We start from the raw sequence: 144,179 nt of genomic DNA on the forward strand, positions 1-144,179 counted from the left end.
CTTTATTACTCACGACAACACTTTATTACTCACGATAACGCTTTATTATTCACGACAACACTTTATTACTCACGAGAACTCTTTATTACTCACGACAACACTTTATTACTCACAACAACTCTTTATTACTCACGACGCTTTTATTATTTACGGCAACACTTTATTACTCACGACAGCGCTTTATTATTTACGGCAACACTTTATTACTCACAACAACACTTTATTACTCACAACAACGCTTTATTACTCACGATAACGCTTTATTAGTTAAAACAACACTTTATTACTCACAACACTTTATTACTCACGACAATGCTTTATTAGTTACAACAACGCTTTATTACTCACGACAACACTTTATTACTCACGACAATGCTTTATTAGTTACAACAACGCTTTATTACTCACGACAACGCTTTATTAGTTACAACAACACTTTATTACTCACGACAACGCTTTATTACTCACGACAACACTTTATTACTCACAACAACGCTTTATTAGTTACAACAACACTTTATTACTCACGACAACGCTTTATTACTCACGACAACGCTTTATTACTCACGCTTTTATTACTCACGATAACGCTTTTATTACTCACGCTTTTATTACTCACGATAACACTTTATTATTTACGATAACACTTTATTACACGACAACACTTTATTACTCACGACAACACTTTATTACTCACGACAATGCTTTATTACTCACGACAACACTTCATTACTCACAACAACGCTTTATTACTCACGACAACACTTCATTACTCACGACAACACTTCATTACTCACGACAACACTTCATTACTCACGACAACACTTTATTACTCACGACAACACTTTATTACTCACGACAACACTTTATTAGTTACAACAATGCTTCATTACTCACGACAACACTTTATTAAGCATGACAACTTTGTATTACTTTCGACTGTAAAGCTGCTTTGAGATAATTTCTGTTGTGAAAAGCCCTATAGAAATAAACTTGACTTGAGTTGACTTGACTATTACTCACAACAACTCTTTATTACTCATGACAACACTTTATTTAAAAGACATTCCAGCCTGTTCTGATTCACATTCATATCCTGATTCTGTTTTTGTTTCTTTTTCTTTCATTTGGAGTGGGATTCTGATTTATGGGTGCAGATTTAATTCCTATTGTGATAAAAAAAAAAAAAAATTTGTTTCCAATATGATTTTGATTACTTTTTTTATTCTCATTATGATACTGTTTTTGATTTGATTTATTTTCTTTATTTTCTTTCTTATTTATCTTTCTGAAAGGACTGTATTTTTTATGGTAAAATTGTTGTTTTCTGGTTCTTGTAATTCAGTTTAAACTCTCAGGTTTTGGTTATTTTGTGGACTATAATTTGCTGTTCTGCTTTCTGATTATAATTCTGATTCAGATTTTGTTTTCATTTTGATTTGAAGTCTGATTATGATAAGAGTTTAACTATGATTAATATAATTCAATTTATTTGCATAGTCCTTTTAACAATGGACATTGTTTCAAAGCAGCATTATAGAGATAAACATTCATTATAAATAAACACAATATACATTTAAAAATTCTAAATTAGTCTCTAAATTAAAACAGCTTTGCATAGATAAATAGACTGTGAAAATAAATGTTAAATGTATAAATTATTCTTTAAATTGATCCCTAATAAGTGAGCTAGTGTTGACAGTGGCAAGGAAAAACTCCCTGAGATGGTATGAGGAACAAATATTGAGAGAAACCATTCTCAAAATGGAACCTAATCCTGGTGACACGGAATGTCCATTCATTATAGTTCCATCGTTGTTGAGGTTATCAACTGTTCCCTGATGAAAACTCAAGTGTAAAAGTGGTTATGATTGTTGTAATCCTGAACCATAATTAGGAAGCTTCTTGTATTAACTACAGGCAAAATCCATCTTCATGGTTCTTAAGTTTAACCCTCCACAGTAACCTCATGAATGCTCAGACTGTTTGTGTGTGAAAATCATGAAGCTTATGAAGATCATGTACCTGTCAGTGCTACAGTGTCACTATATTTACTGTCCCTTCGTATTATGTGCCCTTTATTTTGCACTAAATATTGCACATATGCACTTTATGTAGTGTCCTAAGACCAGTGGTGGACGAAGAAAAAAACATGTAGTTGAGTTAAAGTAGAGCTACGCTTGGTATAATATTACTCCAGTTAAAGTGTTCCCTTTAAACTTACCCTTTATTAAAAGTATGAAAGATTTACCTTTAAATGTATTTAAGTATCCAAAGTACTATGATTTATTACAGCTATAATGTTCCTATTATCATTTTTGTTAATGTTAATGCTAATCAACTCAGTTTATGTAAAAAAACTGTAATGTTTCTCTCAGCACACCAATCTATTAATAGAATAATTTTAATGATTTAAACACTGATTGATATCTATGAAAATGATCATGAGTTTAAAACCTTCTTTTTATCTACTTAAAAAATCACACAAATCCGGCCACGAGTGTTGTGGCGAGTTCGAGTCAGGAGTTCCTTCCATCATTTATTCCTCTGTAAATGGGCTGCTGTTGAACTGACGCTAAACTGTATCTTGGTGATAAGTAGATACACCAAGCGCCAATTTAAATTTAATAAAGTAAATTTAATTTGTTACTGTACTTGAGTAGCTTTTTCACTGTACCGTTCTGTACTTTACTGAAGTATTTCTATTTGTGGAGACTTTTACTTGAACTTCACTACATTTTAAAGTTGTGCAGTGAAAAAGCTACCGTATTTTTCGGACTATAAGCCGCTACTTTTTTCCCACGTTTTGAACCCTGCGGCTTAAACAACGAAGCGGCTAATTTATGAATTTTTCCAGGGTTTTTCCCAGTTTCACAAACTTTAAGCCAAAAAACTGAGCGACATAACATTAGACCAATGAAATTTCCGAACGGAAACGAAAAAACGCACCTCACCTGTGTTCTGAGCTGCACGGCATCGGGAGAAAAAAAGTTTTTTTAAACGCACGTCGATGCCAAAAGATAAACCCCCGAGAGAAATAGTTGTGAAAGGAAGGAGGAAGACAGAGAACAATGACTTACTTGGTAGGCTACTGTTTAGATACAAGCCGTTGTAACGTGTTGAGTCTGGGTCATGGGATAGCTCACTAACTCCAGTTGCAACAGAAATTATATAAGCACAGACAGGTTTCCAAAACTTGTGCTTTTTTATTTTTCTTGGCAACAGCGTTAAGGTTTAGTCAAAGAAACTTAGAAATAAGCATCAGAAAATAATAAGGACATATTCCTCGGTCTTGCACACATGCAGTAATAGCGGAAAAATGCAGTGGCAGTCTATTCCCAAAATACCGCTATGCTCCTAAAGGAAGCGCAACATATTTCACCTGTTACACCATGTGTAGCGTGTCTTCAGCTTTTTGTTAATTTATGATGTAACAACTTGGTCCTGGGGGAACGTTGTTTCGTTTCACTGATTATGTTTGGAATGACAATAAAAGCCTACTGGACTTGACTTGATGTGGAACCCTTTTTTGGCAGCAGCAAGTGGTTTTAAATTGAAAAGAACTTCATCCAGAGGTATGGCTTTAGGACGATTCAGTCAGATCAGGAAAGACAAAAGGGACAGGATTAGTACTAATATAACTAATAAATTAAAGCTTTACTTACTGAGGAAAAGGAAACACCTGATTATTTATAAGGATGGATACTTCTTGTTCTTCTTCTTCTTTTTTCGTCTGCTCCCATTAGGGGTCGCCACAGCAGATCATCTGTCTGCATACCACCCTGTCCTCTACATCTGCCTCTTTCACACCAACTACCTGCATGTCCTGCCTCACCACATCCATGAACCTCCACCTTGGCAGGAAGCTCTTGTCCTCCTACCTGGTGGCTCCATCCTCAGCATTCTTCTATCAATAAAATTCATGTCCCTCCTCTGCACATGTCCAAACCATCTCAATCTCGCCTCCCTCACCTTGTCACCAAAACATCCTACATGGGCTGTCCCTCTAATAAACGTATTTCTAATCTTGTCCATCGTCGTCACTCCCAACGAAAACCTTAACAACTTCAGTTCTGCTACCTCCAGCTCCGCCTCCTGTCTTTTACTCAATGCCACTGTCTCTAATCCATACAACATCGCAGGTCTCACCACAGTCCTATCAACTTTCCCTTTTAGTCTTGCAGATACCCTACTATCACAAATCACTCCTGTCACTCTTCTCCACCCACTCCACCCTGCCTGCACTCTTTTCTTCACTTCTCTAACACACTCTCCATTACTTTGCACTGTTGACCCCAGGTATCTGAACTCCTCAACTTTCTCCACCTCTTCTCCCTGCAACCGCACCACTCCACTGCCCTCCCTCTCATTTACGCACATGTACTCTGTCTTACTCCTACTGACTTTTATTCGCCTTCTCTCCAGCTCATATCTCCACCTCTTCAGGCTCTTCTCAACCTGCTCACTACTCTCACCACAAATCACAATATCATCCGCAAACATCATAGTCCAGGGAGACTCCTGTCTGACCTCGTCCATCAACATCCTCAAAGCAAATAATGCGTCTATGGTGCTCTTCCTCGGCATGAAACCATACTGTTGCTCACAGATGGTCACCTCTTCTCTCAGCCCGGCTTCAATTCAATTCAATTCAATTCATTTTTATTTGTATAGCGCTTTTAACAATGAACATTGTCTCAAAGCAGCTTTACACAGATAATGTGGCGATTAAAAGTAAATATGTTTGTAAAAATTCTGTTTGTAAGTTCGTTTGTCCCTGATGAGCAACTGTGGCAAGGAAAAACTCCCCGAGATGGCATAAGGAAGAAACCTTGAGAGGAACCAGACTCAAGAGGGAACCCATCCTCATCTGGGTTTCACCGAATGTCCATTTGAAGCAGATATACAATGTTGCGGGGTACAGTGATGATGATCAGAAGCGAACTGTATTCCTGAGTCAGTGTAGCAGACTGTTGACATTAACTACAGTCCAATCCATCCTCAAAGCGCCCGTTCTTACTCCGGAATTTCATGGAACCACCCAAGGTGTTGATGAGAAACCGTCCCGAGCTGCACAGAGTGGCCTCCAGTCGAAGAGAACACTATCCAGAGGCAGGCCTGGACAAAGTGGGAAGATCCACTGAGGGGAGAGGGGCAGGAACAGTGGTCACTGGAGCCTCAGGAGCATGTTTGACTCGACCGAGAGAGAGAGAGAGAGAGAGAGAGAGAGAGAGAGAAGAGGGTGACAGGAAGAGAAGGATATGGATTATTAAGTGTCCTTATTGTTGTATGAAAGTTAGTGTCACTGTGCAGTTTGGACTCCGGCAAGACTCACTATGGCAGCATAACTAAAAGGGAGAACCAGAAGGTAACACAGACATGAGGGATCTCTGGAATAAGAGACGACCCACCACACCACCGTCAACAAACCTGAGTGAACGTGTGAATGTGAGTGGATGACAGCATACAAATATCCCAGTTCACCAAACATAGGTTTTCAACCTCGACTTGAACACTGAGACTGTGTCTGAGTCCCGAACACTGGTTGGAAGGCTGTTTCATAACTTGTGGGGCTTTATAAGAGAAAGATCTGCCCCCTGCTGTAGTCTTTGTTATTTGAGGAACCAACAGATAGCCAGCGCCTTTTGATCTAAGTAGGTGTGGAGGATCATACTGGTACAGAAGTTCACTCAGATACTGCGGTGCAAGACCGTTAAGTGCTTTATACGTCAGTAGTAGTATTTTATAATCAATGCGAGATTTAATTGGGAGCCAGTGTAGACTGATTAAAACAGGGGTGATGTGGTCATATTTCCTAGATCTAGTGAGGACTCTTGCTGCTGCATTCTGAACTAACTGAAGCTTATTTATGCACTTACTCGCACACCCAGACAGTAAAGCATTACAGTAGTCTAATCTAGAAGTAACAAAAGCATGAACTAGTTTTTCTGCATCCTGTAACGACATCATATTTCTAATTTTAGCAACCACTACTCTTTCCCATAACTTCATGGTGTAACTGATCAACTTAATTCCCCTGTAGTTACTGCAGGTCTGCACATCTCTCTTATTCTTAAAGATCGGTACCAGCACACTCCTTCTCCATTCCTCAGGCATCCTCCCACCTTCCAGAATCTTGTTAAACAATCTGGTTAAAAACTCGACTGCCATCTCTCCTAAACATCTCCATGCTTCTACAGGTATGTCATCTGGTCCAACCGACTTTCCACTCTTTATCCTCTTAATCGCTGCTCTCACTTCCTCCTTACTAATCCTATCCACATCCTGCTTCACCAACTCCACATCATCCAACCTTCTCTCTCTCTGATTTTCCTTATTCATCAGCTGCTTAAAATACTCCCTCCATCTTCTCAACACACTCTTCTCACTAGTCCACACATTTCTATCTCCATCCTTTATTGCTCTAACTTGCAGCACATCCTTCCCTCTGCCTGGCCAATTGGTATAAATCCTTTTCTCCTCCTTTAGTGTCCAACTTCTCATACAGCTCCTCATATGTCTTTTCCTTGGCTTTTGCCACATCCCTCTTTACCTGCTGCCGCATCTCCTTGTACTTCTGCCTACTTTTCTCATCACTCTGTCGATCCCAATTCTGTTTTGCCAACCTCTTTCTCCTTATGCTCTCCTGCACTTCCTCATTTCACCACCACGTCTCTTTGTCTTCATTTCTATTTCCAGATGTCACACCAAGTACCTTTCTAGCTGCCGTCCTCATCACTCCAGCAGTATTTACCCAATCATCCAACACCTCTTCACCACCACCGAGCTCCTGTCTGACCTCTTCCCTGAATCTCACATTACACTTCTTTCAGTCCTCATTCTCCTCTTCTTCTTTGCCTCCAAAACCATCCTACAGACCACCATCCAATGCTGTCTAGCTACACTGTCCCCCACCAACACCTTACAGTCTCCAATCTCCTTCAGGTTGCATCTCCTGCATAGAACATTGTCCACCTGTGTGCACCTTCCTCCATTCTTATAGGTCACCCTATGATCATCCTTCTTTTTAAAATACATATTCACCACTGCCATTTCCATCATTTTAGCAAAATCTACCACCATCTGCCCTTCTACAATCCTCTCCTCAAAACCATACCTACCCATCACCTCCTAATCACCTCTGTTCCCTTCACCTACATGCCCATTAAAGTCTGCCCCAATCACCAATCTTTCATTCCTAGGTACACCATCTACCACTTCATCTAATTCACTCCTGAATCTTTCCTTCTCCTCCATCTCACAACCCACCTGTGGAGCATAGGCACTGATGACATTTATCATCATTCCTTCAACTTCCAGCTTCACGTTCATCACCCTATCAGAAACTCTCTTCATTTCCACTGTACTCTTCCTTCAGAATCACCCCTACACCATTACTCTTTCCATCCACACCATGATAGAACAGTTTAAACCCACCTCCAATGTTCCTGGCCTTACTCCCTTTCCACTTGGTCTCCTGAACACACAGCATATCTCCCTTTCTCATCTCCATCATATTAGCTAACTCTCTCCATTTACCAGTCATAGTACCAACATTTAAAGTACCAACCTGAACCTCCACTCTCCTACACTTCTCCTTTCCCTGCCGTCTCTGTAGACGTTTTCCTCCTCTCCTTCTCTTCCTTCGGCCAACAGTAGCCCAATTTCCACCGGTACCCTGTTGGCTAACGATACCTGTGGCGGTCGTTGTTAACCCGGGCTTTGACCGATCCGGTATGAAATTCTTATTTGTGATCCACATATTCGATTTGGCACATGTTTTTACGCTGAATGCCCTTCCTAACGCAACCCTCCTCATTTATCCGGGCTTGTGACCGGCACTAAGAGTGCACTGGCTTGTGCATCCATAATGGCTGGGTTATAAGCATGGATACTTAATGTTTTTTTAATAGTTCTACTTATATATCTTAGATAGATTGATGAAATAAAACATCTGTCTGTAATACGATGTCCTGACCTTTTAATCAGTTCTCTCAGCAGATGATTTATTGAAGACTTTATACGCATGGTGAGTTACGGCTGAACTGAAGGAATTCAGTGACATCATGCACATTTGGGCCATGAGATCCAAGGACAATATTCAGGCTTTAAATAATTTATTTATTAAAGGTGTTTTATACTTGTCACAACACAGTGAAATTCTTCACATATCTCAGTGATGTTAGGAAGCTGGGGTCAGAGCTCAGGGCAGAGCAGATACAGCGCCCCTGAAGCACAGAAGGTTAAGGGCCTTGTCAGTGGTGGACAGAAATGAAGTAAATGTAATTCGTTACTGTACTTAAGTAGGTTACTTGCGTATATGTACTTGCGAAGTATTTTCTTTTGCGGAGATTTTTACTTAAGCTTCATTACATTTTACAGGCAAATATTTTACTTTTTACTCAACTACATTTTGTTCCTTTTTATTTACTCTCTGTTTACAGAACAGAACATTTTAAGAGTAACAAGTAATAGAGTAAACTCAGAAAATCGAACTTGCCACAACACCCGTGGTCTTATTTGCTTTTTTTCTTTTAAGTATTTGAAAAGAAGGTTTTGGGCTCATGATAATTTTAATAGAAATCAATCAATAAATGCATTGTATTCTTTATATAAAGGAATAATAAATTATTTATTTATTATTTTGATCCATTTTTATTTATATTTCATATAGAAATGAGAATGTATACAATTGCAGTCCATTGATTTGCCTTGGTACTACATTACTGGTGTGTGGTTAAATGAAAGTAATTAATACACTCTGACTAACGGGCTGTATTATTAAAAAACAAAACACTCATATTCACCTCAGATTACACCCCGGAGTGCTTTTTATAAGAATGTACAGTATGGGGTGAGGTGATGTTGAAATGGTCATATGATCATTGTGAGAGAGAGAGAGACAGAGAGAGATTAAGAGAAAAAGATTTCATCCACAATGACATTTTAAATGAATTGCTGATGCTTATCAAAGCGAGAGCAATAACACGCCGAGGAATTTTCGGTTTAATGCGTCCACGGTGCCAGAACATCGATTTAAAAGTATTCATCATAATAATAAGCAAATATGCATGCATTAAAAGGGGCCGCATGAGCTGTCATTGACATTTTGAAGGGAAACAGATGCATGCAGGTTTAGCGCAATCAAGATATTCGAAACAGACATTTGTAGCGTGGAAGAGCAAATGAAAAAAGGCCTTGAACTTCACACAGCCTATCGCTATGCTGTCTTTGTTCATTACGCCAGGGTTTTCTGTCTCTATCTCTCTCTCTCTCTCTCTCTCTCTCTCTCTCTCGCTCTCCATGAGGAATGTTTACTTCATATTTTCAGTTCTTTGAAAAACTATTAAAAAAAGTTTTTACCCAGCTCATAATACGCGTGAGTTTATAAGGGTATGGGGAGCATATGCAGAAATCTGCAGCCCCCTGCTTCTTCATAGCGATGAAACGCATTAAGAAAAAATGACAGTCTCAAAAAGCTGCCCATCCAGTATGGTTCTACATGGCAAAGATAAAGAGAGACAGAAACAGAGACAGAGAGAGAAACAGCTAGAAACACAGGTTGCTGATGCGGTTCACAACAAAATAACATTTTCCCCCCTTTTGGCTATGTGCCTTCACAGATGTTGCATTCAGCCTTTGCAGCGTTTGGCCTCTCGGAAAGTGCTCTAAGTCTTGACTGCTTTCCCTCTTATTGTACTATAAAGGGGTGTGTGAGAGAGCGAGAGAGAGAGAGAGAGAGAGAGAGAGAGAGAGAGAGAGAGACAGAGGAGAGTAGGTTGTTTACCTCCCCTACCCCATCCCATTCCTTCTTCATTCTCCGTTAGCTGCTTGAGGGAGTTGGGTAGGTGGGTGGGATGGAAGGAATGGGAGGCAGGGGGGAGGAGGAGGTGTTCGGGTGGGGGCTCAATTGCGAAGGGTCCAGCTTGGAGCTCGAGGCAGCACAGAGGGTCACAGAATGGAGCTTTGCGTCTGGGCCTCCCAAAATCCTGAATCCTCTGGGTGGGTGGTCTGCTCTCCTCTGCCTTTCTTTCTCTCTCTTCTCCCAACACCTCAGAGTGAAGTGATTAGCTCATCTACTCTCTTACATCACAAGTTGCTGCAGCGCCACTGCTCTAATGTGGTCAGTGGTGGAAAAAGGCCCCGCTCGTTCCCGGTCGCGTTTGACAACCTGCTGAATGGGTGGCAGTGAGCACTAATCCTACCACTGATTATCTCTGGCATGAGGTTATAAACAGTAATAAAGAGCACACAGCTTCTTTTTTTTTTTTTATACACACACACGAGATGCAAAACCGTTCCACTTTTGAACTTAGGTTTTATATGGTTACCAAAATGTACTTATACTTGTCAGGATCAGTATGGATTACAGGAAGGTGGACATTTAAATCTACATTTAAGTGTGAATATATCAACTATCTTTCAGATCCAGTTATATACCATAAAAAGAAAATGCATACACTCTTATACACACACATACACACACACACACACACACACACACACACGTATATATATATATATATATATATATATATATATATATATATATATATATATATATATATAGGATAGATAGATAGATAGATAGATAGATAGATAGATAGATAGATAGATAGATAGATAGATAGATAGATAGATAGATAGATAGATAGATGTCCCTGAGTTACGATGGATCGGTTTTTCGATCTTATGATGACAGAATCGATATGACAATATTTGACAAATAATGTAAATATCACACGGAAGCATATTGTCCTCCACATGTTTGTTCAAACTGGCGTTTGTTCTTATATTTTTAAAAAGCAGTACTGTAAATTGTATGTTTTGCTAAATTATGTACTGTAATTTGTTAAATTATTAACAAGTTAACGTATAGTGCTCCAATACTGATCACCATTCATATATGTTTAAATGTACCCTAAATTAATACTTTTCAAGTTTTTAATACTCTAAACCAAAACTCAACATAGAGCATGAAGACAAACTATTCTTGTAAATGTTTGAAAGTAATTCTTTTTTTTCAACTAGATAAATCATCAGGACACCAAACAGATCTTTTGCGTCCACACGGAAGGTTTAAATTGCCGGATATGTGCACCACTGCGGATTTTGGAGTTTGATTTGAGACTTGGCAGTAAAACAAATGTTTAGGTAATCGTTTAAAATTTTGCCTCTTTTATATATATATATATATATATATATATATATATATATATATATATATATATATATATATATTTTTTTTTTTTTTATTTTGAATAAAAATGGTCAAACAGAAATGCATGCATTAATAAAATTAGTGCCATTAAAATGAATTTGCATTTATGCGTTATTAACAGCCCCAATATATATATATATATATATATATATTTCAGGACATTTTTCTGGAGCAGGTAGTACGAATTTGACTCCTTTTCTCCTTTTCTCCTTTTCTTTCTTTCTTTCTTTCTTTCTTTCTTTCTTTCTTTCTTTCTTTCTTTCTTTCTCTCTCTCTCTCTCTCTCTCTCTCTGTCTCTCTCACTCTCTCTAATAAATTAATCAGGATAACATAATTTTAAACACGATTTTGAGTTAGGATGCCACATGTTAGGCTTCTTCTTTTTTTTGCAAAAGTTTAAGAATAAAGTAAAAAAAAAAAAAAAGGAAGAAGCTTTGCACCACATGCATGTAAGATGCAATGTGGTGGTTTAAATTATATTTAAAGGTACAAAGTAAGCATAGAAAAAGAACTATGTGGTGCCATTATTTCTGAGCATGTAGGAAGACGGGATCAGGACCGAGTGTGAATAAAGATTTAGGTGTGTAGTGTGTTTTTGTGTTAAGCTGATGAGGATGCTCAGGCGTAGGCATTTGATTTTGCACTGGGATTCCTGTTGCAGTTCCTGTCTGATTCTGCTTTTACTTACTTACACTGACACCTTGTGGGCAGAATATGCCATTACCGCTAATAAATCGTACATCTGACTACTTTTGCATAGACATTTATTTGTAGATAAAATAGAATTCTATGGAAACAGTGATTTATTGTACAAAATGCAGGATTATTAATTAACTGTGAAATAATTCAACCTGCCTCTGTGCACAAGTATGAAGGGTTTTAGATTAACCGTATCCCTAATCTTAAAGCTTTAGTAGAGTGTGCCTTGGCATACTTTTTGGTAAATGTAAAAACCACAGAATAAAAATGACGTCATTTTCATTCTCATCAATCCGTTCAGCAAGCCGGCATGTCCTGTAGATGAGAGTTGTTGTAGTAGTTGTGTAGAAATGTTGCATCCCAGCATTAAGGTGATTAATCAGAAGAATATTGTATTGATTTGAGATAATGCTTTCAGCTAAGGGTACAACAAACTATGATGGAAACATAATCAAAGTAGCATGATTAGGTTATCAGGTCAGATGATGGGGGAGGTGGCAGCTTAGTGAATAAGGAATTGGATTTTGAATTTGAAGGTCATAAGTTCAAATCCCAGTCGCACCAAGCTGCCATCCTGGGCCCCTGAGCAAGGCCCTTAACAACTTACATGCTCGGTTGTATGAATGAGATAAATGTAAGTCGCTCTGGATGAGAATGTCTGCTGCCAAATGCTGTAAATGTAGGATTAGAAGATACTCACAAGGAAGGCATACTGAACTCTATGGCCATTTAACTCTTGGCCATAACTAGTATATACTAATAGCCATTGTTGCTACACATTAAATGGTACTTTGTATAATAGAATTGAACTATTGATATAACATTACCCAGTGCTTAACAGAAGGCTACTTCTTCCCCTTCGAATTTCTGTCTTTTTCCTTTATTGCCACATGATAGAAAGTTTCTTTTTAGATGCATGTTGTCACTTAGTGCTGGTATTTGTATAATCCAATTTTTACATTCTATAATCTACAGACTGTCATGAAGGGAGTCCATGAGGGGTCCAAGAACAGTGGTGAACTTATGGCTATAAATAAAACCAGCTGAACTCCAATGATTACAACTAGTCCCATGGGTGTAATTAGTTGCATTAACCAAACATTATTTTACACATTAAAGTTCAAGAAGCCACGCGTAGCCGTGCGTGACCCTGCACCAACATTTAGACCCTGTTGAGAATTTGTTCATAGGCTTGTTTATGACAGTCACCAGCTGTCCTGTTGTGTATAGATGAAAAGATGATACAGACTTTTTGAGTATATGGGGAAGTCTATACTTAGGATCATCCCTTTTATCTATTTATAACACCGGAAAACATCTTTGCCCTAAATGTTCAAACTTCTCAATCCAATGAAGTGTGACTTCATTGATGTAAATTTCTTTCCGTTTCGTTTATAAGAAGGAAATGTCATTTCCTGGTTACATAACATGGATTACAGATTTCAAACCTAGGATGTGGATATAGGGATGCATGTGGAAAAACTTTACCAGAGCAGGTGTCTGTGTAGAGTAGAACATCACCAGGGACTCTTAAATCTGAGTCACAATCTGTTCCACCTCCTTTTATCCTGGAGTAGATGTAGGATTCACACCAGAACCAGCAGGTTCAGGATATATATATATATATATATATATATATATATATATATATATATATATATATATATATATAAAATTCATATTAATGCCAAACATTATGCCAACCAACCATAACAATATAACCACCTGCCTATTGTTGTTTTGCTCCCCCTTTTGCTGACAAAACAGTTTCGTCGAGCATTAACTTCTTCAGCAATTTGAGCTACAGTTGCTCGTAGTTGCATGGGCCAGCATTCGCTCAACAGTTTGAGCCTCAGCTGCAAAGAACCTTTTCACCGGTTCACCACCATTCCTTCCTTGGAGCACTTTTGATAGATACTGACCACTGCAGACCAGGAACATCCCACGAGAGCTGCAATTTTGGAGATGCTCAGATCCAGTCGTCTAGCCGTCACGATTTGGCTGTGTGAACAATGTTCCTGCTGCCTAATAAATCCTACACACTGACAGGTGCATTAATGAAGAGATTATCAGTGTTATTTACTCATCAGTCAATGTTATAATGATATATTCTTATCATATGCTGTTATTTTTATATAATATGCACTTTTTCTGTATACAAGTGTGTATGTATTTTCCGCGTTTTTATATATAATGTGCATATATCTTTTTTTTGACAAATACTTGCATATATTATATATTTCAATATGCATAGAGCATTCTTTTATAGCATATTGTAATTCATGTTGGTATCTATCTATCTATCTATCTATCTATCTATCTATCTATCTATCTATCTATCTATCTATCTATCTATCTATCTATCTATCTATCTATCTATCTATCTATCTATCTATCATCTATCTATCTATTAATTCTATCTATCCATTCTATCTGTCAAGTCAAGTCAAGTCAAGTCAAGTTTATTTCTATAGCGCATTTCACAACAGACATTGTCTCAAAGCAGCTTTACAGAAATCAACAGTTAAGGTAAACGGTGTGTATTTATCCCTGATGAGCAGCTGTGGCGACTGTGGCAAGGAAAAACTCCCTTAGATGTTATGAGGAAGAAACCTTGAGAGGAACCAAACTCAAAAGGGAAACCCATCCTCATTTGGGTGACATCGAGAGTTTGATCATAAACCTTTAAACAATACAGAACACTGGAGAGTGAGAACTAACATGAGTACTGGAGTATAAGATTATAAGTAATGTTCTTTCTACAGTCTTATACAGTCTTTGGTATAAAAGTAGGAGCTACTGAGCTCAACATTTGTGATCATCACAGATCCAGCATCAGCTTCTCTATGTCAGAGCCTTTGAACACTCCAGGAGGTCCAATGTCAAAACTCCACACATGAAGTGGGATCCGAATGGCACTGGTAGGTCCCTAGATGGTTCAGGGTGTTTGCGAGTTCACCATCTACTTCTTCAAAGGTCCATAATCTTCAAGAGGTGGGACGTTACTGGAGCTGGCCAAACCTCAGGATGCCTCGGAATGGGAGAGAAAGAGAAGCAGTGGAGAGAAATTAGCGTAGCTGCTGTTTATGATCAGCACAAGTTGATAATGTGCAGGTGATCATATGTTCTGGAGCACAAGGTTATGGTCTGTCTGTCTGTCTGTCTGTCTGTCTGTCTGTCTGTCTGTCTGTCTGTCTGTTTGTTTATCCATAGCATGTTAACATGACCAGTAATTTAAAAATTAACCAGTTTTGCATCAAATCAAAGTAGCGATCCAGTTTGGATTTACCACCTGCAAAGAGCACCACCTTTTCATCTCCTACATCTACATCTACATCTCCTAATTTAAGCTGCATGGTGATTTATAAAATTCCACAATTAGAGAACTTGTTCTCTTATTTACATTTATTTAATAATAGCAGGAAATGTTTAATAAAGAAATAGCAAATTATATTAGCTGATACAAATATGAAATGTCTGATTTTGAGCCCCTCAAATGTGCACACTGGCCCAGAAAATGTTTTATTTCAAATTTTTTTCTAAAAGCATTATTTCATTAGATCAGATGTTAAGGTTTGTGCAAACACCAGCTTTAGACATCTCGGCCATTCCAAAGCTGTTTTTTTAATTTGCTGTAAATATATTCCAAGGATATTGCAAGTAAAAATTGAGATTCTTTTACTTTCTTGTGCAAAATGAATGATTAGCACACATTTTCCGTTCACTACAATTACTTTGGTGCTTTTGTAGTGTTGTTTAATGCACTTGAATTCATCATCTTAAAAAAAACAAAAAATGACGAAATGTAACTTCCTTTTTTAACCAACTTTTGAGCAATCAAGAGAGCACACTGTACAGTAGGTTTCATTAGGCTATGCATTGAGCAGGGTGTACATGCACATCATCACACACACCAGCACACAATTTCAAACAGACACACACACAAACACGAACACAGCATGAAGAAAATGAGTGTTACCTTTCACATTCTTACACTCTTGGGTATGTATGTTTATTATTTGTACCTGTCTAATATTGTATTGTTTAATGCTTTTGAAGAAATCATGTCAGGACAAATCCCAATTATATAATTAGGCAAGAATTAATTTCTTGTGCAGGATCTTGTGTTTTTACCGATCATTGCTGTTTATGTTTAATGCAGGAGTCCTATTGCTGCCAGGATTTGCTCAGGATAATTTTAACAATGTTAATATTACCACAACCGATAAATCAGCTCCTAATGAGAGTATCACACCAGGCGGTGTGAACATGAGCACAAATGAAGGGTATAGCTACAACATCTCCAACAATGAAACTTTACCATCACAGCAAGGTAGCAGTTTGGTAATGCTCTTTGGATGAATGCTCTTTAAAATGAATGAATGACTTATTATTAGTATTATTTTGAATGTTTGTTTAAAAATGAACCGTTTTTACACTTACTGTAAAAATGGATTTGTTATAATGGATTAGTTATAAGTTACATAGCAACTTTAATCAATTATATATATATATATATATATATATATATATATATATATATATATATATATATATATATATAAATATAATAGAAATACCATCATGCTTTCTTTATTGCAGAGACCCAAGGCAGTAATAACGAGACCAAAGATGGAGTGTTTGCCACCAACACTATTGTACCACCAGAGGAAGGTAGAAGTTTGGTGATGCTCTTTGTAATGAACGAATGAATACATTATTATTAGTATTATTTTAAATGTTTCTTTAGAAATTAACCTTTCTTTTTTGCTACAACTGCTTGTGTAATGGTTTGGGTATAAGTTACATAGCAACTTTAATCAATTATACATATATTAAAAATATAATAGAAATACTATCATGCTTTCTTTATTGCAGAGACTGAAACTACCCAAGGCAATAGTAACAAGACCAAAGATGGAGTGTTTACCACCAACACTACTGTACTACCAGAGCAAGGTAGCAGTTTGGTGAACCTCATTAGTCACACAAGATGTGGAAAAATGCACTTCCTTTTTTTTTTTACACTTACTTGTGCAATGGTTTGATGTACTTGTCAGTTCAAAAGAAATGTGAAAATATCCACTCTATTGCCATTTAATCAGTTACAAAATATATATATGTTGGTTTAAAAGTATAACAGAATAACCATCATGCTTTTTATAGTGAAGGGATTGTATATATTTAAAAACACGACCGATTCAGTTTTTTTTTCACTGGCTCATTTCAGACAACACAGATGTTGGGAGTTCAGATTGGAATTTAACCAAGAGCACAGAAGGTACAGAAGATTCTATTCATAATCATCATTACCTTATGGAATGAAAAGGATATCTGTGTTACTGTCTTCAGCAACCAATAATAAATCATGTAATTAATAATCAACAGGGGCGATCACAACTGGACCAGGCCCGACAACCACAAAGAAAAGCACCACAAGCAGTACCACAAAGAGCACAACGGCACCGGCGCGTAAGTGATTTGATCATGTACTGCATAGTAATGTCTTTTTTCATGAAGATTTTTGGACATTCACTGTGGAATTGTGATGCAAGACTGACCAATAGTGTCACTTTTTGGATCACACTGGAAAAGGAAGACAGGGTAGTGAAGCCTGACATGAAACAGAGTTACTCTTACAGTAACATTTATTAGGTTCCCATAATGGTACATCCCACGATTGTTTCATTTCCCTTATACTACTAAGATTTGTATTATTTGGTTATTATTAACATCATATGTTGCGGGCACAAGTTGTTACAAAGTGCTGACACTGGAGACTCCTTCCATAAATCTTCAATATGTTTCATCTCATAAAGACCTAATTAGTTGGACATTAATTGCAGTTCAAGTATTAGACCAAACTCATTAGACTGGATTTGTAGCTGAAATAGTTCCACTATGCTCTGAATAATTTTCAGTTTGATTTAAACTCTATATCCTTTATATAACACACAAATCCATGTATCTTAAAGTTAAACACTGGTTGTGGTGTTTTCTTTATATGTCCCCATTCAGGTCATGATGGCAATGCAAGCAACCCAGGTAAAGCTTGATAATGCTTTATGATATTAAACAAAAATGTCAAGTTTGATAAACAATCCAGAAATGTTAGTAATGAAGTTCATTCCAATATTCATTTAAACAATGTGATTTTTCTTTTTATCAACTCTATTCTTTTAGTCTATGTTGTTGTCTTGATCCTTGTGATTCTGGTTATTGCTGTTGTGGCCATCATCTTCTTCTGTGTTAAGGCTAATCGCAGGGTAAGAAACTAAAAAAATTATATGTAGATTTTTATTTATTGTTAGATTTTTTATTTAACGTACCAGCAGCAATATATTATTTCTAACCGTTATGTTTTTCATATCTAGTGCATTTCTGCCATTATTCTGTTTTAGTTCTCATAGTGTCATTATTGTATATAATGTAATATACTTATATATAATATTTTTCTCAGCGGTTCTCTGTCGATATCCACTGTAAAAATGAAGATGCTCAGATTCCTCTTGCTGCAGTGGAGACAGAAGTGTGCGACGCTTCACTTACAGGTTCTTTTGCACTCTTTATACAGTACATCTTAAAACACATTACAATACAAATAACACTGTACTGATGTGTATATATGATTCTTCTGCAGATATGAAAACATTTATGAATGATAAGGAGACTTCACCGCCGCCTGACTCCAAAGAAGAAGGAGGTAACTTAAGTTAGTCCCTATTTGCTGTTATAGTAGCCTCCATTCTTCTTGGTTGATGTTCTACTCGATTTTGGAGTGTGCTTGTGGAGATTTGTTCTCATTCAGCCACAAGGATGTTAGTAAAGTCAGGTACTGATGTAGGTGAGGAGGCCTGGGGTGCAGTCATTGTTCCAATTCATCCCAAAGGTGTTTAAAGCTCTGTAGCAAGATCCTCAAACATGTGATGCATATCTTTATGGAGCAGGTTTTGTGCACTGGCAATGTGATGCTGAAACAGGTTTGGGTCTTCCTAACGCAACCCTCCCCAATTTATCCGGGCTTGGGACCGGCACTGAGAGTGGCTGGGGTTGGTTCCATGACCGGGGATCGAACCCGGGCCACAGCGGTGAGAGCGCCACATCCTAACCACAAATATATGAGTGAATTGTATTCAAATATGAGGGTCTTATCTTAAATATATTACTGTAATAACACATCTCAAAATGGTGTATGCCTATTATACCACAGCATTTTTTTATGATTATGATTTTTTTCTATTTATCACTGCAAGGCACATCCTTTTTGTTTTGTTTATTTAGTTATCAATTGGTAACAGGGCACCCTAGTGGTCTAGTGGTTAGGATGTGGCGCTCTCACCGCTGCGGCCCAGATTCGATCCCCGGTTAGGGAACCAACCCCAGCCACTCTTAGTGCCGTACCAAGCCCGGATAAATGGGGAGGGTTGCGTTAGGAAGGGCAGCGTAAAAAAAATGTGCCAAATCAAACATGCAGATGTCCTCTGTGGCGACCCCTAATGGGAGAAGCTGAAAGAAAGTAGTTATCAATTAGTAACAGGACAAATTTCAAACTACTGGTTTATTTTGGCTTATATTATGTGGGATAAGTCTCAATGAAGGAACAGTTACAATAAAAACTAAATTCCGAATAAAAACTGGTATGAAACCTGTGATTTGCCTCCAGTAGAATAACTTTGCTATAAGTTCAAACCGTTGAAATTGCAGGAAGTTCTGATCGTGAAATCATAGTTCCAAATCAATATGCTGACTTGTAAACAACTGTAACCAAAGTAACATACAGTACAATGACATATAGAGTCAGAGAGCTGCCTTCTGACCAGTCAGCTTCTTGAACATTACAGTGCTAAAGGGTAAAATGTTGCCATCGCCACTTGCGTGATTGCACATCTTTGCAACATCTGTTTATAGTTCCTGTTAATGACACCCCAATGTCCTTCCTCTTTTTGCTCAGAAAACAGAAGGAAGTGAGTTAGCTCATGTATACCGTCAATATTCTGAAATTTGCTTGCTTCTGCATCAGATTTTCTTTAATTCATACACCCTTCAAGATCAAGTTTAATTTGGGTTTTAAATAATCTGACTTATATTGATCTTTTTTTCACTAAACACTTCGTTTTACAAAAAAAATTTGCAATCAAGACAATGGTGACAGTGGAGAAAAAAAAAAAAAAAAAAAAAAAGGAAGAAACCAGAGAGATAAGAGTCACCCGTTCGTTTCTTGGTAATACCAGACAGTGGGATTATGAAACTTCCACAATCAGGAATAGATTCAAATTTACTGTCACTGTAAGGGTACATGTCAAGTCAAGTCAAGTCAAGTCAAGTCAAGAAGCTTTGTATTGTCGTTTTAACTATATATAGCTGATGCAGTACACAGTGAAATGAGACAACGTTTCTCCTCTGGTGCTACATTTAACAACATACATAACAGCTACATAGCAGAAAACACAGAGTTAATATTGTTGTATCCTCGCCACATAAAGTACATCGTGTGCAACTTGGTGCAAACAGTGCAAAGACAACACAAGACGATGTAGGACAAATACACAAAACACAATACAGCGCCGCCAGTAAAACTACTGTATACTATAAAGTACCGTCTGCAGAGAGAACTGAGTACAGGACTGTACTTGTAAGTAAATCAGATGTAAACAAAAGGGTTTGTGCAAAAAAGCAATAGCAGCAGTCAAAATTATGTGCAAAAACAGCATGTAAACAGTTTGTAATAATGAAGTGACATAATATGGGTGGTGTTGAAGACATGGATGTGTGAAATGAGTACAAGTGTGTGTCCAGGTTATAAAGATCAGTCACACAGTTGAGTGTGTGTGTGTGTGTGTGTGTGTGTGTGTGTGTGTGTGTGTGTGTGTGTGTGTGTGAGTTTTAGTTCAGTTCTGTGTTGAGAAGCCTGACAGCTTGAGGGAAAAAGATTTTGCACATTGTGGATGTGAGGCTTTGGAACTGCTTTCGTGACGGCAGAAGGGTGAAGAGTGTGTGTGAGGGGTGTGTGGGGTTGTCCACAATGCTGTTTGCTTTGCGGATGCAGTGTGACGTGTAAATGTCTGTGATGGAGGGGAGAGAGACTCAGATGATCTTCCCAGTTGTCCTCACTACCTTTGTAGGATCTTGCGATCCGAGACGCTGCAGTTCCCAAACCAGGCAGTGATGCAGCTGCTCAGGGTGCTCTCAATGTTCGATGTGGTCAGAATAGGGGGAGGGAGATCGGCTTTGATGCTTGATGAGACCCACCACGGTCATGTCGTCAGCGAACTTGATGATGTAAATCGAGCTGTGCATTGCTACACAGTTGTAAATCAGAGTGAACAGCAATGGACTCAGCACATAACCCTGAGGGGCACCAGTGCTCAGTGTGGTGGTGCTGGAGACCCTGTTCCCAATCCGGACTGACTGAGGTTTCTCAGAGGCAGGACTGTAAACCCCTAGAGGCAGGACTGTAGACGGGCATGTTTTCCAGTGTGTTTTCTTTGCAAGGGAGTGAAATTTAGGGAGAAACAGTCTTTAGATTTGCATGGTTGAAATCTTTGGCAACAATAAGCAATCCATCGGGGTGTGTTCTGTAGTTCGCTAATGATCCCGTAGAGTATAATGAGCGCTTCCTTAGCATTAGCACTAGGTGGAATGTACACACAGACCGCCGCCATGAGTCTTACTGCACAGAGCTGCATTTCTGTCAGCACAGATGGTACAAAAGGATGGTAGCTCATCTTTAAGGCTTTGGGTTACTGACCAGAACGTTGGGGGTTGAAGCCCCAGTATTGCCAAGATGCCCTTTGGGCCCTTGAGAAAGGCCCTTAAACCCTGTGCACTCCATGGGCACTGTAACATCACTGACCCTGTGCTTTGACCCTAAGTTTCCTAAAATTTCCAGGATATGTGAAGGCAGAATTTCACTGTGCCGTAATGTACGTGTGACAACGATACGAAAGCTACATATGAAGCAGTTACAATGCGGTGTGATCAGTTTCCGATTTGATTCAACACAATACAATTCAATATGATGGAAAAAATAGGATGCTATGCAATTTAATATGCTACAGATCATTTGTTTTCACATGTTTAGTTCAGAAAGCCAGCAAATCTTAAATTTACTTGAGTGCCTTCTGAATTGTAACGCATGGCCCTTTCATAAACAGGAACTTCATAGTGCAAAAAAATAAAGAAAATAGATGATATAATAGACCTTTTCCTGTTTCGTCTCCATGGAGAGGCAGCTCTATTTCTGCCATGTTAATCTGTATTCTATGTGACTTACAGGACACGTCTCGGTCTTGTTAGTGTTGTGATACACGTCATATTCACATAGCAGCAGTGGTGATGAGAGAACGGGATCAAGAAACAGTTTAGCGTTTTTAATATATTCGTGAATTTACATTTAAAAATATCTTAAAAACAATGCACAAATGCCAACTTTTTAACATCTGTGCATCACATCGTTAACTTTTATGCCGATGCACTGATGCGAATCGGTGAATCTTGCTATCCCTAGTATGTATGTACACTGTACTGTACAGTATGGTGCATTTCATTAATGCAAAAAGTCAATTAAATAAGGAATATGTTGCAATAGGTTGAGATAGAGGTAACAGTATGATGCATGTAATATAATGCAACAGATACATACAGAAGATGGAGATGTGTAAACAACAACCTGATATTATTGCTTGTGTAAAAAAAAAAGGAAGTTCAACAGTCTATGATAGGGATGAAAACCTGTTCATTCTGGTCACGCATTGTGTAGTTATTAATTATTAGTTATCAACTAAGTAAGGTTACAATTATTATAATATAATTGTACAGAGTACATGAACAGCACATTACTGGGACACAGCTGCCCAAAATTTCTGAAGTTTAACAAAGTTATGATTATATACAACTACTGTAATGTACTGTATATGGAGATAAGCAGTAATGGTGTTTGAGTACAGCAGCAGTTCTTAGGGTCACATCAATAGCAAGACTACTTTGGAAAATAATTTTACTCATTCTCCATTTACTCCAAATGTATTATGTATTATGGCTTTTGGTAGACGCCATTATCCAGGGCAACTTAAAACTGAGCAGTTGAGGGTTAAGAGCATTGCTCAAGAGCCCAGCAGTGAATGCTTGGTAGTGCTGAGAATTTGCAACCTAACCATACACAATATGTCACATACCTAACCAGGCACAGTTACTGACATACAGTGAAATGCATCAGAATGAGGCTTTAAAGAAATAGATTAGCATACTGGATTAGTATATTGAACAAAAACATTAAATATGTTTACATTAGATACGTTAGATACTTTTATTGGACAGTAGGCTTGCTATAGAGCTCTGCCTTAACTCTACTGAAACCTTCAGGATGAATTGAACACTGACTGCACCCCAGGCCTCCTCACCTACATCAGTACCTGACTTTACTAACACCCTTTTTCGCTGAATGATCACAAATCTCCACAAGCACACTCCAAAATCTAGTGGAACATCTTCCCAGAAGAGTGGCGGTTATTATAAGAGCAAATGGGAACTACCCATTTCCAGACTATTAAGCGCACTCATATATAAGCCACACCCACTGAATTTGACAAAGATTTTCATTTTAAACATAAATAAGCTGCACCTGTCTATAAGCCACTACTATAACCTGTCTACACTGAAACTAATGAACTTTACACAGCCTTTAATGAAAGACAGTGTCTGTTACACGGCTTGTATCTAAACAGTAGCCTACCAAGAAAGTCATTGTTCACTGTCTTCCTCCTTCCTTTCACAACTATTTCTCTTGAGAGTTTATCTTTTGGAATCGTCGTGCGTTTAAAAATCACAGAAGCTTTTCTCCTGATGCCGTGCAGCTCAGAACACAGGTGAAGTGTGTTTTTTCATGCCCGGTTGTTTTCAGTGTGATGAATGATTACATGATATGATTTTAGAGAGGTTTTTTAGAGAGGTTAGTCATCATACATTCTTCTTTTTTTATTAATAGTGTTGTGAACCTATTGTATGTGTTTCTTTTGATGTGTTAGATCAGATTGGATTAGATTAAATTCAACTTTATTGTCATTGTGAAAGGTACATGTACAAAGCCAATGAAATGCAGTTAGCATCTAACCAGAGGTGCATAAGTGGCATATTTACAATAAATAACAGTAGATAAATAGGGTATGGGTCCATATATACAGGGATGAGTGTGATTAATGTACAGAATGTGTAGTAGGTAATAATATATAGTATATATAATAATAATATATATACTGTGTAAAGATTATGCATGTCAGAAGATAATATACTCAAATGGCATGATATATGATATAGTTACATATATATACAGTACATTATAAATAGATGGATGTGAATAGAGATTTGTTGGCTTGCAAACATTTGAATATGATTTAAATATATGTCAAAATGCAATACGAGGTAAAAAAAAAAAAAGGTTGACAAGAGAAGTTTTATGATATTTAAAGCTTAAAAATGGGAATAGCAGTCATACAAATATAAAGGCTTTTGTAGATCTCTTGAGGTACTAAGTGCAGCGTTTATCTACAGTAATAATATAGTAATATAAAGTAATAGTCATGTTATTGTATGATCTGGTCTTTGAAAACAGATGATGAGATGATGATTACTGGTTTGGGGAGTATGAGTGAGAGATGAATAATGGGTCATGTGACAGATCAGGTGAAAATCAAGTTTTTTCCCAAATGAATTTAACAGCTCTGGATAAGGTCACAAAATTTGTTGACTTTAAGTATTTGAGTATTTCAGATGCACAAAACACTGGTGTGTGTCTAAAGATTGCTGTGGAAAATGACACAATTTGGTGTTATTGTGGAGAAACCAAAGTAAAGGAAGCTCAGATCTTACAGCAATGAGTGTAACAAAGGTTACACTATAAAACAAAAGAATATAATAATGATCTGTATCCTAACCTGCTGCTATTCAGTGTTAACAAATCATATAATATATTATTATTAATATTATTTTTGTTATTGTTATTATTATTCAGATGCTATATAATATACTATGTGGATAAAAAGTTTGTGGACAATTCAAATGTGCTTTTTGAACATCCCATTCCACATTTAGTTCTCATCTGCTGTTATTTTAACCTCCACTCTTCTGGGAACATGTTCTAATAATTCTGGATGTGTGCTTGTGTAGATTCATGCTCATTCAGCCACTGGGATGTTAGTAAAGTAATTTACTGTGAAAACAATGAAGAGCCCTGGGGTTTCTATTTATCCCAAAGGGTTGAAGTCAAAGCTCTATAACACGCCACTAAAGATCTTTTACACCAACCAATGTAAAGCACATCTTCATCTTTGTGCACAGGTGCAGTGCCGTGGTAGAGTAGATTTGGGTCTTCTAGTTCAATGGGTTTATCAGTTTTTGACCATACCCCATTCTGTTATTCTTCTGACAACCACTGGGTGGCTCCAGAAACCACTTCAGAGGCAAAAATCTATTCAGTTGAAGGATTCTGTCAAACTCAAAACCAAAATTCTACAACTTCAGGGGAATTTTGTCTGTATGTAGCCATACATCAAAAATTATATAAAACACTTTGATGAGTTTTATAGAAATTAAAATCAGTGGTATAGACTATTTTTTTTCAGCAATTTAGCTACATTTACATTTATATCTATTATCCACTGACACTGTTATGATCCTTTTTTAGTTCCTTTTAACATTTAAAGTAAAACAAGTTGCAATAAATGAATCATTGTCCTCTTTTTTGTCATGTTTCCTCTATTCAGGAGAATTTGTACTTGTTACATACACTGTAAGCAAAGTCAAATTCTATCTTCATATATCCCAGTGAAGTTAGGAAGCTTGGGTCAGACATGATACAGGGTTAAGGGACTTGCTCAAGGGCCTAACAGTGGCAGCTTGCTGATAGTGCATTTACATTTACATTAATGGCATTTGGCAGATGCCCTTATCCAGAGCGACGTACAAAAGTGAAAAAAAAGGTACTGAGGTTTGAATATCTTTCCTTTCATACAGTAACCTAGAGCTTTAACCACTGAGCTACTACTGCCCCTCATACCACTCAGAAGATTCCAGAAATAATAATGCTTACCTCAGATGGTTACAAAGCACTGACACTGGAACCTTCTTCCATAAACATTAAATTAACATAAAATCATTTAAGAAAATGTCACAATCTAAAGCATAGCACATTATTTTTAACATGTCTATGTGAAGCTTTTACTCTAGCATATTGTTTGCAATAGAAATAATGATAATTTAGAATAAGTATGTATAGTATGTATAGTAAGTATGTAGCATAAGTGTTAGAGAGGGGGGGGTAACCTAGTGGTTAGGGCATGGGACTTGGACTTGGACTGGCTAGCAACCTGACCCAGTAAAATTCAAAGGGCTTCACTTTTTTTACATTCCAAAATGGATTCCAAAATGAAAAATTACAATTTTCTCAAAATTCTACAAGCAAAACCCCATAATGACAACATGAAAAAAGTTTATTTGAACTCTTTACATATGTATTAGAAATAAATGAAATGTACAGGTTTTCACAGCCTTTACCATGACACTGAAAATTGAGCTCAGTTGCATCCTGTTTCCACTGATCATCCTTGAGATGTTTCTACAACTTGACTGGAGTCCACCTGTGGTAAATTCAGTTGACTGGACATGATTTGTAAAGGCTCAGACCTGTCTATATATCTAGTTAACAGTGCATGTCAAAGCACAAGCCAAGCCATGAAGTCTAAGGAATTGTCTGTAGACCTCCGAGACAGGATTGTATTGAGGCACAGATCTGGGGAAGGGTACAGAAACATTTCTGCAGAATTGTAGGTCCCAATGAGCACAGAGGCCAAAATCGTCTGTTATTGGAAGAAGTTTGAAACCAACAAGACTCTTCCTTGAGCGAAACCGCCCGGCCAAACTGAGCGATCGGGGAAGAAGGGCCTTATTCGGGGAGGAGACCAAGAACCCGCTGGTCACTCTTAAAGAGCTCCAGTGTTTCTTTGTAGAGAGAAAAGAACCTTCCAGAAGAACAATTATCTTTTCAGCACTCCACTATTTAGGCCTGTATAGTAGAGTGACCAGATCGAAGCCACTCCTTATTAAAAGACACATGACAGCCGTCCTGGAATTTGCCAAAAGGCACTTGAAGGACTCTCAGACCATGAAAAACAAAATGTTCTGGTCTGAATGCCACGTCATGTCTGGAGGAAACCAGGACCACGTATCACCTGGGCAATACCATCCCTACAGTGAAGCATGGTGGTGGCAGCAGCATGCTTTAGGGATGTTTTTCAGCGGCAGGAACTGGGAAACCAGAGAGGGAAGGATGAATGCTGCAATGTACAGAGACATCCTTATAAAAGTACATTGTACATTGCACATTATATATATATATATATACATATCTTCCAACAGGACAATGGCCCTAGAGAGATCTGAAGAGATCTGAAAATGGCTGTGCACCGATGGCCAACTTTGTGTAATGATAGCACTTTTTGCTACTTATTTTGCATGACAAGGATACTGTTTTTATCTTTATTTAAATATAATAATAACAATAATTGCAGATAGTCCCTTCAATAACTCTTATCGCTTTCACTCCAATTCACACTCTCAATCACCGTTAAACACCTGCAGGACTTTCTGAGACCGTCAGGAGGACCAAGACAAATTATTAGCCATGTTAAGGCTAATAACGGTTATTTCAGCTCTTTGGTCTCATGTCTGTGAATTAGAGTGTGATCTTTTAGTGTGCAGTGGAAAAGTAAGATGAAAAGAGAGAAAAGCATTGACTGCACTTGGCCCACAAGTGAGTAACGCTGATGTGCTTGAGCTGAGTCATGACTCAAATGCTGCATTCTTTCATATTGTCCCTGGTAATAACCAGGTATCTCTGTTTTCCCACCGAGACCAGCTGCATCTCCTGCACAAGCCCTGCAGGTTTCACTGTGCTCACTAATCAGAGTTCATTGTGTTTCACTGATGGAATTAACAATTATAGTGGAAGTGACTCAGTAGTCATGGAGCAGTAAATAGAGGGGGGCTGTTTAGATGGAATGCTGGCTAATGGTTTTCTCTGGTGTTTTCTGGAAATTGGTGAGTCAATGTTGGATAAATTGATTAACTTTATTGTGTTATATTTTGTATATTTTGTTATATTTTGAGACGGAGAGTGGGTGTGTAATTGTAGGTGTAATTTTCTTCCTGCTTTTGTTACATTAAGAAAAACGTACATTTACTTAAAAAATAAGATTAAAATTCAAACAAATAAAAAAAATGTATATCACCACATTAACAAATACATTATATATAATGAGGGGAAAAATAAATGTTTTATGTGAAGGAAAATTCTAGAAAATGAAAGATAGGTAGCAAAACAGACAGTAAAAAGAAAAATTTGCAATTATATCTGTAGTAGATGTCATTGTTTTTGCCTATGACTCATATTTGGATTTTAGCTGGTTGTAGGTAAAAAAAAAAAGAAAAGATTTTGTGACAATCTCCAGGACAGGATAAGAAGAATCCACATGCAGTTTAATGGAAATCCAAAGGCGTTACACACAGTATACAGTCAAGGTCACAAGCATGAAAGTTAGATACACAACAATAAGAATCCACAAAGCAAACACAGTCCAATAACATGAAAAACAAAGAGAGTAGTCAAGAAACAGTAGAAAAAGTTGATACACATTAGGTCACAACTCTTGACCTAGAGGTGATCAGAACTTTGGTGACAGCTCCCTTTGGTGGAGTGGAGGGGGAACCACAATGGGGGCTTTGCTACATACTGTATATACATTAATTGTATTAATATTATTACTATTTTGCCAAAGTGGTTGGTCAGTGGATAAGCTGTAGAAATTGTCCCAGCTGTATAACTGAGATAACTGCGAGTTGCTCTGGATAAGGGTGTCTGAAATAATACAAAAATAAATGAAATTAACAAATACATATTCTATGTCACCTAGAAAGTTATATGTACAGTGCAATTCAAAACTTTCACACATTTAGCAAACATAGCAGAGATATAATCCAAAGGCAATTTTGATATTCAGGTGATATGTCAGCCATGTTAACTAGGGCAAGAGGAAAATAAATTAAAACCTGCATGAGATGGAAAAAAAAAACAAAAACAAATGCTTATAAAGATTCAATGCCTTTATAATAGACTGGTTTTTAAACACAGAACATATACTTTGTAGTGGAAGTGTGACAAAAAAAAAGGATATAAATACTATGAGTGTGTAATTGAGTCCAGGTGTAGGTGATCAGTAATCAGGGGAATGTTAAAGTGAGAGGGTCTGTGGTGACAGGTTGCTGGAGTCCTTGACGGCCATGTTGTATTGTGATGTGGAAAGTCAAGTTGGATGCCATTTCTGGTGTTGACATTAGAATATTGAATTTGATCATAAAGAGAATGCTGGTGAGATGTGATTGACACCACAATAACAGATTGAAAAAAACAAAACAGTCACAGACCCCTAGTTTGAGAGTAATAGTTTTAAGCAGTGTTAAGCAGTGCATATACAATTGAACTGATATTCTGGAGCACACATATCATTTAGCAAAAATAGCCTCTGGTAATATATATTAATGCTTTAGGTAATCCAGCTTCTGTAGCCAATTCCATCTTAAAAACTTCTACTTTGCTTCATAATTTACAATACAGTTTACATAAGTTTACTTTTCCATCAAATTTGGTAAATGCATATTACTCTCTGCAGCCCTACCTGAAGCTGATCAGCAAGTGAAGGAAAGCCCAGCTGAAACTCAAACGTCTGAAGCTCCTGCTGAAAAGCCAGCTGAGCCAAATATCGTGGATGAAACCGATGGAGATCCAGCAGCCTCCACCAAGACCTCTGTGGAGACTTTGAATGACGTGCTTAATGAGAACAACAACAACAACAATGCAGGTACAGTAAGTGAAAATATCCAGTTTAGAGAAAGGTCCAGAATGTTCTATGGTCTTATAATGGTTTATGGATGTTGTCATGTAGATGCATTTTGTATGTAAAGTTATACTGTAGCACTCTTTGCTTTCCCTCCAACAGAGCGCAGTGTCCATGCCCTGTTCTTTGAGATTGGCCTTAATGACTAGCTTTAGGATGGGTCGAAGCGGAAGATGTAATCGTGAGTTCTACATCAACACACACATGGATCATAATTGATCATTTTTTAACTGACCAACACTGTCAAATACAATTATGTGGTCTATTTATTTATGATAAGCTCGCAGGTGTATGTACATTTCTTGGATCTGAGACAATTAAAAAGTTGGGAAATGGTAGTTCAATGGTGAAGCTGTTGGACTTCTGATCAGAAGGTTGAGAGTCTAAATGCCAGGAACACAAAACTATCACTGTTCGGCACTTGAACAAGACCCTTAACCTTGCCTATGTGTACAAATTAGATTCACATTAATGGCATTTGCCAAATGCCCTTATCCAGAGTGACTGGACACAATGCAGTCAAATATACCAACACTCCATTAACATGATGGATTGGAACCACAGTAATGGTATATTATACAGTGAGGGTAACTTAGTGGTTAAGGCATTGGTTTTTGGAGCCAAGGGCCATGAGTTTAAATCCCAACCCACTGGGCCCCTGAGCAAGGCCCTTAATCCCATAGCTGCTCAGCTGTATGGATGAGATAAATGTAAGTCACTCTGGACAAGGGCATTTGCCAAATTATATAAATGTAAATGTTTTATAGGTTAAGCCTATAATTTATAATTTGGTTACTCTTTGCTACCAGATGAATATAATACTGGATGACATGCATATAATCTTTCTTACCAACCTGATTATATTCTAATACCATGTCCTAAAGTGTTTTATTCAACTTTATTCTCTTATAGACAGCATCACCATATCAATAATTACACTGTAGTTTTAACTGTAGAATATTATCATATTTAAAACAACTGGAACTACAGTTTAATCTTTTGTCATAAAAAATCTTTATACCTTCTGTAAATTCAGACTGCCAGTACTGTGCTATGACACAATGTGCATAGCAAGGATTTTCCAACGTTGTGTTCCAAAAATTGCATGGAAAATCCTATGGTTTTGAGTCAGAGGAACAGAGCATGACGACCCTTGAGTTGTAATTGTGACTAATAAGAGCCAACTGATATGTGGAGATAATAAAATTATTTTAACATAATATAGTTATAAGGTATTAAGTCCAATACAATACAAAAGGGATCTGTCGAAATTGTGATAGCGTAGTAGTGTCTTAATGAGAGGATAATCTCACATTGTAGTGTTTTTGCTTTCATCTTTGCTTCATACTGTATTTTAATATAGAAACTAATTCTAGATAAAAACCTGTGCAGGAGTTAATAGTGTATTTGTAGTCAAGGTAGAGTGAATGGCTTAATGATTCAAATAAAAATAGTCATTTTTGTTATATTTGCAATAAAGTCTTTAGCCCAAAAAGGTATAAATTGGGTCAGGTAAATTTAATAGCAATATAAGTTAAGACTCATAAAAATATAAGCATTTAAAGGTTTTGAAATCATCTTTCTATTATTTTTACCTAGTACAATATAAAAGATTTTAAATATTTCTCATAAAATTGGACAAAACTTGACTGAATACCTGAAATTTAGAACATCTCACTGTCATCAGTCAGGCAGGCCTAGGCCAGTTGACATGTCTACAGGACCTTGCGGCGAGGCTTCTCTCTGTCAGAGTGCTATATGACAACATGTTAGCAGCTCACCTGTGCAGGGACAGTTAGAGGCCTTAGTAGTTCCACATCTGTCTTCACTTCCTTGTGGAATTCACACAGCTTTATTCTGCTGATGAGAGAGCTGTGTATATATATATATATATATATAGCATTAATAGTAGCACTGCTATCAGAGTGGTTGTTATTTAAGAAGTAAAACAGGGGGTGTATTCTTTTATAGGGAAATATATCACAGTGGGACTACTGTTACCATCCAAAAGTGCAATATTTCTCTTATAGCAACACAAGTGTTTTATTCCTCTTATTTCTCTTTTATATCTAGAACTTAGTGAAATATTTATATATATTTTTTTAATACATTATAACTGCTATAAACAGTAAGTCCTACAACAGCGTCTCTTTTTATGGCTAATGAGGAAGAAAACATAGCTTGTCAAATAAATCATACAGAAATAAATGTTAAAAATACACATCTCCCTACACATCACAAAACTTCATAATATCACTGAGTGAAGGTCAGTAAGATTATCAGAATCACTTTTATTACCAAGTATCATGGTTGCAATTGCCATTGTGAGCTGGTGTTCTACATTTTTTTAATTAATATTGAAAGATAAAGACAACGACTCTACAATTTGTACAGTGTATGTAAAAGTGAGGCAGTGCAAAATATATTTTCCAAATAAGTCCAAAAGTGCTCATTATCTGCCATACCTATTGCTGTGTAAGCTGTTATGGTAAAAATGATAACATATTAGAACAAGTGTATTAAAATAAGGATTTGGAATATTCTAAATAATCTTGATTTTGTTATAATGTGTGTTCGCTAGAACTGACTAGTTACCAAATAACTGTTCAACCACACTGTACTGTTACTAAGACCATTAATATTCTTTGCAAACTTCTGTAAGAATGTGTGTATTTGCCATTTTGATAAACCAACATGCAAAGCCTATTAATTATCCATTTATGACTACTCATCACTCAGTGTAAGTAAGTAAAGCTATCCACACCATTGGTGTATTGATGAACAGCCATTTTCATTTTCAATAGATGAAACAGAATCTGGGTAATACTACCAGCCCAAGTGGAGTAAAGGGGTCAAGTGTTGGCTATAGGTCAGGCTTTGTAAGGAACACACTTATTGCTTTCATCTGTCAGCCATGTCAGTTAGAGTCTGACCCCACACCACACCAGACATGGCTGCTAATGCCTCCTTTGGCGCCATTCCTAAGAAAGCAGGGCTCAAGTTTGCCTCTTGGTTGGTGGGCCTGTGCAAGAGAATGTGGTTGTGTGCATCCATGTGTGCTTTAACGTATAAGCGCACGGAAACATACTTCTGTATGTTTGTTCATGAAAGCAAAACGCTGTTGTACTTATGAACATGGCACTTTTGGGGGCTAGTTTTAGTAGACTGATTGTATTAAACTGATTAATCTATTAATTTGATTTGTTAAAGTTTTGAAAGTTATTATTATATATATATTTTAATTTAAAACAAAGTGCATCATGCCTGTTTGATGCATTACTTTATCACAGTTATTTATAATCCCATATATAGAGTGGCATGTAACATATCTCATTTTATACCAGCTCGTATACTATCACCTCTCACAGTGAAATCTAACACACACACACACACACACACACACACACACACACACACACACACACACACACAGGTTATTTCATGCTGAGCACACACAGATGTGTATATATACCTTTAGCACAGGCATTATTGCCTTGGTGTTGCATTTCAGTTTTGCCCCCAAAAGTGCCATGTTCTTTAGTGATTGGTAGAGAAAGTTTGGATAGAGAAATGGTTAATATGAGCGTGTAATAGCTTACATAATGTATCTCTACTTTTACTGAAGAACATAATTTGTGTATTTCCTCCACCACTGCATTTACTCCAACACTGAGACTCCATAAAACAAAATTCAAACCTGATGGTTTCATAAGATTCCATTGAAAGACATAAAAGGCAGTGCAAAGGTAGAAAGGTTCAGCCACAGGCAGTCATTGATGCAGTTTTATTTAAATCGTGAAAAAGAGCTGAGAATGTGGAAGGGAAAGTGTAAAACCACACCATGGAAAGACAAAAGAGTGAGTGTTCTAAGGGAGCACAAATTCTAAAAGAAACCTATCACTTACTCCACCTGGTTTAGTTGCTAAATTACTGGCTGAAGATGATCTCAGCAGAAGTGACCAGCGATAATGACAACCGTTTAATTGGGCAATGTTAGTGCCCAATTATCTTCCAGGAAATGGGTACGCTTTCATATGCTTTTAAATTATTGTCAGTTGAATCATTTCCCCGTCTCTAAATAGGGGGATAAGTGGACTTTTTGCAAGCGTTTTAAATAATAGGCTGTATTTGCACACCCAGACGCCATTCTCCTGCTGGTCAAAGATACAAAACGTTCAATTAGAAAGCTGCATCTTATTTTGTGGTTAAACAGCAGTTGGTTAATTCTTTAATCAACACTTGGAGTAAAACATTTTCATGTTTTCTTGCACAGCAGCATGCTTCGTGTTTATCGGTTATGTATGTAAGTTAAAAGTTTAGCAAAATGATTGGTAATACTTTGATTTGCTCAGTGCCCTGTAGGTGTTAGTGTCTCTCTGTGTGGGTAGCACACCTGGATTTATCTCTTAACCTCCTTAGCAAGCTTTTTTTTGTGGGTTTAAAACAGGTGTGTTAAGTGGACAGCATTGAGAAACACTGCTCTAGCAGGACCAGGTTTGGGAAACTGGCTTAAGTGTACATATAAATCACTTAGTTAAAGCTTAAAGCATTTATATTGACATGATTTTCGATAACTAGAACTACTATCTTTTTAGACAAGTTCAGGGCCATTGTCATGGTAACGCGTCCAGCTGTTGTCTGAGCACTGCAGGATTTATGGCTGCAGTCTGCCACTGGCTCAGACCTGATGGGAATTACCCTGTGTGCTCGAGTGTGGAGATAATAAATGTGTGTCTGTGTGTAGCAGAGGGTGTATAACTGTGCTTGTGCTTTCTTGGTTTGATGTGGTAATGGGCCCTTATCTGTACCACCTGGCCACCTGTAGCCCTGCTTGAAGAGTTGTTTAAGAGCTCCACCCCAGAGCTGGAGCAGGTGGTGTGTGTCTGCTTTTCCGACATAAGCCGAGCCAAAGGCTTTCCAACAGAGCTAGCCAGTCCAAAGTTTAAGTCTGTGAACTACTCTCTATGAATACAAAACAAGATAACATTGTGTGTAGACCCAAAGCATAAAAGTGTATCAATGTTGTACACTTACAACAAGAGAACAGCATTCAATTTAATTCATTTTAGTTGTATAAATTGACATTGTCTCAAAGTAGCTTTAACAGATAATGTGGTAAGAAAGAATAAATAAGATTGGTCTTTATAAGTGTGAGTTTGTCCCTAATACAGCTGTGGCAAGGAAAAACTCCCTGAGGTGGCATAAGGAAGAGACCTTGAGAGGAACCAGACTGACGACGGCAACCCATCCTCATCTAGGTCGCACCGAATGTTCATTTATTACAGCTAAATGATGTTGAGGTGTGCATTGATGATCAAATAAAAGCTTTATTTATAAATTCAGTCGAATACTTGTTAGCTTCTGTGGAAGTAAATGATGCACTTAAGGTAAACGGCGAGTCTTCGTGTTCTTGATGTTGCCGTCATATCACGCTGGATAAGCCTTTGGATCTGGACTACAGAGAAAAGTATCATTATAGTTAAACCTTATTTACTAAAACCATGCAACTAATACACATGCCTGTGGGTTTGTTTTGGTAGGATACTCATGCCGCTTTTTTGTCTCGCCAGCATGGCAGCGAATGTAATATAAACGACACTGTGCTGTAATAGACTAAGCATGAAACAATCTACTGTATTATCTGCGGTGCAGGCCAAATTTAATCATGATTTCTATTCACAATATGTCTCTATTATATAGTGTAATAAAGAGCAAAAAAAAAAAAAAAAGCAAAAACCTCTAAACCGTGTTATGTGCTATATGACGAATTGTAGATTTCTTTCTTACCTTGTGATCCATTTCATTCCAGAGCAGTTTAATTGGATTTAGGTTTAATGACTGGGCAGGCCATTCCATGATAGATAACACTTTAGCTGACTGCTTGCTCTCTAAATAATACTAACAGAGCTAGAATGTATGCTCGGGGATTGTCTTGTATGGTGAAGTCGGTTCCAATTAGCTGCAGTTAAGATGCAATGTTGGTTCAGTATTCCTTTCACCTGGAACAAGTCACAAAAACTCCCTGCTCCAAAACAACCCCAAACCTCCATGTTTGACTGAGGGGTGATGCAGTCTGCTAATATCTTCTCTCCTGTTCTCCATCTTACACAAGTTCTTCTGTTTAAGCAAAGAATGCCAAATTTGGACGTTTTTGCCTATTACCTAGTTTGTTGCAAAATAGACGAAAGGAACATGTATGTCTCTCAAAAACCATAAGACTGGGTGACAGGCATAGCATTTATAATTATTTTAGCTATTAAACATGATAATTACTTCTCATTTTTGTGACAGACTAGAAACTAACTTTAGTGTCAGCAAGTCCAATTTTATATTGTTACCAATAAAGGAGAAGCCAATAATAACGTTTTGATATGGTTTTACAAATGAGATTGTCCAAGTGAAAAGTTCAGAAAATGACAGTCTATAAATAGTTAGATTTTGAATTTATGATGTAAAACGAAATGACATTTTACAACTTTGAACTCTCAGACGCAGGAAAATTGTATTGTTTTTAGTTACCAAGGCATATAATTGTCAAAGGATATGCATTTTTGCTTGTGATTGGTTGTCAAATGTAATATAACAATCAGGAAAGTTTAAATATATACTAACATTGTATTATTATATATAATTTGTTTTCTTTTTGGTGACAACAAAACTGTTAAAATCATACAATTTAATCAGCCATTCAAAATACCTCATAGACCATACTGGTCTTTTCATTTCAAACTCGTCTGCATCCATCCACGCTTTCAGTGTAACACTACAGCGTGAGTATATGCGTCCACATGGGTCAGTTTGCTTTGATATTCGTTTGGCAGCACACAGAAGGATGACATCCCAAAAGCACGCGAGTCAGGTACAGCTTGTCCCACTCGTTTCATTCGCCAAGCGTCCACCTGCTCTCGTAATTTCCCTATAAAGCTTCACACCTTCTTTCTTTGCCACTATTTTTGCAGTCCAGACGTGTGGTTTTGGAGTTATGGGATAGGATCTTGTGAAGATCTGCTGGCTCGTATTTCTTAGTAGTTGGGGGGCAGAAAATACAGAGACTTTTTTCATACCTGCTGTCGTTTCTGTAGCTGCAGGCTGCAGCACTTGTGTATTGAGAGTCACGTCTAAGAGACGGTTCGTCTGTCATCATTGTATATCAGTGAAATCCACCTAAACTTATCACGTGTTAGATTTTATTAACTTTATTTACTTTAATTTATTAACCAGTATCACTAAACAGGATCAACAAATCAATCTCTTTTTCTAATTTTCGTTATATCTCTCCATCTCTCTCCCTCTTTGTAGGTAACGTTAAAAAGAATGAATGTAAGGAAGTTCTTGGCTATTATAAATGTTTATAGTAAAAAAAAAAGTGAACGATCACACTATGTGAACTATTGGAGAATGCTGGAGCTCATATTCTGATATGTAAATTATTTCTACAATACAATTACAAAAAATTGTGAAAAAAAAAAAAAAAAAGGCCTGACTGTTGCTACATTAACTCTAATTGCCAATTATTGTATCCTAAATACAATTACTTTGTTTGTAACCTTTAACTTGTGCTAGTTGTATCCAAATATATAACCCACCCACCCATCAGTCAGTACTGTTAAACACATCCAGAACCTTTATACAGAGTCATTGGTATGTGTTGCTAGTATACAGTTTGGCTTCATCTGACTGCATGTTCATCATCTTTCTTCTCCCAGCTGTCCTCTTCTCTTGAGCTTTTTTTACCTACACTTTTGCTGGCCATTCTAAAAATGTGTTTTTAGAAAGGCTAAACTTGTAAGGACTCAAGAAGCTCTTTTACAATTGAGGCACTTAAGTGAGGTGATAATTAGTCCACAGCAAATGAGTATACGGTGTTCAACTTCCTGTATGTGTGCCAGAGCAGTGAATGTCCTGCTTTTAGTCATGACTCTTTGCATCCCTTTTTGTTTATTGGCTTCATATTTTTAGACCACCTCCATTCACTGGCTTGTGGAGACCTGAGCTGCATTATTACGTTTGCTGTAGAAGTGAAAAGAATTTCTGTTGGGCCAAATGATTTTTTTAAGTTTATGTATATAGTTCTCATGCTTGTTTCCACTGATGATCTGAATCTTATTAACAACCACTTTTTCATATTCTACTCATGCTAAAGTACTTGATTTACAACAAAATAATGAAGATTTGATTATCAATTATATGAACTTACCTAATATTTTTATAAATCTGTTTATTAAATGTATGTTTGGTCAAGATTTTATTAGTGGAGATCTTTACTAATGTCGTATCAGTATTTTTCATAATCTACAAAGAAGAACGATCTAAAAATGTTTTATGAGCTTGCTCTCAAACGCAGACTCACAGTAACACATTCTCAGTCACCACCATCTGGATTCTTGTGTTTGAACTTTAAAAAAAAAAAAAAACTGAAAATCCTGTCTGTACACAGTTACAGGTGATTATGAAGTCCTTTATTAGCTGAATGAGTGTGTATGTATGTGTGTGAAATTATTTTCAAGCAGAACAGTTCATTTGTATTACACAGTTTGTACTGCAAAGATAATGTAGGAGGTCTTTATCTATCCACTGAATATTTACGCAAGGTACATCTGCTTCCTGCTGGACCTCATGACCTGCCATCAGGCACTTGTGTCAAAGGTCAAATGTCAGGCAGTCCTAATTAGAGGAAACAGACTGACCGTACGAGAGATGCATCGTAATTCTCAGAGTTGGTTATCACATTCCAGGATACAAAACTGAGCAAGTCTCTACAGACTCCAAAGTTCCTCAAGTTCTAAGTACATGAAGCAGGAAGAAAACATTATTTACTACGCACTTACTGAACACATTTTGTTACAGCATACCAAATATTTCAAATGGAAATGCATCTACATATAGTCATATATGTACATATATATATATATATATATATATATATATATAGTATACATATATACATCTATAAACGTAAACGTATTTGTATTTAAGTACAGGGCTTTCAGTTCGGTGCACATGTGTGCAGATGTTCAATCCTTTTTACGTGGAGAACATAGTAAATATCTGAGTTCCCTCACAAACTTAAGTTGCGGGGCCACAACTTTGTTAAAGCTCTGCCTCACACTTTGAGCGCAGTGTCAAGGTTTTGTTTTGTTTTTCTAATAAAAAATTAATTTAAAAAACATACGCAACAATGCCAGAGGTATAAAAAAGGAACTAGAGTTAGTGAAGCGTTAGCACAGAATTACTGTGGCCACTCGCTCTATACCGGACATATGATTTGTAATGTGTTATAAAACTCAGATTCTTTTTATGACAATCTCATGTAGCGTTTGCTTCAAGAACTTTTCTTAAAAGCAGAAAATTCTGACAATTCTGCATATTGAGGGAGTGAATGAAAGAAGAATGGAAGGAATGAAGACATTTCTCTTTAAAAGTATGAAAAAGAAGTATGCTGAAATAAGTAGAACGTGTTCTTTAGAAAAGTAAATATTAAATGTAAAAAACACACACATTTATATACACATATCTGTATTACCCAAATGGGGTGTAACAAATGTAAACCATCAAAATCTTCCATTTAATTAATTTTTATTAAAAAAATATTATTTGTGCTAATTTAATCGATTACTACATTTATAATATTATAAAATATTATAAAAAAATATTTTAGATTTGATTTAACCAAGCAGGCATTTGATTTAAATTAGTTTTTTCGAAAATGTAAACTGTTGTTTACAAATGTTAATAATAATTAACTGCGTTAATATAAAAAACATTTATTTTGCATTTCTCCCCGTTAACTGTACCGAAATTGAACAGAACCTTTACTTATAAACCGAGGTACGTTCTGAACCGTGAATTTTGTGTACCGTTACACCTCTCATATAGATGTATCCATACATCTACATATACACTATATGTATACTAAAGGTTTAATATATATATATATATATATATATATATATATATATATATATATATATATATATATATGTACATTTATATTAAGTTTTTACAGTATTTACAGTTTTCCCTTTGCTCTGTATTTGCTTTGTTAGCTGCCGATAACAGGTTCAGACTTTAAAGTGTCTGAAGAGTCAGATGACAGAGGAAATGTCCACTTGAAGATGTGTACACACACACACACACACACACACACACACACACACACACACACACACACTCTCACTGGTTGATAGACATTGATAGACATGTCCTTATTTCTCCCAGAGGCTCATTTTCTCAAACTTGAAAAATTTGCTATGATTTGTAATTGACAGACTTGTGACATTCCAGATGAAAGCAAGTCGAACGTTTCATAGCCTTCCCCAAAAATGTTTTGTAGGTCAATACTCCGGGTACATGACACATGCTGTATATACTGAAAACTGAGTTATTTTATAGTATTTTAAAACAGCAACTTTAACAATATTTGTAGCAATGCACTTGTTTTAATATGTTTTTTTTATGCTGTTTATCAGTACAGAATTATTTGTCTCATCACGTTACAAATGTATAAAGTAACACTTTCTGTAATTACATGTTTATTTAGAGGTTATGGAATGAATCACCACATCCTTTCGGGCTTTTCGATGTTGGTGGATTAAAATTTCCCAATTTATATTATTTAGCGCCATCTGTTTTTGTGTAGGTACCTTAATCAGTATGCATTTTTTTATAATGAATTTGAAAAATATATAATGCTAATAACATTATGGTAATTGCAATGCAATTGTATTATTTTTAAACTAGCAATGTGATTTCCTGACCATTCATGAAGCCACATAAGTAACAGATATTGTTTGGGTAAAGAAGGTAGATAAGCTTTTAACAGACAGACAGACAGACAACGAGTGAGAATGTTAGAAGTATAATGACAAAATGAGAGAAAGAGTTATACGGAGAAAGATTTTGTGTGTGCGCATGGTTTGATAGAGCGATGGATAGGGAGATTGTGTTGCACTGAAAGTTGAAGTGAGAGTGTGTTACAGGAACAGTGACATGGAAGAGGTGGGTGGCTTCAGGCCATGAGCACAGGTGTGTGTGAGTTTCATCTGAGAATTTTCAGCATTCCAATGTCTTTAAGTTTTTGGGATATTTGATCGTTCACTAAGAAAAAAAATATTAATTGTATCAGTCAAAAACAGACCAGGATCAGTCAACAAAACTGATGTCTGAAATATATACATTAGTTACTCTCTACGGACAAAGGTATTGAGACACCTGACCTTATATGGTTCCTCTCTTTTACGACAAAGCTGGAGTCACAGAATTGTATAGGATGTCTTGAGATACAGTATAATAAAATTTTGTGTTTACTTGAACATGGAAACCCAAACCTGTTCCTGCATGGCAATGCTCCTGTGCACCAAGTAAGCTACATAAAGATATGGTTTACATGGTTTGGATAGAAAGATTAAATGTGGCCTGTTATAGAGCACTAATCCCAACGTTACTGAACAACTTTGGGATTAATGTAAACACTGACCTCGCCTACATCAGTACCTGACTTTACTAACACCCTTGTGGCTAATAAAAATGGCTGCTTAAACTAAATGTCCACAAGCACCATACTTATGACCAGGTGACCCAATACTTTTGGCAATATAGTGTATCCCAGTCCAAAGATGGCAATTGAAGTGAATGACAATGGCTTAGAGCTCCAGTCATCATGACCCGTTTAATTGTGTCACTCAGCCCGACTGCCTCCCATCTGACTCCGTCTCCATAGCTATGGAGGCATCGGATCATGGGTAATGCTGACAGAAATGCCAATGGTAATCTTTTTTCCCTTTTTTTAGGCAGAAAATATAGGGCTAGGGCAAAGATTTGGGTTATACTGTAATAAATGTGTGCGTCTCTAATTAGTCTCCTTAATTAACCGGGAGAATATATTTACCGTATTTTGACTGGCCCAAGAGTGGCAGCTTGTAACTCAGTAACCCATTTCCCTGTTGTTAGTTTTCAGTAGTTAATGTTCTCAGCATTTACATACTCATTATTTGCAATTGTAGTAAATCAGGGCCTAAAACCTACATTCACTGACAATAAAATCATTTATTTTAGTAGCCTGTCTCAACAGATCATCCTGTAGGTTTTGTTTAAAGAGCACTGATTCCCACAGGGCAGGATTCTACAAGCTAGTGTATGAGTTAATACCCATCAAATCCCTATCTCAGTGCACAGACACACTGACCTCTCTCACTGCCCTTGGCTATTAGTTTCACCTGTTCACAAGGTCTGAGCTTTGTTTAAACCCCCTCAGGCCCCCCATTGCTTTCTTCTGGGTACTCTGGTTTTCTCCTACTTCCTAGTTGACCGACTGTCAGTGGTAAATTATTAGTAGTGCCTAGTGTTAAGCTGTCATTCTGTCATGGGGTACATATCAGCATGTTAACAATCTTCAGAATCATAACGCTGTTTACCATCTCTGTCTACGACATGTTGCTTCCAGAGCTCTAATAGAGCCTCTTCTGCAGTGACCCTCAGAGTTCATGTCCTGCTGTGTGCAGCATAGCAGGGCAAGCTATGATCAAATGGGCGCTGAAAGACAGACGAGTCCTTCTACACATATCTGCCCTGCACATCATGGCCACATTCCACACGCTAGCACTGACAGCTCGAGCCCAGAAATCACCAACACTAGGCTCCTTTTTTCTTCGAAAAATTTGAAATGGTGAAGCTCCTGTAGTGAATATATTCTGAATAGAATTAAAGAAAATGTTTAGGAAGAAAATTGTGAGTATGGATTTGAATAATAGTTCTTGTTAAAAATTACAGAGCAAATTATGAGAGCAAATAAATGTATATGGTTGGAAAGTATAAAAATATTGTGGGAAAAAATACTTCAATCCAGTTTATAGTTACTTATCCATCAGTTTTTGATCCACTGAACCAGAAATGGCCAAACTAGGGCCCTTTGATTAGATTTGGACAATGCTACATATGAGAAATGGGAGACAAAGCAAAAAAATAAAAAATAAATTTATTGATGCAGATCTTTATGTCTAATTTAACATAACATTTTTAAGCTGCAAAAAAATAAATAAATATAGAGAATATGAATGAATTTGACTTATTTTATGCACATGAGAAGGTGCAGGTACTGTTGCACTCTGTATTGTTTGCTGTTTTGAGAGAATCATCATCTTTCTAAAAGCATGGCGATGAATACATTCACTTTCAGCCACAGCCCTTCAATTGTGATTTTTGGCCCTTCATAGGAAAGGTTTGGGCACCTCTGTACTAAAAAAATCAATGATGAAATTGTGCTTTATGGAAAAAAAAACCCAACAAAAAGTTGTAAATGTAATAACAGTAGGACTTGATTGGGGAATCACCCTGTTACATTACGGAAATAATGTATTCACTTCCTTGTGATTCCTTCGCACTGACTTTGACTGGTTTGAAAGCCCACAAACATAAAAAAGAAACAAAAAAGATTGAACTAGTCACTTTATTTCAAGTTTCAGACCAAGCTTAATAAATCCAGCCAATGAAACCAAATGCCTATAGCCAGAGCCGAGGACAAGGTTATTCGAATGTGGCTCTTGGATTAGCATCCAGGTTTCTCCCACCTTAATAAATCCCCTGAGGAATGCTTTTTTTTTTAGCTGCTCCACAGTTGGGTCAAAGCTGGTCTGATCCTTATCTCTGCATCAAGCTCAGTACTCTGGATTGTTCACTTCCAGCCAAGAGCAAATTTGGTGCTGCTAAGTTGTATATTTTGTATTTAAATAAGTAATCGTGACTTGTTAAAGTACCTACGAATGAGTATAGTTTTAATACAATTTTGAATTCTTTCTTAGAAATTCTGAAAGCAATGAGGGACATATTTTAGTTGCATTCATTTTTCAAACAGATGTTATGTTCTGGGGTCGAATATCAAAGGTAAAATTTTTGCAAAGGTATATAAGTATATGTATATATATGTATAAAGCTTGGAAAACATAGAAGAGTATAATGCAGACTTGAAGAAAAACATTAGTTATTTGGACCTGCAATATGTTATAAAATGTAGAAGATATGATCTGGTGAACTGCTCAAATCTAGGGTGTAAATGTCTATAATAAACCTAAAGGTGCATATGTGTGTAATGTACAAATGTTCTAATATCTGTAAAAGCATTCAGCCCTCGATCAAGTCTAATAATTTTTCATATTTAATTCATATAAATATATTTGATGGATGGAACTACACTGAATGGACATTCTGTGCAACTAAGATAAGAATGGGTTTCCTTTTGAGTCTGGTTCCTCTCAATGTTTCTTCTTCATTCCATCTTTCTTTGCAACAGTCACCCCTGGCTCATTTATTAGGGATAAACTTACAAATACAAGTAACAAACGAAACTTCATTCAAACTGTGCAATTTTTTTATACAACTTTATACCACTTTATCTATGTAAAGCTGCTTTGAGACAATGTCCATTGTTAAAAGTGATATACAAATGAAAATGAACTGAATTGAATTAAATATACTTTATACATCACCACTGTAATTTATTTAAAATAAAAGCCTTTGATAAAGAAAGAAGCTCTGACCTCCAGATCATTTTTCCAGAGCCATAACCATTGGGCTACCTCTTCTATAATAAATGCTATAAATGTACTTTATACGCAGATTAATTGGGGGAAAATTGTTAACATTTGTGATTTATTTTAGTTTTTTTTTAATGTTATTTACTAACATTTTTTTCTTTCTACAGACTGAAGAGGAAATGTCTTACAGATCCTATAGAAACTGGGGGAAAAGAAGGAAAGTATGCAGGAATGAAATATACAGGTGCATCTTGATAAATTGGAATATCATTAAAAAGTTTATTTTATTAATTCAATACAAAGAGTTAAACTCGTGGATTACATAGATTTATCACACACAGACTGATATATTTTAAGTGTTTATTTCTTTTATTTTTTGATGATTATGGCTTAGAGTTACTTAAGATCAATAAAAAATAGAAAGTAAATAAAAACATTTTTAACACAGAAGTGTTGGATTATTAAAAAGATGTACATGTACAGAACTCAATACTCGGTTGGGGCTCTCTTTGCATAAGTTACAGCAGTGGCATGGAGGCGATCAGTCTGTAAAGCTGTTGACTTGTTATGGAAGCCCAGGTTGCTCTGATAGCGGCCTTCAGTTCTTCCAGGTTGTTGGATCTGGTGTCTCATATCCTCCTCTTTACAATACCCCATAGATTCTCCATGGGGTTTAGGTTGGGCGAGTTCGCTGGCCAATCAAGCACATGGATATCATGGTCCTTTAACCAGGTATTAGTACTTTTGGCAGTGTGGGCAGGTGCCAAGTCTTGCTGGAAATTTAAATCAGCATCTCCATAAAGCTGGTCAGCAAAGAGAAGCAGGAAGTGCTCTAAAACGTTCCTGGTAGATGGCTGTGCTGACCTTGAACCTGATACAGTGGAACACCAGCAGATCACATGACTCCCCAAACCACCACTGACTGTACAAACTTTACACTGGACCTAAAGCAACTTGGATTCTGTGCCTCTCCTTTCTTCTTCCAGATTCTGGGACCTTCATTTCCAAATGAAATGCAAAATTTCCTTTCAGCTGAAAATACAACTTTGGCCCACTGAGCAACAGTCCAGTCCTTTTTGTCCTTTGCCCAGGTAAGACACCTCTGATGTTGTCTCTGGTTGAGGAGTGGCTTGACACGAGGAATGTGTCACTTGTAGCCCATGGATACATCTGTGTGTGGTGGCTCTTGAAGCACTGACTCCAGCTGCACTCCACTCTTTGTGAATCTCCCCAAATTCTTGAATGGCTTTGTTTCACCTTTTTTTACCACATTTATTCCTTCCATTCAACTTTCCATTAATGTGCTTGAACACAGCACTCTGTGAACAGCAGCTTCTTTAGCGATTACCTTTTGTGTCTTACCCTCCATGTGCAGGGTGTCAATGATCATCTTCTGGACAACTGTCAAGTTAGCAGTCTTCCTCCATGATTGTGTAGCCTGAACCAGACTCAGACACTATTTAAAGGTTCAGGAAACCTTTGCAGGTGTTTGGATTTAATTAGCTGAATGGAGTGTGACTCCACGAGTCTCCAATATTGAACTTTTTCACAATTTTCTAATTTTCTGAGATACTGAATTTTGGGTTTTCATCAGCTCTAAGCCATAATCATGCAAATTAAAAGAAATAAACACTTGAAATGTATCAGTGTGTGTGTGTGATCAATCTATGTAATATACACGTTTCACTTTTTGTATTAAAAATAAATATTGATTTATTTAAAAAATAAATCAACTTTTTAATGATATTTTAATTTATTGAGATGCACATGTACACTATATGGCCAAAAGAATGTGGACATTTAACTAGAACACCCATATGTGTGTCTTTGAATTTGGAACCATAGAATCGTATTGAATGTCTTTGTATGCTGTACAATTTAGATTATCTTGCACTAGAACTAAGCAGAAGTAAGATGGCCTCAATAAACACCTTTGTAATAAATAGGACCCCCAGTTACTCCAGGCCTCCTTACCCAAGTTCTTGCGCTCTCATAACAATAAAAACAAATCCCTAATATAAAGTTGTCCACATACCTTGGGACTATTGTGTATTAGGGTTTGGTATTATCACAATGTATTGATATACATTGTACACATAAATTATCAAATATGACAAAAATAGCCTATGCTCTCAAATACATATGTAAAACAAAAAGTAACAAAAGTTTGTGGACGCCTGACCAGACTTCTTTGTGTTTTTTGAACATACCATTCCACTATCCTGTTTCACTTCACATCTTCCACTCCAACTCTTGTTAACAATGTCTTCGTGGAGCTGGAAGTTGTCATGCTGGAACAGGTTTGGATTGTGTAGTTTAGGTAAAGAGAAAATTTAATACTACTGCATCCAATCCTATAAAATTGTGTGCTTCCAGGTTTGGAAATGACCACATATTGTTGGAAAAGTCAGGTGTCCCTATTCTTATATTCTTATTAATTTACAATACTATAATGCTTATAATGTCTCTCTGAATTAGATATTCTTTTTGACTTGCAACTTTAAATAATAACTTTTACATAAAACATCATTTCACTTTTATTCCACTTTGTATATAAGCACTTATAATTAACAAATACAGCATGATGTATGATGTGTTGCATTTCTACGCCGAAATTAAATTATTTTCTTTTAAAAGCATGTCCAAAACCAATTCCATAATAATTGACATTTTACTTGTAAACATTTTTTTAATATTGAATCTATTTAAAGTGACATATAACATTTGGAAAATATGTACAAAACATTTGTTCATTTTATTACAAATTATAGCAGCTATAAAGTGTAATTTTGCTCAAATGCGTATTTCAAGAAATAAAAATTAGAAAAATATTCATGTTTTATGGTACAAATAAATTACAAAACACTCTCCTGAAAACCTTCCCATGTGGGAAAAATGATACAACGAGCTAGACACAGCTAGACTCAATTCATAAATGCCAAATAAAAATCTGAAAATCTTCACCTTATACCAAATCACACACAATTTTCTACCATACAAACACGATTCAAGTCTACAGAAACCTGAGATTTGCCCTATTGCAGGCACAATCTTCTGGAATGCTATTGCGGAAAAATAAATTAATATCTGTGTTGGGAATTACGACAATCAACAATATGGTATAATAAAAATTGGCTTACTTCACTTACCTTTTCTGGAAAAACATGACTCATTTTTTATAATGTCAGTTATATATTTTTTTTTGATGTATTACAATTACTGTCATTTTTTTCTGTCATTTTTCTTCCACTTAATTTGTTAATGCATTACATTAGTTGTATCTTGTAAACCTCGTCTTTCTGTTGTCAGTTTTGTGTCGAATGTATAAATGTATAACATTTGGTTGAATTTTTAAATGTATAACATTTGGTTGTGTATTAAATGTTTACTGTATATAACCTATAACTCTATTTATATATGGAATTTTAGGTTAATTTTACTTATTATAGTTAATGCCAATATAAATCCAGGGGTTTCAACTGAGAGCTGCCCAGTTGTGGTGAGCTGGTTAAACCTGATCATGAGACCAGTATTTGTTTATTTGATATTTGCCACTTTGTTTCTTTTTCCGGAAGTTTAAATCTCAAAGCCCTAAACTTTTATTAGAAATTGTTGCAGGCGGCGACTCTAAATGGCTGCTGGGAGACGTTTTGCTGTGAGGCGAGCAGCCATTAAAACACTTCCGTGCTTTGTAGCTGATGGGAGGGTTAGATAGGAACAAGCTTTCCCTGCATACTTTGTCTCTTAAGTGTCTCCTCCTGGCTAGGTAGTGTCCGGAAAATTTTATTGGTTTGTACTTATTGTAAATAGGAATGATTGCTGGGAATGATTGCTTTGTTGTTCAGGTTTAAGAGGATGAATGATTAAAGCTACCTTTACTGTAAGCTGGTTGTACACTGGGCCCTTTCATTTTAATGTGGTAACTTGTCACACTCTTTGACATAATCACAAAAAAAGATTGAATCCTAAAAAAAAGACTGAGTTAAAACATAATCTTGGTGTTAGATGTCAAAAGGGATTACACATCAATAAATTATATATGGTTTAATCATTCAGATTTGGTTTTATTGCCTATAGACATATAGTCATTTTTTTTTTTAAAGGAAAGACTTTAACACAATGTACATTTATGATGGCATGCAAAATATACAGGAATGTATTTACAGATATGTGCAAATAGGAAGTAGTGAATAGAAATTGTAGTGGATTTTTCAGAATATATGAATTTATTGTGGCTTGCTTACTAGCATGGTTTAGTCAGTGTGATGCTCAGGTAAAACAAAATAGGTAGTAGCATCTGATTATCTCTCTCTTACACACACACATTATGTCTCTCACAGTTTATTTGTGTGTCTTTAAATGCTTTCCGTTTTTTTCTCTGTCCAACACCCAACATAAACGCCAGGTGCAAGCACACTCTCTCAACATCAAGCGCTAAAAGACAGGAATTAGCTGCCACTGTAAATTCCAATCTAAGTACACCTGATCATATTGCACATCATGCTGTGGAGAGAAAGAGATTTAAACTAAAAGATTTAGGTATAGTCATTTTTAATGTGAAAATGAACGTATAGAATAAATAATGAACGAAGACAATGCAGCAGAAGAACAGAATGAGCAACAACTTAAGCTGGTGGTTTGCTTTTATAGGAAAATGATCAATTCTGATGATCAATTCAAGTTCTGATGTCATCTGACACCATTTTACACGCCACCCTTGAATATTATCGAATAACTGTACATCTCAAATTGTTTAGATGCTTTCATCATTTATATTTTTTATTAACATGGTGAACATACTTTTTTTAGGAGATCCAAAATTGTACGTTTGTTTGGAGTGAAAGATCATAAGTGGCTTCATACTGTATAAAGTTCTGCCCAGAACACCTGATGAGTTAGAATGAATGTATCCCAGGCCCTACATCAGTACCTGACTTTTCTCATGCCCTTCCTTGTGAGCAAATCTCCACAAGCACACTCTGAAATCTAGTGAAAAAAAAATGGAGGTTTTTCTAACTGCTAATGAAGACTCAATGTTGAATGGGATGGTTAAAAAGAACAAACCAATCTTATGTGCTTCTTGTTAGATTTCCTCAAACATTTGTCTATTTAGTGTACTTGCTACCTCACTAGCCTTTCTTTTCTCTCGTTATCTCTATTAAAGTTTTTTCCCTCCCTGGAAAAAAAAAACTGATAAATATCTTTTTCTTAAAGAAACCTTCACATATTAAAGCATTATTATCAGGTTTAGTCTGAGCCTGTCCAACATACGTAGAGAAATGAAAACATTTTAGAAAGAAAGGATTGGATAGACATGTGATTTGAATTACAACCAGCACCAGAACAGGTCATAATTACTGCCATGAAAATCTTATCACCAATTTCTGACTAATCAAAAATTCAGCGTCTTTGTGGAATAGGCCAATACGATAACTTGTTATAGAAAAAATTCCATTCTACCAAGTTGTTATATTAGCGCTCTGGTTCCTACTTGACTCCACATTAAATCTGGTGATGAAAACACCCAAGTAGCCTGATCCCACATGCAAACAACTTGATCCAACAGAAGACTTGAGTGTTCGTGAGTGACCAGGGACTTATGACTCTGGATAAGCGGTGAGAAAAGAAGGGTGGAGGTAGCGGAGGTATGCAAGAGAAGACCACAGCACAGAGAGATCGGTGCCAGCATGCTGGCACAGGCAGAATTTTCCTAGCTCTCCAGCCTCTTGATCCAAATGGGTAAAGAATCCCAGGATCCTCTATTTATACAGTGTGTATATTTACAGTGGCGAATGGTTCGGATGCTGCAAAGTGCGAAAGCAAAGAGAAAGTGTTGCCCTCCTTAATGGGGGAGAGTTATTCTAAGCAGTGAGAGGTGTAAGCTGATGTGTTAGTGACGTTGCTGAGGCTTTCAGGGAGTGGGGCAGTAAAGCCTTGCCCCGGTCTGACATTCAGAGCATGGTTCCCGCCTGTCCATAACCATTCTAAGACTATTTATACAAAAATAGTTGCCAGTAATCAGAGTTTAATATTAAGTGTGCCATGGCAACCAAAATTGTCAAAGCGTGAGCTGGGAAAATACCATGGCCAATGTGGCACTGGAGTTACCAAAAATGTTGATGCTATGTGACTTATGTAAAAAGGCATTTCTCACTTTATGCTATGTTTATTACCTAGCAGTGCTGTATCTCATAGGCCCTGGGTTTGGATTTATAGAAAAACAGTTTATCAACTACCTGCTATAATATAACAGTTGCTCTTAATGTCAGATGAGAAATGAAACATGAGATACTATATGAATGTATCATAGTAACATTACTTTTTTTGGTTCATCAACAAACAGTTTTATTACACAGCTGGGTTCCTGAAATTGATGAGGCTTAGGAGAATGAAGGAGTTTATGGACTATGGAGTTAATGGAGTCTTTAGGGTTTTCATCCCAAGAAAGTCTTCAGGACAGCGAAGTGTGAGCTGTTGTCAAATTGCAGTAGTAAAAAAGTGGAATGAAAACACTTCAGGACATGCTGTTATGGAAAAACAATCCACAATGTGTCCTTGAATGTTTTATTTCATATCAACTGCAGCTTAATACTTCAAGAACAATGTAGCCTGCATATCGTTCTCATTTTCATTCTTGCATTTCTCAATCTAAAACACAAATAGCATACTCATGTAAACTAAGAAAGACTCTATATGGCCACCTTAAGGTCTTTAGGGAATTTTTTTAATGTTCATAGAAGTGACAAGTGTTGAATGGCAGACATTCAGCTTTCAACAAGCTTGACATGCATGTTCATTTGACCATAGCTGGCAATATCACCATCCACCATGACTGCATTGACTAAATGACGTGCATATTAGCATACTTGTGAAATAACTGCAGGGGATAGGGGTTCACCGGGGTTAGAGATTTTTCTTTTTATCATCAGGCAAGACAATGACACGTATGCATGACTGATCTCTGCAGCTGGAGGCACTACAGCCATACTTCATCGCAACTATATGGACCTTAAAGCTCCTCTTAGATGACTCATGGGTAGATCGTTTCACTTCCACAGCAAGGATTTTTTTCTTCATTTTTTAAATAAAATTTGTGATCCAAATGATTATTTAATGCAAAAAAAAAAAGATCCAATGGATTTTTTTATTTTAAAAACATCAGCACAAGCTTTTATCTTCAGACTATTTTTGGCTTGATGTGTTTAGTGCATTAGACTTTTGATAAGTTTAGAGTTTGAGAACTTCCCCCTAGACCCAGGACCAAGTCTGGCTGATGGTGGTCCTGAAAAAGGCAACGTTTGAATGGCTAAAAATTTAAACTCAAATTTACAGATTCAGTTTCCAAGTCCAGTCTATTTAGTATCAAAACTGTGCCTTCAACTTATTCAAAGTGTCCAACGAGAAATATTTCTAACGACAATTCCGACAGCTGTAATATATTGTATGTAACATATTCTATTTATAATTTGGAATACATTGGCATTGTGTCATTTCCCTATAGGATTTCCTGCAGCTTTCACACTTGGCATGTAATCCTATTGGAAGTGCCTGTAAGGCCCACGGAATGGGGGCGATTTTATGAAGCACTTCTGCAGACAATGCTTTTATCTATCGCAATGGAGTAAAAGTTGAGATAAAGATTATCTTTTATAAAAGAAGTCAAACAAAAAAATGTGTCTTAGTAAGAAAATCAGACAGTTCATTGACTATATTATAAATATGCAATGTATACCATGTTACAAAAATACACGTATTATGTATTTTTGGGATATTCACTGGTTTATAATGTGACATCACACAAGCAGCTCAAATCCTCTTTTTTTTGTTTTGCATTAATGAAAAAAGTATACAATAATAATTAATATAGTCACAGTTTTTGGTTTGTTTGTTTGTTGTTTCCATAGGAGCACTAAATACCCTCCAGCTAGCATGTTCCTGTAGAAAAAAAAAATCCAAGTGCGAAAGCAACTTACAGTAAAGTGTTCACAAAACTTTTTTTTTAAATCCTAGATTAAATATTAAACAAAAAGCTAGAGGATGCACACTCTGTAGTGCAGGAGATTAGCAGTAGGCCTGTGTGCCCACATTAGGAGGTTGACCGGTCATAAGTAATGAGTACACCGAAGTTTATTTTAGCAAAGTAGCAAAATAGATGCACTGAACTCCAAAAGCATTCTGGGTATTCTGACTATGCTAACAGGGGGGCTTTCACAAGTGCTGCTAAGAACAGAATGGAGTAGTCCCAATCATGCACTAGAATAAATGGAGTACCATTTATTTCTACCCAATGGCATCATATGATCATGCTTCACGTTCCACATTGTTTGGTTGTGTTAATAATTAACCTATGCATAATGTATAGTCGTAGCTTTTCAGATTGCATAAGAATCTGCAATATGTCCACATTTTTATTCAGTAACAGATGATTAACAAGAAAATCAATTTCAAGAGAGCAACTCAAATGATTTAAGGCATCGAAAACAATGAAACAATAAAACAATGAAACAATAAAACAATGCAAGCTAATTAAAGCTAATATAAGCATTAAAATGTTTTATTAATATATAAATAATATTTATAAAATGTAAGATTTTATTTCAAAATTATTACAAAATGTTTGCTTGGTTTTCTTTGTTGTTAATTTACTATCCAAAATGTTGGAAACTCAAAACTCTTACAAACTTTCGTCTAGGTTTAGAATTTTATTATTATTATAATGTACTTTAGATGTATTTAAATAATTAGTTTTCATGAATATACATTTATAAAAAATAATATACATTTGTGAGTCTGGCCTCATGTGCCTTGTCCGTTTGAAACACTGCTCCATAAATGGAAAGAGTGTATTTTTATCTTGATGTGGCCATTAGGTTTCCATTCACCGTATGTCAGTGAATATAATCTCAAATATCTAGCCCAATTCTTAGCGTGCTATCTTCACACAGGGTCACATCATATCAAAATGACGGAAGAAGAAGGTCTTTTGCATGCTTTTTTTAAATGTGCATATTTCCAATACAGATGGATGAACAGTTGTCCTTGGCTGCTCTGGATGCTGGGGGCTTGTATTGGTGTTCTAGATCATATGTCATGTTATGGGATAAAGTCTTTTCTGTCCTGACAGCAATACAGGATTTCCATTTTTAGGCACTGCACATATTTAAATCTCATCCCCAGTGACAGCAACCGCAAAGGATATATTTGGACTTTCTAGGAATAAAATGATATGAGAGGTATTTTGTTAAAGAGGGTAGCAGGTTTGTTCAGGTTACTCTGAACCTGGTCAAACGTGCTGACGCCATGTGGTTGAACAATAATGTGTGACATGATTCACAATATTTTTCTATGTGATGCATGCTGAACATCACTATATAGTACATACAGAAAATTAAATAAGTATTAACTGTTTTACAGCCCAAAAACTCGCTTTTACTCACTTATAATCTTTGAATCTAAGGGGAAAATATGCTTTACCTCCAGCTAAAGATGTTAGATGTGATTTATGTGTTGTGACTGTGCTGATTCAGTGGCTGAGGCACTGAGTTACTGCTCATAAGGTCGAGGACTGCCAAGCTGCCACTGTTGTGCTCTTGAGCAAGGCCTTTGACCCTCTTCACTCCAGGGGCAATGTACCATGGCTGACTCTGTGCTCTGCTAACTGATTGGGATATGCCGAAAAAAATATCAATTGTATTTAATATACAGTATAAAGCCACAAATTAAAGCTACTTCTTTCTGTTTACAATGGCCACTCTACAAGTCTCTGGATTGTATCAAAGCAGTGAGTAGTGTTCCTCCAAAAAGATATTCAGATGAAGAAGATGATAATACAAACTATTTAAATATTTTCCCTATGTATGAAATTGGGTTGCGATCATTTTTATATCTGAAGGCTACAACACAAATAATACTCATCAAACATTCAGTGAGTCCACATTCAGACCACATTTATCCCACTAGAAATGTTCCATCACTTGATAAAGGTGACCAGTCAGAATAACTTTGGATTGATTTTAGGTGAGGCTTCTCTCTGAAGAGAAAAGTGGTGACAAGCCAGGGCAGCAATATACTTAAACTCTCCTTAAATGTATTTTTCCATGTAAATTGTCTCTATATGTCAGTCATCTACTGTACCTTGGTCTTCTTGTCCACCTGTGCTATCAGCTGCCGCCAGCTGAGCATATTTGTGAGAGCTGCGAGACTGACATGTCCCCACTGGGTGACCTCGCATGACATAAACACATGAAACAATCTGCCTAGCTTTCTTCACTTACAGCACAGTCTCACACCCTTATTGACTAATTAGTATCATATCAACTTACTAATAAATACCAGAAAGACAATAGTGAAAAGTGGCAGGATGTCAGTGCTACTTAACTGCGACTAATATACGTATGTATATATGTATATGTATGTATGTGTATATACAGTATATATATATATATATATATATATATATACAGTACAGACCAAAAGTTTGGACACACCTTCTCATTCAAAGACTTTTCTTTATTTTCATGACTATGAAAATTGTAGATTCACACTGAAGGCATCAAAACTATGAATTAACACATGTGGAATTATATATGGAATTATATACATAACAAAAAAGTGTGAAACAACTGAAAAATGTCATATTCTAGGTTCTTCCAAGTAGCAACCTTTTGCTTTGATTACTGCTTTGCACACTCTTGGCATTCTCTTGATGAGCTTCAAGAGGTATTCATCTGAAATGGTCTTCCAACAGTCTTGAAGGAGTTCCCCGAGAGATGCTTGGCACTTGTTGGCCCTTTTGACTTCACTCTGCGGTCCAGCTCACCCCTAAACCATCTCGATTGGGTTCAGGTCCGGTGACTGTGGAGGCCAGGTCATCTGGCGCAGCACCCCATCACTCTCCTTCTTGGTCAAATAGCCCTTGATGCCTTCAGTGTGACTCTACAATTTTCATAGTCATGAAAATAAAGAAAACTCTTTGAATGAGAAGGTGTGTCCAAACTTTTGGTCTGTACTGTATATATAAAATCAATGCTGTCAATCTATTAAAATATTTAATTGTGATTAATTGCATGATTGTCATGAGTTAACTCAAGATTAATTGCAATTTAATCGCACAGTGAAACCAAACTCAACACAGAGCATGAAGACTAGACATGTTTCAAAAGTCATAGATGTGTTTCAAAGAACTTGTACATGTCTATTATACACATAGAAATGCCAGGTTCCTATTCATTCTCTTTCTTTGCACTGAGCCAGTTGCTCAAGCAAACAAGCCTGTTTACATTTTCAGATGGGAGGGCGGCTCGTAAAAATACTCTTGTAAATGTTTTAAAGTAATTGTGGTGTTTTAAATTACGTAAATCGACACCAAATGAAACTTTTGCTATGTTTCAACACGGACGGTTTTATTTGCTGAATGTTTGCATTAACAGCAGATTTTGAGACTTGCCGCATCAGTAGAGTTAAAATTAATGTTTTAAAGCACATTAGTAGCACCGCTGATAAAAAACACAAAAGGTCCCAAATATCTTTGTAATAAATCAAAATATACATATAAATACTATATAAATACTATAATAATAAATATATGAGATGGTAGAAAAAGGTTTTGCAACTCTGTTTACAAGAAAGTACTTTATTTATCTATGTTTACACACGATCACCTTCAATACTGTCCCCTTGCACAATACAGCGCTCCCAGCATTCCTGCCACTTCTGGAATATGTCGTGGAAGTCTTCTTTTCGAAGTGTGTCAAGCACCTCTGCGATTCACGCTGGATCTTATGCAATTGTGTCAAAACACTGACCTTTGAACTAGATCTTCTTTTTCGAGAAGAAGGTGAAATTCACAAGAGCCCAATCTGGAGAGTCCTGTGTGTATGGAATAAGATAATTTTTATTTATCTCCGACAATCATCATACACAAGTTGCTGAATGGTTTCGAAATTTTCACAGGCTGAGCTCGTTGAAGGTTTTCCTGATCTTTCCTCTTCCAGCACACGTGGCATTCAAAACACCTCGAATTACTCGTTGCAGCATCGCCGTATGTCACACGCATATTATTTCAAACATCTCCCTGGCAGTTTTTCTCGGTTTCACGCAGAATTTCACGTTTAGTCTTTGTCCTAACTTGCTGTCCATGATGAAATCTCAGATGTGGTAATGCACGTGGTCAGAAGCACCCATTAGCACTGTTAATCTCACAACTTTTTGATATCACCTCGTAATACTTACACATAAATAAAACAAGCCATAGTCAACAGCAGGGTTTGTTAAACATAAACCATAAACCCTCTATTTTGAAAACTTGATGAAAACGTCTACCTTTTTTTCTCTTACAAAGCATTGACAATGTTTTTCTCTTGTTTAAATTTGACCTAAACATAAGTGTTCCAGGATTAAAAAATTCAATAAACTAAATAGATTTTTGATTTCAACACTGTTTTGTTATAAACCTAAATGATATTATATTTACATAAGAGAATGTAACACTGGTAAAATTGGAGACTTATTAAATTTTAAATTTTTGTGTTTAAATAAATTTAGCTTACAAAGAACAGAAAGATCTGCTGACATGTTCTGCACTGTATCTTGCTATGATTTGAAACAACACAGATTTCCCCCTTGACTATAAATACAAAATGCACAAATGAAGTACTTTTCTATGTGCATCACAAACAGTCTTTAATAGTTGCTGCTTCAAAGGATATGAAATCCCTTTAAATCCCTGTCTCTGGAGAAGGGCAGTGGTGGGTGGGGGTGAATGCCATACTGAGGGGGGCTTTCAAAGTTGCTGCCTTAACTTAGTCATAGGAGAGGTTGTTCTGAGGGTGGAGTCTTGTGCTGTCACTGTGTTTCTGCTTAAGTATTACCTGCATTGCTTCAGCAGGAGGAGTTCACTTGTGCTGTGTGAATGAATGAGTAAGTGCAGAAGGAGAGTGAGACAGAGAGAGAAGAGGGACACCACTGGGAAAGCACAGTCTGAGTTTGACTGTGGATTTGAAAGAGGACATTTTCTTAGCGACCTCTAGCTGGAGTGCAAAACAGGTCTATTTTGGCAAGTCACTTTCAAGACTGCAGTGCAACTAGCTCTGATCATGGCTGGTTGTCTGCAAAGGACAAGATTTTGTGGTGCACAGACTCTTCTGACGTGCCTCCTTGTATTAGGTCTTTGCTTGTGCGCAGTGCAAGCAGATCCTTTTGATTCAGCTTTCCATTACAGGCACCAATCTGGACCTAATGCTGAAAACATCTTGGTGGCGAACAATGGGATTAGAGTTCCTTTTGGACGCTCTGTTTATTTGGATCCTATCAATGACCTTGTCAGTGAAGTGAAACCAGGAGATCGTTGCCACATCACAGTACTAGACAATGACCCACTGGCACAGAGACCTGGAATGCTGACTCCTAAGAAATTTCCATGTGAGTTTGGAGATAAGGACGTTAAATACATTCATTTTGGATCACGGAGTCCAAGCAAGGACCAGGTGAAGCTACAGTTAAGGTATGACTCCCATACAGACACTGTAGTTATTCCTTTCATGCTAGAAGTAGAGGTTGTCTTCCAGCAGCTGGAGATCTTAACTCGTAACATGCCTCTTGTGGTGGAAAAGCTTAATGGTCAAAGCAACCCTATTGATAAAAAGGGCTTGGAGTTTGCTTTTGAGGATGATGTGACGAAATGCAAAGTGGCCACACTGGTAGGAACAGGTGGACTTCCAAGGTATGGCATGCTTTCAGACAACTCTGTTAACGGACAGATGATTGACTGTGATGAGTTTGTCAAAAAAGGTATAAGATACCAGCATACTGCTACTACCAAATCTCCTAACAGAGATTACATACCAATGATGGTGGAAGTTCAAGATAATGATGGTAATACTATCCAACAAGAGCACTTCCAGATCATGGTCCGAATCAAAGAAGGTGTTGAAAACACCCCTCCAAAAGCCAGCTTTACAGCGATGATGATGATGGAGGTAGATCAGTTTGTAATGACTGCCATAACATCTGATATGCTGGCAGCTGAGGATGTAGAATCTGTTCCTGATGATTTAATCTTTAACATAACATCTCCTCTGGGCCCTGAGCAGGGATATATTATCAGCACAGACAATCACAATTTGCCAATCACTTCGTTTTATCAAAGAGATGTAAAAGATCTGAAAATTGCCTATAAACCTCCATCTGAAGATTCAGATGTAGAAAAGATTTTTCAAATTGAATTTGAGGTAGTTGATACAGATGGGGCTGTGTCTGATACCTTTGCATTTATGATCGTCGTGAAACCAATGAACACTTTAGCCCCAGTGGCAACCAAGAACACTGGCCAGTTATTGTTTGAGGGTCAGTCAAGGCCTCTTACTAGTTCTCAGAATCTTGAAATCAGTGATGAGGACAACCTGGAAGAGGTAAAGATTACTGTACTTGATGGCTTAAAACATGGCGAGCTGACAGTGTTAGGATCTCCTCGAAAATTCTTCACACCATCGGACCTAGATTCTGGAATTGTGATTTACCAACACGATGGAAGTGATACTTACAGTGACAATATCATATTTAGAATGACAGATGGAAAAAATGACGTGGAGTTTCTGTTTCCCATTACAATCGCACCTACTGATGATGAGCCTCCCATCATTAATGCTAACACTGGTATTGTGCTGTTCAAGAATGAAATGATGCAAATTTCACCATTTATTTTGAGTGCTACTGATATAGACTCTGAGGATTCGACCATTAAGTTTATACTGGAGGAGCCTTATTCAGCCATTGGTGAGCTGCTCCTCCGACAAGTAGAGCCCCCTGCAGATGCTTCTACTTGGAAGTTTAGTGGGACAGATGAAATGTTTGAACAGGTGGTGACCGAATGGTCCCAGCAGGATATTCTTGATGGAAAACTGTTTTACCGCCACAAAGGTCCACACAGCACCACTACTGTCACTGACCACTTTGTCTTCAGAGTTCAGGATGATAACGACCCCCCAAACCAATCAGGAGAACACACGTTCACCATTAAAATCCATCCAGTAGATGACATACCACCAACTCTTTACCCAGACACTGTTCTGCACATGACAGTTAAAGAATATGAATTGACATTTTTTAGAAAGAAGTTTTTACGCTACACAGACTTGGACTGTGATGACAGAGATCTTAAGTATACCATCATTAAGCCCCCAACAGATACAGATGAAAACAATCCAGTGCCTCTTGGAGCCATTGTACTTACTGACAGTCCTGGCACTGTTATTACTGAGTTTACTCAAGCTCAGGTAAATCACCATAAAATAGCATACAAACCCCCTGACCAGGAACTGGGGATTACTCCCAAAGTGGTTCAGTTCACCTTTGTAGTTGAGGACACTGCTGGTAACTCAGTCAATGGTTTATTTACAATCTTTTTGCAGCCGGTTGACAATAAACCTCCTGTAATTACTAATACTGGTTTTACTGTGCTGGAGAGAAGTACCTACATAATAACCAAGAACGAACTGAATGCATCTGATCAGGACACAGAGGATGAGAATATTATCTTTAAAGTGATCCAGATTCCCAGATATGGCCAGCTACAGTATTTAGGAATTGACATGTCTAACGGTGAGACCTTTATTTTAGAAGATATTGAAAGTGGTCGGCTGACCTACATCCATGGTGGTGAAGAATCTCTCAGTGACATCATCAAAATCGATGTTAGTGATGGTTTTCACGAAGTGCCCATTATCATTAAAATCAATATCAAGCCAGTTGATGATGAGAGCCCAACTATTATGCTACCAGCAGGTCTTTTAGGTGCTTCGATTGATGTTCTTGAGAATGGAGCTACAGAGATCACAAGCAATGTCATTCAGGGCCAGGATGAGGACACAGATGATCTAATGCTGACATTTATCGTGGAGGAGCCTCCGAGATTAGGAGAGATCATTGTGAATGGTGCTCCTGCGGAACGCTTTACTCAGCAAGACATTATCAATGGGGTTGTTGTCTATGCTCATACAAGTGGCGAGATTGGACCCATTAAGGAACATGATTCTTTCAACCTTACCATCTCAGACTTGTCAGATGAGTGGGTGGTAGGTGGTAACAAAGTTCAAGGAGTTCGTGTACATGTCACCATCCTTCCTGTTGACAGTGTTGCCCCGATTGTTAGTGTTGGGTCCCAGTTTGTGGTGGTGGAGGGAGAAAAAAATGTTATTACACTAGAGCACTTTGGAGCTGAGGATATTGACACAGATAACGATGATATCCTCTGCACTATAATAGTCCAATCAACATCTGGCTATGTGGAGAACATTTCTCCAGCCCCTGGTTCAGAAAAGTCAAGGGCAGGCACTGCCATCACTGCCTTTAGCATTAAAGATGTTAGCCTCAGCCATATCTACTATGTTCAAAGCATTCATAAAGGTGTAGAACCTGTGGAAGACAGGTTTACTTTTCACTGCTCTGATGGCATTAACTTTTCAGAGAGGCACTTTTTCCCTATTGTCATCATCCCTGCCAATGATGAGAAGCCAGAAATATTTATTCGTGAGTTTGTAGTCATGGAAGGCATGAGCTTAGTCATAGACACTCCAATTTTGAATGCTGCAGATGCTGATATTCCAGGTGATGAATTAGAGTTTGAAATCATCAAGAATCCAAAACATGGTAACATTGTCCAGCAGTTAAGTACCGGAAGTACCCCTGTAGTGAGATTTACCTTGGAACAAATCAAAGAGGCATCTAATATTGTTTATGAACACGATGACTCAGAAACCAAAGAGGATAGTTTTGAAATAAGACTCACTGATGGGAAACACACCGTTGAAGAGAAGGTTCTGATAATGGTCATTCCTATTGATGATGAGACCCCAAGAATGACTATCAATGATGGACTAGAGGTTGAAATTGGAGAAACTAAAGTGATAAGCAATAGAGTCCTCAAAGCCACTGATCTGGACTCTATAGACAAAGATCTTACTTACATTGTACGTTATGGTCCTGGGCAAGGTTACCTTCAGAGAATTACTAAGCATGGAGATGTCATTGGCAACATCAGCATTGGAATGAATTTCACGCAAGATGAAATTGATAAACAGCTCATTCAGTATGTCCACACTGGTCAAGAAGGAATTCGTGATCTACTGAAGTTTGATGTCAGTGATGGTATCAACCCTCTTATTGACCGCTACTTTTATATAAACATTGGCAGTATTGATATGGTCTTCCCTGATGTCATCAACAAAGGTGTGACCCTCAAAGAAGGAGGCAAAGTAACCCTTACCACAGACCTCCTCAGCACAACAGACATTAATAGTCCTGATGAATACCTTAGTTTTACCATCACACGTGCTCCTAGCAGGGGTCACTTAGAAAGCACTGACCATCCTGGTGTACCCATATCCACCTTCACCCAATTGCAACTGGCTGGTAACAAAATCTACTACATTCACACATCTGACGATGAAGTGAAGATGGACAGCTTTGAGTTTGAAGTTACTGATGGTTACAATCCAGTGTTCCGCACTTTCCGGGTGTCGATCACTGACGTGGACAATAAAAAACCAGTCCTGACTATTAACAAGCTGGTGATGGAAGAGGGTGAAACAAAACTTATTACACCTTTTGAGTTGACTGTGGAGGACCGTGACACTCCCGACCATCTACTGCGTTTTGTGGTCACCCAAGTGCCAGTGCATGGTCAACTACTGTATAATTGGACTCAGGTTGTTACAACTTTCACCAAGCAAGACCTAAATGAGAACCTAATTAGTTATAAGCATGATGGCACTGAAACCAATGAGGACAGCTTCTCCTTCACTGTTACAGATGGAACTCACACAGACTTTTATGTTTTCCCGGATACAGTCTATGAGACACGTAAGCCTCAGATGATGACTATCCAGATTAACACAGTGGACAATGGCATGCCTCAAATTGTTGTCAACAAAGCTGCATCAACTCTGAGGGTTCTTCATACTGGGCATCTGGGATTTTTAATTACCAGCAAAGCTCTGAAGGCTGAGGACAGAGATAGTCCAAACAAAGTTTTAAAATATTCAGTGTCTGAGGCCCCACTGCATGGCTTCATCATGAATACTGCTCTGGGAAATGACAGCATCAAGACCTTCTCACAAGGTAAAAACTGTACTATCTGTACTACACAGCATATTATTTTGTTAGGTCTATTATTTTATGAAAGAAACCATATTTTACGTCTACAAAATTATACAAAAAGCTGTATGCAAACTAGCTTACTGACAGATTTATGTCAAATGTTTTGTCTTTAATAGCTGATATTGATGACATGAAGATCTGCTATGTGTTACTTGATGATTCCAATGCCACAAGTGATATTTTCTACTTCATTGTGGAAGACAATGGTAAGAATATTTTGTCTTTTCTTCTAATAGATACGTTTTAAACATCTGCATGGTCAAGTTTTTAAGGTTTATTTAGTCGCATACGTTACACCATTTTTAATGTTAAATGTTATATGACTTTGATAAATGTTGAATCTTTGACAGTTTGTTTATTATCACTGAATTATTCTGCATATTTCGTTCTTATTTGGTAAGTTTGTGTGTTTAAAATCTGGAGTAAAACATATCAGAAGTAGGGAGTTCAGCTATTTTAACTTTTCAGTAAGTGATGCTCTGAGGTTTTGAAATACAATCCACACTGCAGTGTTTGAACTATATTTATGATGTATTCATACATCATATGAAAAACATAGTCATGGATCAATTTGCTTAGGTTTATTTTAAATTCCAGCTACAATTTTGATCATTTTAACCTTTCTATCAATTAATTTGAGTTCTTACACATTCATTTATAAAAAATAAAACAAAGTCTCATCCTGGTGTCTTGAATGGAGATTAAATGGTTATTTAATTCAATAAATCTTATTTTAAGGTTGAAGCACAGAATAATCTTGAAAAGTGTCAACCACAGTATGATATCGACAGGAATTGCAGGGATCTGGACCACATGTGAAAGATGATAGGAGGGGATGGGGCTGGTAATGACAGCAGTAATGCTACAAAACCTTGCAGTTTCCCTTGAAATATGATAAAAACCTGAAAGCTAATTTTATAAGAAAATTTAGCTTTTTCTGAAACCAAATTTGAAATATATGTTTTTGACCTGACTCATATTGAACATATATTTTGTGTTTAGGGTAAAAAACATAGGTTGTGCTAATTAATAGTAAATGAAAATACAAACAAAAAAAAATATTTTAAATAACCATAACCAAAGCAAAAAAAAAAAAAAACCAAGGTTTTTTAGTTTAGTTTTATTCACAATGCAACCAATAAACTTTCCAAGACCTTCCGAGGTATTCTCAGGACAGATATTCCTGGGAACAGACCAACTGTTGTTTGGATGTTTGACTATTGTTGTGTACTGAAAAAGAAAACACAAAGACCTCATAGTAACTTTGACCTCTGTTTGTCATGACACTGTTTGAGATTCCAGTCAGCTGTAAAAAGGCATACCTGTGTTTGGTCAGGTTTTCTCTGAAGTGTGTGTGGTCATTCTATTTGGACATAAAGGTCTTACTGGCAGTCCCCCTATTTCCCAACCCCCATCATATACATGCATGAGAGAAGGAAAAGAAAAGGAAATCATTATTTGTGTTTTGATGGTCAACTAAGTACAGCACATGGTCAAGTAATGTGGCTGTGATGACTGAAAATGTACCATACAAATTAGAAAAACCATCAGACATCACTGTGGTGTGGATTTGTAAATGCATTTTTGGAAATATTATATCTGAATATTATAGATTAACAATGATGGTTGTTATGAAGTGAAATTTACTTCGCACACTCTTTTTTTGCCTTGTTACCCAGTAAGAAAGAATATTAATAGAGGTCTTCTGCTTGAAACTCAACCCATTTGTTCTCCGCAAGGGAATTCTCTGATGACTAAAATGGACCCCAGGCTTGGCATTTAGTCTCTTTGGCAATCCATCAGCTGGAAAAAAAAAAAAAGCTGGATTTTGAGCCAACATTGTTTAAAAAGGAGAGTTGTCTTATGGTCACAAACGTAGGGAGGCTGTTTAGGGCATTAAAAATGTGTTATCCAAAACTAGATTTAAACTATGAAGAAAAACGTGGCTAATTTAGATTTTGCCAACATCTGATATTAAAGAATTCAAGGAGTCAAGAGCTAATCACATACGATGCCTGGATGATCTGATCTATTGATAGAGGCAGCTGTTTGCAAGTTTAGTGGTAAAAGTAGTTCCTCCTGTGCATGGTTCATGTTCACACTTGCCCAAGTGGTCCTACCATATAATCTTCCCATCATAAAAAACAAACAATTCAAGTGAAGTACTTCCTCTGGAATAGCTTCCTTTCTCCTGTCTTGTAAAACTGCACTTTGCCATTAGTTGGTTTCAACTAATTACATTTATTTGTTGCACCTTAATTGTGATTTTTGTATACAAAAGGTACAATAACTGGCTCTAGGCTCACTGCTTTATTTCTCATTTATTACCAAATCTGGGTAAAATTCTATTTCCAAATAGGATATTAATTCTCACTACTATAATTATAGGTTTTAGTCAAGCTAGCTAGCTTCGGAGTTGGCCGACCTCTCCTCATGGTGTTTAGCTTTTCTTGAAAATGAATTTTTAAGTATGTCCGAGATCAAATCAATTTCTCTTCCCCCTTCAGCCATTGTGGGCGTAAAAAAGTCTAACTCTGATGTATTAATGTGTGCAGAGTGCTACAGACTTGTTTTGCTAGCCGAACTTGGCTGTAACGGTTTCACTCTGACCAACCAATCCGAGGACGGAAAAATGCGGACGCTATTCTCGGCCAGCTAGCTGCCCTGTGAGGCGAATTTGAAATCTAATTGGTTAAAGAAACAGACCCATTGCTAATATAGGTTAACTTACATCGGCCAACACTACTGATTCTGAAGGCCCTGGGCAGATTAGATTGACATCTCAGCACATAGAGGCTGAAATCAGATTGGACAACAAAATCTAACATCCACATACACGTACTGGAAGCAGTGCAGCCAAGAGAAACGCTACGAAATGAAGAGAATAAACTGTTGGGAATAAATTAATACAATTTCATGAAACAAATATTAGAATTTAGATTGTAAATGTAGGTCAGTGTTTTTGATAGTGTTTAGGCCAGCAGAGGAGGCTTTGCTGGTCCTGATGGCCCACCACTGAGTAGTAGTAGTAATAGTAGTAGTAGTAGTAGTAGTAGTAGTAGCAGAAGTTGTAGTATTGAGTTATTATAGCAAAAAATAAAAGAAAAGTGTATTATTATTAGTAGTACTAGTAGTAGTAGTATTTTAACATAGAAAACAGAGTGAAACTGACAGATAAATAGTGGAGTTGGAGGTCACATTTTCTTGACAGGAACTGAAGATTTAGGTTTGGGAACCTCTGCTCTAGCCAATGGCAAGCTGAGCATTCCCATAGATTTAGTTCTGTGCCTTTCAGTTACAGCTAAGATTGATGGATCTCAGAATACAGATACCAAATTTAGATCTTTTTTCACAGAAATTAAACAAAACATGCTCTGTTTTGAATATTCTACCCGAATGCCCAGTCTCTGTTTTGCCATGTTACACCAAATCTTTAATATCCTCTTCAAAGTAAGATTTGACACCAGAATCTGTAATATGATCACTTGTTATAAGCAGGATCCTATTTCTTTGCCAAGACTTGTGTCTCCTGTAGCCATTTAACCCAGTCTGGGAGAGGAAGATGCAGTAGACAGGCGTGTGTGTGTGTGTGTATGGGTGTCCCTCCAGTAATGGAGAGATGTTCAAAGCCTTCTCTGCACCAACCCTGTAACCCAAATCCAGTTCCAGATCTGTTGATAACCCCAGGGTTTCCCTTTCACTCAGTTAAGGGTATCTTCTAAGAGTAAGAGCACTTGTCTGAGATGATTTTATTACAGTTATAATGAAAGTTTACTTTACCAGTGCATTGTTGTATCACAGCTAAGGCATTTGCATTTACAGCATTTTGGCAGATTCCCTTATCATTGAACTCAAAACCTTCCAATCAACATCTTATCCACTTATCCAACATCTTAAGTTACCACTTAGCTACTTTTCTAGAGGCAAGTCTTTATAAGGAACAATTCCACCTTGAGGAAAATTGAAATATCTTGGCTGATTTGTTGGTTTGTGCTGTATTAATGTTAATCCCCCAAAACAGTGGAACGTTGCAAGCTCAGTTACCGTAATGTTTAACAGGAATTACAAGCATGTGTCACATATTACAGCAATGGCTGGCCATGAGAGCCAGCAAGGCCTTTTCTGCTTGCCTAAACACTATCAGAATAACTGAATTAGGTTTTAATATATCGACAAGTATGTATTAAATTATTTTAAATACTTTATGCACTGCTTCAAGTTTAAGTGTAAGTTTGGGTTAGAGTTTCTATCCAATCACATTTCAGCCATCACATCACATGTTGCCAGGGTCAAAGAAAGATCTTCAAGATCAGCAAGATGCTTGTAGCGTAAAAATCCATGTTGCTTATACAGTAGCTGTCGCTTTAACCAATCAGATTGCGAGTTTCTGACTCCAGGGTCATCTAGCAGGCATACAGTAATGTGTTTTTATGTCTTTTGATTTAATGGTCTGCATACAGTACAGCTGTGGCTGCACTGAAAAAACACTTGTAGAATCGTGTTTATTGAGTTTCCTCTTTTAGATACCTGTATGTTATGCAGCATTAGATTATACTGCGTTATTGTGTACGATGTTTTCTACAGCTGTGGAGTCATAATGATTGACAGAAATGAGAAATATCAAGTAAAAATAAAGTTTTTTTAACATAATATTTATTTGTAAGATTTTTGGCCTTTAACTAAGTCAGTATTCAAAGGAAATAATGCTGTTGGCTTCTTGAAGTATGTAATGGGCTACTAGGATGTCCTCGGTCACAGCAGTTTCTTTTCCTGCCCCATAATCGGACCTGTCAGTCATGTCAACAGCTGCTAAAGGATTTAAATGTTCTCCCTTGCTTATGACCATTGAACTTCCTCTTCAGTCCTCGTTCTTTATGCATCAGCATACAGATTTATGGAGGGTTTTTTAAGCAGTCTTAGAGAGAAGGTATGGCTTTGGAGTTATTTATACACCCCCTCTCTCTCTCTCTCTCTCTCTCTCTCTCTCTCTCTCTCTCTCTCTCCCTCTCGCTCTCTCTCTGTCATGAGGCATGCTCTTTTAGGTGCATCTCTTTTGCTCTGTTCTGTTTTGCTCTCATATTCACTGCACATACTATATTTTCTATCCTACATGCTTTCATTCTGTCTCACATTCTCTATTGCTATGCGCACTATGAAAAGATGCTGAGATTGCTCTTTTAGGTCATATTTCTCCAAGTCGGGGGTGTGAGGGATCATCTTTAACACCAATGCCTTGGCTCGCTGGTGTTAAATGTTAGGCGAGGACGACTTGTCAACCCATCATTCATCATACCAGGGGTTGGGGATCACACCTCTTATGGGGATTTAGGTTTAGTAGCTCATGGTGGTTTAGAGAGAGTAGGGACTGTAAATATAGAAAATGTAGAATGATCTGGAAAAGTTAAGACAATATAACATCCTATTTTACATCCTCTTCCCTGTAGGGAAATTAGATACTTTTATAATGGTCAGTGATGGTCAACATAGTTGCAATTATCACAAAAAATAGTTTGTTTGTCTGTTTGTTTGGTTTTTTTTTCATTCAGGGTCAGGACATAATCTCGCCCTGCATACATTGACTTGAATTGGCTAGGTGTTGAATACCTAACATGGCCCTATGATGAGTATAAATGGAAAGAGAAAGCTAGGATAATAATAATTGCCCTCCTTCTCAATCTGACTAGATATACATAGCACCATACTTACTCACACGTTCTTGCATATGCTTGCATCATGCTGCAGGAGGCAAATATTGACCTCCTAAATGTAGTCTCTCATAGCTATGGCAATGAAAAGCCTGCAAAATGTCAGCTAAAAAGTTGTTAATGCAACTTAGTGAAGGACCTGTAAATCAGCAAATGGTCCTGGTAGGTAAAGAAAGTAACTATAAACACTATCTGTACCATAGATAAATTTTAATTGGTGAAAATGTTGATTTGAATTAAATATTGGTGTTCATTATGGATTATAATCTTAATTTCATTCATTGTTTCGAATAGTATTGCATGAATGCAATCGCTATGACCTCATAGATGCAAAGGTATACTTTAGATAGATGTTGTCAGGTTTTAAGAAATTTCTATATACTTAAAATAATAATTATTTGACTGTAAATCATTGCACATAAAAATTTATTAAAGAAGCAATAAAACAATATAAAGTGTTTGTAAAAAAAAAAACATATGTAAATAAAATGGATATTTATACATTTACATGATAATGATGTGCAATGACGTTAAAAGAAATTAACTGTGTGAAGTGAAAGGCGCTACATAATTTCAACACTTTAAATTTGTAATTAAATAATTAATCAATAAATTAAATTAATCAATAAATTTTACACATTACATTTATTTATTAATTAATTTATTTATTTATTTATTTATTTTATGTTTGCTTGTTTTGTGGATTGTGGTTATTTTATATAGTGAACTAAAGTAAAATGTGCTACACAATTTGAACACTGAAATTTAAATTAAATAATTAATAAATCAATCAAATAAATACTTACTTAAATACATACATATCTTTTAATAATTACATGTATTTGTGTATTTGTCTGTCTGCTTGGGGGTTTTTTTTGTGTGTTTTTTTTAACTTTGTTCAGTTTATGTAGTACACCCAAGGTTGCCTCATTGTGTTTGTAATACAGAATAACAGAATATACTGTATATTGTGTATATAAAAAAATTTTATGACGGCTCAACCATGCCCTCAGTTTAATGGGTCCAGCAGGAAGCCATCCTAAGAATCTTGGCAAATCTCTTTCAGAGGACAGTTAATATGGCAATGCTAAATTAGCACAACTCTGGAGATGCTAGTGTCAGAGCAAAGCACATGTGGCCAAATATCACCCAAGGTATTTACAGATAGCTATTTCATGAGCATGTCTAAAAACATCACAGTGGATCTGCTATATGTGTCAGCTTCTAACATGGTAATTAAAAATATACAATTTTATGTGTTCCACACATTAAACATCATCAAATCATGATAAATCATAAAATTATCTTTGGAGTTTGGCTTCTGTTGCTTGTTTTTTTGGTACGCCATTGAGAATGTGGCCGTTACTTAGCCATGCATTCTTTCTTCGTGTTTTTACTCTCATAAATACCTTGGGAACATTGTAAGACTCCTGGAGGCATTCACTGAGATTCCCAGTGTTCTGGTGAGTTATGGACACCCCTTTTTTTTTTTAAAGGAAGACAACTTTATGGCTCTATTCACCGACCAAAGCCATCACATTTAATATACAGACTACATCAGAGTGACATTTTGACTCATCATTCATTAGAGAGACAAAACGCTAAAGCAGAAATGCTAAACACCCTTTCAGATTCTGTTCATCGCATACAAATCACATTTAAATTCTCATGATTGAGAAGGCATGAGCAACCCATGGCAGTGGGTTTTGGCCCACCCAGACAGTGCTTGGTGTGTTCCTTGTTATTGTTGTTTTATTTTCATTCTTGAAATAAAGGCTGACAAAAGGAAAGAGTGAGGGAGGTCAGAGGAGAGTACAGCTGTCATTGTATGCTGCCTGAAATCTAAAAACCATTAGGAGTCTGTGTAGTATGAGGAAAAATAAAGGAAGAAAATGTAAGCATTGCCAAATGGAAGTGCCTGTGTGGGTGTAGGGTGACCAGTCAGAACAGAGACAGGACCACCATTGCTTTTGTGACCATCGAACAACATCTGTCAGTCATATTGGGTGTGAAACTGTTTAGTAGTTAACAAAAAAAGCTACTCTCAACAGCTGAGAATACGCTGGCAAGTATGCGATCGTAAGTTTACAGCTTATTTTTACCAACAAATTTGAAGCCAGATTGAGATATATTTTGTAAAGTAGACATCCAAGTACAACTTCAGTTGTACCATTGATGGCTAAAGTTTAATAAATCATATATCAAGTAAAACTATTAGGGTTATAACATTAGGTCTCATCAATGATATAAGAATGAATCAAATATTTCACATACTTTCATTTACAGCATTTGGCAAACTTAATGACAGACACCTGCATTTGTGGTGAGTAATGTTTGTACAGGTTCATACTATGTTTCCTCCAAATATCAGACATAATAATAGTGAGAAGTTTAATTCAAATGTAATTAATTACTTTAATTGAACAAAGTGTGTTTAGTCTACTTACTCTTACTTTCTTGCTCAAGGTTTTTAAGCTAAAAAATAGATCGAAAAAAATGATAGAGCAAACAATCTAACTCATTTCCATTCATTTATCCATCGAAAAATAAACTGGGTAATTTCCTGACATGGCTATAAGCCTCAGATTTGCTTATTTCTATCACTCTGTAAAATCTTAATACATCCCATATAGATTTTTTTCAACAGCAAATAATTTGCAATGGATGCAATACAAGAGTGAGCAGTGTTAACCCATTAATATCAGTCAGTCGTGATCTTCTAATTACCTTAAATTGAGTAATTAAAAGACTCAATTATTAACAACTCCATAAAGCTGTCAGAGGACTACAATATGTGTTTGCATATTATCAAGCTGGTGGAGTGTGCTACTGCATTTTTGTCAACAGTCATGACATGTATATCCATATCCATAATTTGATCCTGTTTTTAACACCTCGTGGATCAACTACAGAATTCTTAATTATAGACCAACTATTAACACCTTTCAGCTATTTAAAAAGCCTTTTAGCATTTTCTCTAAAAAAAATTTTCAGAAAGCTTTTAAATACATTGCATTTTGCATTATAATTAACCATCTTCAATGTATATTAAACGATATCTTTTATGCAAAGAAATGGAGTCACACAGTAAGATATCTATGTCCATATTCTTGAAGACAACGTACTATTATCCAGGGCCAGAGGAATGTCGCAGGGCTAACGAGGCCGTGTGCCGGATACCAGACTGAAAAAAGAGCTCATTGTCTGATGGCTGTTCAGATGATAATCCTCGGGTACACAATCGCTAAGCTCAATATCAACTAGTTCTCACACTGGGCACTTTGCCCACATGAACGTTTTCTCTCTAGAACAAGCTGCTGTTTGTACCATAGCCTTACTATATAACAAGGATTTAAAAATATTTTCTTCTCATACCATGTATGCTTTATCACATTGGAAATGCACTACGAGTTTCTATTCAAAAAAATAAAAAAATAAAAAAAAATAAAAAAAGGATTTAACTAGTCTTTTCGATGAGAATAAATTGTTTTATAGCCTCGTTATTTTTACGTTACCACAATTAAACATAGATCAACAGCAACTTTAATTAACAGCCATACTCATGCTTACAGAGCTTAACTCTGCTGCCATCCATTTTTTTATGGCTACAGTACTTAAGTCAAATGTTAATGCATTATTGTAAAAATCGAACAGTTCAATAGAATGCACACAGTCCTGGAATCCTCAAGGGCAAAAAAAAAAGAAAAAAGTCACATTTACTGCCATAACATGACAACAATTAGACACCGTATTAGATATAAAGAGTGCATACAAATACAAATGATAATTACTGCAGTGTCTCCATGGTTGAAAATACTTTTTGCTACATTCTTTAAAAATTATCCCAAGTACACAAAAACAGGAGTGCAGACATCTAACACTTGGTGTTAGGTGATATAATGTTCCATTAAAACCAAATTAAATAAAAAAAAAAATGGCCCAAGTGTAGTTATATGCAGTGTCTAGTCGTCTGTCTGTAGATATGTCATCATTTTAATATATGCAGGCATATTTACTACTTTCTTTCTTTCTTTCTTTTTCTGACTAGCATCAACTAGTGAATATATAGCGTTTATCAACTGTGTACATATACACTACTTGGACTAAATTTGTGAGATTCATATGTGCTTTTTAAACATCCCATTCCACATTAAGTCCCCATTTGCTACTACAATAACCTCCACTTTCCTGTGAAAATGTTCTACTAGATTTTGGAGTGTGTTTGTGGAGATCTGTGCTCATTTAGCCACAAGGGTGTTGGTAAAGGAGGTCAGGTAAAGAGACCTGGTCATAATAACCCAGTCAGTTAATCACAAAGATGTTATATCGAGTTGAGATTAGAGCTCTATAGCAGACCACTCAAGATCTTCCACTTCAACCCATGTAAAGTATATCTTCATGGAGCTGTCCTTGTGCATAACTGGTATTGTCATGCTGGGACAGTTCTTGAGTCTTCTAGTTCAAGTGAAGAGAAAATAAAATGCTAGTGCATCAAAAGCCATTGTATACATTGTGGACCTCCAACTTTGTGGTAACAATTTGGGGAAGACATGCTTGAAAAAGTCTGATGTCCCAGAATTTTTGTCCATATAGAATATTTCTGAGAGATCCCTGACTGTATTTTTTATGCATCACATATTTTAGTAACTTGCTGCCAACTCACTGCTTACAGTTGGATAATGTAAATAAGAGGAGTAAAATAGTGCACAATATTTGCACAAACCCACCTTTATTTAAGAGTAAAAGTGCAGTAAATCACACTAAGGCGATGCAGAGTTGGCAAAAACATATATAATCTATTTATTCAGATATGATCTGATACCTGAGCTGCCATTCCATGCTAAGACGCCTCCTGAGCTAGTGTGCAGAGGAAAGTGGAAGAAAGTGTGGTGATGACTGGGTTTCTTTGTAAAGCATAATGCAGGATATTTACTTACTAAATACTTTGCCATGACTATGGCATGCTGGTCTCCATCTAGTATTATTAGGACTTGTTTTGTCTCCAGAAGACTTGTGGCTTTTTGTTTTGATGGGAAAGTCAGAGAGTAGGCCCCATTCAATTTTTCTCTCCAACAACCATGCTTACATCTTCTTTCTTTAGAGTCACATAGCAGAACACCCAGTTCCAAGGTGCACCAAATGCAGGTGGATGGTCTGCACCGAATGTAGATGTCCCATGATTAGACAATACACACCCATAGTTTATTTGCCCAGATGCTTTGTTCGCATGGTCTTTTCAAATGTAAAAGAGGGTACATTGGATCATACTGGTATATCCTTAAAAGATCAGCTTGTAGAGGACATTCCTTGAAATCGGAGTAGGGTTCATGCTGACCCGACTGGATCTTCTTACCTACATGCTTGCTCTGAAAAGTTCAAGTAACAGTCATTGAGACAGGAAATTTAAACAGGACAATCATGTGTCCTTCATTTCTGACTAAAACCCTGATGCTATGCAATATGTCCTTTGGAATTCTTTCACAATATAAAAATTGGCAGATAATCCAGGTTTAACAGCATCAGGAAGGATGGTGTCAAAGGACATGGATCTCAGTATCTCACAAAAAATGCATAATGCATAAAGATAAATTGATCACCTGATATTGTATGTTTACAAGTTTGAAAAAAAAAAAAAAAAAAAAAAGAAATAGTCAATAGTTTAAGACCAGATTTAAATTTCAATTACAGAAATCACTGCTGGCCTAAAGAATGCCATTATGGTTGAAGATCATCAAGTTCCAAACATTGACTTTTGCTAAAATGAGTGTCTAAAAGAAACCGGTTGAAATAATTTTTTTGTTTGTTTTAGTTTAAGTGTTTTGCATTTTTTAGGCAAAGCTTGTATTAAAATTGCTCATTAGTTGTACATGATGAGTACTAATTTAGGGAAACCTAAATTTCAGGTTAAAAAAAAAATCAAGTAATATAATTAAAAAATACAATCTTAATTATTATAAAAAACAATAAATAAAAAACAGTCATTCTTTATTAATTAATACATTTACATTTGTCTTAGAAGCTAGAAGCTTCCTAAAGGATAAAGGACATTCTTATTACTTTTTTTTGTTATTGAAAAGTTGAGCTGTGAATTCATTGTTTGCTGTTGTCTTCATTTGATCACTTTTTAATTTTTAATATTTTTTTTTTTCGGGGGTGCTATTAAGTTGTTTTTGATTTTTTGTAAAAATGCATTTGAGAAATACATGCTTGACAATCATAACACAGAGCTGCCGACATGCTACCTCAATGCTGAGATTATTCAACTAAAATTGAACTTGAATGAAGCACAGAAGTGAATATGAATCTAAAATTTAAATCATATGTGAGGACGGTCGGACAGAGGAAGGTGTGGCAGAGAAAAACAGTCAAACAAAGGGTCAACATGAGCTTCTCACAGCTCCTGCTGCTGTTGTCACAGTTGATGATAACAGAATCTCCTAACTTTTGTGTTCCACACTTTAGTCCTTTGACCTTCACTCTCAACCCGACAGTCTGAACCAGTATCCAAATCGCAATTAGTAGAAAAGTGATAAGGCTCTGAATAGGACTCAGTTTTTTTTTTAAAGATGTATCATAGTGTAATTTGAGGACCACAACATGGGGTAACAGTTGATTAATAAGAACCCCAAAGATTTTGAGTACAAATTACGTGGAGTGTGGAAAGTCATCAGGAATTGTTTTTATTCAGTATTTATTTGACCCCATTGCCCAAGTGATACACAAATACAATTTTATTAACGGACCTGGATTGTCATGAACAGCACAGTGACTACTATGGTTGCTATGGTATAGTTACTATATGGTATAGTTACTACAGAGATACTATGGTTGCCATTTGTATAGTTTATTGGCTTAATGTCTGCCAGGGTTTCTCCTTGGTTCTCTTGTTTCTTCCTCCCCTCGCTCTGCCAGTAAGTTGATTAACAGCTCTAAATGTCCCTGAGGTGTGAATGTGTGTAGGCATGGTGCCCTGTGATTGACTGGCCTTCCACATCTCACTTCATGCCTAGTGTTCCTGTGATAGCCTCCAGGAACTGATTAATGAATAATGAATAAGTTGACAGCTACAAATGGCCTCCTTTCTGTTTTATAACTTATTTATGTTCAAACAGGGGGCAATAAACTGAAGGCGCAGCCGTTCCGCTTAAACTGGGCCTGGATCTCTCTGGAGAAGGAGTACTACTTGGTAGACGAGGATGCGAAGTTCCTGGAGGTGACACTCAAGCGTAGAGGATATTTAGGAGAGACATCATTTGTCAGTACGTATTTACTAATTATGTGAAGGTGTTGTTTAGAGTAAAAATGTCACTTTCATGACATTGTTATCCAAAAAATGCTAAGGCTACCAATGAAGTAGTAAAGGTTTAACATAGTTTTATGATAACAGGTAGAACCCTATTTAATTCCTATTTCCTATGAACCAACATCAAAACAAACTAATCCTTTTCTGGGTGACTATAAATCATTACAATATACAGCAGTATAACAAAGAAACAGAATGTTTCATATTGTGAAAGAGTGATTGCACAAATATTGTTTGTTTTCCCCCAGGCATTGCCACTAAGGATGGCACTGCGGAAAAGGACAAGGACTTTCGGGGAAAAGCCCAGAAACAGGTCCAGTTTAATCCAGGCCAGACTACAGCCACCTGGAGAGTCAAAATCTTCACTGACCAAGAGTTTGAAACCTCAGAGACCTTCGAGATCCAACTTTCTGAGCCAGTAATGGCAGTTTTAGAGTACCCAGATAAAGCCACTGTGGAGATTGTGGACCCCGGTGATGGTAAGGAAAATTTTCCTTAGAGTAATATTCTTTGAGAAGAAAATACAATTATAAAAACATTCAATTTGATGTATGTAACGTTTGCTTCAGTTTTGACAAGTAATGGGTCTGATATTTATGATATTAAGATATATATTTTGTCAAAGTAGTGCTGTGTAGTGACATGTGCTAAGGTGCTGTTTTCATTTTTGTCTTTTGTAGAGTCCACTGTATATATCCCTCAATCTGAATACCTCATAGAGGAGGACATTGGAGAGCTTTTGGTCCCTGTACGCAGATCTGGGGACGTTAGTCAGGAGCTTATGGTCATTTGTTACACACAGCAAGGTAAGTGCTTACACCTTAACTATTTTCCTTATCATTTAGCTTATTAAACATTATTAAATATTCTTTAATTTCATTTTGCTATGCTAATATTGTACCAGACCTGCAAAAAACATAGCTGCATGAAAGCTAATGATGTTTTCATTTCATATAAAATCAATCAGGTAGTGCAACAGGAACTACTCCCAGCACAGTGCTCTCTTATTCTGACTACATCACTCGGCCCGAGGACCACAGCAGCGTGCTCCGCTTTGACAAAGATGAACGAGAGAAGCTCTGTCGCATAATCATCATCGATGACTCGCTGTACGAGGAGGAAGAGAGCTTTAATGTGTCATTAAGCATGCCTATGGGAGGTCAAGTGGGAGCCAGCTTTCCCAGTGCCAAGGTGGTCATCCTGGCAGACAACAATGATGGTGAGTTATGGGGCATACAAGGTAACTACAGCAGCTGTTGGTTAAAAAAATATTTTGTGCAAGGAAAATAGTGTGCGTATTCACAAAATACAAAATTAAACACTTGAAGTCATTCTGTTATTATATATATATATATATATATATATATATATATATATATATATATATATATATATATATATAAACAGAATGACTCCAAACATGTTTAATACCAGATTAATCATTTTAATATAAACTAAATGACAACAAATTGCAGCTAAAGCTAAAGCTAAAGCTAAATGTTATTGCAGCTAAATCTTGCAGGATCTCTTTTATTTCATAATAAGCCTAAAAAATGTACTGGCACTGGAGAATTAAACATAGTACAGTAAAAGGGTCTCCTGAAAATATCACCATATTAATAATAATTTAATATAATAAATACAATAATATAAACAACAGTGCAAATGTTTTAGCTTAGCCACAAAGAAAACAGATGTAACCTTTAAAATCATGGATCAGACTATGTTCCAACTTTTCCTGTCACCTAAAAATGTAGTTTGAAAGCATCAGACATTAGATTGAGTCATAACAGGTTGACATTTTGCAATGAACGCGTGAATGCGTGAAGTGTAAAAATTGAGCCATATCTGATAACAGTTTGAATGCTCTTTTTGTATGTTTTAGCAGTTTCTGTTCTTTTAACTTACTCCCCTTTAGCTGGTGGGTACCTGAACAACTGCATTGAGTGGTCAAGTCTTATACAGCTATGTAATAAAAGAGTCAGCTTGTACCAGATTAGAATCACAGGAAAAACAAATGAAAAGAAGATAAGCTACAGGGCTAAGTCTACAGGGCTCAGAACCACTAGAGTCTATCCAATATGGAGGCCAGTGTGGATAATCTGAATTTGTCCACGTATTTAGGTTTTTCAGAATTATATAGACTTGGAAATAACATTGAGAAATTGCATTGTTTTTCTTACACATTAAACCTGTTATATAATACCATTATGGTCTGTTCTTTTTACAAGCCTACCTCCAAAAGGTTTGCACATCCAAAAGCATCTGCTTGTTTCCTGTTTATAGATCCAGCTTAGGGAATTTGTCGGCTCTTTCCACATCATTTCTTCTCTATTTCCTTTATTTGTCTTTCCAGTGGTTAGAAAAACTGTGCATGTCCATTCTTCATCTGTCACCACACCACAGATATTCTTAGAAACCTTGCAACTTGAGAACCCCAAACACTTTGGAAAGGAACACAAAGGATTTGATGGGAGAAGTCTAATGGCTCACAAGCCTCTGCAAGTATAGATGAGTGCAAGCATGTCCATGCAGGTAGAAAGGGAAGAAAGAAGTGTGTATTGTTCTTAGTCTTAGTCTTGGACAATCCACCACAATGTCCATTTGGAGCATCTAATAGTTACTGGCAAAAGTTATTGACCAACTTCTTAAAATTACAATTTGACTGGATCTCTGGACTCCATGTACTTGTTTTCCTTATTTTCTGAAAGGAAAACAATTGGTTTTGAGTATGGGGAGCTGATCAGATTGTTGTCTTTAAAGTTTTGAAGGTTGTGCCAGTAAAGTGGACAAAATAAATAACAGACTTATTCTGTGGGCAGAGAATCTAAAGCTAGATAAAGAATAAAAGGTGTAGGTGTAGGTAAAAAATACAGTATACTGGCATATAAGCTTTTTTATGATATCTTGGGTAACATTTCAAATATTAATATCAATATATCCTTCAAAAAAAGAATTAGATTTAATAAAAAAACCCAAAGGTTTTTGCCATCCTTAAACATATTCCCCATTGGTGCTACCTACAAGTACAAGTGATATATTAAGTCGTATGCCTGCCACTTTCCATTTTTCCAATAGGTAAATATTATACATTATTTGTATACCAGCATAGCCACTTCCCTTAGTTGTTTACAACCTGGGTCACAGACAAATAATGTATGTACATTCCCAGATGTGGCTAATTTATTGTGACAGGCGAGGATTCATTCACACAATGAAGGACAAAACGTCTTGGTAGGTCTAACATATTATGTGTGTTGTGTTTGGTAGAGGTCAAATTGGGATGTGCAAAGAAGCCTGTGGTCTGGATTTCAGCCAACAATCAGGGTCTAATTGTTGTGTTCCTCTAGATGGGCTTCTATACAACTTTTTTGGGAGCCTTGTCTTTGGTCTCACAAGCACACATTAGTGTGTCTTGGATGAAATACCAAACTCATCTCATCTGTCAGTTTTGGCAGGAGGTAACTAGGGGCAAGATGCTTCCTGTGCTGTTAGATGGTGATGACAACTTCTAGTTCTCTCAGAGTCTCTCTTTCTCTCTTTTTCCTTTCCTGCCTCTTCTGAGTCACCTTGTCATTCCAGTTTGACTGATGGAATGGCATATATTAATGTAACAGGTTTTCTGTTTAATGCTTTTACAAAGCAGGGTGTGTTGACACAGGAAAATAATGACAGTGGTATGACATTATATCTGCTATACTTTATCAATTTAACAACACTAACCGAAAGAAAGAAAGAAAGAAAGAAAGAAAGAAAGAAAAAAAGAAAGAAAGAAAGAAAGAAAGAAAGGTACCTTATAATTGTCACGTACTTTACAGCACAGTGAAATATGCATATTCGCATATTTGCATATTCGCATATTTGCATATTCGCATATTCGAAGCTGGGGTTAGAGTGCAGGATCAGCAATGTTAAAGCACCCACAGAGCACAAACAGTTAAGGGCCTTGCTCAAGGGCCCCCCAAAATAGAACCTTAACCACTGAACTACTGAGCTACCACCTCCTGCCTAGAACTTCTACCTCCCCTACTTTCAATCACTCATTGCAGCTCGTTTCGTTATTTGAGTAAAATAAAAGTGTAAAAACCCTGAGCAACACTTTCCCCTGAGAACATTAATGATAATTAAAAAAAAAATAACGACTCAAAATTATATGTGAGTGAAAGACCTCAAACAAAAATGTATTCAAAAGTTCATTATTTTCAGTGGTTTTGTACTGTGCTGTATAACAGACAATCTGGTTCCTGTTAAAAAAAGTTACTTAAGAATTAAATAAGAGTTAAGTGTGGACTTATTGTTCATACTTTCACTTATCTATGCTTTTAACCTTAAACAAAACTTTACACTTGTTTGCTTGCATTCCTACATAGTTCTCATGAAGTAGGGCATGTTTTATTCTAGAAAATTTGCATAAATGTATTGCCAGTGAGACAGGAATTACTTATGATGTTGGTATCTGTGGTATACAAAAAGATTAGTCTGGATCTGATTAGATGTTTGAACGGTAGCCAAATTTCATCTGTGAAATTTACTAGAAAGCTCTTAATAGAAATGCAAAAACAAAGTATATAATATTATAAGAAGAAGAGGAAAAAGTAAAGTAGGATGGTAATTATTATTATTATTATCATTATTACAATCAAAAGTATAATAAAAATAAATAAATACTTTATAATGTGTATGAAGACATGCAGGTGGTTGGTTTGAAAGAGGTAGATGTAGAGGTGATAAGGAAGACGGATGGTGACCATTAATCTGAAAGAAGAAGATTGTATTTTTCCATAGAACCTTTTATAAATATACATTTTTGGTTATATGCCGATATGATGGGGAAAGGGTAGCTCAATGGTTACGATGTTGGACCTCTGCTCGTGAGTTGAAGTCACACTACTACTAAGCTGCATTGCTGGGACTTGAGCAAAGCCCTTAACCCTCAACTGCTTAGTTGTATGAATAGAATGAAGTCTTTGGACAAGGGAATCTGCCAAATGCCATCATGGTCAAATGTCAATACAAACAAAATAAATCCTATAACTTAATAATTAAACATGCCCACCTCTGCATTGCATGTCACTGATTAAAACCTCTCTGTACCCTACAGAGCCGGCTGTGTATTTTGGTGAGACGGAGTACACAGTGGATGAGAGTGCTGGCTACGTGGAGGTGATAGTATGGAGGACGGGTACTGACCTCTCCAAGACAGCTACGGTGACTGTGCGCTCTCGGAAGACGGAGCCTGTCTCAGCTGAAGGTAGGAAGGAAGAAAAATACAATTCTGTCTCAGTATTAGATCCATAGATGTATAAGCGGAACAGATCTAGATATACACAATATAAATACTGCTGCTTTTTTTCTTTGACTCTCTGTAGCTGGTCTGGATTACGTTGGCATCAGTCGCAACTTGGATTTTGCTCCTGGCGTTAACATGCAAACGTTCCGTGTGACCATTCTGGATGATTTGGGCCGTCCAGAGCTGGAAGGGCCGGAGAAATTCGAGCTGGTGTTGCGCATGCCCATGAATGCTGTGCTGGGAGAGCCGAGCAAAACTGTCATCACCATCAATGACACTGTTACTGACCGTGAGTCCGCCACCTGTATTGAGTAGTCTGGATGCTAGCCTCTTACCAGTGTTGTATTTTCTGTATTTAAACGTGTTTATTGTGTGTGTGTGTGTATTTTAAGTTCCTAGAATGCAGTTTAAAGAAGCAGAGTATAAGGGAGATGAAGCGGATGGACAGGTGAGGGCCATTGTGTACCGCAGTGGTGACATTAGCAAGACGTCCACTGTCCGCTGCTACACTCGCCAAGGAACTGCTCAGGTCATGATGGATTACAATGAGCGCCCCAACACTGATGCATCCATCATCACTTTCATGCCAGGTCAGCAAGTTTCTGGTTCCATTTCTTCATTCGTTACTATATAGTAGTACACTGGATAAATTACTGAGGGACAAATTAATGAATACATCTCCGTGTAACTGCTTTTCCGAGCACTGAAAGTTTGTATTGTAAAAGGTTTTTGATTCTTCTTTATGTCTGTATTTGTGTATATCTGTTTATAGGTGAGAATCAGAAGCCGTGTGTGGTGACTTTGTTAGACGATTCTATTCACGAGGATGACGAGGAGTTCAGGCTTGTTCTGGGAACACCAAAAAGCAAGTCGCAATATGGAGCTTCACTGGGGGAGCAGAAGGAAACTCTGATCACCATTACTGACAAGAAAGACAGTGAGTTCACTAACACTGCTTTTCTACTCGATTGAAATCAGTATTTACTGATCAAAATCAGAAAAAGCTTAAATACCAAAAATGTTTGTACAGGGAATTTGTATGTGCAAATTGACAGAAGCTTCCGGAACATAGAGACAACAACGACGACACACAGATAATTGGTAGCACCAAACAGAAGACAAAAGTTCAAAAATAATATAGTTTGGATGTGAGGGATCCTAAATGATCTCTCTCTCTCTGGACGTATATAGTTATTGAAGGGTAGGCATGGGAGCACCAATAATCCTCTCAGCTGTTCTGAACCTGCCTGTGTAGTCTAGTCTAGCAATGATCATTGCTCTGTCCCTACAATTCAATTTCTTTTGTATAGACAGACCATTCTGGCATTATTAAAGGCTGAGTAAAAGCTTGGCTAATTATGGACAAATAACATCTAGGAATGACAATTTATTATATAGTTTTTTGAATCTTTTGAAAGAAATCTTACAATAATTTAATACACTTTTAGAAAAGAAAAGGAAATGCCTTTTCACTGATAATGTGTTTCACTGTTAATGTATTCATTCACTCACCAATTGAGTGATTGGTGGAAAGTCTCTCGTTCTCTCAAGTGTTTTTGAGATGTGAAAGACCAGTTTAAATTTAAGTTTATGTAAATAGTTTCTCATGCATTTCAGCCAAACATTTAACACTGTATATTTGCTTAAATATAGGAGATAGAAGTCACACTATATGGACAAAAATATTGGGACACCTGACTTACAGTTACCACAGTAGCATGAAATCTTTCTTTAACTTCAACTGGATTTTCCATCCGGCCAACAAGGAGACCCAAACCTGTTCCAGCAATCCGATGCCCTGGGCCACAAAGTTTGGGTTTGGACTGGAGAATCTCCTGCTACAGAGCTCTGACCTCAACCTTATTACACACCTTTGAGACGAATGTGTCTGCTGTCTACACACAAGGCCTTCTTACTTCTTCTACATCAATACCTGTTTTTACTGAAGCCCTTGTGGCTAAATGAATCTCACAGAAATCTCCACAAAGACACTCTTAAATCTGGTGGAACATCTTCCCAGAAGATTAGAAGGAATTAAGTGAAATTGGGACTATATGTGGGATGCAATGTTCAAAAAGCACATACTGTATTAATAGTCAGATGTCCACGATCTTTTGCCAATATAGTGTTTTGTATTAGCTATTAGCTAATTTGAAATCGCTTTCTGCTCAATTGCTATTTGGAATTGCTAGCTTATCTTCTATTTTACAAGTACAAGGTGTTTAAACCTTTGTATAATACAAGCCTGCTCAGTAATATGTTGCCTATATGAAAAATAAATAGCAATCCAAAATCACTATAACTAAACATGTTTATTTCTCCCTTCCAGAGGCTATCATTAGATTCTCTGAGGTAAAGTACAGTGTGCAGGAGCCTCAGGTTCCTGGAGAAATAGCTGTGGTGAAGATCCCTGTTATCCGCCTTGGTGACACCTCCAAGGTCTCAGTAGTGAGAGTTCACACCAAAGACGGCTCTGCCACATCAGGAGAGGACTACAACCCGCTGTCTCAAGGTCAGCAGATACAATTACACACACAGACTCCCAGCTATAAATCTAAAAAGTCAAGGCTTTAAAACTGATTTGCTTTTAAAGACAGGCTTTAACCCTTGATCCATAGTGCATTTTGTTTTCATGGGCATTTATCATGTTTATGACTGTGTGTGTGTGTGTGTGTGTGTGTGTGTGTGTGTGTGTGTGTAGATGTGGAGTTTAAAGAAGGAGAGACAGAGCATGTGGTGGAGGTCCAGGTCTTGTATGACGGGCAGAGGGAAATCCGTGAGGCCTTCACTGTCCACTTGAAGCCTGATGAATACATGGTGGCTGAGACACAGGTCAGAGGTCACCAAATATATAAATATTCTCACTGACACTGAGTAATGTGCTTTGGCTCCACTTGCTAAAATAGCCACACAGCAGCTGTCTCTGTCAGCAGGGGACGGTCACTGTCTCCAGTAGAGACAGCCGTAGTCTCCTCATGTGCTCTTTGTAATATAAATGTGTCTCAGTGGACACTTTGACCTATATGTAAGCATTCTGTGTGTTATTTCCTCTACAACCATGAACAAAGCAGGCTTAATGTAGTACTCAGCGTATGAACAGTCAAGCTTGATGTAGTGTTGTATACAGGGATAATACTTAAGATGAGATATACCTTAATTCGTCCCACAGTGGGGACATTTCAAAGAGGAAACAAGAACATGAAATACTCGTACATAAATGGAGCAGTTATGTATTCAAAAGTTGTGATTCCGACCGTGAACTCTTTGTTTAAAAAGTAAACACTGCAGTAGAAAACTATGGACTTGTATTATAACTGTTATACTATGGGCTTGTATAAAGGACAGACCATAATAGTACAACCAGTACAATACAATTGATTAAACAGTTTTGGGAATTGTGTGAACAGTTTTGTTATTTCCACTGTGCACATTTATACTAACATATAATTCATAAAACATTTTTTCTTTAATTGTTCCTTTCAGATGAGTAAAGCCATTGTGTATATTGAAGAGATGGACAGTGTAGCAGATGTTACCTTCCCAGCAGTGCCCCAGGTGGTGTCCTTGCTGGCCTATGATGATACAACTAGGGCGAAGGAGCATCCACACCCATCAACAGGCTACCCTGTCGTGTGTGTGACGGTGAGTGTAATACACATTTTTACACCGAATGTGCACCACACAGCATATTTAATATTTGCTGCAGTTTTTATTTGTACATCATTTGTATATCATTGTGCATTATTGTTTCTATAGTCACACACTGCAAAGGGACTTGTATGGCAGATACACGTAACTTGAAGATGCTTTGAGTAATCAGATTATAAAAATGGTGAAGTTTGAATGGAAAGTTATTGTGAGAAGACATTTATTTTACACTAATAAAGAGTTTATATTGTCATGTTCATTGTAAAAACCAGAGTTCATGCTGAAACGGAGCGTGAATCTGTTTTCTGATAAGTGGTTAATCTTCAGTTTAAAGAACTTTGTGGTTTCTTAGTAACATGAAAAACATGAGCGGTTGCCTGGATATGCTGGAAAACCCTCAACAAATAATCAGTAATATATAAAATACAAATAAGAGATACTAATAAAGCATTTTTACTCAACCTAAAAAAAATTATATAAATTCTCACTTAATGATACTTCTAAAGTAGTGAATTTTATCATCTGTTCAGTATTTCCAAGCATTTTTAATGAGTCCAATCACATAAATTCTTTTCAGGCTTGCAACCCAAAATACTCTGACTTTGACAAGACTGGTTCTATCTGTGCTGTGGAGAACATTAACGACACCCTGACTCAATACCGCTGGCTCGTCAGCGCCCCCACTGGGCCAGATGGAGTCACCAGCCCCATGCGTGAGGTTGACAGCAACACCTTCTTCACCAATACCAAGTCCATCACACTGGACTCTATCTACTTCCAAGAAGGCTCACGTGTGCAGTGCGCTGCTCGGGCCTTTAATGCTAATGGAGATGCCGGGCTGGAGCTCAGTTCCCCGATCACGGTCATCAGTCGAGAGGAGGGTTAGCAAAAAAATATTTTAAATATATTAAAATAAATATACCATGAGTGTTATAGATACTTAGATTTTTCTCAATATTTCTATAATTTTTTTTATTTATAAACATTTATTGATTGTCTCATTTATTGATTGATCAAGCTCTCAGAAAATTCACTGTTACCTAAATAGGATAAAATGAAGAGCCATAATCTTTTTGAACATTTTCTGTAGGTCTTTGCCAGCCTCGTATTCCTGGAACAGTTGGTGCTGAGCCGTTCTCAGCAAAAATCCGTTACACCGGACCTGATGACCCTGACTTCCCCAACCTCATCAAACTAACGGTCACCATGCCACACATGGACGGTGAGTGGCATCATTTAAACATCATGTTGAACTCATGCATTCACAAATATAAAAAATAAAATTAAAAAAAGTTTCATTCATTTTATATATTGGATTAGCAACATATATTTAATTTCATATCTGAAAGGCCAACAAGCTTTAAATAATTATCGCATTAATCATATGATTAGAATGGTATAAGTTGAAGTGTGTTAATGAGCTCTGATGTGATAATGTGACCTCTTTTATATTCGGTTTTACTCAGGCATGCTTCCTGTCATCTCCACACGTCCTCTGTCAAACTTTGAACTGACTCTGAGTCCGGATGGTACTCGTGCTGGAAACCACCGCTGCTCCAACCTGCTTGACTTCAACGAGATCCAGACAGGTCATGGCTTTATCACAGATGCCACCAAGAACCCAGAAATCATTGGGGAGACGGCTCCCTACCAGTACAGTGTGGCCATGCGCAGTGCCAACTCTCTGCGATTCTACCGCAACCTGAACCTCGAGGCCTGTCTGTGGGAATTCAGCAGCTACTACGATATGTCTGAGCTGCTCAATGAGTGTGGAGGATCCATCGGCACTGATGGACAGGTGAGAGTTACAGGAACTTCTCTGCATGTTGACTTCAGGTTCTGTTAAAGGATATATTGTTTTTATTCTGCAGAATTGGACGTAACTAAACGGTTGAAAACTGATCGAATTTAATTGTTGTTTTGGTGCTATACCGCATAATATTAGCAATGATTATTATATTCAATAGTGGACTTTTAGCATTTATTTGCATAAAAAATGCTTTGCTGAAATATGCACTGAATTCATAGCTATCAATAAGCAATGAGGAAATTGTAGCTGGAGAAAGGGGTTCACTCATAATGCTAATAACAATAATGATAATTGCCATAGAGTACAAGAAGGAAGTGTCTGTTTACTCAACACTGAAAAAGCTCTGAAAAAAAGACAAATATAAATTGAAATTGAATGGATATGTGTATCAGAATCAGAATCAGGTTTATTGGCCAAGTGTGTTGACACACACAAGGAATTTGGTTCCAGCTGTTAGTGACTCTCAGAGTACATATATGATACATGATTCTAGCTGATCAACAGTTCTGGGTGTCCTATGTTGTATTTTTCTTTTCATGCTGCGCCAAATGATTTCAAATATTAAAAGGTCTGTAAACAGACAGACAGGTTTTCTGGTGACATACAGGTTTTCTGGTATTAGTAAATCCTGTGTAACACAAATACGAAACATAGAGCTGGGCAGTAAGGGAAAACTAATATAGATGTAAATAATATTGGTTCAAGTTATTGCATAATAATGCTAAACGTTCTGTTATATAAATATAGCAATGTGATTGTGAACAGGTGAGTATCATTAATAATCATGTGACTGAGAGGGAAGAGAAGACTGCAGATCATTTGATGAGGTGATTTGATTGGTTTGTGGATCAGGGAAGTTTGTCACTTATGTATAAAGTTCCCTGAAAATAATATTTAAGTGCCTAAAAATAATTTTGCATGTGTCATGCACAAGTCATCCATACAAATATGTACATTCACACAACCGTTTAGACAAAATCACCGATATAAAATATTAATTTGGATTGAAATGCCAATCAGTGAACCTTAACAGTGATGGAATTATAATGAATGGACATTTGATGTCACCCAAATAAGGACAGATAACCTTTGAGTCTGGTTCCATACCATCTGAGGGAGTTTTTTTCCTTGCCACTGTTGCCACTGCTGCCACTTTAGAGAAAAACTTATAGGGACTGATTTGTGAAACTAAAATGTATATTTATAATATATTTATATTATTTAAAATCTGCTTTGAGACACGGTCCATTGTTAAAAAGCACTATACAAAAAAAAACTTCATTGAATTGAATATCGTGACACTAAAATTGTGTTCATGTGGCAGAAAATAATTATAAATCGCCAAAGTTTTGGTTTAAAAATTAATTTTATGATGAAAACAATCAAAAAAATGTCTGCTTCAACACATTTCTAAAAGCTTAAATACATTTTCTTACATGCAGCATCATAAAATATTAAGCAATATTAAATAGCACCGAATGAATAGAAAATGTGGAATCAAATGTGGGAAAAAATCCCAAACAGTAGTTTCATCTTTACATCAGTCACTAGGCCATATGTGGACAGCTACAGTGCTGGATCTCCAGACCCCTGTACAATGATCATCTTCACTATTACACTGAGTTACATTTAATCGCACTGATTATTTGATCATTCTGAACTGAATCATATCTACGAACAACAATAAACATTAAACGACCTGTGGCTTCCAGGATTCTGTATCCACTCATATTCCGGCTGAGCATTATCTATGGCCATGTGTCTAAACAGATGTGTCTATTTTTTGTGCAGGTGCTGAACTTGGTCCAGTCCTATGTCACTCTGCGAGTACCTCTGTACGTGTCCTATGTGTTTCACTCTCCTGTAGCAGTTGGTGGCTGGCAGCATTTTGACCTTCAGTCAGAACTACGTCTTACCTTTGTGTATGATACCGCCATTTTATGGCAGGATGGTATTGGTAGTCCCCCGGAGGCTGAACTGCAAGGTAATCTGTCCATCTGTCTTTCTGTAGCCGCACAGCCATCTAGTGGTGGTCTTAAAAATTGTTAAATGTACAGAGATCAGAGGTCACCATATCTTACTTTGATACATCCAAAGAAAATAATGCAGCATAATGATTATATTTGATACAGTTAGCCCAAATGTAAAATAATAATAATAAAAATAAATAAACTGATGCCAGGTTAAGTTTCTTATAATGTATTTCATGGTCACAAAGAATGCAGGACACTTTTGTCTTGAATGGTGTCTCATTATCGCATTTAAATGAATTGAAAGAGTTGTTTAATGTAAAAAATATGGCCAAAAGTATGTGGACACCATTATGTGGATATAATTATGTGGATAGTTATGAAATATTAACCCACATAGTCAGTGTATTAATTTATGGCCATATCTTATTAAAAATAACCAGCAGGCTCTCTAATGTAAATAGCAATGTAGTGGAGGATACATAATATCATGTTTAATAAAAGTATCTGTGAAGTTTAATTGGATAACCTGTACTGGAACTAAAATTCCAATATCTTTCCTGAAAGATGTCTTACATTCATTTATATTCAATTATAATCAATATTTTACAATGTACACTTTATTATTAATATTGATTTTGTTTGTCTTTTGTTTGTTTAAAATCTTTAGGTGCTATGTATCCTACCAGTATGAGAATCAATGAGGAGGGTCGCTTGGTTGTGAACTTTAAGACCGAGGCTCGATTCAGGGGACAGTTTGTCATGTTGCACCCAGGTGAAGTGTTTCCTGCTCTTACTTACACTAAATAACATAAATGAAAGGCAGGCATGTAATTTAAAGTAATCCTGATTTGCATATATTCAGAATTTGTATTTAAGCCTGAACATACAAAACTGCCATAAGCACATCAATATTAGATTATACGAGATATCTTTTAAATCACGTTTCTGTGTTGAGAAAATTATTTCAATGGTCTACAGGAAGCAGCCTCTCATCCATTGTGATGTGTGCTGACCTCCCTGGCCTTACATTCACTCTGTCTTTGGTCCGAACTGAGCCTACATACAACCAACCGATGCAGCAGTGGAGCTTTGTTTCTGACTTTGCTGTGAGTATTTAACATGAACAAGTTACCCAGGTCATTATTTTGCATCAGACATACACCAAACAGCTGTAACATAAATACTACTGACAGGTGATGTAAATAACATTTAATATCCCCTTTACTATGGCACCTGCCAAGTGGTGGATTTATGTCACAGTCAGATATTCTGGTTCATGCTTGTTTATTTCCTTCTTTGATTCACAAATTATTGGTTCATTTCTTGCACAACTTTTAAATGGGTCACATGCTCCTCTTTCTTATTTATTATGTTACTAGAAAGGTAGCAAATCATTTCGATGAGTTGGGGGTTCTTTTAGTAATTTAATCATCAAAATTTTTCTACAAATTTAATTCATAATACGGGTATATGTGTATGTGTGTAGGTTCGAGATTATTCTGGCACCTACACAGTGAAGCTGATTCCCTGCATTGCTTCTCCTAATGGAGAGTTTACTATTCCACCCGTATGCCACCCCCGAGAGCCACTGACATTTGACATCGACATCCGCTTCCAGCAGGTCAGTCTGATATAAAATGAAGTTTACGGTGTTTGCATTGTGCATTGTGTTTCCAAACAAACTTGGTGTATCTGCTAGTTTTACATAAGTATTATTTAACATAATAATTTACATAATTGCACTCAAAATAAGAGTTATCATTGACCCCTCTTTCTTTTCATTTCAGGTCAGTGATCCAGTGGCAGCAGAGTTCAGCCTGAACACTCAGATGTTCCTCTTGTCTAAGAAGGAATTGTGGCTATCTGATGGCTCTATGGGCTTCGCTGAAGGCACTGATGCTGCATTCAGTGAAGGTAAAATTTTAATATAATCTTAAATGATCTGAAATAAATATACCTGAATATACCTTACATATATGGTGTCCATACTTGTAAGTTAAGACTACAAAGCTTTTTTAGTAGTATCCTGATAAGCTGCTTTACCTTTCTCTGTTAGAAAGTGATTTGAAGAAAATGTCATTGTTTACCATTGTAGATTATTGTTGATTAGTCACTAATTAATTTTTTTTTTTAATTATTATAGGTTCCACTATATATGGACGTGTAATGGTGGACCCAGTGCAGAACTTGGGAGATTCATTTTCCTGTAGCATAGAGAAGGTTTTCCTCTGTACAGGCACAGATGGTTATGTGCCAAAATATAACCCCACAAATAAAGAATATGGCTGCCTGGCTGATGCTGCCTCGCTGCTCTACAGGTTCAAGATCTTGGTATGCCGTTTCTTTCTTATATATTTGTCCTATTTATACTGTAAAGCATCTTGAGATCATTTTAGATAAATTTGTATTTTAAATCAGATGTATGTATGTGTGTATGTCATAAGCCCAAATTTGAACTGAGAGTTTGTGTTTCCCTTTAGGACAAAGCCCAGCCTGAAACCCAAGCTACTGCATTTGGAGACGTGGGATTTGAAGCTGCATTGGCACAAGATACTCAAGGAGGCATTTCTCTGGCCCGCCAGCCTGGATCAGATGGGTTCACTTTGTCTTCATCTCCTCTTTTCCAGGTCAGAGACTTTATTAACTTGTCTTTAAATTTTCCAGTTCATGTATGCTTATTAACAGTCTGGTCTTGTTGTACTATAATGTTTTTTACTTCTTTATATCCTCTTTTGCTGTTGTTATTACACATTTTGCGTTTCTTTGACCCAAAACATTGTTTTAAGTCATACGCATAAATAGTAAAAAAGTAAAGAAAGACTAGCTTTTTGTTTAAACCAATAAATTGCTAAAATACTGGTTTATCTACCTAATGCTGTGCAGCAGTTTCATATAAATGATTTATACAATATATTGCCAAAAGTTTGCAGATGCCTGATCTTTCCTGCCATATGTGGTTCTTCTCCAAACGTTACCAAGCTGGAATCACACAACTGTTTAGGACGTCTCCGGATCAATAAATTTTGCACTTTGAACTTGAAAATCCAAACCTGTTCGAGCGTGGCAGTGCCCCTGTGCACAAAGTGAGCTCCATGAAGATATGGTTTACATGATTTGAAGAGGAAGATCTTGAGTGGTCTGTTATAGAGCTCTGGCCTCAAACCTATTTAACAACTTTGGGATAAATCGGAACAATAATTGCAACCCAGGTCTCCTCACCTACATCACCACCTGACTTTACCAACACCCTTGTGGTTCATGAATACAAATATCCACAGGTGCACTCCAAAATCTAGTGGAATATCTTTCCAGAAGATTGAAGGGAATTATACAGGCAAATTAGGACAAAATGTGGAATGTGATGCTCAAAAAGCACATGCCATACTTAGGACCAAGTGTCCGCAAACTTTTGGCAAGATAGTGTAAAAGCTTGAAATTAATTTGTAGCTTTTGTGTATATAATGCATAAAACAAATCTTTTATATTTTAGGTGGCAGCTGGTCGAGAGTGGTTCATCCACACTATATATACTGTCCGCTCTAGAGAGAATGCAATCCGTGGCATTGGTAAGAGAAGCCTGGAGTACCACCATGGCATTTCATCCGTTCTTCCAAACCCTGGTGCCTTGACTCGGAACCGTCGTGCTGTGCCAGACCCAGAGGCCTTGGACATTGGTGTGGAGAACAATCGTGGCACTAATATTCAACACATTGCTCTGGACCGCTCTGACCGGCTCAGAGTGAGCCAGCGACAGCCATGGGGCCATGAAACATACGCAGAGCGCCCCCTGGTGGAGGGGAGCTTGGGTAAAGAACCTGGCACTGACTCAATTCTACCTGTTGGCATGCCCACATTGTTGGGAGTGGCTGGACTAATCCTTTTGGTGTGTTTAGTGGTAATTCTAGTGGCTTTCTTAGTAAGGCGTAAAAAGAAAGAGCAGAAGTATCCGCCCTACTCTACTTCTTCTTCCTCTGCCTATAGCAATGGCATGAACAGCAGAGAGGCAGCAGGCACAAGATACAGTGGGGACAGTTCTGAGGTTTAGTCATCATCTACAAGGCCTCGAATGGTCCTTCATATCATTTGACCTGCCTATCATGAGTGTGCCTTCAACCCACAAGAAGAGGACATGTTAGTTTCAGAATGAAGAAACATCACAAAAGAAGCAAATTCTTGGATCTTTAACAATGACTGCTTTCATTTTCAATATTCACTTCTAGGCTTTTAGTCATACATCCGATTTATTAAACAGCAATATTATTGGACGGAACTTGTTCTAAAGTAATTTCTAATTGTTCTAAAGTAAAATACTACTTCAGGATATTTGACCCTGACTATAGGTTTATAAGTCCAGGTGCTTGGATATCTGGATAATCAGGCTATGTGACATTACACAAAACACAAAAGAGAAACCCCATCTGAACAAATGAATACAAAAAATGTCATTTTAATCCTGTAAAAGATGTCAAAATATAAAAACAACCATGACAGTGCTTTTGTTCCTAAACATATGAGTCCCAGTGTTAATTTAAGCAGCAATAAGGATAGGTCAGCAGGATTTTGACCTGTACTAAGAATGTGATCTTGGTCAGGATTGTGAGTTCGATTTTTTTTTTCTCATTTACTGCAGGCTTCTTGTGTTAAGTTTAATCTGCAAACCATTGTTTTGAATGCGTGTCAAGTGTGTTTGCGATAGACATAGATGTAGGAGAGCTGGCTTGTTCAAACATTTATGTGAAATAAAGTATGTATTTTTGCAGCACATTGGTGTTCCCAAGTCAACATGCCAAGTATTGTGGTGCTATGTAAAGAGATTGTGCAGTTTCATTTTGATAAGTGGGGAAGTATTCTGTTTTTATATATTTTTCAGGATGTGTTAAATGTGGCTGAAAATTACACAGATGTGGGTGTAATACTTATCCTGTGTATGTATGTAAGTACTTATACACTGCTAAACAGGCAATGCCAAAAAAACGTATTATGACATCCTGAAATAACTTGAAAAGTGATTGTAACAGGTTAAAATGGTAAAAGTTTGATTTTATGTCATATATCAAGTGCCATTATGATTTATATAGTCTCAATTTGTGATGACACTTCCAATTTATTGTTTAATGTATTAAAATTTATTTCCAAAAACCTGCTGCATTTTTTATGTTTGAGTACTATACAGTACATGTTCACAAGTTGTTGTTGTTGTTTTATGGCATTTGGTTTCTTTTTGAGCACGCATTGACCCTTATTGGATACCTAGTTAAATCTATTAAGCATTTATTGAACAGTCCTTTTAAAAACCCAAAAAAACTTTATTGAACCCCTATTGATACATCAAATGGAAGAATTTTGAAAAATTTTAGACAGCATTGTCCACCATTAGAAAAATATCAACTGCAGGAAAATCGATTGGAAGTAAAGTTGTAAAGTTAGTTGTAAGTGTAAAGTCAAGTGTAGAGATTATATTGAGGCTTGTTTTACACTGTTCAAGTGACTTTTACCTCAGGGTAAATCATGAAATTAATATTGATGAATGAGTCTGTCTGGAGTCTAGAGCTAGGCATGAATATGTATTTGACAGTAGAGTAATTTGGGTAACCAGTATGCAACCCTAATTCCAAAGTTGGAACACTGGGTAAAATGTAAATAAAAACATAATACAATGACTTTCAAATCTCACAAATCTATATCATATTCACAATAGAACATAGAAAACATATCAAATGTTCAAACTGAGGAAATGTACAATTTTGTGTAAAAATTTTTAATGTTATTGCTACCATAGGTCAACAAAAGGCTGGATAAAGTAAGCGATAATAAAATTTATCAGTTGAAGAACATTTTACTTGACAACAGGTCAGTTAGATGTTTGGGTATAAATAGTGAATTTTTGAGAGGCAGAGCTTTTAAAAGTGAAGCTGGGCAGAGCTGTAAAAGAAAAATTGTGAAACAATTATAGAACAATGTTCCTTAACATAATATTGCAAAACATAATAAATATCTCATCAGGTACAGTACACAATATCATCAAAAGTATCAAAGAATCTGGAGAAATCTCTGTGCACAAGGGACAAGGGTGAAAAATCTGTATTGAACCAATATTTAGCAGCTAGAATCCTTTATCATTCTTCCCCCTAAACTTCAGAAAATGGTCTCCTCAGTCCCCAGATATATACTGTCAGAAGACAGTGGAAACATCACCCTGTCCCAATTTTTCTGAGACCTGTTGCAGCCGAACTCAAAATGACTTAATTATTTTGTTAAAACTGTATACATTTATCCGTGGAAACATTGTGCAGATTATTACATTCTGTTATTATTTAAATTTTGCCCATTCTAATTCTCATTTTTGATTTCATAATATTGAAAAATAAATAAATAGAAAACATTACTCTGTAATCTGCTTAACTAATGCAGGTTCGTTCAGTGCAACTTCTAGTTAAGTCCAACTTACTGTACAATGATCAACAATCCAATTCATTGTTTAATAGAGTTCAATGCCTTATACAGTATGTGTATACCAATGCCTTGAAATTTCCCCATTGTGGGACAAATAAATGTTTATCTTATCTTATAGCTATGCAGTGATCTTTAATAAGGGACGTAAATGCACCCCACTGCTGCGCTCCCTTCACTGGCTTCAAAGCACTGATGCTTACCTACAAGGCCAAAAATGGACCAGCACCATCTTACCTCAGAGACCTCATCACACCTCACACTGCACCACGCTGTCTGAAATCCTCCAGCACTGCTCGACTGGTACCACCTTCTCTCAGAATGACTCAGTTCAAGGCTCTTTTCTGTTCTGGCACCGAGGTGGTGGAATGAGATTCTCCTAGATATTAAAACAGCGAAGTCCCTCGCTATCTTCAAGCAATGGTTGAAGACCTACCTCTTCCTGAAACACTTAAATTAGCACTTTCCCAGTTTGTTTTGAAAACATTATTAGTCATTATTAGTTAGAAATAATTATTATTATTAGATAGTCTGATTTAGATTAAGTTTGTAATCTAGTGTACCAGTGTAGTTTTTTCCTTGCTAGACACTCAAAGCACCTTGCTCTGGACAAGGGTGTCTACTAAATGCCACAAATATTCTGATGTTTCAGAAGTTTTTCCAAATGCCATTTAATTCCTCTTCTGAAAAACGATGTTGCGGGCCACATCCAGGGTCATCATGGGACAACTCTGCCCTGTGGGCTCTAGTTTAGGCATCTCTGGACTATTATGAATGTCCAATAATTTTATTGTTATAATTTTGTTTGTTCGGTTGAACTTCTACCTTTTAACTTTTCGGATAACAAATGCTGGAAATTGAATTCTGCTTGAAATACATGCCAACGTGAGTAGTCAATTTCAGAATTATATTTGACACAATCATTTTTATTTAAATTATATACTCATCAAATGGGCCAAATAAATAAAGTATCCTCAATAATTGAAATGAAGTTTATACTGCGGATTTCTAAATACAATTACATGTTACAATTGCACTGTCACAGATAACCTTCTTAAACAGAACAATTTTCCCGATTCAGCTCTAAAGATTTGCATTGTGTGTGTGTACTGTATTTGCAAATCATCTATTTGAAACAGTTTTAATGTGTTTTTAGTGCCACATTTAGACAGGACACTTTCAAATTAACTGAGGTTGAGATACATGCAGAATAGAAACCGGTTATCACTATAAATTGCTTGTCATCACTGATTTCTACATGTATTATAAAATAAAATATGTTTAAATAATGCATTCTTAAAAGGACACAGATTTTATCATAATGCTATGCATGTTATGTTTGGCTATGGGAGTGGCTTTCATGCGCTTCTATAAGACTCAAAACAATTGCAGACTGCAAAAGCACGAAGGACTACTACAGAGTGTAAATCCACTGAAGTCATCTAAAGGGTAAAGCTTGAAGGTATAATCTATATAGTGGTAATTTGCAACGATGATGATATATTGTAAATGCTATTTTATTATATAATGAAATATAAAAATGGTTATTTATGTCCAATTTTTTATCTTTTTACAGTTTTCATTATGACTATCACAAAACTGCTTATCAAGACAATGATTTATCCAAGTCTTTTAATGATCTTCATGACAAGTCAGACTCTGGCCTTTTCGATTGTTTTTTCAAAATCTAAGACGCACCAAAGCATAACTCAAGACGCAATTTTACAGACAACAGCCGATATCTGCAAATCACGAGCACTCCAGGAAGGACGGAATTTTATTTTGGTGAATAATCTTTATTTTATATCTATTCATATTTATAAATCTTTTCAATAATAAGTATTTATTGCATTAGACTTACGGCTTTCTAATTGCAGTCAGATACGCTGACAGTGAAGTCAGTGGCAGGAAGCTGTTACTCATCTGATTCAGCCAAAATGTTTCAACAAAGCCTTGATGATATAAGTAATCGCAATGTCCTGGTTGACATTAGGCATGTTTTTGACGGAAGTTACCATTTTGACAATGAGGAATTTTTGCTGGACGCAATCTTATTACTGACGGAGTCTCAGTTGTCAAATTCAGTGTCAAGCAGAAGAGCTATGAAGCTGCAAGAGAAGCACTGGGTCAAGTCCTACACACTTTGCAGGTATGATACTAAATTAGTTTAGCAGACCAGTGCTAATAAGTGAAATGAAGATATAGTCAATATTTTTAAATACATGTAAAGATGCTGCCAAAGATAAAAAGTAAAAAAATACATATACTTTGTTATTGTACTGTACTAGGACTGTCCTAGTAGATTTTTCTCTTATCAGTACTTTACTATTTATCTTTCAGACTTTTTCTTTTTTCTTCTCATTGCGTGCCATTTTCAGCCCATCAACCTATTTCTTGTCATTGCATGGCTTTTTCAACCGACCACTGGTGTATCATTTCCTGGTACCATTCATTAGATAACAAAATCTAAGATTTGTAAAACAGACTGTAGTAATAGTACTTTAACTTGAGTGAAAAAGTGTAGTCAGTTCTTCAGCTTTTACCAGAGACTTTTAAAACATGTCTGTACTTCTACTTGAGTGAAGGATGTATGAACTTGCAGTTACTATGTTATAATTCTGACCCTGGTTTGTGTCTTTCTTTAAGGATTTCTATAGCCATAGCAATTGGGTTGAACTGGGAAAGACACAACCCTATTCCAACCTGATTAAACCAGACACTCTAATCAGCAACTTAGCAGGTAATTAATCTAGATGTGGGTATGTATGTGTTTCGCTGTTGATATGTTTACCTGTTTTTCCTGCTCAATCTGTATTTTACTTTTGCTTTGTTGGATTGTATGTATTCCATTGTAAATGAACCAGATTCCAACCCGATTAAACCAGGCGCATCAACCTAGAGCCTGGCAGGTAAACAATTGGTAGGTATGTAGGTGGTTCTGCACTGACATTTCTGTGGATTTTATGTTCCATCACTACTGATGAACTTTCACTTTTGGTTTGTTTGTTCTACTGTAAATTACACATTTGAATTGTTAGGGTACACTTTGCTGGAAAATCATTCATTAAGATTGACTTTCTAGCATTCCTCTCTGTCTTCCCAGGATTACCTTCACATTTACTACAACAATGACCAGGAAAAGAGATTACTGAAGAAAATGAAGAAAATAGAATTATGTTTTAATCATAATTATAAAATGACAATTCATCTTGTAAAACTCTGTTTGCGCTTGTTCTTTTATAGGTTATTTCTTACCTTGATGCCTGTGCTTACACAAATTAAACAGTGTTTATTTGACATTTTAAATAATTAATTATTTACTTTGTACATCATTATATCGCATAGACTAAACAAAACAATGTTATATGACCTATCATTTTAACTGTAAATCACTTTGGACAAAAGTCTATGAATAATTGTAAAATGTAAATGTACTGTAGAGTATCTTTAAATGAATTACGGCTACATCTTGCATGTTATATTTATGAAAATCATAACAATATGGTAATTAAAAAATCTGACACATTTATTTATTTATTTAGTTAGTTAGTTAGTTAGTTAGTTAGTTAGTTAGTTAGTTAGTTAGTTAGTTGGTTAATTCATTAGTTATTTAATTATTTAGTCGGTCAGTCATTCAGTCAGTCAGTCAGATAGTTAGAGGGGGATATTGAGAAGAATGATCCGATTTGTGGCAAACCCTAATAGGAGAAGCCGAAAGAAGAAGATTTTACTAAAAACCAAGATGTTCTGAAATCTCATTCATTGTACCCATGGCCAAGCTCAATGTAATATACATGTAACTAACAAACGAGTTGTATTGTAATGTTTGCAATGTTGGCCCAGTAAGTGAAAGTAAATCTGGGTTGTGTACAATAAAAATATACAGGCACCATGTTAATAATGCAATGAAAGTAAAACAAAGGGAGATCTAATTTTATGCTTCATAATGTTCTTATCTGTTTTGGCAGATTCTGATACATGCAGAAAATGTACAGATAGTGTCTGTGTAGGAAATATTCTGGAGGAGGTCATTGCACAGCAGAAGCTAACATCTGGATACTTTGGCTTTAGCAAACCAAAAGGTAATGGAGTAAATAGGTTAAAGTAGATAAATTAAATTAAAGATAACTGGTCTGCGAGGAAGTTACAGAAAATGGTCAAATAATATTTTTTTTCTTTTTCAATTAATCATTAAAAGAATTAAACTTTTTTTTTTATATTAAGACCAATTTGATGTGCTTTGACAAACACACTGTATTTCCATTTTTCATTTCATCTTAAGGAAAGTGCAGTCACGGAGGAGAATTTGATCCATCAAGTCGGGGAAGGAGGCATAAATAAAGATTCTACAAGTGCCAGTCATGGATATCTACATGACACGGCAGCATCACTAGCCACGGCTGCGACCAAAGAACTACTGCAGGACATTAGAGCAGCAGTTGGAGATTCTGAGTTTCTTAGGTATTCTATTCTTAGACTTTTTAAATAAGCTTTCATTGTCCATTCACCTTTTTCTGGTTTCTGTTACTCATAACAATACGTTTAATATTTCTTAAGAATAGTGTTATTTATGCCAGGATTTATTGCACATGTTGAAAGTAAAAAAGATGTGGTAGTTATTTCCTGCCTGTGCTTTTGAGTAACAGGTAAGTCAAGTCAAGTCAAGTTTATTTCTATAGCGCTTTTCACAACAGACACTGTCTCAAAGCAGCTTTACAGAAATCAACAGTTAAGGTAAACGATGTGTATTTGTCCCTGATGAGCAGCCATGGCAACTGTGGCAAGAAAAAACTCCCTTAGATGTTATAAGGAAGAAAACTTGAGAGGAACCAGATTTAAAGGGGAACCCATCCTCATTTAAGTGACATCAAGACTGTGATTATAGTCTTTAAACAATACAGAACACTGGAGAGTGAGAACTAACATGAGCACTGGAATGTAAGATTATGAGTAATGATCTTTCTACAGTCTTTTAGTCATTGTGTTTATAAAACTAGGAGCTACTGAACAACTCCTAAAATACCTTAACATTTACAATCATCACAGATCCAACCCCAGCTTCTCCATGCCAAAACCTTTACACTCAAGGAGGTCCAATTTTAAAACTCCACATGAAGTGGGATCCAATTGGCACTGGTACGTTTCTAGATTGTTCGGAATGTTTGAGGGGTCGGCATTTACTTCTTTGAAGGTTCACAATCTTCATAAGTGGGACGTGACTGGAGCTGGAGCAACCTCAGGATGCCTCAGGATGGGGAGAGAAAGAAAAGCAGTAAAGAGGAATTAGCGTAGCTGCAGTTCATGATATTAACAAGCATAAGTTGATAATGTGCATGTGATCAGATGTTCTGGAGCACAAGGATATGGTGTAATGTTTGTTATGTGTAGGCTTTGCTAAAAATATAAGTTTTTAATCTGCACTTAAACTGGAAGAGTGTGTCTGAACTGAGTATGTGTCACTTTTCTTGTTTGTGATCCTGCAGAATGTTGGGACTTAGCCAGAACTTGGTGCTTTGTTTTGTTATCGACACCACTAGCAGCATGTCTAAAGACATTGCCGAAGTCAGGAAGGTTACTTCATCCATCATTGACAGTACAACAGGAGCTGCAGCTAAAAGTTCTGAATACATCCTGGTACCATTTAATGACCCTGGTAAGCTTAATTTGTAGAATGCAGCCTTTTCTGCATGCTTTTAGAATGCTATTTTGTATAGATATTATTCATGCAATGAGGAGAAAGTTGAAAAGGTAGTAAGGGAAGTTGTAGTTAATATGTGTGTACATATTAAATACATAAATAATAAGAGACAAGCAGTTGCATTGTAAAAATGAAATTCTTTCATTGCACTTCATGATGGTAAACATTTTACCTTTACATCAGTCCAAATCACACATATAGACATTTGTATTTATCTTATACCATGGCAGTTGCTAGTAATGATAAAAATCACTTGAATGACTTCTTGTTCTTTTCTGTATTTGAAATAGTTCCCAATGGCATCCTATGCTGTATGTTTGAAATCATTATCCTTATACAGAATAAATTTGGCACCAATCAGACACCTCCCTGATGGTATTGCATGATGGATAATTTATCCGAATCTATTTCTCACCTGAACACTATTATTCCCGACCAAATCTCCAAACAATCTCCATCTTCATCTCCTTTTGCAGAAATCCAGGGAAACCACCACCATGCTTCACTGTTGCTTGATTATTGTGCTGCTCTCAATCCCTTTGGCAAACTTGTTTTTTGCTACAGTCAAATATTTTATGTCTGAGGTACAGTGTGTTTTTCTAGCTGCAATTCTTCCATAAGGACCACTTCTTCTTAGACTTCTCCAGAAAGTAACAGCAATGCCTAAATCCTACTGGTTTCCACCAGTTCTTTATTGATAGCACGGCTTGTTATATCGGATGCTGATGGGAAGTTAGCATGATTTGTTATCTGTTTTCTTGGCTTACCACTGCATTTACAGTCCTTAGTCTTGCCTGTTGAATCTTGAAACCCCAGTCTGCTTAGAAATCTTTGGGTGGAAGAGACCTTGCTGATGAAGTATAAGTACCTTGTGTCTTGTAGCTGTGCTCAGTCTTGCCGTGGTTTATGATCTGTGACATTAAACCATCTTCCACAACCTCACCTTAGTAGCAGAGTTTGGCTGTTGGAGGCCTCCTAACCATTTGTTTCTGTTTCGTTTTATGACTGTTCAAACTACATATGCATTTAATGATCTTTAGCACCTGCTTGGTATAATTGCCAAATTATAAGCTTGACTCTGATCCTACAAAATCCCTGACTTTGTGCAAGTGTACAAAGTGTGCAGAAGTAAAACTTTAAAGTCACTGATAGAGTTTCAGGAGTATGAGTAGGCCACTGATAGAGATCTCAGAGTAGGAGTCTGTGTGACAAAGTTCAGCAGAGATCATTCTGATTTCTTTTGTTCTTTTGAATTCTTTCAGGTTTTGGCCCATTAATGAGAACTAGTGATCCTACTGTGTTTAAACAGCAACTCGATGCACTTACAGCTTCTGATGGAGGAGATGTTCCTGAAATGAGTCTCTCAGCACTCCAGGTGTGATACAGTAACATATTTTGCTAGCCTCTCAGGTTTTGAAACTATTGTTTTTCATAATTTATTGCTTACTTAATTTCTAATACGTGTATGTGTTTGGTAGAATGAAGTAATTGTTAAATTCTAAAAAAAAAAGAGACGCAATATATATATTTTTAAATCTACACAAGATTGGCTGTTTTTTTGTTGGATGTTTATATTAAAGTTTAGTCAATTTTTTAATCTCGATTCCTTTTATTGTTTTTATTCGTTGCAGTAGACAGGCAGGGTGCAGTATCTTGGCATCTTGTGAAGGAATGCCAGCACAGGAATGTGTCAAAAACTGATTTGATCAACAACTCAATCATTATATCAGTCTGTCAGTCATTCAGCTTGTCAGTAAGATAATTAGACAGTTACATTTTTCAAATTCTAGTCAATAACTCATCCTTACTGTCAGTTGTTCAAACAGTCGGTCAGTTTTTCACTTGGTCCGCAACTCATTTAGTCACTCGATATAGCAGTAAGTCAGCATTAACTCACTCAGTCACTTGTTCCGGCAACTGGTCAGACAGTCATCTAATTAGTCATCAGTCTGTCAATTGGTCAGTCATTCAGTCAGTTGGTCTATTAGTCAGTCTTTCAGTTGGTCAGTCACTAAATTACCGTGAATGAATAAGTCAGACAGTAAGTTATTCAGTCAGCTGGTCAGTCAGTTAATAGATCAGTTACTAAGTTTGTTTGTCAGTCATTCACTCTACAATTGTCTGCCACACAATCTCCCATTCAAGTCAAAGTCAATTCAAGTCAAAGACAAAGTGAACTTTATAATGATTTAGCCAGACAGTAACGTGTGAAGCAGAACGAAGCATTCAATTTACAAGCAATCAAGTAACATTTCATACTTTATGTTCCAGCTCGCCCTCACTGGATCTCCACCACAGACAAATATTTTTGTCTTCACTGATGCTGATGCAAAAGATAAAGGGTTAAAAAATACTTTGCAAGCACTGATTGAGAGAACAAAGTCTGTCGTAAGTACATGAAAATCATTTCTACAGTATATACACACAAACTATTCACACTATTATTTAAAAAAAAAATTCTGAAAATTTGTAATATAATATGAACAAAGTGGCAAGTAATGATTAATTTTTTTTTACATTCTCTATTTCAAGGTGACTTTCATGCTAACCAACACCACAGATAGCCAACAACAGCAAGTCCCCGCTCAGATTTTCAACCCACAGATCTACCAAGATCTGTCTCAGGCCTCTGGGGGACAGGCTATTGAGGTCACCAAAGAAACACTGTCCCAAGCTACAGATATCATTGCAGTTACCTCCAAATCTACAATGGTAATTAAAAGAATACTTTTTTAGTAGCATAATGTTATCTTATTTGGATAAATGTTGCTTCTTTTATAAACATGACTTGGATAGGCATCACATTGTTCATTGGTGTGTTCCTGATGTAGGTGCACAGTTGCGGTGGTAGTGTAGATGTTTGGAGTTTTAACTGGGTTTCTTGCTTTAGTAAAATGGTATTCACCCTCCATATGTGAAATGTCTCTCTCTCTGTAATGCCACGCGTTGTTATATTGCGTTTTTGTATAGTATTGATGGTTTCTATAATTGCAACGTGATAGTGGTGCTAATAAGAGGTGGATCAAGTCAGGTAAGTCCCCACTGAAGGCCCAGGTACCAACGGCCCGCCACTGATACATATAGATGAAACAAATTTAATTTTATTTGTATAGCACTTTAATAATGGATATTGTCTCAAAGCAGCATTACAGAAATATTTATATTAAAAATATAAACTTTAATGTCATTCATTTGTCCTTATAAAGTTATCCCTGTTTAAAATACAGCAATTTTCCATTTTAGGTCACACTACTCCAGGCTGTAAGAAACACAGGAAAAACCGAAAGCTTCTCATTCATTGTGGATTCTACAATGCAAAACCTGGTCATTTACATCACAGGAAACTCTCTAGATTACACCCTCACTAGTCCTGCAGGTGTGCAGATTGTGAAATTAACCAGTATACCCTTATTATATTGAGAGAGCACTCAGAAACTCATGTAATGTCAATATTACTTACAATAATACTATGCTAAACTCTTATAATGGTGCTGTTATCTATCCCAGGAGTCTCACAGAGCAGCACTGAACTGAATGGGAATTTGGGGATCATTCAGAAAGTTGGTAACTTTCATACAGTGCAACCAAATGTTGCAGACCAGACTGGACTGTGGGTCTTAAAAATGAATTCAAACCAACCCTACAGCATCAGAGTTGTTGGTAAAATCATTGTTTTTGCATCCATATTCTCTTTTTAGATCTCAGAATTTAAATAAAATGTAGTTAATGAGTCTATTTTTTTTTATATTCACTTTTCAGGTCAAAGTGTGGTTGACTTCCTCTTTGCATTTGTGAATGCTTCTCAAGGTCTTCATACAAGCTATGTTGAATTAAACACCAGGCCTTCAGCAAGTAAATGCACAACTCTTCGAAATTGATAATCCATTAACTACTGTAATTGATTAAATGATTTTAAACTAATGGCTCTTCCTTAATTTTCCATTGATCAGACACCGTCACCTTGTTGCTCACTTTGGTCGGTCTGGACAGTGGGAGTCCTACAGAGGTGTCACTGGTGGAAGCCTCGAGTTCAAACTCTTTTACTGGGACACTAGAAGAGGTAGCTAGTGGACAATACTTGGTGACCTTCACCAGCATCCCAGCAGGAAAGTTCACTGTTCGGGTTTTGGGAAAGCTCAGTTCAACTAAAGCTTCAGACAGCACCTTTCAGAGACAGACACCAACTCAGTTCCAAACATCAAATTTGACTATTACGGTAAGTTTTAATCCATTAATTTACTATTATTATTATTATTATTATTATTATTATTATTATTATTATTATTATTATTATTATTATTATTATTATTGTTATTATAGTAATAGCAACATTTGATTACAATTTTACAAAACTAAAATGTGCAAAGGTAAATGTATTTCTGACAAATTTAGCTACAATAATTAGATATAATTTAGAAAGCGAATGTATGTATTGATAAGGTCACAATTGTTATTCTCTAAAACCAAGAACCAGGCTATAAAATTGAGGAATCTTTCTAGAGACTTCAACGATTAAATTGTTTTGTGGCATAGATTTATGCACAGGGTACTAGCCCTAAATCTCTAAGGTTGTAAGTATTCAAGAAAGCACAGTAATTCCATACTTTTAAAGCAGGAGATGTTCAGGCCTTTTTCTAAATCATGGTATTGACAATGATCCTTATTGCCACTCCTTTATTAATGTACAAAAATAATAATAACAAGAAAACATACAATGGAATTTAAATATGGCTCCAATAAAATGTCTATAATAATAATAATGAGGATAATAATAATAATAATAATAATAATAATAATAATAATAATAATAATAATAATAATACATATGTAAATGTTTTTATGTCAATTATCATGGTAAAATTGACTTTCTTCCTACAATCTGACAGACTCAACCTGTTGGAACAGTGGCACCGGGAAAACAATTGACTCTGCCTTTCACAGTCACCACCACAGGCTCTGGAAAAAGCCTTAATATCGGCATCAGCAATGATAGAAATTTTGCCGCTAGCTTTAACACGTCCTTAACCCTCGATACTGGAGGCAGTGCAAATGGCACAGTAACTCTGACTGTTCCTGAAACTACTTCCTCTGGAACTGATGTCACTGTGATAATTGAAGCTGAAGTTCCAAATGGAAGCGATTTCAATTACGCCGTGCTGCGCATTGCTATTGTTGCTCCGGTAATTACTTACGTTACATTCAACTTCTCTTAATCCTGACAATAAACTGGCAAAGGTTCTGCCAAAATATACATTACAGATTCTTACCTTTGCTCCATTGTTTATTACATGTTAATTACATGTCCCGTTTGCCAAAATGATTGTTTAATTTACTGTATGTTAAAAACAATTGTGTGTGTGTGTGTGTGTGTGTGTGTGTGTGTGTGTGAGAGAGAGAGATCGTTACATATAAGTCATTAGAGAGACCTCGTGTTGAAATATAACTGTTTCTCTACTTCTTAAAGGTAACCGATATTTTTCCACCGATATGTGAGGCAGTTAGCATATATAGCAACTGCTCAGGAAACTGCAGCTTCTCCTCATGGTACCTCACTGCCAACATCACTGATTGGTCAGGTGTTCAGAAAGTGAGAACTCTGAAGGGAAACGGCAACCTCGACACCACCAGTGTTCTCAATGCCACTGGCGTGAACGTCACGACGGCAGTCTACAGCGCCTCTTGCTGCTACCAAGACTTGGAATTAGTTGCGGTGGATACAGTGGGAAATGTTGCAACCTGCTTCAAATCTGCCTCACCAAGCATCCTGAGTTATGGTGCAGAATTTTGCTTGTTTTTACCCATCTGTTTTTGGCTTAACGTAGGAGTCTCATTTTACCGATTCATGCAGCTCTAAGAAGAAATCAGTTTATCAGAATACAAAAATAAGTATATATGGGTCTACATTATATCCTAAATCCTGAAAATATAAATTAACAAAATCATAAAGTATTTTGCCTTCTGAATGTATTAGTGTTTTATTGACGGGTCTGCTTTGACTGTATGTTATGTAAATAATTAAACACCAACGCACTTGGTAACCCTTAAGAAGGTTTTTACATGCAAAAAAGTAACATTTTGAAACATAACTGCATTGCTAGGTAATGTCATGCATAAGCAAAACATTCATCAATTACTATTATGGACAAAAATCAGGGTTCCAAGTTATTTAGCATTGGTACAGCATTCATATTATTAATAGTTGTCTTTTTATTGTTATTTTTCTTTCTAGCCCTTGAATTTAATTATTATATCATACAACCAAACTGTTTTGTTTTTCCTTTGCTTTCTAAACTATACCTTGATTACTATTGATTGCTTTGACAACCTTTTCACTTTCTACATGCATTCGATCTAAATAATAGATTTATTTCCAGAATAATTTGGAGAGAAATTAGAATTGTTTAGCAGGATTGTAATCTTTAAAAAAAAAAAAAATATATATATATATATATATATATATATATATATATATATATATATATATATATATATATATATATATATACCTGTTTGTTTGTTTTATTTATTTATTTTTTTACTTTTGATGTGTTTGCCACCATCATTCTCAAATACCGCTTGAGGAAAAAGCTGGTAGAATTTAACTCTATTGGAAGTTACATTGAAAATAAATATCATAAAAGAGTGAAAAGATTATGATGAGGTTTGTGTAAATTGCATAAATGACTTTTACCTCAGGTAATGAGATTGATGTGGCTGGGTGGGTGTTTTTTAACAATGTCTGGTATAAAAAATATATTTTTTTTTGCGCCGAGTGTGGGGGTTGAGCTTAATCTTTACTTTATACCTTTTTACTTTTAAGGAATCTAGCTAGCTGAAAATATGCTTCTGCTTAAGTCAGATGGGAAATAAAAAAATATTAAAATATGGAAAATTGTATTTAAAAATGGGCTAAATGCATATTGTCATGTTACGGTACTGCAGAATAAACGTATTGCTAATAACTGTTGCTGTTGCAAAAATGAATGATTAAAATACTTTTAAAGAAATCTTGGCATTATCTGCTACATACACTCAAAAAAATGAAATGTTGGTCCAACGAATATAACTATGTTTGAATTAAATAATGTACTTAAGTTTGTGCATTAAAATTAAAAGAGTCGTGTTGACAAAATGTAAAAATAGTAAGATTTCAGTTTAACACAACTAATTTAAGTAAAATGAATGAAACAGTTGTGTTGTTTCTGCAGTACCGCGCTTTGGTCAACAGGTGGAGTAATATCCGCACATGCGCAGATGAAAAGCAGATTCAACGCGAACTTTTCTGCTCTGTTTTTGATCGGCGACATTTAATGGGAATCAGTTTAAACAAAGTTCACAGTGCAAAAAGAGAAAACAAGCGAAGATTTTTCCTTGTGGACACACAGCCAGGTGAGATTTTACTTTTTTATCTATATATATATTGAGGATGTCATTAAGTTAGGTTGGTTAATCGCGAATAATCTCATGTTTTGTATGATATTTGTGTGTATTGTTTTTGTTAGAATTTATTCTTTTTTTTTTTTTTTTACACACATTGGCCAATTGAGGTCCCTTAATATGCTCGAAAACTCTTGGAATTTGGCACACACGTCAGAGTCGTGCGGCACTAGGCCCGGGCAAAGGCTGGAATACGGGCGTGGCAGTAGGGCTCTGTAGCGCCCCCTGAAATGCAAAAACAAACATTGGTGCAAAGATCGGGCATTTATGTACGCACATGCACGAGAGTTGGTAGGCATATAGATCTCATCCACCCGAACAACTTTCGCCCTCTAAACTATTAGCTCCGCCCAACAGGAAGTCGGCTATTTTGGTGTGTTTTATAGGTGCATGCCGTGAACTTTGAAAATACTCCTCCTAGGGAATTCATGCGATTAACATCAAACGTGGGGAACATGATGCCGAGACATTGCACTTGCTAAATTGCGAAGGGATTTTTGATATCTCGAACGGTGCTGATATGGCAAGGCGACTAAATTATGGCGAATTCAGAGAACAGGAAGTGTGTAATATCTGAAGCAAAAAATGTCTTATTGGGATGACACGCGGTTTGTATGTTCGGCCAAGGATTCCGATCGCATCGATGTGCCTATTGTGAATCTCGGACCTAGCGCCACCAACAGGCGCCAGGAAGAGTGTCAGTCACAAAAGGTGGATTTTTTTAACAGTTGCATTTTTGATATCTCAAACGCTGTTCCCATGGAAACGCGTCAAACTTTACTTTCATTTTCAGGCGTATTTAAGCTCTTGGCATGCACTTTGGGTACCTTAACATGCTCGAAAACACCGGAAATTTGTCACAGACGTCAAAGTCGTCTGCTATTAGGACCGGTCAAAGGCTGGAACATAGGCGTGGCAGTAGGCCTCTGTAGCGCCCCCTGTAATGCAAAAACAAATATTGGTGCACAGATCAGGCAAACATGTACACACATGTACGAGAGTTGGTATGCATATAGATCTCATCGACCCAAACAACTTTCACAATCAAACCTATTAGCTCTGCCCAACAGGAAGTTGGCCATTTTGGATGGTTTCAAAAGTGCATGTGGTAAACTTTTAAATACTCCTCCTAGGGAATTCATGCGATTGGCATTAAACATGGAGACCATGATGCCGAGACATTGCACTTGCTAAATTCTGAAGGGATTTTTGATATCTCGAACGGTGCTGCCATGGCGGGGCGACAAATTTATGGCGTATTCAGAGAAACAGGAAGTGTCTAATATCTAAAGCAGAAAATGTCTTATTGGGATGACACGTGGTGGGTATGTTCGGCCAAGGATTCCGATCGCATCAATGTGCCTATTGTGAATCTTGGACATAGCACCACCAACAGGCGCCAGGAAGTGTCTCAGTCACAAAAGGTGGATTTTTTGACAGTTGCATGTGGTGAACTCAAATACTCCTCCTAGGATATTCATGCGATTGACACCAAACATGGTCGACATGATGCCGAAGCTTCGCTTGTCAGTGCTCAGACCATATGCTACACATTGCAACAAGTCGGTTTACAGGCCCACGAACAGATTGCTGAAGAACAACCTGTCCAATTTCTGGAAACATGTCCTGTGGTCTGATGAGACTAAGATAAACTTGTCTGGCTCAGATGGAGTCCAGCGTGTGTGTAGAAAATTGTGTCTTGCGTACAGTCAATCATGGTGGTTTTAGCATCATGCCGTGGTTCATTGCGAGAAACGTGGATTCCAAAATGTACTGTGACATTTTGCTGCACCTGACGCACAGTGCGAGGACTCGACTTCTTTGATGGAACCTTGAAAGGCCTATTCCAAGTAGAACCCGTCTTGGAAAACCTCTGTACCGTAACTTGATTTCAGGGTGTTACCGAATCTGCGACCTGGATAGTTCGCGACTTTTCATTTAAAACCAGACTGTTAATGAAACAGTATTCACCAGAGTTATGTTTTTGCACCTGCAACAATTGGGAAAACTCTGACCTCAAAGATTATTGTGCATCTTTTCCATAGGAGAAATTGAAAAATTCTCCTGATTTAGGACCATTTTTGGATGTCTTGTACTGGTCGCTAGGATTGACAAACTTGACTTTTGTAAAAACATCACAGTGGGATAATCTGTATGATGCTACTTAAAGTTTTAGATGTACAGTAAAGCGCTAACTTATGCTAATTTTTCATTGTTCAGAATGTCTCCATTGAGAAACAAACGTGAATGCATCCTGAAAGCCCTTACTGTCTACCTGAATGAAGACCATCAAACCATGTGAAGAAGTGTATGGTAAGTCATTTACATTTTTCTAAAACATATTTTACGTTTCTGTGCAACAAACCCCTCCTCTCCCCTTGATCTGTTGGTAATTCTCTGTTTATACATCGTACATGAAGGAGCAGATGCTACAGACCCATATGAAGATGTTGGCATCATCATTAAAGGCATCCAAATATTTGAAAACCTGAACAATGTGGCAAATGCATGTTCTGCAATACTTGGTCTAATTTATGCATTAAACTTGTGTAAGGGGCACTTATTATAATGTAGAGTAAAGTGCTGCCTTTCTAAGGAACTTTTCACAAGAGGAGTAGACAAATGAAAGTACCAGAATAGTTTACTCAGAACATATAGCCGGCATTTATTGAACATAAAATATCAACCAGTATAACCTTGTTTATGTTTTCTTTGTTGTGAAATCAATATTCCTCTTTTTCTTAAATCTTTGTACACAAATTGAGAAAATATAAAAACAAAATGACCTCAGAGCTCTGATGAAATAACTTCAAAATAATAAACCAAAATCCATCTACCCGGGTAGTATGTTTTTTTTTTAGTGTGGTGGGATCTCGCGCTTATCTGTACGATGCAATGAAGAATTGGTAAGTAGAAGCAGTTCGTGTTGCAGGCCAAATGATCCTTCACACCCTCTGCTCTTCTGCCTCACGTGTCCGATGGTGAATTTGTCCAATGGAACTCTCTCTCTCTCTCTAATCCTTTTTCTTGGCTCGAAGAAATTATTTCCTCCTCCTTTGGATTTGCTACCTGGGTAATGATGGACGTGTTGTCCATGGAAACCGAATTATTTTCTGGTTATTTCCGAGAGCAAGTCCATGCTTTCAGTCACCTTCTTCTTCACGAAAATCAGTGTAGCAGTTTTTTACCTGTGCAGCGCCACTTGGACAATTACGGTGTGTAGGGAAAACATAACTAAAAGCAATCAAGAGATCAGAGATTAAATTAGAATAACAAAATCCTGTTAATAGGCTATTTTCGAGTGGGTTACACTTGTTTTACTCACAAGATCTGAGATACACTTTTAAAGTATGTCAAAAGTTATTCATGGAACTAAATGCAAACAAGCATTCAAACAAGGTCCAGGTCCTGAAAAATAAACTCTTGTCATAAGGCAGGACATACTGTATGTTTTCTCCATAAAGTTGTGCTGTTTGCTGTAGCAGTACATATGTTTCAGTACTGATCATGTTCATTCCTTTCAATGTTGGTCTTGCATTGAATAACTGATGCATTGTTAGCTTTTTTCAGTTTCAAAGAAAAATTAAATATAAAAAAAAACAAGTTTTTCTATTATTTGTTTTGTATTATTATTTTGTAAATGCTTATTGTTTTATTAGTATTTTTGTAATAAGTATTTAGATTTTTGGAAAATAAAGGCAGTTTTCATATTTTGTACTGTACACATTGTTGTTGGAAAAAAATGTAAATACCTGTAGATTCATTAAATAAACTAATCAATAAAACCGGATTATTTGTTTTGGTTGAAGGCAACAATATAAATTTTAGAATAATTGAACTTAATTAACTTAATATAATAAAACTAAATTAAGAATGTTAAGTTGATTTAACTAAACAACATTACATTAACTTTATGTAATTAACTTAAGTTTACTGAAATTAATATTGTTACTTAAATGCAACCTAACTGAGTTACGTGGAACCTGTTGACATAAGAAAGTTAAGTAAGTCCAACACCCAACCTTTTTTTTGAGTGTAGCATACATGACAGATAAATAATTTATTTTTGGTGGATGTGACATCATTAAAGAACCAGGTTGGTCGGAATCTATTCATATTTTATTAAACACATGCAAGTAAAAATTATACAAACAAAAGGGTTAATCCAAAGGCAGAATCGGGAGGAAGACAAGAAGAGCCAAAAGCCAGGAGATCAGTCAGCGAGCAAACAAAACCGAAAGAAAACTGAAGGCAAAAGACGGTATAAACATAGCAATGGTATGGACACAAAGAAAGCAAACAATAAACAGGCTTGGTACGCAAGGACACAGCAATCCTTTGCTAGTGTGAGCATCGCTTACAAAGGCAAAGAAGAATAAGATGGTGGAAACTAAAGGAGGAAGACTGTAGTTTGAGATTCAGAGAAAATGTCAGACAGGGGCTTGGTGGAGGTGAAGAGGTGCTGGATAATTGGGCAACTACTGCAGAAGTGATAAGGGAGACAGCTAGAAAGGTACTTAGTTTGACTTCTGAAAATAGAAAGCATAAAGAGGAAGAGGTTGGCGAAACAGAATTGGGATCGACATAGTGATGAGAAAAGTAGGCAGGAGTACAAGGAGATGTGGCAGCAGGTAAAGAGGGATGTGGCAAAAGCCAAGGAAAAGACATATAAGGAGCTGTATGTAAAGTTGGACACTAAGGAAGGAGAAAAGGATTTGTACCGATTGGCCAGACAGAGGGACCGATCTGGGAAGGATGTGCTGCAAGTTAAATAAACGATGGAGATGGAAATGTGTTGACTAGCAAGGAGAGTGTGTTGAGAAGATAGAGGGAGTATTTTGAGCAGCTGATGAACAAGGTAAATGAGAAAGAGAGAAGGTTGGATAGTGTGGAGATGGTGAAGCAGGAAGTGGATAGGATTGGTAAAGAGAAAGTAAGAGCAGCGAATAAGAGGGTGAAGAGTGGAAAGTCGGTTGCACCAGATGACATACCGGTAGAAGCATGGAGATGTTAAGGAGAGATGGCAGTGAAGTTTTTAACCAGGTTGTTCAACAAGATTTTGGAAGGTGAGAGGATGCCTGACGAATGGAGAGGGAGTGTGCTGGTACCGATCTTCAGGGAATAAGGGCGATGTGCAGGGGAATAGGGCTGATCAGTTACACCATGGGAAAGAGTAGTGGAAGCCAGGCTGAGAGAAGAGGTGAACATCTTTGAGCAACAGTATGTTTCATGCTGAAAAAGAGCAACACAGACAACTTATTTGTTTAGAGAATATTGATGTAGAAGTATAGAGAAGGTCAGAAGGAGTTGCATTGTGTGTTTGTGGATTTAGAGGAAGCATATGAGGGGGTGCTGAGAAAAGAATTGTGGTATTGTATATGGAACTCAGGTGTGTCAGAGAAGTATGTGAGGGTGGTGTAGGACATGTATAGAACAGTGTGACAGCAGTGAAGTGTGCAGTAGGAACGACAGACTGGTTCAAGGTGGAGGTTGGACAGTTTTAGTTTCAAAGAAAAATGAAATATAAAAAAAACCAAGTTTTTCTATTATTTGTTTTGTATTAATATTTTGTAAATGCTTATTGTTTAATTGGTATTTTTGTAATAAGTAATTAGATTTTTGGAAAATAAAGGCAGTTTTCATATTTTGTACTGTACACATTGTTGTTGGAAAAAAAATGTAAATTCATTGAATAAACTAATCAATAAAACCGGATTATTTGTTTTGGTTGAAGGCAACAATATAAATTTTAGAATAATTGAACTTAATTAACTTAATATAATAAAACTAAATTAAGAATGTTAAGTTGATTTAACTAAACAACATTACATTAACTTTATGTAATTAACTTAAGTTTACTGAAATTAATATTGTTACTTAAATGCAACCTAACTGAGTTACGTGGAACCTGTTGACATAAGAAAGTTAAGTAAGTCCAGGTTGGACTGCATCCAGGATCGGCTCTGAGTCCTTTCTTGTTTGCAGTGGTGGTGGACAGGTTGACAGACAAGGTCCGACAGAAGTCTCCCTGGATTATGATGTTTGCGGATGATATTGTGATTTGTGGTGAGAGTAGGAAGCAGGTCGAGAAGAGCCTGGAGAGATGAATGTATGCATTGGAGAGAAGGGGAATGAAAGTCAGTAGGAGTAAGACAGTGTACATGTGTGTGAACGAAAGGGAGGGCAGTGGAGTGGTGCAGTTACAGGGAGAAGAGGTGGAGAAGGTGGAGGAGTTCAGGTACCTAGGGTCAACAGTGCAAATTAATGGACAGTGTGTTAGAGAAGTGAAGAAAAGAGTGGAGGCAGGGTGGAGTGGGTGAGGCGAGATTGAGATTTGGACATGTGCAGAGGAGGGACATGGGGTATATCGGTAGGTGAATGCTGAGGATGGAGCTGCCAGGAAGGAGGAAAAGAGGGAGGCCAAGGCAGAGTTTATGGATGTGGTGAGGTTAGACATGCAGGTAGTTGGTTTAAAAGAGGCAGATGTAAAGGATGTCGGGTATGGAGATGGGTGATCCGCTGTGGCGACCCCTAATGGGAGAAGCTGAAAAAAGAAGAAGACTGTGAACTTTAACACATCCTTATCTTTCAACTATACCTTCGACTTTCTGACACCAGCTGCTCTGTCTCCTACCTATGCTTTCTCTTACTTGCCAAGAGAAACTGGTAGAGGTGGTGGAACAGGTTTACTGTTGTCACAAAGATGGTGTTACACCCCTCTCCTTTTGTCTCATATGACGTCTTGTTCTGAATTCCATGCACATTCAGTTACCTTTTCAATCAACCTCATCATTGTCATCTACCACCCTCCTGGTCGCCTTAGAGACTTCCTAGAAGAGATGGACACACTCCTCAGTACTTTCCCTTCTGACAGCACCACTCTGACAGTTCTTGGTGACTTCAACCTCCTATCTGACAAACTTCAGTCATCTTGACTCCTAGCTTTTCTGAATACCTTCTCCTTGACATTTAACACCTTCCCTCCCACACACACACAACGGAGGAAATTACCTGGAATTGGTTTTCACTCTCCCTGTCCCAGTATATAAAAATAATTTCCAACATCTCTCTCTTATCCGTCCTAAATTCCCCTCCATCTCTCCCTCCTCTGTAGCTTCCTTTACTCTTTCATCTCTTCCCAAACCTGACTCCTTTGCCACTGACACGTTAATCTCCTCTTTTTCCTTTTTTTGCGCAACAATTGGCAAGAACTCAGATCAGCAGAGAGTAATTGGAAAAAATGCAGACTTCGCATCTTACCATGCCCCCTCATCAAATTTTCTTTGGATGCAACTTCTGCTAAGACTGCCTTCTACAAAAAAAAGCTCAAGGCCTCTGCACAAGATCCTCGTAAACTCCACAACATCTTCTCTTCACTAATCAAACCCCCTGCTCCACCTGCTCCACCCTCCCTGGCTGTTAAAAACTTTGACTCCTTCTATGATAAAATGATTAGGGAAATCTGCCAGACCTTCACTTCCTCCCCAACAGTGACTACACTACACAGCCAGGAATCACCTACTCCTTCGTTGTTAAGCTTCTTAACCATAGTAGAAGATGAGATATTGCAAGTATACTTGCACAAAGTGCTTGCAATAGATTGGCATTAGCAGTCTCTAGGTAACTGTTCTAGGTACGCTGCTACCATCTCTCCCTGATAAGATGCGAGTGACTCGAGCCATTTTTTTTCTCCACTGGATTAGCTTCAAGCAAAGTATTATGTAACATCATTGAATTACCAGGTTGTTTCAAAATCCATTCATGGTTTATTAAATACATACAAGTAAAAATAATACAAAGAAAGAGGGTGATGATTTTTCCAGAGGCGCGTGGTAGTTTGATTGTGTTATGTTATTTTGATGTGAGTAAATCTATTAAAAGCTAAGTAGTTGACCTTATAGAAAATTCTACATGATTTATTCGCATTCATTTAGTAAACATAAAATTATATTGTACGGAATGTATGTTAAATTTACCTAAATGTAACTGTAGTGATCCTTTTGAATTCTGCACACACCTATGAATAAAATGTTTTAAACATAACCCATGTATTAATAAGTGAATACACAATTACAACTCATGAATTGTGACCATCAGCAAATCATCAGTTCATGAGTCTGTTCATTGTATTCTAAATCCTCTAACAAAAAGGAGTATGTTGTTTCACTTACCTCATGCACACTGAAGAGTGCTGGCCATCTTGTTTTGAAATCTGATATCATCTCTAAACACTTTTTGCCAAAATCATTCAAATCAAAATCATCGTTACTATTTTAATTATTATCAGTAATATTACACTTCTATTATAGTGTTTTTCTTTCATTGTTGCATTTATACAACTAATATAATTTTAATATGGAAGTGTATACACACACCCCAACCAGCTGTTAAACATGTCCTCTGTTGTTACTGAACTTGATCTGAACTGTACCAACACTGAGAGAAGGTCACACAAGATGTCCTTCTCAACTGCACTAATGCACAGCTCAGTAATACACTGTAACATAACCACATAACTAGTATGTATTACCAAATTGACAAGGTATATTTGGTGACTATTCTAATTATAGCTATTCTATTTCTGCTTAACTTATTAAATTTTTTTGTATATAGTTCAGCCTCTGTGTGTTGTTTCCTTTACCAAAATTAAAATCTTTTTGTATGTTTACTTATATCAATTATATCAGTTATTTATATTTAATTTCCCTTTCCCTTATTTATATCATGTAAATCATTGTGGTTATCTTACTTTGGCTTAACAGCTGGTGAACTTTTAATACAGCCTTATTTCAAAATCGTTCCATTTTCATTACGGTTCTTTCTTTGTCTTAACAAGCAACAATGGGCAAGTGAGCATCAGAACTGGACCACAGAGCAATTGAAGAATGTGGCCTGGTCTGATGATCACGTGGATGGCTGGGTGTGTGTGTGTGTGTGTCACTTACCTGGGGAACGCATGGTACCAGGATGCACTATGGGAAGAAGGCAAGCTGGCATAGGTAGTGTGATGCATTGGTCAATGTTCTGCTCGGAAACCTCGGGTCCGGACTTTCATGTAAATGTTTACTTTTACACGTCCTACCTACCTAAAATTGTTGCAGACCATGTACACCCTTTCAGGGAAGAGGCACTCCCTGATAGCTGTGGCCTCTTTCAGCAGGATAAGGTGCCCTGCTACAAAGCATACATGGTTCAGGAATGGTTTGAAAAACACAACAAAGAGTTTGAGGTGTTGGCTTGGCCTGCAAATTTCCCAGATCTCAATCCAGTCGAGCATCTGTGTGATGTGATGGACAAACAAGTCCGATCCATGGAGGCCACACCTTACTACTTACAGTCACAACTTGACTTAAAGTATATGCTGCAAACCATCTTGGTGCCTGGTACAACAGCACACCTCCAGGGTTCTAGAGGAGTCCATGCCTCAATTGGTCAAGTCTGTTTTGGCAGCAAAATAAGGACCAACTATTTATTATAATTACAAATAAAAAATTTTGCATGAAATATTTTGCATGATGTGCTGTAATTAGTAGATTTCTTGAATATAATTTGTATTCAAATATTTAGAAAGGAATTGGTTTGTTATCATTTAATGTCAGTAGGATATTTATTGGAGATTGTTTATAATGTTTCTAAATAACAGATTGGAGGATGTACATAAGTGTCAAAACTAATCTAAATACTACTTGCTATGCAGTGGCAGAACGCAAGGTTGATCTATGATGTATCAGTAAGTGAATGAATGGTGTGGGTGTTTAAACTTACCCGTTTTACCTGTTCCATCACTACAGATGTACTTTCAGTTTTTGTTTGTGTGTTCCATATACTTTTGCCAATGCCAAAGTATTGGCAAATGTAAAAAGTCCTGTGTCTTAATGTTATATCTTGTAAAGATTCACGCAAATGAGACAATAAGTTCAGTAATGGCTCTAAATTGCAGGCCATCACTGATTTTTGCATGAAATTAATATATGTTTAATTAACTCATTCTTAATTAGATAAACACCAAGATTTTATCGTAATGTGTAGACACTGGTAATGGGAGTGGCTTGCGTACAAAAAATGTGAACAGTTAGGACACAGACACAAAGGAATATTCAGAACAGAAAAGTCACTCAAGGCATCTAAAGGTAAGATTAATATGATGGAATTATGATTAGAATGTGTATCATTTTTCTTAAAGTATGTAATAAAGAAATGTAGTTTGGAATAATTGATAGTTATAGAAAAATGATTTTTGAGGTTATTTATGGCAAGTTCTTTTTTTTTTACAGTTTTAAAAATGATTAAAACAAATCTACTCATCAGTACACTGATCTACCCAAATCTTATAATGATCCTCATGACTAGTCAGACTCTGGCTTTTATGCCTGCTTTGACAAAACCAATGACACACCAGGACATAACCCGAGTTGCAGTTTTACAGACAACGGCCGATGTGTGCAGATCGCAAGCACTCCAGAAGGGCTGGAATTTTGTTATGGTTAATTATTGATATTAATAGTAATTATTAATTCATATATAAAGTTATTTGTTATAAGACTGTATTTGTATATATGACTGTCTTTCTTATTGCAGCCAAACCCGCTGACGGTGAAGTCAGTGGCAGAAAGCTGTTACTCGTCCGATTCAGCCAAAGATTTTCAAAGTAGCCTTAATAAGATAAATCATCACAATGCCTGGGTCGATTTTTGGAATTTTTTTACTCCAAGTTACCATTTTGACAATGAGATGTTTTTAGCTGGACGGAAACTCATTACAGACGGAGTCTCTGTTGTAAAATACAGTGTGAAAAAGCAGAGCTATCAAACTGCCAGAGAGGCACTTGGTAAAGTTCTACACACTTTGCAGGTATGGTATTAAGTTACTGTAGAATAGCAGCATTGTTAGTTACTATATTAAAGATATTATATAGCATTTTCAATTTTTTTTTTTTAACAAATTGAAAGTTAATACACTACATTCTATAATAGTTAAAACAAGATTGCACTAGTTGTTACTAGATTGAACTAGTTTATTTAAACATGAGTTTAATTTGTAATTCTGGGTAAATGTAATATATTATTATCAGACTCTAATACACAAAGCTGCTTTGAGACGATATCCATTGTAAAAAGCATTATAAAAATAACATTGGATTGAAAAATGGAAATTAAATTGAATATGCAGTGATTTTGTTGGAATTCTGACCCTTTTTCATGTATTTTTCTAAGGATTTCTACAGTCATAGTAACTGGATTGAACTGGGAAAGACACAACCATATTCCAATCTGATTAAACCAGACACACTTATTGAAAACATAGCAGGTAAATAAACACTGTGTAGGTGTTTCTCTGTTTATGTGTTTACCTGTTTTTCTTGTTGAATGTGAATTACATTCCGTTCACTTTGTGTTTGCTATTGAATATTATACATTTGAAAAGGCAAAAGGTATTTTAGTAACAGAAAATACAAAAGAATGCTAAAGAATCCTGGTTCACTTGACCGTCTAACTCTGTATTTTGTTGCCGGGAATTCATTCCTGGAATGGGGATTATTTCTACTATTATGTCAACAAGCTCTAGGTTGATGTCAGGCAGCAACATTAATAGTAAATGTGTAATAATATCAATGAAAGACTTTTAAGGCATCAACTAATCTTATCAATGCAGGTCCACTGACTAATTAAAAATGTGCTAGATATTGTGGTAAAAACAAGGGTGGGGCAGATCAGCAAATAATATCGATAGGGCAAAACAGGAATCAGAATCTAGACTCAATAAATAGTCAATTACAAGGTAGGCAGACTGTAACAGGTTGACTTGGCGTGACAACGGAGTAAAGGATCCAAATGCAAGCTTTATTAAGAGAGAGGTTGAAACAGGCAGGGTTGCCAACAGCAAACAGTAATATACAAGAATAGACAAAAATGGTAAACCAAAAAAAAACAAGCAATGCTCAAGGCAGGCAGCAAACAATCAGAAGATGTGGTAAACAGTTCAAGGTCAAACAGGGGTGTGTGTGTGTGTGTTATAAAGTCCTTCTGCTGGGAACTGGGAGGAGTCTGAATTGGTTTCCTACGCAGGGGCTTCAGGGAACTGCAGTCCGATAGGACACCGTCTGAGTGGTCATGGCGCACTCTGGTGGTGAGTGGGAGGAATGACAGGGCCGGATACATGACAGACACAATAACAAGGCTTAGAATAAACAGGGGTATAAAGACAAACTAATCGTATGCTTTGCAAAGAGCTACTGAATTAATGTATTTTTAGTTAGCGTGGAAACCAGATGTGTTCTCAATCAGTATGAGGGAGTGCTTGTCTAACTCCTAGTCTGTTGTGTTAAATAAGCATAATGAATGTTAGCAATTGGGAAGCAAAGGTGGACTACACCACCAGGTGGAATTAAACATTGCAAAATGTTTTCAATGAATCAAATACCATTATAATGACCATGGCTGACACTGGTTTTTGACAACAACTCCGTAACATATTAAAAGGAAAATAAAAAATTTTACTGCACTGTTATGTACTGTACATGTAACAAATAAAGGCATACTGATCCAAAAAGTGGTGCAACACAGAATATATAAACAGCCCAAGTTTTATTGAATGTCTGATCTCATGCAAAACCAATTTTGTATCTGTTTTGACAGATTCTGAAACCTGCAGTAAGTGCAGTAGTAGCGACTGCATAGGAAACATCCTGGAGGTGGTCATTACACAGAATAAATTAACATCAGGATATTTTGGTTTGTCCAAACCAAAAGGTAATGCGGTAAATAGTTAAAGGCCATTTTTTCAGATAAAGATACCAGTTATTATTTATACTGATTTTTCGACCACAATGAAAAATGTAATTGTTTATTTAATCTTAAGGGAAGTGCAGTCATGGAGGACTTGCTGATCCATCAAGTTGGTGGCAGGGAGGAATAAATAAGGATTCTTCCACCTCCAGTCACGGATATCTACATTCTGAGGCGGCATCAGTAGCCACTGCTGCGACCAAAGAACTGCTGCAGGACATTCGAGCATCAGTTGGAGATTCTGAATTTCTTAGGTATCAAAGATTGTGTAAAACCAGATTTAAGAAATTATTTAAACAAACACACACATATGTTGTATATACAGTGTTCTTGAGTGTTTAAGTAGCTGTGGCTTGAGCGTTTGCCTCTTTGAGTAGTCATAATTGCAGTTATGTCCTCTGCTTCCTCTTTAGCAGCCAATTTAAGTTTATCTGCTCAGTATTACTGTAGGCAACTGTACTGTACTGTAGGCAACATATTAACTGTCTGACAAGAGAGAAAAACACACTGGATCACTGCTACACCATTCTTAAGGATGCATATCGCTCTGTACCCCGGGCAGCTTTAGGGAACTCTGATCACTGCTTGGTTCATCTTATTCCAACATACAGGCAGAAACTAAAATCTGTTAAGCCTGTAGTCAAAACAGTAAAGAGATGGACCAGTAAAGCAAAGCAGGAACTACAAGACTGCTTTGACTGCACTGATTGGAGTGTCTTTGAAGCTGGAACTGACAGCCTGGATGAGCTGACTGACACTGTGACATCCTACATCAGTTTTTGTGAAGACATGTGTGTGCCAACCAAAACCTTCTGCAAGTTCAGTAACAACAAGCCATGGTTCACAGCCAAACTGAAAAAAACTTTGACATGCCAAGAAAGATGCCTACAGAGGGGAGGAAAAGACCTGTACAAGCAGGCCAGGAACCAACTGACAAAAAAGATCAGAATAGCCAAAAGAAGCTACTCTGAAAAGCTGAAAAGCAGGTTTTCAGCTAACGACCCTGCATCAGTGTGGAAAGGCCTGCAAAATATCACAAACTACAGGAGACCACCCCTCCCCACTGAAGCAAACAGAGACTTGGCTGACGACCTCAACACCTTCTACTGCAGGTTTGAGAACAATATCTTCACACCTCTCATCCAACCCAGCCCAATGTCTGCCCCCATCACACCTCTGGGAACCCCTCTTACAACTTCTCCCAGCACTCAAGTTGCGCTCACGATTTGTGAAGAGGATGTGTATCGGCTCTTTCAGAGACAGAAGACAAGGAAAGCTCCTGGCCCAGACAGTGTCTCTCCCTCCTGTCTCAAAGCATGTGCTGACCAACTGGCTCCCATCTGCACCTATATCTTCAACAGATCACGGGAGTTGTGTGAGGTCCCCTCCTGCTTTAAACTCTCGCCAATCATCCCGGGCCCCAAGAAACTCTCCATTACTGGACTGAATGACTACAGGCCTGTCGCTCTGACATCTGTTTGCATACCGACTATAGTCACCATGGGGCTAAACTACATTTTGCAACACCTTGACTGCCCAGGAACATATGACCATATTCTGTTTGTTAAATTTAGTTCAGCTTTCAATACAATAATTCCGGGATTTCGCCAGTCCAAACTCCTAAACCTTAATATACCCCCTGCCATCTGTTAATGGATCACCAGCTTCCTGACAGGCAGGAAACAACAGGTGAGACTGGGAGGTGTTACCTCCGGTATTCAGACAGTCAGCACTGGTGCTCCTCAGGCATGTGTCCTTTCCCCACTGCTATTCTCCCTTTATACGAATGACTGCACATCAAGTGACCCAACTGTCAAACTCCTGAAATTAGCAGATGACACCACGCTCATCAGACTCATCCAAGATGGTGACGAATCTGCATATGAGCAGGAGGTGAAGCAGCTGGTGCTATGGTGCAGTCAGAACAACCTTGAGCTAAACACACTCAAAACTGTGGAAATGATAGTGGACTTTAGGAAACACCCTTCAACACTACTCCCCCTCACAATATCCAACATCCCTGTGTCATCTGTGGAGAACTTCAAGTTTCTGGGCACTACCATTTCCCAAGACCTGAAATGGGAATCCAACATAAACTTGATTCTGAAAAAGGCCCAGCAGAGAATGTACTTTCTATGCCAGTTAAGAAAGTACAGTCTGCCACAGGAGCTGTTGATACAGTTCTATACTGCAGTCATTAAATCTGTCCTGTGCTCATCAATCACCATCTGGATTGGAGCAGCAACAAAACAGGACAGAAACAGACTGCAGAAAACCGTTAAAACAGCAGAAAAAATCATTAGCGCTCCCCTGCCCACTCTCCAGGACTTGTACCAAAGAAACCGGGCAGAAAAAATCATTAATGACCCTTCACACCCTGGACACATCTTTTAGCTCCTCACTTCTGGCAGGCGCTACAGAACTTTGTTCACCAAAACTGCCAGACACAGGAACAGTTTCTTTCCCCAAGCAATCAACTGACCATAATTATATTCTATGCTCATATCTATCTAAGTACTGCACAGAACTGTCAGTAATCACATTATCTGTATATGTTGCACACACTATGGCTGCTATATACTGTACAAAGTTTTATAGTAAACTATCATACCTGACACACAATACTGTCATTTGCACTCCCACACTTTATGTACATTACTGATCTTTATTACCCACACTGTCTATACTGTCTCACATTGTCTGTTTTTGTCTTGTCTTGTCTGTTTTGTCATGTATAGGTTTTATATATGTCTGTACTTTTGAAAGTCACTAACAGCTGGAACCAAATTTCTTGTGTGTGTCAACACACTTGGCCAATAAACCTGATTCTGATACTGATTCTGATGTGCATAAGACTTTTTTTCTTCATCCATCAGATTGATGGGACTCACCCAGTCTTCAGTGCTGTGTTTTGTTATTGACACCACGGGCAGCATGTCTGATGACATTGCGGAGGTCAGACGAGTTACTTCATCTATCATTGACAGTAAAACGGGCACAGAAGCTCAACCTTCAGAATATATCCTCGTGCCATTTAATGACCCTGGTAAGTTTGATTCCTTTGATGCAATTTAACAGGAAATAGACAATTGTGTCTATTTTTGTATTAATTAATAATTCTGTAGTTATATAGTAGTTAATGTTGTGAAAGCTCCACTTTTGTGAAGTTAATTAATGAAATTACTGTCTTCTTCTTTCAGATTTTGGACCACTTACAAGAACTACTGATCCTATCGTATTTAAAAAGAAACTGAATGCACTTACAGCTAATGGTGGAGGAGATGCTCCTGAAATGAGTTTGTCAGGACTCCAGGTATGCGTATGATACAGTAATACACTATTCTGTGGTTGGGTGTTCTTTTTGTCGAGTTTTTGTTTACTGTTATACTGTATATTTGAATTAATAGGTCTGCTTTTGTTTTTGAAAATATATACAGTTTTAGTTTTAATCACAAAGTTGATTTTTGTTTTTTTAAGTTTTATCTTTTCTGTACAGTCTAGCAGTTAAAAAAATCTAAAACGTACCTTCAGCTGTGTTCAAAGTCATGTTAAGGTAATGAAGTAGGTTTGATGATTTTCACCAAAAATCCAGTACAATTACATTACAGATATAAAATTAAAAACCTGAACATTCACAAGGGGACATGTCTGTTTGTTGTTTTTTACATGTACATTCACTTTCAACTTCACAATCAGAAATTGTCCTCTACATCATAAACACACTGTCACATTTATTTGATTCAATTCAGATATTTATATAAAAACTAAATCATGGTAGCTACAAAGTGTTAAATTAGCTCAATCTATAGATTTAAACCATTTAGACAATCAATTAAAATTCCTGTTCTAATTCCTCGTCTTATAATATTTGGTAACACATTACAATAACAGTATATAAATAAGCATGTACTAATATGTTAACTAACTGGTACTTTATTATGAACTAATGATGAATTAAAGCATATATTAATCAAGAACTAACCATAACTACACTATAAGGTACATAAATTCATATGTGAACAATGACTACCTTAATTACATTAGTACATGTTTGTTAATTAATGTAACTTGCGCTATGAGAAAGAATATTAATTAAAAGTGCACTATTTAAAAAACATTTTAAACATCACTGGATGGTGCTGAATTATCCTCCTCGTCAAACACACAAAGGCACAATAATAAACACCTGTTTTTACCTGATTATTCATACCTTTCTCGTCAAATCTACCCACCGTGAGGGGTTACACTGGCCTGGGCCCCAAGGCACTGCTCCATTGTCCTTATGGGTGAAGTACCACACTAACATGTATTTATTAAGCAGACAATACTTTCCATGAGGAGAATAATTCATAATGTTTCTAATGTATTTTAAATAGTGCACTTTTAATTCATATACTTTCTCATAAAGCAAATTACATTTAGCTTAAGCTAAAGTGTTAATTAATACATTAATTAACAAACATGTAGTAACTTAATTAAGGTAGCTGTTGTTCACACATGAATTCATGTGATTTGTGATGAAGTTAAGGTTAATTCTTGGTTAGTATATGCCTTAACTCATCATTAGTTCATAATAAAAAAACATTTAGTTTACATGGGAGTGGTAGCCCCAGTGGTTAAGGCGCTGGGTTACTGATCGGAAAGGTCGGGGGTTCAGGCCCCGGTATCACTAAGCTGCCACTCTTGGGCCCTTGAGCAAGGACCTTAACCCTCTGTGCTCCAGGGGCGCCGTATCATGGCTGAGCAAGTTGGGATAATGTAATGTGAATGTGACAAATAAAGTCTATTCTATTCTATTCTACATATAAGTACATGCTTATTTATGCCCTGTTATTTTATAGTGTTACCTAATGTTTTTTAGACCATCTTAACCAAGTACACGCATCAATTTTGTTCCAGCTTGCCCTCACTGGATCTCCACCGCAGATGGACATTTTTGTTTTCACTGATGCTGATGCAAAAGATAAAGAGTTGACGAGCACTGTGCGAGCACTAATTGAGAGAACAAAGTCCAAAGTGAGTGCATGCAAATGTTACACATAGGATGCATATAGACACAAGATATTGGAGAATTAAAACAAATGTAAATGATCAAACATTGATTATTTATTGATTATTGATCAATACTAATCATTTAAACTATATAAATTAGATTATGTATACAAAGTCCTTATATAATTTTATTTCTTTTCCAATCTGAAGGTGACCTTCATGCTAACTAACGGCTTTAGTTTTCGGCGTCGCAGGAGTGCAGTGCCTGTAGATGGCCAACAGCAAGTCTCAACTCGGGTTGTAAATGTGCTTAATAAGGTCTATAAAGACCTGGCGGAGGCCTCTGGAGGACAGGCTATTGAGGTCACCAAAGGAACACTGTCTCAAGCTACAGATATTATTGCAGCTATCTCCAGATCTACACTGGTAAACAAAGAAAAAATATAAACAATTATGGTCAAACATCACTTGAATTGGCAGCCATTTTAGGGTATATTTCTGCTTCACTGGGCTGTATATATGCTGTATCTCTGAATAATTCAGTGGATGTTAGTGAAGATGACTAAAGGAACATCACTAAAAGTTTTTTGTTTGTTTTTATAGTTATAGTATTCTGCTTTTCTTTTGCTTAATCCCAAAGCACACAGAAATCATTCCAGCTAGTTTATCCTCCTCATTTTGCCCACATTAGTGAACAATGCAATCAACTGCAGGGGTGAACAATCTTATCTGCAAAGAGCATGTATCGCTGTACGTTTCTGTTTTAGTTACAATGAGCCTCGGCCGTCCATGACCCTTTCACTTGTTTAACACTGTTTCTTCCTTGGACCACTTTTGATAGATTCTGAGATTCTGACCACTGCAGACCGGGACCATCCGGCAAGAGCTGCAGTTTTGGAGATGCTCTGACTCAGTTTTCTAGACATCACTATTTAAACCTTTTCAAACTCGCTTAAATCCTAACGCTTGCCCATTTTTCTTGCTTCTAACACGCCAACTTTGAGGACAAAATGTTCACTTGCTGCCTGATAAATCCTACACACTAACAGGTGCCATGATGACAAAAATATTAGCATTATTCACTTCACCGTTTAAAATTTTATAATGTTATGCCTGGCTGGTGTGTATATACAGTATGTTGCTGTGGATTGCCCACCAAAGACCAGTTCTTTTATTAATGTTAACCACTTCAGTTTTCACTTCTTTTTTTGTGCAGTGGTCACCATATTTATATTAGGTTTGTATCAGAGATAATTCTCTGCAAAAAGTAAATAAACAAAAGTAGATAACTGAAAATCAAACCTAACTTCCACATACTTTAGTATAAACCAGTAAGAATAAACAATAGAAATAACCCTCTAAAGGTATGATCTGCCGCCTAAAGAACGATGGCCGCAAACAGAGTATGAGGCACATAAACAGCTTAAGCTTCCTCATTATCATAATAAAGCTTAACAAATATAATATATGCAATATCATAAACAATGTAAAAAATATGAAGAATATTAGCAAAACACTCACAACTTTACAGGCTGATGTTAGAGACAGTCTCTGTAGTATGAACATCCAGCACGACGAGAAAAGAGCCAGAAACGAAACATACGTCATTACTAACTTTGTCCTGCATGCAGAGATGCTACACAGGTGTATATATATATATATATATATATATATATATATATATATATATATATATATATATACACAGTGAAGAAAATAAGCATTTGAACACCCTGCTATTTTGCAAGTTCCCCCACTTAGAGATCATGGAGGGGTCTAAAATTGTCATCGTAGTTACATGTCCACTGTGAGAGACATAATCTAAAAAAAAAAAAATTCAGAAATCACAATATATGATTTTTAAACTATTTATTTGTATGATACAGCTGCAAATAAGTATTTGAACACCTGTCTATCAGCTAGAATTCTGACCTTTAAAGACTTGTTAGTCTGCCTTTAAAATGTCCACCTCCACTACATTTATTATCCTAAATTAGATGCACCTGTTTGAGGTCGTTAGCTGCATAAAGACACCTGTCCACCCCATACAGTCAGTAAGAATCCAACTACTAACATGGCCAAGACCAAAGAGCTGTCCAAAGACACTAGAAACAAAATTGTACACCTCCACAAGGCTGGAAAGGGCTATGGGGAAATTGTCAAGCAGCTTGGTGAAAAAAGGTCCACTGTTGGAGCAATCATTAGAAAATGAAAGAAGCTAAACATGACTGTCAATCTCCCTCGGACTGGGGTCCATGCAAGATTTCACCACGTGGGGTCTCAATGATCCTAAGGAAGGTGAGAAATCAGCCCAGAACTACACGGGAGGAGCTGGTCAATGACCTGAAAAGAGCTGGGACCACCGTTTCCAAGGTTACTGTTGGTAATACACTAAGACGTCATGGTTTGAAATTATGCATGGCACGGAAGGTTCCCCTGCTTAAACCAGCACATGTTCAGGCACGTCTTAAGTTTGCCAATGACCATTTGGATGATCCAGAGGAGTCATGGGAGAAAGTCATGTGGTCAGATGAGACCAAAATAGAACTTTTGGGTCATAATTCCACTAAACGTGTTTGGAGGAAGAAGAAGGATGAGTACCATCCCAAGAACACCATCCCTACTGTGAAGCATGGAGGGGTAGCATCATGCTTTGGGGGTGTTTTTCTGCACATGGGACAGGGCGACTGCACTGTATTAAGGAGAGGATGACCGGGGCCATGTATTGTGAGATTTTGGGGAACAACCTCCTTCCCTCAGTTAGAGCATTGAAGATGGGTCGAGGCTGGGTCTTCCAACATGACAATGACCTGAAGCACACAGCCAGGATAACCAAGGAGTGGCTCTGTAAGAAGCATTTTAAGGTTCTGGCGTGGCCTAGCCAGTCTCCAGACCTAAACCCAATAGAGAATCTTTGGAGGGAGCTCAAACTCTGTGTTTCTCAGCGACAGGACGAGCTGACTGATCTAGAGAAGATCTGTGTGGAGGAGTGGGCCAAAATCCCTCCTGCAGTGTGTGCAAACCTGGTGAAAAACTACAGGAAACGTTTGACCTCTGTAATTGCAAACAAAGGCTACTGTACCAAATATTAACATTGACTTTCTCAGGTGTTCAAATACTTATTTGCAGCTGTATCATACAAATAAATAGTTAAAAAATCATACATTGTGATTTCTAGATTTTTTTTTTAGATTATGTCTCTCACAGTGGACATGCACCTATGATGACAATTTCAGACCCCTCCATAATTTCTAAGTGGGAGAACTTGCAAATAGCAGGGTGTTCTAATACTTATTTTCCTCACTGTATATATATATATATATATATATATATATATATATATATATATATATATATATATATATATATATATATAGTATATTAATAGTGCTCTAGTTTGGTAAGAACAAAAATCAGCATCAGAGACTCTCAAAACTACTGAATATAGATTATAAATCCTATTTTGGTATTTAGTTATGTAATAAAAGAATCCATGTTACTTGTACTTTGAATGCTGATGCTTTGTTTTTAATTTAATTGAATTGTATTTTTGAACTATGTAATGTAGAGAACTATGTATCAGTATCATATATTTCAGCACACATGCCAGAACTGTCTCAGCATATGTGTAATGAGTATCCTAAGTTTTCTGTATTTTTCAGGTCATTATTTTTCAAGCGATTAGAAACCCAGGCAAGCCTGAAAACTTCCCAGTCTTTGTGGATTCTTCTGTGAAAAACCTGACAATTTACATCACTGGCAGCTCACCGTATTACAACATCACCAGTCCTTCAGGTGTATAAATTGTTATATTAAGTCATAATCTTGTTCTGAGACCACAACAATGATCAAATAATTAACATTTAATATATTACAGTACCATTCTAAGGTTTGTAATGATACTATTCTCTAAACCAGGAGTCTCACAGAGCAGCACTGAACTCATTGGCAGTTTGGGAATCATTCAGAAAGTTGGTAATTTCCATAAAGTGCAACCAAGTATCACAGAGCAGACTGGAGAGTGGCTCTTCAGTATTAATTCAACACAGTCCTACACCATCAAAGTTGTTGGTAAAATGAGTTCCTTTTGTAGCTAGTTCCTGCCTTGTTGTGAATAAATAAAATATGGGAATTACAAAAATGTTAATTGTGAGTCATTTCTATTTTATATTTTATTCAGGTCAAAGCGACGTTGACTTCCTTTTTGAATTCATTGAATTGTCCCAAGGGCCTCATCCAAGCTATACTGTATTAAACAGCAGGCCTGCAGCAAGTAAGTGAAAAACTAAGTCATAAATAAAGTTATTATAATTAATGTCATAAATAAACTTGTTTTTGAAACATTCATATATTTATGCTTCTACTTTCATTCAGACAATAATATCACCTTGTTGGTGACCATGGTTGGTGTGGACAACGTGAGGCCAACAGAGGTGTCTCTGATCCAAGCTTCAAATTCAAACTCAGTAAATGGGACACTAGAAGAGGTATCCAGTGGACAGTACTTGGTGACCTTTAACGGCATCCCAGCGGGAGAGTTTACGGTGGGTGTAGTTGGACAGCTCAGTTCTACAAGATCTTTAGGCAACACCTTTCAGAGACAGACACCAACTCAGTTCCAAACATCAACTGTGACCATTATGGTAAGAAAATTCCCAAATGTATTACTGCTACCACCACTATTACCATTACTACTACAATAACTAATAATAATAATAATAATAATAACAAAGGTTATCAATGTGTAACACTAATTAATCAACATTTGCATAGATTTTAAAGTTTTTTCCATCTCGTAGGTAATTTTACTCCTCTAATTATAATTAAGATTGCTTTTACAATTTTAAACAAAAAGGCATAATTGCAATATACTGGAGAGTCAATTTGCAAAATTGCAACACATTCCATAAGTGTCCTGAATCATATGTATCAAGCACACAGCTAAGCTGCTATGGCTTTGGAGTTTGTATCTGGAGGTGGTGAGTTCAAGTCCCGGCAATACCAACCTGCCACTCTTCAGCCCTTGAGCGACGCCCTTAAAAAACTGTTAATGTGCAAAGTTTGCAAAATCTAATTTGCTTAACTTTCTTTGTGTACTTATATTTATTGTCTGTATTTACTTTCTTTCCAACGTAAGACTCAACCTGTTGGAACAGCAGAACCAGGAAAGCAACTGATTCTGCCGTTCACAGTGGCAACCAATGGCTCTGGAGGAAATTTTACTATCAGTGTCAACAATGATCAAAACTTCGACACTCGCTACAATACATCTATAACTGTCAATAGTGGGGACAGCACGAATGGCACAGTAACTCTGACTGTACCTAATACTGCTTCCTCTGGAACTGATGTCACTCTGACAATACAGGCTGAAGCACCTGGTGGAAGCGACTCCAACTATGCTGTGCTGCGCATTGCTGTTATAGCTCCGGTAATTATTTATATTACATTTAGCATTCCAGGATTTCTTAATTTTTTAGAAAAATTAAAAATTAAAAATTAATGTGTTGTCAGATTATTATTAGAATATACAGTGCCTGTGGAAAAGAATTTGGAAACATCAGTATTTTATTTTAGTTGTGAGACACACATGCATGATCCTTTTGTTTATATGCAAGAAACTAGATAATTTAACTTTATTAAGATTTACTTCGACAAAACAAAACATCCTTCCTCAGCATGAATAAAGGATTTACATTCAGAGAGTTTGTTTCCCCAAACAATCGGGTGAAGTACCTGCCTTTTATAAAAACTTGCCAAAGGTGTCTCCGACATTTCAGAATTGATATACAGTTAAATTTACAGCCTTTGAACTCAATAAAGAAGGTTAGAATTACTACAGCTGCTACTCAATGCTGCTGCCAGGTATTGGGATGTATTGTCATGGACACAAGTCATAGTCTTAAAGGTGCAATCGGGCATGCCTGAACACACTCCAAGATACATAATAGGAACGATTTTGTTGCATTATTTTTGGTAAGCAAGTCTGTGGTGTAAATTATAGAAGCCTGTTTCAGCCACCAAAAAAATAAATAAATAAATAAATAAATAAATAAATAAAAAGAAAGAAAAAGGTTACTGCAATTATTTTTATCTCACAATTCTGACTTTTTTCAGAATTATAAAGTAATAATGCGTAATTCGCATCTCGCAATTCTGACTTTATATCTGGCAGTTCTAAGAAAAAAAATCAGAATTGCCAGATATAAACTCGCAATAACCCTAACCCATTTTTTTTGTGGCGGAAACAGGCTTCCATAGAGATGGGTTTCCATATCCCATATGTTTCCCAAAAAACTTTTTTTTAAGCTGTTTCTGGGATCAGCGTCACAAAATTTATCTGGTACACGAGAAATTATGAAGGAAACCAAAACATTGCAAACCAGTGTGATTTTACTTATGTAGACTTTAATAGTAATTTAATACAGTAATAGCACATCAAAATTTGCAACAGACATAACTCTAAATAATTCTAGTAGTTCTAATAGTTTCTAACCTGGAAACGGGTTGATGCTTTTATGCTACAAGCACATGAAATTTCATCTTAATGGTTTCTTTTGTGGTACCAAGACTTTAAAATGCAAAATTCTTGTGGCTGAAATACATGTTACGTCAACATTTCACAGATAATGTGTGGCAAATTGTCTTGTAAATAAACTGTTTTTCTCCATATCTAAGGTAACAGATTTTACTCCTCCAGTATGTGAGGCCGTTAACCTGAATGCTAACTGTTCAGGCAACTGTAACCTCTCCACATGGTACCTCACTGCCAACGTGACTGATAGAAGTGGATCAGGTGTTGAGAATGTGAGAGTCCTCTATGGAAATGGCAACCTCAGCACCACCACTGTGCTCAATGACACAGGTGTGAACGTCACTATGGTCATCTACAGCTCCTCCTGCTGTTCCTCAGACCTGGAACTGGTTGCTGTGGATGCAGAGGGAAATGTTGCTACCTGCTATACGACTTCAAGAGCTGCATCTCCCGTAATGGCAAACGAAACCACCACTATTACCACAACTAAAAGTACATCAACGACAAGTGGTACCACTAACCGAGCCAGCACCAATGGTGTAGAATGTTGCCTGTTTCTCTTGGTCTTCCTTCGGTTAAATATGGGAGTTTTATAGCTTTTTATGCAGCTCAAGGAAAAAAAACAACAACATTAATCGAAATTTAAATCAGTTTAATATATACTGTATGGACAAACGTATTAGGAGATCTGATAGTTGAACGCATACAACTGTATAGGATGTATTCGGATGAGGTGGCGTAAAATATTACCTTCAATTGAACTAGTAAACCCAAACCTGTCACAGTATGGCAATGCTCCAAGCACAAATCTAGTTCTATAAAGATATGCCTTACATGGGTTTGAGAATTGGAACACTGACTGCATCCAAGGCTTCCTCACTCAATATCAGTATCTTTACATCCACTCTTGTGGCTGAATGAGCACAAGTCTCCACAAAAACACTCAAAAATCAGTTGTCTACAAATGATTGTGGTCAGGTGCTGACAAACTTTTGCCCATATAGTGTATTTATGATTAAAAGCAAGCAATCAGAAAAATCAATCAAACCTGAGAGGAAATGCTGATGGTCTGTTATTTACCTAATGGCATTAAATGAAGTTTTGCTATTTGTTTCAAATCACTAATTTCTCTGTGATTGACTATCAGTGACTTATATCTTTAAGAATCAGAATCTAAATTGTATTTTATTTTATTCTGCAAATACTAGGGAATATCAATCAGGGTAAAATCTTTGAGTCTTTTGCTGTTACAGTTTATTATGCTCATATGTAATACAGGATTAGAAGGTTTTATTAATAAAGCTTTCATTTAAAAATGTACATGTTTATATTTTTTATTTTTAAGATGGATCAGGTGCTGGTACTAAAAAAGGGATTTAGAGTTGATAAGTAAATCATTAAACTGGTAGACAAAGATTGATTTATAGGCATCTATAGAAATACAGTACTGTATGTATTATATATATATACTAAATTAAACTTTCTTTTTTTTGTTCATTTTTCCCCTTTCGATTGGCATAAATTAAACTACAAAAAAGCTATGAACACTGATGTGCCTTTATTTTGGAAATGCCTTAGCAATTACTGAATTCATAAGGAATCTCAGCTAATACCAAAATCCATGTTTGGCCTCAAACAAACCCTTTTAGCCAATTTAACATTTAATTTAACAGTTTTATATAACATTTAACAGAAGCTAGTATTATGGGAGGTGGTAGCCTCAGTGGTTAAGGCATTGGACTTTGGATAAGGTGGTCATAAATTCAAATCCCAGCACTAAAATGCATTAGCTCGCTACATTGTTCAGAAATAAAATTGCATTAACCTTATTGTACAGTAGGTTGCTAGATAGAAATGAGAGGTGCACAAATTTATGATAGTCATGGAAAGGTTAATACTCCATCAGACTAAATAACACAAGAGGAGGAATGTGGTAGCTCATTGGTAAAGGCATCAGGCTTTAGATTGGAAGATCATGAGCCTAGAGTAAGACCCTAAACCCCATCTGCTCACTGTAATTTGCTCTAGATAACGATGTATGCCATAAATGTAAGCATTTTACTCTGAAAGGAAAATTATTACCACTGGCCTTTGTAAGGGATCATTTTAACTCATATGAGAATGTTGTAATGTTGGGGATTCAAACTGTGGTTGGCAAACACTCTCTCAGTGAGCCAGACTAAAGGGTCCAAAAACGTGAATGAAAATCCAGATAAACAAACAAACACAAAAAAGGTTGGCCACAAAGTTTAGTCAAAACATTTCAATGATGGAAATCCAATACATGGAGCATTCTCATCTGAAAACTAATCAAATCTGAAGCTTTAAGGATCCTCTTAAAACGCACAAAGCCTGGCTTTTGCACCACTTAAACACACTGAGGAAATGAAGAAATCACATAAAAGTGCAATAGAGACCTCTAGTGTCCAAAACATAACATAACGTTGTAGTAAGCTAAAATATTTTCCAGCCATATGTACAGTTGTGTTCAAAATTATTCAACCCCCACTGAAATTGATTGTTTTGGTCGGTTTGACATTGATTATGATCATTCAGTCATCCTGCTTACAATTAAATCAAAGAGGCACGTGTAGGTCAGACAAACATTTATAATGAAATAACCACAAATGTCTTTTCTGAGCTCACATCATTATCAGTTTTATTCAACCCCCAAGTGACATTCAATCTTAGTACTTAGTACAACATCCTTTTACAGTTATAACAGCTTTTAAACGTGAAGCATAGCTTGACACAAGTGTCTTGCAGCGATCTACGGGTATCTTCGCCCATTCATCATGGGCAAAAGCCTCCAGTTCAGTCACATTCTTAGGCTTGCACTGCAACTGCTTTCTTTAAGTCCCACCAGAGGTTCTCAATCGGATTTAAGTCTGGTGACTGCGATGGCCACTTCAAAATGTTCCAGCCTTTAATCTGCAACCATGCTCTAGTGGACTTGGAGGTATGCTTGGGATCATTGTCCTGTTGAAAGGTCCAACGTCTTCCAAGCCTCAGGTTTGTGACGGACTGCATCACATTGTCATCCAATATCTCCTGGTACTGAAGAGAATTCATGGTACCTTGCACACGCTGAAGCTTCCCAGTACCTGCAGAAGCAAAACAGCCCCAAAGCATGATTGACCCCCCGCCATGCTTCACAGTAGGCAAGGTGTTCTTTTCTTCATAGGCCTTGTTCTTCCTCCTCCAAACATAGCGTTGATCCATGGGCCCAAACAGTTCTAATTTTGTTTCATCAGTCCACAGAACACTATCCCAAAACTTCTGTGGTTTGTCCACATGACTTTTGGCATACTGCAGTCGACTCTTCTTATTCTTTGGGGACAGCAAGGGGGTGCGCCTGGGAGTTCTGGCATGGAGGCCTTCATTACGCAGGGTGCGCCGTATTGTCTGAGCAGAAACTTCAGTACCCACATCTGACAAATCTTTTCTCAGTTCCTCAGCAGTCACACGGGGACTTTTCTCCACTCTACGCTTCAGGTAGCGCACAGCAGTCGAAGTCAGCATCTTCTTTCTGCCACGACCAGGTAGCGTTTCAACAGTGCCCTTTGCCTTGAATTTGCGAATGATGCTTCCTATGGTGTCTCTTGGTATGTTTAACATCTTTGCAATCTTCTTATAGCCATTGCCCTTCCTGTGAAGAGTAATCACCTGTTCTCTTGTCTTCCTGGACCATTCTCTTGACCTCACCATGTTTGTAACCACACCAGTAAATGTCTAGAAGGAGCTGAGTATCACAGTCATTTTAAAGCTGCCTAATTGGTGCTTATTAGGCTTTATTGCTGCTCCCTGATATCCACAGGTGTTTTCAATACCTGATTGAAAACACTTCATTGAACCTCTGTTCTTCAGAGTGGTAGTCTTTAAGGGGTTGAATAATTATGTCAATGAAGAATTCACAAAAGAAACATTTACTACTGTATTACAAAACTAATTGATGTCATTTTAGTTGCATATGGTTCTTTAAGAAGTCCTTGTAGGATTTCATTCTGAATACAATTACAAATGTACACTAAATTCCCTAAAACCATTTACAGCATTAGGGGTTGAATAATTTTGAACACAACTGTAGTTCTTTCCCAAACTGTTACCACAAAGTCAGAGACACATTGTATTGGATGCCTTTGGATGCACTCAATGAACATATGCTTTACATTGATTGTAGTAGAAGATCTTGAGTGGCCGTCTATAAAGTTCTGAACTAGACCCTGAACACATTTGGAATGAATTAGAATGCTGCACACCCAGACCTCTTCACCTCACCTTACATCAGTACCTGACTTTACTATTATCCTTGTAGATGAAAAAACACAGATCTCCACAAGCACACTCCAAAATCTAGTGGAACATCTTCCCAGCAGAGTGAAGGTTAGAAGAACAGTAAATGTGGACAAAATGTAGAACTGGATGTTCATAAAGCACATACAAATCATGTGGTATTGTGTTTATAAACGTTTGTATATATAGTGTATTTAACAGAGAGAGTGGGAAAACAAAAAAGGGCAATAAAGACCTCTAGTGTCCAAAACATGACATAAGAAATGTAATGTTCTTGCACATCGTATTACTGCATGTCATTGCGTGAGATTTCTAAGATTAATAATATAAAATCAAGAAAGTTGTAAAATTATCAGGAGCTTTACAACCATCAGCTTCTCAACTTGTCCTGAGGCTTTATTTTTAAACTTAGTGAAGATTGTTTTCATTTTGACAGATATCATTGCAGTTACCTCCAAATCTACAATGGTAATTAAAAGAATACTTTTTTTAGTAGCATAATGTTATCTTATATGGATAAATGTTGCTTCTTTTATAAACATGACTTGGATAGGCATCACATTGTTCATTGGTGTGTTCCTGATGTAGGTGCACAGTTGCGGTGGTAGTGTAGATGTTTGGAGTCTTAACTGGGTTTCTTGCTTTAGTAAAATGGTATTCACCCTCCATATGTGAAATGTCTCTTTCTCTGTAATGCCATGCGTTGTTATATTGCGTTTTTGTATAGTATTGATGGTTTCTATAATTGCAACGTGATAGAGGTGCTATTAAGAGGTGGATCAAGTCAGGTAAGTGCCCACTGAAGGCCCAGGTACCAACGGCCCGCCACTGATACATATAGATGAAACAAATTTAATTTTATTTGTATAGCACTTTAATAATGGATATTGTCTCAAAGCAGCATTACAGAAATATTTATATTAAAAATATAAACTTTAATGTCATTCATTTGTCCTTATAAAGTTATCCCTGTTTAAAATACAGCAATTTTCCATTTTAGGTCACACTACTCCAGGCTGTAAGAAACACAGGAAAAACTGAAAGCTTCTCATTCATTGTGGATTCTACAATGCAAAACCTGGTGATTTACATCACAGGAAACTCTCTAGATTACACCCTCACTAGTCCTGCAGGTGTGCAGATTGTGAAATTAACCAGTATACCCTTATTATATTGAGAGAGCACACAGAAACTCATGTAATGTCAATATTACTTAATACTGCACTAAACTCTTATAATGGTGCTGTTATCTAACCCAGGAGTCTCACAGAGCAGCACTGAACTGAATGGGAATTTGGGGATCATTCAGAATGTTGGTAACTTTCATACAGTGCAACCAAATGTTGCAGACCAGACTGGACTGTGGGTCTTGAAAATGAATTCAAACCAACCCTACAGCATCAGAGTTGTTGGTAAAATCATTGTTTTTGCATCCCTGTTCTCTTTTTAGATCTCAGAATTTAAATAAAATGTAGTTAATGAGTCTATTTTTTTTTATATTCACTTTTCAGGTCAAAGTGTGGTTGACTTCCTCTTTGCATTTGTGAATGCTTCTCAAGGTCTTCATACAAGCTATGTTGAATTAAACACCAGGCCTTCAGCAAGTAAATGCACAACTCTTCGAAATTGATAATCCATTAACTACTGTAATTGATTAAATGATTTCAAACTAATGGCTCTTCCTTAATTTTCCATTGATCAGACACCGTCACCTTGTTGCTCACTTTGGTCGGTCTGGACAGTGGGAGTCCTACAGAGGTGTCACTGGTGGAAGCCTCGAGTTCAAACTCTTTTACTGGGACACTAGAAGAGGTAGCTAGTGGACAATACTTGGTGACCTTCACCAGCATCCCAGCAGGAAAGTTCACTGTTCGGGTTTTGGGAAAGCTCAGTTCAACTAAAGCTTCAGACAGCACCTTTCAGAGACAGACACCAACTCAGTTCCAAACATCAAATTTGACTATTACGGTAAGTTTTAATCCATTAATTTATTATTATTATTATTATTATTATTTTTATTATTATTATTATTATTATTATTATTATTATTATTATTGTTGTTGTTGTTGTTGTTATTGTTATATGTTATAGTAATAGCAACATTTGATTACAATTTAAAAAAAATAAAATGTGCAAAGGTAAATGTATTTCTGACAAATTTAGCTACAATAATTAGTTATAATTTAGAAAGCGAATGTATGTATTGATAAGGTCACAATTGTTATTCTCTAAAACCAAGAACCAGGCTATAAAATTGAGGAATCTTTCTAGAGACTTCAACGATTAAATTGTTTTGTGGCATAGATTTATGCACAGGGTACTAGCCCTAAATTTCTAAGGTTGTAAGTATTCAAGAAAGCACAGTAATTCCATACTTTTAAAGCAGGAGATGTTCAGGCCTTTTTCTAAATCATGGTAGTGACAATGATCCTTATTGCCACTCCTTTATTAATGTACAATAATAATAATAATAATAATAAGAAAACATACAATGGAATTTAAATATGGCTCCAATAAAATGTCTATAATAATAATAATAATGAGGATAATAATAATAATAATAATAATAATAATAATAATAATAATAATAATAATAATAATAATACATATGTAAATGTTTTTATGTCAATTATCATGGTAAAATTGACTTTCTTCCTACAATCTGACAGACTCAACCTGTTGGAACAGTGGCACCGGGAAAACAATTGACTCTGCCTTTCACAGTCACCACCACAGGCTCTGGAAAAAGCCTTAATATCGGCATCAGCAATGATAGAAATTTTGCCGCTAGCTTTAACACGTCCTTAACCCTCGATACTGGAGGCAGTGCAAATGGCACAGTAACTCTGACTGTTCCTGAAACTACTTCCTCTGGAACTGATGTCACTGTGATAATTGAAGCTGAAGTTCCAAATGGAAGCGATTTCAATTACGCCTGCTGCGCATTGCTATTGTTGCTCCGGTAATTACTTACGTTACATTCAACTTCTCTTAATCCTGACAATAAACTGGCAAAGGTTCTGCCAAAATATACATTACAGATTCTTACCTTTGCTCCATTGTTTATTACATGTTAATTACATGTCCCTTTGCCAAAATGATTGTTTAATTTACTGTATGTTAAAACAATTGTGTGTGTGTGTTGTGTGTGTGTGTGTGTGTGTGTGTGAGAGAGATCGTTACATATAAGTCATTAGAGACCTCGTGTTGAAATATAACTGTTTCTCTACTTCTTAAAGGTAACCGATATTTTTCCACCGATATGTGAGGCAGTTAGCATATATAGCAACTGCTCAGGAAACTGCAGCTTCTCCTCATGGTACCTCACTGCCAACATCACTGATTGGTCAGGTGTTCAGAAAGTGAGAACTCTGAAGGGAAACGGCAACCTCGACACCACCAGTGTTCTCAATGCCACTGGCGTGAACGTCACGACGGCAGTCTACAGCGCCTCTTGCTGCTACCAAGACTTGGAATTAGTTGCGGTGGATACAGTGGGAAATGTTGCAACCTGCTTCAAATCTGCCTCACCAAGCATCCTGAGTTATGGTGCAGAATTTTGCTTGTTTTTACCCATCTGTTTTTGGCTTAACGTAGGAGTCTCATTTTACCGATTCATGCAGCTCTAAGAAGAAAATCAGTTTATTAGAATACAAAAATCAATATATATGGGTTTACATTATATCTGCTTTATACAGACCTAAAAATATAAATCAAACAAAATCATATAGTAATTTGTCTTCTAAATATATTAGAGTTTTACTGACAGCTCTTTGGCTGAATGTTATGTAAATAATTGAAAAAGATTTTTAAATTTAGTAAGATTTAGTACATTTTGAAATATAACTGCATTGTTAGGTAATGTCTTGCATAATCAAAGCATTCATCAATCACTATTACAGTGTAGTATGCATAGACTAAACTTGGGGTTCTATTGTTATTTCTCTTTCTACAACTTGAATTTAATTATTACATTATACAAACAACAATGTTTTGTTTTTCCTGTGTTCTCTAAACTATACATTGATTACTATTGATTGCTTTGGTAAACTTTTTTGATTTGATAAGCTTTGATTTCTTTTTTCAATGCATTTAAACTAAATAATAGGTTTATTTCCAGGATTAATTTGGAGAAAATTTTGAATTGTTCAGCAGGATTATAAGCTTTTTTTTAAATATATTTTATTTGTCTGTTTGTTTGTTTATTTGTTTTTTTACTTTTGATGTGTTTGCCACCATCATTCTCAAATACCGTTTGGGGAAATAGCTAGTAGAATTTAAATCTATTGGAAGTTAAATTGAAATGTAAATACGATAACAGAGTGAAGGGATAAATAATAATTTAATATAATAATTTATTTTATTTTTATTTTAATCTATTCACATTTTATTAAACACATGCAAGTAAAAATTATACAAACAAAAGGGGTAATCCAAAGGCAAAATCGGGAGAAAGACAAGAATATCCAAAAGCCAGAGAGATCAGTCAGAGAGCAAACAAAACTGAAGGCAAAAGATGGTATAAACATATCAATAGTCTGAAGCACACAATAAACAGGCTTGGTACGCAAGGACACTGCAATACTTTGCTAGGGTGAGCATGGCTTAAGAATGCTGTAATAGGAAGTGTGTTTTAACCTGTGTGTTCAATATTCAGGCGATGTCTCCCTCTGCTGTTGTGGTGGTTACATTGTGGATGGATTTCGTTACAGAATCCCCTCTTTCTGGAATTTCTTTAGGGATTTGTCTGCTGCAGGATTGCCCCCGAGGTTGGGTTACCGGTCAATTGGGGTGTATACTGAGAGAGAGAGGAGGTTGGATGGTGTGGAGATGGTGACCAGGAAGTGGATAGGATTAGTAAAGAGGACGTGAGAGCAGCAATTAAGAGGATTAAGAGTGGAAAGTCAGTAGGACCAGATGACATACCGGTAGAAGCAAGGAGATGTTTAGGAGAGATGGCAGTGAAGTTTTTAACCAGGTTGTTCAACAAGATTTTGGAAGGTGAGAGGATGCCTGATGAATGGAGAAGGAGTGTGCTGGTACCGATCTTTAGCGAATAATGGTGATGTGCAGACCTGCAGTAACTATAGGGGAATAAAGTTGATCAGTCACACCATGAATTTATGGGAAAGAGTAGTGGAAGCCGGGCTGAGAGAAGAGGTGATCATCTGTGAGTAACAGTATGGTTTCATGCCGAGGAAAAGCACCACTTTGAGAATATTGATGGAGAAGTATAGAGAAGGTCAGAAGGAGTTGCATTGTGTGTTTGTAGCTTTAGAGAAAGCATACGACAGGGTGCCAAGAAAGGAGTTGTGGTATTGTATGAGGAAGTCAGGTGTGTAAGAGAAGTATGTGAGGGTGGTGTAGGACATGTATAGGACAGTGTGACAGCAGTGAAGTGTGCAGTAGGAACGACAGACTGGTTCAAGGTGGAGGTTGGACTGCATCAAGGATCGGCCTTTCTTGTTTGCAGTGATGATGGACAGATTGACAGATGAGGTCCGACGGGAGTCTCCCTGGACTATGATGTTTTCTAATGATATTGTGATTTGTGGTAAGATTAGGGAGCAGGTTGAGAAGAGCCTGGAGAGGTGAAGGTATGCACTGAAGAGAAGGGGAATGAAAGTCAGTAGGAGCAAGACAGAGTACATGTGTGTGAATGAGAGGGAGGACAGTGGAGTGGTGCAGTTGTAGTGAGAAGAGGTGGAGAAGGTGGAGGAGTTTAGGTACCTAGGGTCAACAGTGCAAAGTAATGGAGAGTGTGTTAGAGAAGTACATTTGGCATGTGCAGAGGAGGGACATGGGGTATATCGGTAGGTGAATGTTGAGGATGGAGCTGCCAGAAAATAGGGAGGCCAAGGCAGAGTTTATGGATGTGGTGAGGTTAGACATGCAGGTAGTTGGTTTAAAAGAGGCAGATGTAAAGGATGTCGGGTATGGAGATGGATGATCTGCTGTGGCGACCCCTAATGGGAGAAGCTGAAAGAAGAAGAAGACTGTGAACTTTAACACAGCCTTAGCTTTCAACTATACCTTTGACTTTCTGGCACTCACTGAAGCCTGCATATCCCTACAGAACACAGCTACACCAGCTGCTCTGTGTTCTGCCCCTGCTTCCTCTTACTTGCCAAGAGAAACTGGTAGAGGTGGTGGAACAGGTTTAATGTTGTTACAAAGATGGTGTTAAACACCTCTCCTTTTGTCTCATATAACATCTTCTTCTGAATTCCATGCAGATTCAGTTACCACTTTAATTAGCCTTATCATTGTCATCTACCGGCCTCCTGGTCTCCTTGGAAACTTCCTAGAAGAGATGGACACACTCCTCAGTACTTTCCCTTCTGACATCACCCCTCTGATAGTTCTTGGTGACTTCAACCTCCTATCTGACAAACTTCAGTCATCTTGCCTCCTAGCTTTTCTGAATACCTTCTCCTTGACATTTAACACCTGCCCTCCCACACACAACAGAGGAAATGACCTGGACCTGGTTTACACTCGCCCTATCCCAGCTACAGGCATGACTGCTTCCCCACTACCAACCCCTACCTACCTAAAAACAATTTCCAACATCTCTCTCTTATCCGTCCTAAATTCCCCTCCAGCTCTTCCTCCTCTGTAGCTTCCTGTACTCTTTTATCTCTTCCCAAACCTGACTCCTTTGCCACTGACATGTTAATCTCCTCTTTTTCCTTAACCATGGACCTCCTCTGCTCCCTGACCACTAAACCCAAGAAGACTTCTTGTCCCACTCCCTTGCTGTCGGAAGCTTTGCACAGCAATTGGCAAGAATTTAGATCAGCAGAGAGTAATTGGAAAAAACGCAGACTTTGCATCTTACCGTGCCCTCCTCATCAAAATTTTTTTGGATGCGACTTCTGCTAAGACTGCCTTCTACAAGAAAAAGCTCAAGGCCTCTGCACAAGATCCTCGTAAACTCCACAACATCTTCTCTTCACTACTCAAACCCCCCTGCTCCACCTGCTCCACCCTCCCTGGCTGTTGAAAACTTTGACTCTTTCTATGATAAAAAGGTTAGGGAAATCTGCCAGACCTTCACTTCCTCCCCAACAGTGACTACACTACACAGCCAGGAATCACCTACTCCTTTGTTGTTAAGCTTCTCAACCATAGTAGAAGATGAGATATTGCAAGTATACTTGCACAAAGTGCTTGCAATAGATTGGCATTAGCAGTCTCTAGGTACCTGTTCTAGGTACGCTGCTACCATCTCTCCCTGATAAGATGCGAGTGACTCAAGCCATTTTTTTTCTCCACTGGATTAGCTTCAAGCGAAGTATTATGTAACATAGTTGAATTACCAGGTTGTTTCGAAATCCATTCATGGTTTATTAAACACATACAAGTAAAAATAATGCAAAGAAAGAGGGTAATCCAAAGACAGAGTTGGAAAACAGGCAAGAGTAGCCAAAAGCCAAGAGATCATTTAGCAAACAAACAAAACCGGAAGTGAACGAAAGGCAAGACGAGTAGACAGTATATACTTAACAATGGTCTAGACATGAACACTCAAAAAATAAAATTTACTGTTAAATTTACTTAAATGTAACGTACAATAAAATTTTATGTTCACTAAATGAACGTGAATAAATCATGTAGAATTTTCTATAAGGTCAACTACTTAGCTTTTAATAGATTCACTCACATCAAAATAACATAACACATTCAAACTCTCACATGCTTCTGGAAAAATCAT

General features: G+C 36.9%; 4 protein-coding genes across 7 annotated transcripts; all 4 read left to right on the top strand.

Annotated features, from left to right (window-relative positions):
* The first annotated feature begins 15,793 nt into the window (after positions 1-15,793).
* On the top strand, positions 15,794-45,501 carry si:dkey-27h10.2 (protein let-653). The gene is made up of 13 exons (XM_046861908.1): positions 15,794-15,922; positions 16,083-16,253; positions 16,523-16,594; positions 16,799-16,879; positions 17,151-17,201; positions 17,309-17,392; positions 17,939-17,965; positions 18,104-18,186; positions 18,381-18,471; positions 18,561-18,623; positions 29,638-29,826; positions 29,965-30,043; positions 44,558-45,501. Exons 1-12 carry the CDS (start codon positions 15,880-15,882, stop codon positions 30,009-30,011), a joined length of 1,002 nt encoding a protein of 333 aa, XP_046717864.1. The 5' UTR covers positions 15,794-15,879; the 3' UTR covers positions 30,012-30,043; positions 44,558-45,501.
* Positions 45,502-57,440: 11,939 nt separating this feature from the next.
* Positions 57,441-93,411, top strand: frem3 (Fras1 related extracellular matrix 3). Of its 4 annotated transcripts, XM_046863279.1 has the most exons (25): positions 57,441-62,504; positions 62,660-62,749; positions 75,361-75,507; positions 75,800-76,030; positions 76,232-76,357; positions 76,519-76,770; positions 80,653-80,802; positions 80,921-81,130; positions 81,234-81,431; positions 81,614-81,778; positions 83,171-83,353; positions 83,543-83,673; positions 84,325-84,483; positions 85,067-85,370; positions 85,580-85,711; positions 85,956-86,287; positions 88,091-88,290; positions 88,327-88,328; positions 88,940-89,044; positions 89,251-89,378; positions 89,759-89,893; positions 90,060-90,186; positions 90,416-90,603; positions 90,753-90,899; positions 91,763-93,411. In XM_046863279.1, exons 1-25 carry the CDS (start codon positions 57,485-57,487, stop codon positions 92,315-92,317), a joined length of 9,417 nt encoding a protein of 3,138 aa, XP_046719235.1. In that variant the 5' UTR covers positions 57,441-57,484; the 3' UTR covers positions 92,318-93,411. The 4 variants fall into 4 exon arrangements, with proteins under 4 accessions (XP_046719235.1, XP_046719214.1, XP_046719227.1 ...); XM_046863258.1 differs by lacking the exon at positions 88,327-88,328 and having other exon boundaries at positions 88,091-88,283; positions 88,940-89,051; positions 89,228-89,378; XM_046863271.1 differs by lacking the exon at positions 88,327-88,328 and having other exon boundaries at positions 88,091-88,283; positions 88,940-89,051; positions 89,255-89,378.
* Positions 93,412-96,366: 2,955 nt separating this feature from the next.
* Positions 96,367-106,767, top strand: LOC124397244 (von Willebrand factor A domain-containing protein 7-like). Its single transcript, XM_046866768.1, is given in 16 exon segments — positions 96,367-96,373; positions 96,753-96,871; positions 97,369-97,462; positions 98,691-98,804; positions 99,005-99,041; positions 99,043-99,183; positions 100,206-100,375; positions 101,683-101,795; positions 102,692-102,808; positions 102,953-103,132; positions 103,664-103,796; positions 103,928-104,080; positions 104,180-104,272; positions 104,371-104,636; positions 105,307-105,600; positions 105,885-106,767. Coding segments are annotated over 16 exon segments (2,421 nt in total). The 3' UTR covers positions 106,275-106,767.
* Positions 106,768-117,810: 11,043 nt separating this feature from the next.
* On the top strand, positions 117,811-133,591 carry LOC124402098 (von Willebrand factor A domain-containing protein 7-like). The gene is made up of 16 exons (XM_046874769.1): positions 117,811-117,987; positions 118,132-118,340; positions 118,436-118,708; positions 119,071-119,164; positions 120,493-120,606; positions 120,716-120,896; positions 123,519-123,688; positions 123,843-123,955; positions 125,542-125,658; positions 125,845-126,060; positions 129,297-129,429; positions 129,553-129,705; positions 129,815-129,907; positions 130,009-130,277; positions 130,772-131,065; positions 132,313-133,591. The coding sequence occupies exons 2-16, from the start codon at positions 118,140-118,142 to the stop codon at positions 132,763-132,765; spliced, it is 2,874 nt and encodes a 957-aa protein (XP_046730725.1). The 5' UTR covers positions 117,811-117,987; positions 118,132-118,139; the 3' UTR covers positions 132,766-133,591.
* Positions 133,592-144,179: the final 10,588 nt, after the last annotated feature.

This window comes from Silurus meridionalis, chromosome 2 (genome assembly GCF_014805685.1).
Source record: "Silurus meridionalis isolate SWU-2019-XX chromosome 2, ASM1480568v1, whole genome shotgun sequence".
NCBI lineage: Eukaryota > Metazoa > Chordata > Actinopteri > Siluriformes > Siluridae > Silurus > Silurus meridionalis.

What these genes read in the sequence shown, in the direction of transcription:
- si:dkey-27h10.2 (XM_046861908.1), top strand. Translation starts at nt 15,880, where the DNA reads ATGAAGAAAATGAGTGTTACCTTTCACATTCTTACACTCTTGG. An exon ending in TATTGTACCACCAGAGGAAG is followed by an intron (nt 16,595 to 16,798) that starts GTAGAAGTTTGG and finishes TCTTTATTGCAG; the next exon opens with AGACTGAAACTACCCAAGGC. An exon ending in GTGCGACGCTTCACTTACAG is followed by an intron (nt 18,472 to 18,560) that starts GTTCTTTTGCAC and finishes ATTCTTCTGCAG; the next exon opens with ATATGAAAACATTTATGAAT.
- frem3 (XM_046863258.1), top strand. Translation starts at nt 57,485, where the DNA reads ATGGCTGGTTGTCTGCAAAGGACAAGATTTTGTGGTGCACAGACTCTT. An exon ending in ACCCTGTCGTGTGTGTGACG is followed by an intron (nt 84,484 to 85,066) that starts GTGAGTGTAATA and finishes AATTCTTTTCAG; the next exon opens with GCTTGCAACCCAAAATACTC. An exon ending in CACCATGCCACACATGGACG is followed by an intron (nt 85,712 to 85,955) that starts GTGAGTGGCATC and finishes GGTTTTACTCAG; the next exon opens with GCATGCTTCCTGTCATCTCC.
- LOC124402098 (XM_046874769.1), top strand. Translation starts at nt 118,140, where the DNA reads ATGATTAAAACAAATCTACTCATCAGTACACTGATCTACCCAAATCTT. An exon ending in GGAGATTCTGAATTTCTTAG is followed by an intron (nt 120,897 to 123,518) that starts GTATCAAAGATT and finishes TTCATCCATCAG; the next exon opens with ATTGATGGGACTCACCCAGT. An exon ending in CAACATCACCAGTCCTTCAG is followed by an intron (nt 129,430 to 129,552) that starts GTGTATAAATTG and finishes TCTCTAAACCAG; the next exon opens with GAGTCTCACAGAGCAGCACT.